Raw genomic sequence first — 102,500 nt, forward strand, 5'->3', positions numbered from 1 at the left:
GAACATTGTACTGGTTCACCGCAGGGAGTGGATCAGTTGTAATGGATAGCTCATTTAAAGGTTGTGATTTTAAGAAGTAGACCTGGGTTGTGTATATTGCTGTTGATATCAGACAATCTCCCATACCTGCACCGAAGGTGCATGGTGGTTTTGTGTTCACCAGTCTGATTGTTTGTCTGTGAACAAGATATCCCCAAACGTTGTTGATGGATTCTGACGAAACTTGGTGGACAGGTTGGGTATGTGACAAGGACAAATTAATTCGATTTTGGTGAAGATCCGGATCCGGATACGACAATTAAAAAAAAAAATTCTTCATGATTCTTCACCATTGAGATGGCACCAAAAACTATATACATCATGATATTTCAAAAAGTTGTTTACAACTTATGACATTAGTTGGTTCGGTGACAAGAACAAGCCGATTTGATTTTGGAGGTCCGAATCCAGATCAGGCCTATCAGTGGGATACAAAATGTAAACTGTTCAGCCTGGTGGAGGTATGTGCTCAACAGGGTGCCATTCTAGTTACCTCCACCACCGAAGGTGAAGGAGGTTATGTTTTCACCCTTTCATCTGTTTGTTTGTGTTCAGGATATCTCAAAAAGTTGTGGCGGGACCCAGACTAAATTTTGTGGACAGGTTGGGTGTGTGACAAGGACTAACTGATTAGATTTGGGTGAAGATCCGAATCCGACTACTGGAATTTTTTCAGTGATTCTTTGCCATTGTGAGATTGGGCCAAAAACGATATATAGCACGATATCTCAAAAAGTTGTGGACGGATTCGGATGAAACTCCGTGGATATGGGTGTTTGACAAGGAAGAATTGATTCAATTTTGGTGAAGATCAAGAGCTGGATCTGTTAATTTTTTTATGTGATTCTTCACCATTGAGAGATAGGGCTAAACTGATACATAGCACAATATCTCAAAAAGTTATGCACGGATTCGGGTGAAACTTGTTGGACAGGTTGGGTGTGTGACGACAAATTGATTCGATTTTGGTGAAGATCCGAATCCGGATCTGGATACGAGAATTATTTGATTTTCAAAGTGATTCTTCACCATTGAGAGATCGGGCCAAAAACGATATAGTAACACATAGCAAGATATTTCAAAAATGTATTGGGCCCGATATGTTCTCGTGGATCGGGCATTATGTGGCGGAGGTATGCGCTCTACCGAGTGCCCTTCTAGTTTATCTTGTTTTATTACAGAAATAGATGTGTAAAATGTTAATGCCACACCCTGTGTTGTACTTTGTATATCTTAGGTATATGTCTCCATACTTAGGTGTCCAAATTATTTCCGGTATTTTCGCATGCACAAATGACAATACACAACACACAACACAACCAATGAAGCCTGGTGTTGGCTTAGTGGTTAGGGTGGTGGGTAGGGATCCTAGGGTCTTGAGTTCAAGCCCCGTTGGCCGCTGAATTTAAAATACACCAGGAGGTTGACTCAGCCTGTCATCCTTCTGAGGTCGGCAAAATGAGCACCCGTGTACTGGTAAGGGGGACACTGCGTCAATGATGTCCCAACCAATGATGAGACAGAGACAGAGACAGAGACAGAGACAGAGACAGAGACAGAGACAGAGACAGAGACAGAGACAGAGACAGAGACAGAACGAGAACAGCGACCGAGAGCACAGGACCATTTTATGCCTGCTCAAAGAATTATGAACAATGTTGCTGTTGTTGCTCAAGATATGCTCTTGACAGAAATGCAACCTCAGTTAGCAATGACATGCTGAACTAGAACGGGCACTCGGTAGAGCGCATACCTTCGCCGCCGCAACTTCTTTCCGGGCACATTTGAAAAACGTCATTTTAAAACGTCCATGACGTCACAACCGTCGGTCTGATTGACGTCAAATTTTGTGTGTAACCTCCTTGAAGGCAGTCCAACAAAATGGAATGATAAACACTGAAAAATTAAAAAGTTGAAAAATGACGTCATCTTTTGACGTCATTTTGACGCACTTCCGGGGACGTCACGTCCAATCGGGGACTACCATTCTGAAAGCTCGTAGTTCACTGAACGTTTTAACGTTGGTTTCATGTCAATAGCTCTATTAGATCTGAAGCTATGCCTACAAGTATATTTTGACCTTGAGTGTGACCTTGACCTTGACTACAGAGTTAATTGGCAAAACCTGTACATCAATAAACAGATATTTTGGTACTGATCCTAATGCCTGGATTTGGGAGATTTTGCTTTATAAATTATATAGATATTTGAATGTAAAATATCAGGACATTTTAGCCACAATTGAAAAACGTCATGTTCAAACGTCAATGACATCACAACGGTCAGTCCGATCAAAGTCAAATTTGGTGTGTGACGTCCTTAAGGTAAGTCCTACAAAACGGTATGATCAAAACTGATGAGATCAAAAATTGAAAATTTACGTCATCTTGTGACGCACTTCCGATGATGTTACGTCAAATCCGACACTACATATCCGAAAGGTATCTCGTCATGGAACAATATGGCGGTGGTTGCATGTCGATAGCTGTATTATGAAGGAAGTTATGCTCAAGAGTGTTTTTGACCTTTTCATGACCTTGACCTTTGACCTGATCGCTCCCAAAATCTGATCAAATCGTCCTTGGATACTCACGAATCATCCCACCAAATTTCATGCAATTCGGTTTAATACTTTCTGAGTTATGCGAATAACAAACAAACACACATATTCACAAATAAATAAATACACAGCGACCAAAACATAACCTTTCGCAGAATGCGAAGGTAACAAGGTCTTCCTGGTCCAAACGAGGACTCCCTTGGTTTGTTCCATTACCAATCAGCTTGTAGAGCGCTGGCAAAGTGACTCGCTTGATTTTAAGCAATCGAGTAAGTTTCCACCGAAACGGTAGATAAGGAATCGCTGGCTTGGCAAGCGGTAGCATTCTGATTGGTAATGGAGCACACCCCTTGTGTGTAAATATGACAATTTTATCCCGTGTAAGTATTCACAAGTTTCTGTTGCTGTGTTTTTGCGAAATGTGCCTGTCAATTTTATTGAAATAAATGCTTCATCTAACTTAGACACATAAAATAAGGCTCCACTGAAATGAGATGCCTAAAATGCAGGATTGCCCTCGAGGAAATAAATTAGACACCTGAAATGCAGGATTGACTCGCAGGCGCACTTCTTTTTCTTGCGTATGGAAGCTTAGCTGCCGGGGAAGCTATCATTTCTTGGAAGCGCGACTGTGTCGCTGATGCAGTGTCCCTCTACCAGTACACAATGGTACTCATTTCGCCGACCTCGGAAGGATGACAGGCTGAGTCAACCCCCTGGTGTATTTTTAATTCAGCGGCCAACGGGGCTTGAACTCAAGACCCTAGGATCCCAAGCCGCCACCCTAACCACAAAGCCAACACTCTGCTTCACAGGCACACTGGCCAAGTTCCAAATTCCTGCTCGAACCTTCAGTGGGGCACTGCATCAGTGGCACAGTCACACCTCCAGCAATGATGCAAAACGAGCAGCCACGTGCAACACCTGAAATGAATGACTTTCTGGAAAAAGGAAGATGTTTTTGCTTCTTCTGGGAATTAAGGAAGATGAAGTTGGAAAAAGGACGTTTTGTTTTATTTTACAGGAACGAGGCTCATGGAAGACCAAGCGAGAACTTCCTGGCAGTGGGAATGAATGAACAGACATGCTTTAACGAAGTCAAATTGAAGGACAGCATTTGAAGGGTGCACTATGTATATGTGTTACAGGAAAGACAAAATTGGTGTGGGTGTAGCAATCTGGGTAAAAGACTTTTATATATCGCGAGAAAGGGACAACATTAAGGGAGACTGTCAAGGATTCTGTGTGTAATTTGTAAGAATGGCAAGATAATTGTAGGATGCGTTGATAGGTTTCCAGGTATGAGGGAATAGCAGGAAAGAGGGGGGTTGTAAAGAATTCAGAAAGGCATGTGGTAAGGGAAGAGTTGATTTTGGGGAATTTTAATTTGCTTGGGATAGATTGGGTTCAGTCCAGGAACAGAGAAAGAGCAAAGCCAAGGAGGATTTTCTAGATTTGATCTCGGGGTGTGTTGCCGCTCCCCAAGTGACTCGCTTGATTCAAAGCGTTCAAGCTGGCACTGCAACAGAATCAAATGGAAGACCAAGTACTGCATTGGAGTCATCAGAAGGAACCTGAATAAGCACGAGCAAAGATGGAGTCATCAGGAGGTACCTGGGTCGGACTCGGGTTGAATAATTGGTTAACTGTAGATCTGTTAGTTTGACTTCAATTGTCGGGAAGGTTTTGGAGACATTAATTTTGGAACGGATAGGGAAGCATGTCTGGGAGAATAAATTCAAACTAATTAAATATAGTCAGCACAGATTTATGAAATGGAGGTCTATGAGGACGTTTTTGACTGGGTAGACGATGGAAGTGCAGTGGAATGTAGTTTATCTGGACTTTTCAAAGCTTTTAATGAGGTACCACCATATAAAGGGCTGATGGGTAAGCTGAGGGCTTGTGGAGTGGCTGGTAGAGAAACGAACTGGATTGGAAAGTGGTTTCGTGATAGGAAGCAAAGAGTGGCTGTGAACAGAAGGATATTAGACCGGAGGACGTAAGGAGTGGGGCACCTCAGGATCAGTTCTCGAACTGTTATTCATAATTTACATCAATAAATTGGACAGTGAGGTTAAGAGTCAGCTTTCCAAATTTGCAGATGATACTAACCTTGGAGATAAAGTCAATAGATAGCAGAGGGTTGAGATGATCAGATTCAGGAAAGTCGAGATACTTTAACGGTTTGAGCAAAAAATTGGCAGATACAGTTTAACACAAGGAAATGTAAGGTGCTGGGGATGGGTAAGAATCATGAAAATAGTAACTACATAAAGCAAAGACCAGCTTTGGTGCATGTGGCAAAGGAGATGGATCTGGGGGTGCTAACATATGTGTGGGGGGGGGGGAGGGTGTAAGGGCTGTAAGCAGACAGCTAATATGGTTTTTGCTTGAATTTGTAGAGGGATAAGTGATAAATCAAGAGGTAATATTAACACTTTCAATTTTGTAAGACTTCATCTGAAATTTTGCATTCAGTTTTGGTCATCACATCTGAGGAAGGATGGATATGCCATAGAGAGGGTTCAGTATAGAACAACAATCTTGATTTTGTCACCAGGTAGACTCAGCTATGAAGAGGGACTGACAGAGACAGCACCTTATTCATTACAAAGGAGATGATGAGGAGGCAATCCAATAGAGATGTTTAAGATAATGAAGATTTCAGACAAAATAAGTGCAGAAAGGTTTTTCAGAAGAACGAAGGCCATATGAGTAGTGGTCATAACAGCTTGAGAATGAGGAGAGATATTATGACATTAAGGCTGAGGGATTTCATTCGGAGTAGTTGCTGCATGGTATGGTCTCTCTGGAAAGGTAGTGACAGCAGGAATTGCAGATAGGTTTAAATTAGACTTAGAGTGTCAGAGAGGTCCATTATATAGATGAGGAACAAAACTCAGAGCCCATAAACACTGCTTCACAACATAAACAATTAATAAATGGCAAATCCCACTCTTCTTCCTGTCAAATAGTGAGTGCAGCAATAAGACGGGAGAAAGCCGATTACAAAGCTGATAGCATACCAAACACAAAACTGGCTATTACAGTCCTTCAAAACCAATCCTAGTCGACTGTACAAGCATAGAGCCACCTCCAAAACCCCCGGCACCAGCAGGCAGCATGGCACAGATTTTAATGGGGTAAAGTTACTCCGAGTCAGACAAAGAATCAGCTGAAGTCATTAAAAACTTACTGTTTCAGTTCAGTGTTTATTGAAGTGTCAAATCCAGACACCAACTCATTTGTTTTTCCTGTAGGCCGTGAGCCGCTGCCTCCGTTCGTTCAGTTTTGTGACCATAATTGAGGAACTACTTATTCTCAACGGAAATATACACATTAAATCTCATATAACACGAATCGACTTGTTGGCACTTTCACAAAGTTGCAGGTATGGTCGTATTTTGACTCCAAAGTTGGCATAAATATCGCCGCGACCGAATGAGATGGCAATTTCTTCGACCAATCAGATTGCCGGATTCTCTTCTCTCCGTGCAGAAAACAATATGGCGGCGCCCAGTTCGCCGACACGATGAACCTCTCCTACTTCAAAGAAGAAGTTTTGTATGGTTAATCTTTGTCTAAAAGACCAATCGAATGTTGTCTCCTTTACAAATCAAAGTTGGGGTAAGGTTTGTGACTCTGCTCAAGCCTGGCTGGGCCTTGATGGCGAAGAGAGGCGCCTTGCCACTGACCACCGTAAGGAGTGGGCGTTACCATTTGATCATATCGACCCCTCGTTTGGATACCATCGTGCATCAGTGTGAGACGATGGCCAGATATGACGAGGAATCTCGTTCGCTAAAAGGACTTGGACCAGGCTGCTCATCGGCGGGACGAGAAATCAATCAATTCCTTCATCGAGTGTGTCGAACAAATGGTTAACCCTTTTCGTTACGACAGTTCCGATCTGGTCAGCCTAAGCTCGGGAGTGGTGGCTACTGCCAGTGTCGCGGAGGATCTGATCAATGCTCATGCTGAAGGAGAAGCGCACGTGATGACCTACATCAGTGATCGCATTCAGTCGGCAAAGGTTGGTTTTCCCGAGACTATTCCCAAGCTGAAACTCCAGACGTTCTCTGGACAGCTCAAAGTGAAAACAGGCCGTACAGGTACCGACACTGCCATGAAGAGTGATCGCAATCTGTTTGCCAGAATGATTGTCCTCAGCAAGCACCGAGAAATCGACCTGAGGAAAATGTTGTCGCATTGTTTCGGTGTGGTATCTTATCCTCTGGAAAACACAAACGGGTTGATTGTGAAGACAAACAAGACTGCTCTTCTAAATCAAATCGAAGGACTCTGCCAGAACCATATTGTCAGCAAGATTCTGTCTGATTCTGCATCGATCGTAGATTTGATGGCAGTGGTTCATTGCCTTCCATCAAATCTCACACCTACACTTGGACAGCTCGCCACCTATATTCTTCGAAGGATTCTACTTGTAGGTGGCCGTGATACCTTCACTCGCCTCAATATCGTCAGCGACCGTTACCTAGCCATCAGCATCAAATAAGGGGAACATTCTCGACGGTATTCGGGGGCTTGCCAACAACGTCAGATATATAGTGCTGAACAAAAGGTTCCCACGCAGTGGAAATCCTTCCTCGCCAGTGGTTCTAACAAAGAGGCACTTGTCGAATTTCTGTTCCAGGAGTGGAGCAAGAGCAGTCCGGCTGTTCTGGAAAATGTCCAGCTATTTGTCGCTCATAGTGAGTCGTGTCATTTGATACGGGCTGAGGACAGAGGGACTCGTGTCACTGAAGTGAAGGATCTGCACTGTGACCACGAAGAAGCTTATTCAAGGATGATACTGCATGCAAAGCACGCTGCTGATAACCATGCTCATGTTGTTGTACAAAGCCCCGACACTGATGTTTTCATCATACCGCTGTCTTGCGTCCAAACGCTGCCATGCTTTTTGTATTTTCTCACTGGGACCAATAATCACAACCGAATTATTGACTTACAGGTGGTCTCTAAATGCATTGGTATCATCCGGGCTCTCATCGACCTGTACATCTTCACCGGATGCGATACAGTCAGAGCATTCCATGGAAAGGGGAAGACGAGGGCCTACACATTGACAGCTGGTAGTGACAGATACATCCAAATGTTTATGCAGTTGGGAAATGATTTCTCTTTTCCTGAGGACCTTGGGAAGTCCTCGAAACGTTTGTCTGCAAATTATACTCGCAGGGCATCAGTAACGTGGATGATGCGCACTATCGCATCTTCTGCACCAAAGCTGCTGTCGAGCAGAGTCTCCCACCGACTTCTGACTCACTGTTTCTTCATTCGATGTGGGCCAATTTTCAGGCAGCGATCCATCGCCGCTCCCTAGAGCGGGAAATAGCTGCACCAAGTCCTATCGGTCACGGTTGGTGTGCTGGTGAACACGGACTTGACGTCCAGTGGATGACGAAGGACCCCATTCCCCGTGACATGATGCAGCACCTCCACTGCGGATGTAAAGGAGCTGTCACACCTTGACGTTTTAGCCAGCAATGGCAACGTATAAAAATGTTTGTAAAACGTTGGCATACGCTGAAGTTTTGAGGTTTTTAAAAAAGTTTTGGTCATGTTCATAACGTGTTGGTCGTATGCATAACATATTAGTAACGGGCACAGAACGTTTCGTTGTGTTATAGATAACTTATACCAACGAATGCTTAGCCTGTTGTCGGCGTTCACAATCTATGCCCAACGATAGTTTAACTTAGTCATAGCGCGCTGCACGTATCGCCGACGAACTCGTGGCGTAGCCTGTTAAAAACCTGCCGCACGCAGATTTAAATCATAACCGCCTGAAATTGGAAGTGTCAACATCGCAGTCACACCTTGACGATTTAGCCAGTGTATGCCGACCGATGAAAAATGTGTGTAAAACGCTGGCACACATTGAATACGGTATGGGTAAGTTGTGTATACGTTAGGAGCACACTGAAAAACAATGAAGTACGCTGTCATATTCCGTGGTGCGTCTAGTACGTCCTGAAATTTCAAGCATGCTGAAATTTTTACGACGTACTCGACGTATGGCTCACAAGTTCCGCATACGCTGGCATAAGTTCTCTGCACGCTCCGCGATCATTGACACACGTCGGACACACATCACTTGTAAATTACTCATAAGGTTGACGAAACACGTCAAGGTAATGTTTAGCATACCCGAAACTTAATTTTTAACCTATGAGTAACGTGCTTTGAACCTATGAGTAGCGTGCTTTAAACCTATGTGTAACGTATCTCAAACGCACATTGTCGTATGTAGCCGAATTTGATTGACGTCTTCCGGACGACCACAGAACTTACTGAACGTGTTTCTAACTTACATCTACCATATAATGGCGTATTGGCAGCGTTTAGGGGAATTGGTATATACAAATGGGCTTCACAAGAGGAACCTGTCAGTGTTCCAGACTCCATGTTGAGTAGATGTCAATGTCAGTAGTATCAGTAGTAGTAGTTGTAGTAGTAGTAGTAGTAGTCGGTGAGAGTGTCAGTAGTAGTCGTAGTAGTAGCAGTAGGTGAGCGTGATGGGGAGGGTGTGGGTAATGATGGATCCTCGTTGCGTCCCCGAATAGGAGACTACTTTGCGCCATTGCTCGATGTTCTTTTTGGCTAATTTTTTTTTCTCATTCCCACGATGAACTATTTTTTGTTTCAGTTTTAAAAGTATTCAAAACGACTTGGACAAATGCATAATGTACTAGTAATGAACACAGAACGCTTCGATAACTTATACATATGTTATACCAACGATTGATTAGCGTGTTTTAGGCGTCCACAACCTATGCCCAACGATAGTCTAACGTATGCATAGCGTGGCAGCGTATCGTCGACGATTATGTGAGGTTTTCTATTCATAGGCTGCAACTTCACTTTTAATAAATGCCTGTCACTCGCCTATTGTTTTTGGACGCTGCTGCTCGGCAATTGAAATCGTTTCGATTGAACGAGTTAAATCGCTTCCACTGGACTATTGAAATGATTTAATAATAATGCTTGGTTATCCTTGGACCCACTCTGGCTAGCAGCTCGTCGAACATCGCTGGGGGCATTCGCAGGAAGTTGATGAAGGATGCATGGTCCTCGTTCCGGAGTTCCACCATGAGCTGGTCATATATGCCGTAATGGCGTCGCTTCCCGATCCATGGTCTCACCCAGTTCCTTCTCCTCCGTTCACGTCTTCTTCTCCCGGCTCTATTGGCACGCAACTGGTGCAGTGTGAACTTGATGAGGTCATGTTGATGTTCGAGGACAGGTAGGTATTGTCGTCTCAGCCTTGCCGTATCCTCCATCTCTCGGAATGACATGGACATGTACTCACCACGAAGTCTAAAAAATAGACGGTGTCCTCCTGCGAAGCCCTTTTTTATATACCAATTCCCCTAATCGCTGCCAATACGCCATTATACGGTATCTGTAAGTTAGAAACGCGTTCATTAAGTTCTGTTGTCATCCTGAAGACGTCAAATCCGTCTACGTCTTTTTCAAGTAACATGTTGCGAAGTGTGAACAACGTTCGTGTAGCGTGCTTACAAAACGTTACTCATAGGTTAGAAATAAGTTTCGGGTACGCTAAACATTACCTCGACGTGTTTCGACTTATGAGTAACTTACAAGTAACGTGTGTCGACGTGTGTCAACGATCGCATTACGTGCCTACAACTTATGGCTAGCGCAGCGGAACGTGAGTCATACGCCGGCATACGTCGTAAAATTTCAAGCATGGAAAATTTGAGGACAACCCAAAAGTACAACGTTTAAAGCCAGCGTATTACGACTTTTGGCAGTGTTTTTCAGCGTGGTCTTAACGTATACAAAATGTACCCATAACGTATTTGACGTGTGCCAGCGTTTTAGACAAAATTTATCATAAATTGGTATACGCTGGCTAAATCGTCAAGGTGTGACAGCGGCTTTAGAAAAAGCCGTGCGATTCAAAGAAGTGTTCATGTCGCGCAGCACAGCTGTCTTGTACTGATATTTGCGAATGCACGACATGCGAAAACCGGGAGCCTTCCGTCCCCGAGCAATCGTTGCTGTTTGACGTTGATGGAAGTGATATTGATAGTGAATGAATATCCCCTGATAAACATTTTCTTTCGCAGCGCACTTATGTTCTCCGGAATAGTTAATTCCGCCTACTAATTTACTAAGGTAGCAAATGGAATTCTGTCTTCCATACGACTTATGCGGAGTTGAATAAATAAGGATCGAACTTGTGCCACTTTTCCCAATTATTTTTCAATGGAGGTGCGTTCTCTCCCAAAGGGCGAGACGCGCTGTACTGATTTTACTTGATACCTTGTTTTATGGATAAAGGATGTTACGCGAGAATATTAGAAGGTTCTCCTGTTGGTTTTCATAATTGCACCATGATCGCAAAGATGTTATGTAAGAATATTTGAATGTTATCATAATTGTCACTACCCATGGTTATTTTCCATTCACCATTTTTTTTCTATAAATCTTGATCAAGTCTTGCATATTGTGTCTCCATACGCGTTCTGCCACATTCCAAGCCCTTGCGTGGCGAATAACGGTAATCAGCCTGCTTCCACTACCCCCCCCACCCCTTCCCACTCCTCACTCGTTGGTGATGGTCCCGAATTAGAGGAAATGGGAGCAGAATAATGTGGAGAACGTTGCCCGGGGTTCCCAACCAGGTCTCTACATTTGACGGCGCATCGACACCGCATTCTTCGCGGAATTCTTCAGTGCCATTCTCGAAAGCAGAGAGGTATTCAGGGTGCCATAATTCAACAGACAAAGCACTAATACCTGTTAAACTTTTTGACCCGTGAGAACAGAGAAATATTATCAAGCATATAAAATTTCATGGGGATTCGAGTTCGAATGCGTTCTTGGCTGCTCCACGGAAACCGGTAAAATGTGAAAAATCCATGGTTCACGTAAGTTGATCGACCTAATTCCATTAGCAACAGCGAAGCGGTTGATGTGATTATCACGATGAAATTTGAGGCAGAGACACTCCCCTGCCCCCTCAAACGACGGGCGAAATTTCAGCTGTGTCCGTGCTGAAATGATGATATGGTGAACACGCGAAATTGACAAAAACCTCAAAAAACAGGTTTTTTGGACCCTTAAACCCACATTCAACGAGCTATGAACATGAACCTGCAACTTTGTCGAAGTGCCAACAAGTCATTTTAGTTCTAGCAAGTATCCAGCTACAACATATCAAAAATTTGGGTAGTTCCTCGATTGTGGTCACAAAAATCATTTTGTAGCCACATTTTGCCTTGCCGGCCCACGGCCTACTGAGGCCACGGTAAGGCTAAGCCATGTTTTATTTTCACAGAACGAAATGTGCAACTGAAATGAGAACACCTTAAAGAAATACCAGGGTAAAGAGGGTAAAAATGGGTAAAGCACCAGGATAAAAATGGCTAAAGAGCATGGCTATCTAATTATACAATAATGCGCTTGCCACGTCCATCTGTCAAGTAAAATATTGCAAGATGACGGAATCTCATGAGATTGTGAATTAAACTTCATTTCGTCATTATTTAATTTTAATGTTGTATTTATCCATCACGAAGAAGAGAACTAACTTAGGATAATTTATAAACAAAATTAAGCGACTCACAATCATCTCTTGAGATTGTGAATTGTATGTTCTTTCAACTGTGACTTCACACCCGACATACACAAGCATAACTTTGATGGAGACCAGTCATGTCCGATGGATGGTGTGGCCTGACTGCCGGTGACTGAGAGACAGTGTGACAAGTAAACAGGAAACATCATTGGCAAGGACACTGAAGTCACATTTTACATCATTATGAGAAACACCCACTTCCTTCAGAAGCCTGGGGAGAATTATTTGGGGGGGGGGTGGAAGGGGGGAGGGTGGTGCAAATATATTTTGTGCAATGGATAATAATCCCCCTTGTCTGCAGCAGGCATCAGTAAACTACTTGCACTGTGGTATGTGTTTGGGTTAAAATATTAAGCCGTCTCTACCCCCTCCCCCCTTGTAGTGTTGTTGGGGGGGGGGAGTTTTCATGCGCCCATGACCTGACCCTGGGTATTACCAACATGGATGCGATAATGGGTGAAGATTGGCCCAGCCCTATTTTTGTATGCTTTTCAGACATACGTACGTACACACACACACACACACACACACACACACACACACACACACACACACACACACACACACACACACACACACACACACACACACACACACACACACACACACACAATTGCCTTATTTAATATCGTCGGATGCAGAATTTCCACATGTATCTGCTGGTTATTTATTATTCACCAAAGCCAAAAGGGCATGAGCATGTGCAGCCAGGTGAGAGGAGGTCATTGATCTCTCAAAGGCAATACTCACCAACTTCAAATGCTTCTGTGATCTGTTGAACAATGTGATTAAAAAAAAGTTTTAACTCATGTGTTAACAATATAATATTAATAGAAAAAGTTCACCAGAAGCTGCTACTTCTTTGTTTTTTTTCAGAATTTCTAAAGCAAAACATTTTACATTTGCCGAGAAAGATTTTTCAGATGGAGGAAATGAAAACACATTAAACAGCCGTACAAAAAGCTTGAACACCAAATCTTTGTTCCTTCCCCCAACCACCAATCTCAATGAATAAATACAGTCATGTGTATGAAGTAGACTATTCAAGCATTCTCCTGATATCACCTTCCAAACAGACATTAGTAAGAACAAATTCAACATTTGCACACAAAATATGTGCAGAACTGTGAAAAACACCAAACCCATCCACGATCTTTGTAGAACAATTCAATTAAACACTCATTTCATTTAAAAAAAACAAACAAAAAAAAACGTTTATAACCTGTGAACATTTCATGTCTGTGCAGCAGACAGGTGTAACAATGCCAAAAAAGGAAAATTAGACAGGATAGAGATCTGCCTGTTATACTTGCTTTTGGATGTGCAATCCTCCCCGAACAACAGCAGCATTTCAAATCTGAAATTATAAAAGCATCAATGCCCATAAAATGAAAACCAAAAAGCTATTTTATGATTAAAAAAAACCCGCAAATCCTATGAGATGTCTTTCAAGGCCATGGGAAGCCAATTCGCAAAACAGCTAATGTCAAACAGAATAATACCATAGTGTTAAATGCATTTCAAAACTGCTTTCAGGTGAATGTTCAGGTGGAGACTTACTGTATTTGACTCGACCAATCAGAAAAGCATTCCGTTTGTTGTAAACATTGCTAAGCTTATCTGCAATATGCTGTAAAAATACGCTCACGACTGTAAAGGAGGGCACTAACAACAGAAGGACAGAGAGTGACTAACAAATATTCTTTAACATGAACATAAATAAATATAGGAAAAAAAATAGAGCAACAAGGAGAAAAAAACAAAAAACTGGTTCAGGTGTTGAAACAGGTTTTCCAAACTGCAGAATAAAGGGAATTAATAATTTATTTAAAAAGCTATCATGGCTTTAATTTGTTTTAATTTACTTCATATTTATTATTTTATTGATTCATTTGAAAAGCTATCATGCAAAGACCATCCTATCATGACTTTAATGGCATCAGTTTTGTGGCTGCAGAGTAGATCTGTTTTACTGAAGTCCACCATCCTGCCCAGGCCACAAGTCCTGAGCATGGCAAATAGCTCTGCAAAATGACACAATGTTGATGATGGCTAGGCATGTAGGTGTTCAGGGTCAGGGGTCATGCTGTGTGCACAAAGAGGGCATCCATGTAGCCTTCATGAGTTCATAGAACAGCATCAGCAGTGCATCTGCCACCCAGCATATAGTGAAACGCTTGCAAGTTGGAGACCCCATAGAAATGTACAATGGCACCGGCTACCACCATCACATGGAAAATCTGATGGGAGTGAAACTGCAAAAGGGATACAAATGGTGGAAGGAATAAAAAGGTTAAAATGAAGGTAGCATACAAGCAAGTGTAAAGTTAACTAGAAGGGCACTCGGTAGAGCGCATACCTCCGCAACGTAATGCCTGATCCACGAGAACATATCGGGCCCAATACATTTTTGAAATATGCCACACAGTACTATATCGTTTTTGAGCCCGATCTCTCAATGGTAAAGATTCACTTTTAAAAATTCTAGTAGTCGGATCTGGATCCGGATCTTCATCAAAATTGAATCAATTCTTCCTTGCCACACACCCAACTGTCCACCAAGTTTTATCCTAATCCGTCCACAACTTTTTGAGATATCGTGCTATATATCGTTTTTTGGTCCGATCTCTCAATGGGCAAGAATCACTTTCAAAAATTCTAGTCGTCGGATCCGGATCCGGATCTTCACCAAAATCTAATCAATTCGTCTTTGTCACACACTGAACCTGTCCGCAAAATTTCATCCACATCTGTCCACAACCAAACAAACAAACAAACAGACAGACAGAAAGCGGTGAAAACATAACGTCCTTCACCTTCAGTGGTGGAGGTAACCAGTACTGATGACATTTAGCTTCATTCTGTTTTACTGATAAAAAGTGATTTCATTTATGAAAAGAGAGTGACGTTAATACAAGCTAGCTATTTATTCGAGAATGATAAAGACTCGTTTCTTTATCCACTGGTTGGTTTGGGCTCTATTTGCATGGCTACTCACTCTTGTCAACCTGCACTTGGTAAGAATAGCTTCATTGCCAAACACCCCTCAACAGGAGGTAAGAGTGGGGGGGGGGGTAGTATTATCCTGCAATGGTCTGAAGTATACTAAAGAATACAAGGAGGAATGTCTTAAGTCTGTTTTCCTGAAAATCTCATGTACCGAACACATCCTGTTCTGTCCCATCTTACACGCCCATCTGTCCCCATCGTACCCACTGCCAACTGGACTTTATGTCCTCACCCAGGAAGGTAGAAAAAGTTCTGTCCAGCCTTTATCATGCTTCGGCGATGGGCTCAGATGACATCAGTGCCCATGTGATCAAATCTTGCTTTGCCATTCTTGCTTCTCCTCTGGTAGCCTGTTCTCCTTTGGCCACCTGCCGTCTGCCTGGAAGTCTGCAAATATCACTCCCATTCACAAAAGGGTGGATAAGCTGATCCTCTCATTTACAGGCCTATAAGTTTGCTTCCCATGACAAGCAAAGTTGTGCAATCCATAATTGCTGCCGATACCACGCTTTTCCTATTTCCAAGCAGTCTGAGCTCTGACCATCAGTTTGGATTTAATCAGTCACTCAGCGCTGGTCATGCTACTGCTCCTCTCTCAGCAAGGGATGAAGACCCTAAAAATCTCAAAGAAGTCAGAATAATTTCGCTGGATATATCTCAGGCATATTCATCAGTCTGGCAGCTTACTTTGCTTGCTAAGCTCTCTCTGTCTGTGGCATACAAGGTCACTTTCAATCTTAGATTTCTGGCTTCTCCACTTACATCAATATGGTGCTATCAATCAATACCCTCCTTTCCTCTCCTAGTGGACTTTCATGGAAGTTTAATGGACCAAGTATTGTTCCTCATCTACATAAATGACCTCTCCGATGTTCTGGAAAACCTTCTCTTCCTTTTTGCAGATGACCCCACACAATGTTGTACAGTACCTCAACCCACTGCTTGATGCAGCTACAGACTGCCTCTCTCTCTGCTGATATAGAAATGATTAGATGCTGATCTGATAAATTGAACAAGTCCTTCAATTCTAGAAAATCTCACAATCTCACCCAGCTGTCACTCGAAGGATCACCAAATGAACCCACCTATCAATTTACATGGTCAACGACTGAAGGAGGTCATCTCATGATATTTTAGGCTTCATAATCAGCCATCACCTCATCTGGGCTGCCCACATAGGAATGTTGGCCTCCAAACCAGCCCCAGACTCCATTGTTCCATGTCTTTCTTGAAAAACCAGAACTACTCACAGTCTATAAGGCTTTTTTTCTGAAGTTTAATGTAGTGCTGCTCTCCCCTATGGGTTGGGGTCCAGTATCTCATGGGTCTCTGCTGGATACTATGGAATAGAAAGCACTCAACATTATTGGAGTTTCTCATGATGGTGCTGAAGGACAAGGTCAGTTGTTCTCACATCGCAGGTACAGTATGTTTGGTGGCATCTGTTTTTTACTGCCTCTCTGGCTCAAGATCCCTCTGCTATCTCAGCTCTCTGACCCTTTCCAACAACTCCAGGACATAGTTGTTCCTCCAGTAAACCTACTCTTGGATAAACTTTCAAAATCCAGGCTGACTGCACGCCTCAATTATATTATTCCTTGCTTTTCCCAAATATGGAACTGCCTTGCAGAGGTTGTACACACCCACTTTTCCCTCCAGGGTTTCAATCAAAGTGTGCACTGCCATCTCATGTGATCCCCTATCTTTACCCATTTTGTCCAATACCTTGTTCTTCCATGAGCCTTGATCTTGTAGAGAGAAAAAAGGTGGTGGGGAGGGGAGTGGTCCCAGCAAATATTACATGAAAAAGGGGGAGGGGGTGGTACCAGCAAACATTATGACAACTAATACCAGAAAACATTATACAACTGATACCAGATATAACACGAATCCAGACATAAACCATTGAGCACAACACAAACCCAAACAATAATGCCAACACGAATCCTAATAGCCATATTTTAATTATTTTTTCTGATATTGGTTGAAAGGTCAGTCTGGATTTGGACAAATAAATTGCTTTACGAGTATAAAGGCTTTAAAGTAAAGTTACCGATTCTGGCTAAATCATCATCATCATGTACCATACTCTTTGCAGAGCGTTGGTGCTGCCAAAGCAGTTACAAAGCTACAATCCTGGTTGGTTCGCCATTCCATCTCAGGAAGTCAGTGGATTTGGAATTTGGCCATGGTGCCAAAGCGAGCTCGCCTTCTCTTTACGAAGGACACCGTGGGATCTTTAATGTCTACAAGCTAATGCTGGCACATGGGAAGCCGAGTTTAACGTCCATCCAAGAGATGGCACACACATCGATTAATCACCTTGGCTGTGAAACACTGGAATGACAGTTTATAACTGGAACGAGATTTTAACCCAGGCTCGACAGCTTAGAGGTGAGTGTGCATACCTGTATGCCATCCTCCTAGCCCTCCAGCTAAATATATACTGTAAATATATTTCTGATATTCACACCTCAATTTTATTGCAAGAGCATAAAAGTGAAATTGGACCAATGTGCCCAAGAACCCACCCAGATATCGTAGGTTCCAGGGAAGAAGCGCTCAGGAATGCGAGCCGCATAGAAGACTGCCCCTGTGATGTACAGCATTGCCATGAGAAAAAGCCAGCCACATTGGCCAGCTGTGGTTGCCTGCAAAAAGCCCTCAGTGGCCATGAAGTGCACTGTTGGAATGACGCCGCTCAATCCCAGGCCCAGAAACACACCTGAAAGACCACAAAATGCAGGTCTTGAAAATGTTGTAGTATGCAAACATAATAAAGATCAGCCAGTTATTGTGTGCTGCAGTAAGTGATAACTCTTGCCATACACTTTTGTTGAATTTTGGTTTGGGGCGAATAATGGGGGGGATGCGTTTTTGTACCAGCACGCACAGCACGGTTGGCAGGAGTAGCGAAGCGATCACACTGAGAAACCACAATGGCAGCAAATCCAAGGAGGCACACGACGATGAAGTAGATGAATCGTAGCTGGGGAGAGCAATAGAAGGAGTAGTAGAGCCAAGGTACGAAACTACCCACGGTGAGGAGCGCGATGCCGGAGTAGTCCAGCCTGTGAGGTGTTCGGCCATCAAAGAAGTTGTAAGACGAAAAATTGAAACTTATCTATAGTTTATGTCCAAACTTAAGGGCCAGCCATGGTGGCCTGCAAAAATTGAACATGTCCTTAAATCCTGGTGATGTGATGCAGAAAGGACCTACATTACATCCTCATATGGTGTATCAATAAGACACATTAAATATGCAATTAAATTATATATATATATATATATATATATATATATATATACATATATATATATATATATATATATATATATATATATATATATATATATGTATATTTTTAACTCTGCCTTCCCACTTCCACCTGTTCCTCTTTCCTTATTAATATCTCCTCCTAACCCTGACTATAAACTCTCATCCTGGTGCTTCACAGGCAGGGTATCACAAAGAAGTACATCATCATTTGGAGGTCATGAAAAACAATTCACGAGTTGGGAGAGGAGATGTCAATTTTTTTCCATACATAGTAAACATTTTGCCGAATATTATAATCATAATAAAACTTCAATTTTTATGTGTGTAATAAGTAGAATGCCCCAAATGAAAATTAATCTGGCTCACTTTGAGAAAGTGCTGGATATGCGCTCTGAGTGGCAGTAAACAGTATGGAAAAGCCAGGAGAAACAAAGGCAGAGAATAGCACCAAGGAAGAACATCGCAAACGCGAACTTCTCCTGCAGAGGACTCACAAAAGCGATGTTTGGCCTCAGTAGATAGATGATGGCGAGGATGAGGAAAAAGAGGAAACCTGAGACAGAAGCACGTGAGATTAAAAAACAAAAACCCCTCTACAAAAAAAAAAGAAGACAAAAAAACAACCTGGGATCAAAGTATAAATTATAACAGATTGAAAAAAAATAAAAGCAACTATTGTTTACAGATCTGACCCCAAGGATTCTTATATTTGCAAATGAGCTTTAACGTTCCTATAAATGACAACGGATGACTAAAGTGATGTGTCACAAATTTATATAGGACTGACAACTTAAGGCAATACTTTTTTTTTTAATCTTACTTTGGACATCAGCATGTTGTGCAGACATGCATAGTGAAATGAGTAAGAATATCAGAAAACATTTAGCCCTTTTCATGATGCGTCCAAAATACAGAAAAGAAAATGACATTTATCGTATGGTGTATCTACATGACGTCAGCAGACAAATGATCAGTAATCAGGATATGAAAATGCTCTTATTAGATCCGTTCTTTTGTTTGATGAAAAATAATTTTGGACAGATTCAATATCGCACATACAGTGAGATCAGCTGTATTTAAATGTCCAAAAAATTGATTCAAAAATATTGTTTTTGATTTTTACACCAAAAATTAATGTTTTTACACAATATACTCCAATTGTGCATCGACCAATAAAAAGCCCAATACGCGTCGACCATAAAAAGCCAATGTGCATCGACCAAAAAAGCCCAATGTGTGTCGACCAAAAAAACCCAATGTGCGTTGACCAAGAAAACCCAATGTGTGTCGACCAAAAACCCCCAATGTGCATCGACCAAAAACCCCCAATGTGCGTCGACCAAAAACCCCCAATGTGCGTCGACCAAAAACCCCCAATGTGCGTCGACCAAAAACCCCCAATGTGCGTCGACCAAAAACCCCCAATGTGCGTCGACCAAAAACCCCCAATGTGCGTCGACCAAAAACCCCCAATGTGCGTCGACCAAAAACCCCCAATGTGCGTCGACCAAAAACCCCCAATGTGCGTCGACCAGAAACCCCCAATGTGCGTCGACCAAAAACCTCCAATGTGAGTCGACCAGAAAACCCCAAATGTGCGTCAACCAAAAACCCCCAAAGTGCATTGACAAAAAACCCCCAATGTGCGTTGACAAAAAACCCCCCAATGTGCGTCGACAAAAACAAAACAAAAAGTGCGCCGACCAAAGAAAAACCCCAATGTGCATCGACCAAAAAAAACTCCAATGTGTGTCGACCAAAAAACCCCAATATCTGCACACCAATAATCCCCAATGTTTGCACACCAAAAAACCCCCAATGTCTAAACAACAACAAAAAACCCAATGTCTATACAACCCCCCCTCCCCCTCCCCCAATATCTATACAACAAAAAAACCCCAATATCTGTACAACCAAAAAAACCCAAAATCTAAACAACAAAAAACCCCAATGTCTATACAAAAAAAAACTGTCTGCACACCAAAAAGCCCCAATGTCTATACAACCCCCCCCCCCCCCCCAATATCTATACAACAAAAAAGCCCCAATATCTGTACAACCAAAAAACCCAATGTCTAAACAACAAAAAACCCCAATGTCTATACAACCCCCGCCCAATGTCTATACAACCCCCCCAATATCTATACAACAAAAAACCCCAAAATCTGTACAACCAAAAACCCCTAATGTCTAAACAACAAAAAACCCCTAATGTCTATACAAAAAAAACTGTCTGCACACCAAAAAGCCCCAATGTCTATACAACCCCCTCCCCCCCCCCCAATATCTATACAACAAAATAACCCCAAAATCTGTACAACCAAAAACCCCAATGTCTATACAAAAAACCCCCCCCAATGTCTATACAAAAAAAACAAAACAATGTCTGCACACCAAAAAGCCCCAATGTCTATACAACAAAACAAAACCCAATATATGTACAACAAAAAAACCCAAATGTCTGTACACCCAAAAACTTCAATTCCGATGAAACAAAAAACTAATGTTCGTCAAATGAAAAAAATCCAATAAACCCCACAATCGAATAATAAAACTTGCACACATCATTATTACACTTGAGGGACCATCTAGTTATCATGTCCTTACAATGTGGTGTTGGGGTGGGGGGGGGAGGGGTGGGGTGGAGTGGAGAAAAGGGAAACAAAAAGAGGGAAATAAAGAAAAGATTGGATGGAGGTATAACAGAGGTGAAAATGGTTTGTGGATGCTGAGAGGAAGGTAAGTGAATGCAGTAAATGGGAAAGCAGTTCCTTTGTGGAAGTAAATTTAATCAAATGTGTTATGCATGTTTGTACCAAGAAGATGAATCCAGATATTGCCTGTCTCAGTGTGAATGCGGAAGATGCTCCAAAAGCAGAGTGAAAAAGATGGCATGGGAGGGCGGTGACCATTTAACAAGAAGTCGTTATCCTGCAGCCATTCGGGAAGAAGTTCATGGGGAAGGCTTAACCAGTGGGCATCCAAAACCTGTTCAACAGAACAATCAGCCAAGGAAGAAGTGGTCACTACTGTTTTATCTATCTCTCTTTATAATTAATCCATTCACGTCTCATTTTACTCAATAATTATGCTAGCATTTGCTTCTGGATATTATAGATGTCTCAGCACCTTTTGACAAAAGAAGGCCATTGTATCTTGGTTCCATGATCAAATTTAAAATTATTGCCCAACAACCACTGGAAAGGCAATGGCAAACCACCCAGAATATCCCTTTCCAAGATAGTTCTTCAGCTGCACCAAATATCCCACCAGGATAATTGAAAACTGCTAAAGTTAAAAACATCCAGTTTGTTAGTTCTACAGAGGTTTCTCACTGACATATGCTGGTGACATCATTACCTGTTGGTCCACCACCTTGTCAGTCATCCAGATTGTAAGCAATCCGGGTCTTGATCGGGATCACTCAAAATGTCTGAAGAAATATCTGCAACTGGAAGTGGCTCTAGCTTATCTAATGTTGTTTGTTATTTCGATAAGCAGAGCAGGCACCAGTATGTGCAGAACTTAGAAGCCTCAGGGGTCACAGATCCCTCCAGCTTGCCGGGAAACTTGCCGACCACTATGGAGTAGCACGCTACCGCGGAGCAGCTGCCTGACCTACAGTATCCCGATATCTACAATTGTCTTGTAAATACTTCCTTCTTCGATGCAAAGGAAGCTATGAAAGCTTATAAGAGCTTGGACAGCTCCAAATATTTTGTGGCCAGCTGGGTTCTATGTATGTATACTTGGAATGTGCCAGAGAAACAGAAGGTGCTGGTGATGTCCAAGGTAACTACCAACCAATATTAATCATTAATATATGCTTGTAACACAGTGAATTTTCACAAAAACTCCATAGGTTTGAGTGACTGTTGTGTAGTGCACAATCATGCTGTGGGGAACTTCTATCAACTGGCCACTCAAGAGTCCCAGCTCTTTTTACAACCTCAATTGAGTCGACGGGGTGTTTGACCTTCAAAATGGTGGATAAACAAATGAACGTTACCTTGTGACATCATGTGAGAAACCTCGACAGGCAACATTTAATTCGACAAGCTATGAACCAAATGGCTTACTCACAATAAAGGACTTCATTGGATGTTATATTTCATGTCATCCTAAAACTATACATCATAGCATTTATATAAGAAAGCATTTTTGCTCTTGTAACTCCACCAGCATCATATTTTATTTTTCTATATATTGTCGAGGCTCAAATGAGAGCTAACACAACGCACAGCAAGGGAGGGGGGGCATGAGACAAGAGGGGCGGGAGAGGGAAGGACAAAATAGTTGGGAGCAGAGACGTTAGCAGATCTGTGGAAGGGAGAGGGATATGCGGTGAGGAACATGGGGTACACAAGATGGACATTACAGGGACTTTCAGGAAGGAAAGCAGGGAATTTGAAGGAGGTGGGTTTGGGGTGGATTAGTGGGGGTAGAAAAGATCGAGGTTTTGGATGGGGGAAGATAAGAGGTGGTGGTGAACATCTGTTTTGAAGGCCTGGAGGGAAGAATGGGATTGAAGAGAGTGTGGGAGTTTATTCCAAAGGCAAGAAAAAAAGAGGAATGAAAGAGTGAAGGTGAGCAGTGATTCTGGTAGTTTCACCAGAAGGGGGTTGCTGGCAGACCTTGAGCGCCCTGCGGAAATGTGGGGGGACGGGGGACGACATATCGCAGACAGAGCAGGGGAGGGCGAGACCAAAGAGGAGACGGTAGAAGACAAAAAGACCACTGACCTGCCTGCAGTGAGAGAGTGAGAGGCCCAAAGACTCAGCCTCAACGCGGGAGATACCAATGATCCCAAATGTCTTAGTTTCCACAGCGTGAAGTCGAGAAAGGTGAGAGGCAGGAGCACCAGCCCAGAGGGGAGAGCAGTACTCCATCAGGCTGCGAATGAAAGCTTTGTATGTGGTCAGGAGCTCAAGTGGGCTGAGGAATAACTTTGCGCAACAGAGGATTCCCAGTTGGCGACTGGCTTTGGAGGCCAGGTTGTAAATGTGGCTTTCCCAGGAAAGATCATGGCAGATAGTGAGACCCAGAAACTTGAATGAAAGGACTTCAGGAGGATTGTTGAGAAAGTACATGGGGTGGGGGTTCTACACAGTCCTTTTGGAGAGACATAGTGAGAGTGTGAGATTTGTCAGGATTGAAAGACATGTTCCACGTGTTGGACCAGTTTGTGATTTTATCCAGATGTGCAGAGAGTGAAGAAGCTGCTGCTTGCCAGTCTGAGGGATGACAGATGGTACGGCAGAGGGTGGAGTCATCAGCAAAGAAATAAAGGGGATTTTCCAGGGAGAGTCGGAGAGATCATTGATGAAAACCAGAAAAAGAACAGGGCCCAGAACACTGGCTTGAGGAACTCCAGCATGGAAAGGAAGAGGGGATGAAATAACTCCATTTAGGGCCACATGTTGGCTGTGAAAATTACTGTAAAAACATTTTAATAGCCACATGGTGGCTATTAAAAGGGAATACAAATTTAAAGAAGAAAAAGAGCAATTAGAGATTGCAGACCCTTGCCAGGACTTATTTTCTGTGGTGTATTTTGTGTGGTGTTGTGTTTGTGTACTGGTGTGTTTCGTAATTAATAACAGACATAACTAAAACTGCCGCTTTATAACTGCTGGCAGTGATGACCGGGTACCAAGACGTCCTATTTTGATGCAACCCCGCTTTGATCGGACACCTGACATTGACCCATGACGCTTTTCGTTATTTTTCAATTGAATTTAGAATGGGATTAAAATAAATGCAATTCAAATCAAATGGAAGACCAAATAGGTATAGTCCTGCAATGGAGTAATCAGAAGGAACCCGGACAAGCAAAATGCAAAGATGAAGTCATCAGGAGGAACCTGGATAGGATGTAGGTTTCAGCTGTTACTCGAACCTCAAACCCATGCAGGCACAGCAAAGTGAACCTTATTCAAAAAAAAAAAATAACCCAGATTCCAAAAAATAAACCATTCTGGTCGCTCGACAATGTGTCCGATAAGGTTGAAATTTAAAACATATATTCCCCATCCCGGCTGAATCATAATTCTGAAGTTTCACATCGATTGATGAACCGCTTCAAAAAAATAATTTTTTCAAGATTTTTCACTCCATCCAATATGGCTGCCATACCATGTGACATCAATTATTCGTGAATACTCTGGTATCCCCAAGGCTTGGGGAACATTTGATTCGAGTTTTCCCTCGATCTGTCGAGCCGTTCTGGAGAAGACTTTGTAGGTTTTAGGGTAAATCCAATATAGCTTCCAAATCATGTGACCTATGATGTCATGTGTGTGAACGTTTTGTTCCTCATGGATAGGCAGTCATGCATGTAAAGTTTCGCCTCAATCTGTTCAGCCATTTCAGAGAAAGAGATGTTTGTAGGTTTTTTAAAAACCCCAAAAACAATATGGTTGCCAAATCATGTGACCAATGATGTCATCAATTTTTTTGCTGGCGACCAATTTATTCCGAGATGACCCTCAAACTTTTCATACTGATCGGATGTAGCGTTCTATGTCTGCAATTATGTCATAACAAAGGCACTTATGACATAATTAAAAAATAATAATAATAATAATAATCACACTTATTCTCCTTGGGGAGTACTTGACAGGTGCCAAGTTTCAATTTTTTTTTCCATGCAGTAGTTTTGGAGATACAGAGGTCCAAAGTTTTTCCGTTTTTCCAACATGGCTGCCACTACGTGACCGACGACTTCATAATTATATCATTAAATAATTCCACACGAGTAGTCACATCGATGGTGAAAATTGTGTCAATCCAAAAAGCGGTTGCAGAGAAAAATAATTTATAAGAAAATAACAAAATGCAGACACGTACCTACCGAAATAATAATGAAATGCGTGGGGTCATAATGTCATGATCAATACAATATACTGTACACAATATTTAATATAAAATAATAGGCAAAACAGGCAATAATACGATACAATAATACGATACAATAATGACCACTGCAGTGCCTCTGGATAGACAGCATTTCAAGTCTGGTTGTTGGGTGCCAGAATTATGAGCTTGGCAATGTAGATAAGATGATTTATAATACTGCCTACCACCGGGTGGCACGATACGATACCCATTCACACAGAGAGAAAACTTGGATCTTCCCCCAACCCTGTAGGTTTGAACATGTTTTCTTGCATCTCCATTTGCCAAGAGAATTCCAAGGGTATGCAATATGATGGGGTTACTACTGCTGGGGCCATTCTATCGATAAACAGACAGACAGACAAACAGCAGAAAATACATATATATATATATATATATATATATATATATTGCATGTGAAAAAGATGGAATTTCTTCATCCACTGGCAATTCAAAATCAAAACTTGAGAAGAATGATGATGGAAGGGAGTTTTTGCACTAACATTGACCATATGAATTGCATTTGGCATAAATGATTGTCTAAAACGACAGCACAAGGTAAGTGGAGCACAAAGGCAAATGCCTAAATGATTAAAACTAAAACAAACATTAAGTGGGTGAAATGCGTCTTGCATTATCTTGTGAACCTTCAACACAGCACGTTTCTCATGCAAGGTACAAATTGAGGAAAGATTTATCCATATTACACGCTGAGCAATCAATCTTCCTGGGTCTTTAAATCGAATTTCTTAACATTCACTTTTGAAAAATCATCAAATGTAAATAACAGGCTGAAATTAAGAAGACTTTGGATATAATAGAGAAAATACCAAAATGCTTTTATCAACATGAAATTATAAATTTTCTTAAGAGGTACAATCTTTGATTTGTTTTACTGCTCCGACACGTGAGAATTCTTGCTCAATTTCAATTTGATATCGATCACTGTGCCCAAATACTTGCACAGTACTCAGAAACATGTTCTAAACTATGGTCATGAATTAGTACTCCCCCATTGCCACTTGCAAAGCAGCAAAAAAACACAAAAACAAAAAAAACATTTATTTTGTCTTGTTGATATTAAGAACTAACTAAATAATGATGGTCACATATTTGATAACACGACAATTAGAATTTGAACTGCTACAGTCACTCGTGTACAAAGTAAACAAAATGGGGGAGACAACACAACCTTGTGGTGCACCTGGACTCAATCCCTAACACTGATCCCATATTATTACACATTGTGTTCTATCTGTCAGAAAATTATCAATTATTCTTAAAAGCTTAGGTGTGACATTTAATTTCAGTAATTTGTCAATTCATATATGTGGTACAACCAAGGTCTTCAAGTTCATTGGAATCTACCATGATGAAGCTGAGTCTATGGGCCGATCACTTTGCCATTGCCGACATGTTTGTGGTCTCTCTGTCTTCTTCCACATCCTTTCTGGTCTTGCACACTCTGACATCTCGATACTTTGCCCTCCCCTCCCCCCCCCCCCAGATATATGCAGGGTGCACGCAGTCCACCAGCAACCTCCTCCTCGTGAAACTCCCAAAATCCAGCATCAATACTCATCTCCACTCATTTGTTCCTCTTTTTTTGCCACCTGTGGAACCAACTTTCACATTCTCTTCAATCTAATTATTCCTGGAGGTCTTCAAAAGAGCTGTTCACCACCATCTCAGATTCTCTCTCCCCCCCTCCCCCATCCAAAATCACGATCTTTTCTACACCTGTTAAAGCACTCCTTACAAAAAATGTTTTGCTTTTATATCCATCTTATCCGCCCCTTGCATTCTGTCCGTCTCCATCTATCTTTTCCCTCGGCCCTGCTGTTGGCATTTCTTCTTTCTCTTTCTCCTGTTCCTTTTGTTATGATGCTCCCTATCAGTTCTGTGTTTTAGCTCTTCCACAAGCCTCGACTCTGCATAAAAAAGTCACTGTAGAAGTCAACAAATACTGATCTTACAAAAGACTTGGGGGTATTGAAATGATGATAGTCTTTGGAGATAAACAAGCATAGTTCAAGGTTGACATAGTTTTTTTTATTCGAGAAAATTAAAAAGTACAGGGAGACTGATGAGGCGTCACCTATTTCTCAAGCTATTCCCTCATAAGCATACACTTTTCCCATTGAAGTGGTATCACCTTGAAGGAATCCGAGTATAAATCATTGGAATGTATACAAAGCCATTACAGGAATGTGCTTTGATGTCTTCATCATTCATAAACTTAATGCCACCCAGATATGTTCTCTGAGTGGTAATAAAAAGATGGAAATTGCAAGGTGACAAAATCCAAAATGTATAGTATAGAGGATGGTTTTGAACGTCTTCACCCATAAAGACTAAAGAGGTTATGATCACATTTATCACATGAAAGCAAATATCATGCAGCAAAGTCACACAATGAGACAGTATATGTGACAGTCTTCTTAGTACTGCTCGTCTCACTTTTATTGCACAATAAGTCACTGCAGCAGTACTGTGCATCCTACCATCTATACGAATAAATGTCAGTGTGTGTGTGTGTGTGTGTGTCTCCTCCATAACTCCAAAACTATGAAACCTATCAGCCTGAAACTTTGCATGCATACCAAGAGAACTTCAACATGGTGCATGACAGAAAATTGGGCGTTTGGGTTAATTAAAACACCTCTTTTGAAAATAATTAACGGCCTTATGCAATTATATCCTTTATCTGTTTATCAGGCGTATACTCAGACACCTCCACCTTGCTCTCCCTCCATGGGGTCCTAATCGCCTCTTTTTGGCCTGCTCGACAATGCCTTGATTTGGAACAGGCCACAATAGTCAGGCAGCATCTTGCACAAAATAAAGTCCCGTGGGATTTTTGGTATGAAAGCAAACCACCATGCTAGACTCTTCAAGTGGACCCTAATGATTAATAAAATGCTTGGTGGCACTCTGGGAAATGGTGCGGACGTGTATTTTCAACACATTTAATATTTTTTGAAGAATGACTCTTTTACGCCGCTTAAAAAGTGGCATAACGTCACCCTGACCCCTCCATATACCACCAATTTTGTCATATTTGGTATCAAATTGACCGGCAAGAACCTCTGCATACTCATAGGTCATTTATTCGTCAATATATGAGCCATATCATGAATAAGACACAAAAATCAAAATTTTGACCATATTTCGACTTCGGTTTCACCGTCCGCAGTTCACCAAAATACCGTTTTCTCAACATTGTGCTCACCAATCTGCTAATGAATAGTATCGCAACGTACCTATCTTATCACTAGTTCTTTTGATATTTTATACATATCATTCACTTGATAATTCAACGAGATATACCTCAAAATGTAACCCTACCCCCGAGTTCATATGTATGCATAAGTCCCATGGGTGTCGGCTCTCATCCAAAGAGCTCGTCGCTGTCATCATCGTTATTGTGTTCGTCTGGTACTTCATCCTCGTCGTCGTCGGTTGAATGGTGCGAGTTTTCGCAGTTGTCTTCCAGACTGGAACATCCACACATGTCTGTGCAGTTGAGTCCTGCTTTCACGCAGGTGCATCGTGCTGTTTGACATCTCAACTTGGAACGGTTGCATTTCACGAAATGAATAACAGACTTTGGTGCTGGGAGTTGAGTGGTCATGGCTGGAAACCATTTTGCCTCCTAAAGTTTCCAGCCATAGTTTTGTGGTGATGGAATCTGTGGGTTTGGTGTCGTGTCATTGAACCACACGATGGCTTGGAAGTGGGCACGACTGATGGCTTATTCGAGGGCATCACGTGTTGGAGGGAGTTTCTCGGACTGGCATTGTTTCTGTGAAAACATCCACCATCTGAGCTTGTCTATCTTGGTGAGCAGTGTTTGAGGGGCATACACTGAGCAGATGAACGTTTCGATGGTGTTCAGTGTGTCAGTACTTAAGTGTGATGTTGTTCCCAGGGATCCAAGTGCAGTAATGACCTCATCACTGGCATGTTGGAAAGCCTTCCAGAAAGCCATTTTGCCTTTTCCGGCGAAACTTCCGGTGTTGTCTGCTCCACTCAGAGCATGGAGTCCCAGCAAAGCTGCTCATCATAAATGCCTTCATTTCCACAGTGTGAAGCTGAGAAACATGAGAGTCGGGAGCACCAGTCAAGAGGGAAGAGCGGTACCCAATCAGGCTGCAGACGAAGGCTTTGTATGTGGTCAGGAGCTCAGTCAAAAGTTTTAGAACACCCCAATTTTTCCAGTTTTTACTGAAATTTAAGCAGTTTAATGTTGCAATGTACTCTGGTATAAAAGCATAGAACAAATAAACAATAGCAGATAAAAAAAATAAATCATGGATTAGTTTTGTTGAACAAAATTTAATCTAAATTTTTGACTCATCAAAGTAGCCACGTTTTGTAGATATAACAGCCAAACATACTCGTGGTATTCTTTCCACAATGGAAATCAAATATTGTTTGGAAAGTTCTTCCCAACACTGTTGCAGAAGTTCCCACAAAAGTGTTGCACTTGTAGGTTGCTTTGCTTTCACCCTTCTGTCCAGTTCATCCCAAACCAGGTCGATGGTGGTTTAAGTCATGAAACTGTGCTGGCCATTCCATGATTTGAAGCCAACCATCTTGACCTTTTCTTCTAAGGTAGTTCTGACATAGCCTGGAGGTATGTTTTGGGTCGTTATCTTGTTGTCGGATGAACCCCTGACCAACTAGGCGTAGATCGGAGGGTATTGCATGGCGCTGCAAAATGCTGTGGTAGCCCTTGTGGTTCAGGGTGACAGTCACTCTGTGCAAGTTTCCGACTCTAGATCCAGCAAAAGAGTCCCAGATCATCACGCTTCCTCCTCCACGTTTGACAGTTGGTGTCACAGACTGAGGAACCATCCTTTCGCCTACTCGACGGCGTACAAAAACCCTGCGAGATGAACCGAAGATTTCAAATTTTGATTCGTCGGTCCATAAGACCTTCTTCCAGTTTTCAGTCATCCACTGGCAGTGCTTCATGGCCCAGGCAAGCCTCTTTTTCTTATCTTTCCATCTTAGCAATGGCTTTCTTACTGCCACTCGACCTGTCAGACCTGCAGCTCGAAGTCTTCTCCTCACAGTTGAAACTGAGACTTCCTTACTTCAACCAATGTTAAGCTGTGCTTGAAGCTTCTGTCCTGTGAGCCACCTATCACGCAAGCTGTTGACTTTCTTTTTTTTTCTTTTTTTTTTGTATACCTTGGTCGAGGCTCGTATGAGAGCTAACACACAACTCACAGCAAGGAGGCATGAGACAAGAGGGGCGGGAGTGGAAGGGACAAAACAGTGGGGAACAGACACATTAGGTGAACTGTGGAAGGGAGAGGGATGGGGATGGGACGGGGAACATGGCGAAGAGAAGATGGACATTTCAGGGACTTTCAGGAAGGAAAGCAGGAGAATTGAAGGAAGTGGGCTTGGGTGGATTATCGGGGGTAGAAAAGATCGAGGATTTGGATGGGGGAAGATAAGAGGTGGTGGTGAACAGCTGTTTTGAAAGCCTGGAGGGAAGAATGGGAAAGAATAGAGTGAGGAAGTTTATTCCAAAGGCGGGAAAAAGAGGAATGAAAGAGTGAAGATGAGCAGTGATTCGTGATTTTGGTAGTTTTACCAGAAGGGGGTTGTTGGCGGACCTTGAGCGCCCTGTGGAAATGTGGTGGGGACAAATCGCAGAGAGAGCAGGGGGGCAAGGCTGGAGAGGAGTCGGTAGAAGACAGAAAGACCACCGACCAACCTGCGGTGATTGAGTGAGAGGCCCAAAGACTCAGCTTCATTGCGGGAGATGCCGATGATCTTAAATGCCCTGGTTTCGACAGCGTGAAGCCGAGAAAGGTGGGAGGCAGGAGCACCAGCCCAGAGGGGAGATCAGTACTCCATCAGGCTATGGACAAAAGCTTTGTAAGTGGTCAGGAGCTCAAGAGGGCCGAGGAAGGACTTAGCACGACGGAGGATTCCCAGTCGGCGACTGGCTTTTGAGGCGAGGTTGGAAATGTGACTTTCCCAGGAAAGGTCATGGCAGATAGTGAGACCTAGAAGCTTGAAAGAAAAGACTTCTTCCAGAGGATTGTTGAGAAAGTGGATGGGGGGGTTTTGTAAACGGTCCTTTTGAAGAGACATAGTGAGAGTGTGAGATTTGTCTGGATTGAAAGACATGTTCCACGTGTTGGACCAGTTTGTGATTTTATCCAGATCTGCAGTGAGCGAAGAAGCTGCTGCTTGCCGGTCTGAGGGATGACAGATGGTACGGCAGAGGGTGGAGTCGTCGGCAAAGAGAAATAGAGGATTTTCCAGAGAGTCCGAGAGATCATTGATGAAAACCATAAAAAGAACAGGGCCCAGAACGCTACCTTGAGGAACTCCAGCCTGCACAGGAAGAGGGGATGAAAGAACTCCATTTAGGGCCACACGTTGACTGCGACAGGAGTGGAAGTCTGCGAGCCATGAGTGGAGATGGCCTTGAATACCATGGGAAGAGAGTTTGGTGAGTAGGGCAGGGTGCCAGACTGTGTCAAAAGCACGTGATATGTCCAGGGATACGGCTCGGATTTCCTGTCTGGCATTGAGGACCTCCATCCATTGATGGGAGAGCAGAAGCAGCATATCCAGGGTAGAGTGACCTGGTCTGAAACCAAATTGATGATTGGAAATCAAGCCATTGGAGAAGAGGAAGGATTTCATGTCTGAAGCGATGATGGATTCCATAACCTTGCTGATGATTGGGAGAAGGCTGATTGGTCTGTAGTTACAGGGATCTGTTTTTGCACCTTTTTTATGCAGGGCAGTGATGTTAGCAGATTTCCAAGCAGATGGCAGATGGCCTTGGGCAAATGAGAGGGTGAATAGAACAGAGAGAGGGTGAGCAAGAGCAGAAGAGCAGGCTTTGAGGACACGTGGGCTGATGCCGTCTGGACCGGTTGCAGAATCTGACTCGAGGTTTGAAAGCAAGCTCCCCACCTTGTCAGGTGAAAAGGATACAGAGTCCAGGGACAGTTGGGTGCGACTGGGTAAAGTGGGTAGAGATAGAGATGGGTTTAGGACACAAGATTTAGCTGCAAACACCGAGTTTAGACATTCAGCTTTATCACGTGTGGAATCAGCAGTGCGGCCATTTGAGGTAAGGGAGGGGATGGAGGGGGAACATACACCAGAAACAGATTTGATTAAACGCCACCAGGATTTTGAGGAGGGAGAGAGGTTTGAGAGTTCAGACTTGAGATGAGAAAGATGTTGTTTTCTGGCTCTCCTGAGGGTAGATACACACTTGTTCTGAGCTTTGTGGAAAGAACTGAGATTGCCCTCAGTTGGGTTTGCTTTCCATGAGGCAAAGGCAAGTTGTTTCAGGACAACTGCCTCGCCACAAGCTTCAGTAAACCAAGGGCGGGAGGAAGGGTAAGACAACTGAACACGAGAGGGGATAAATCTGTGCATGAGGGAGAGCAAGTTTCTTTGAAAGAATTCCCAGGATGAGTTGATGTTTGAGAAAGTAGTGATAGGAGACCAGTCTGCAAGTTTGATGGCTGCTTGGAGACCCTGCCAGTCGGCTTGAGTGAAATGCCAGACTCGATGGCGGTGAGGTGGTTCTCTGATAACAGCCAGAGAGATGTCCACTTTGACAAGGACGTGGTCAGAAGAACCGATTGGATCGGAGGAAGAGCAGCAGATATTGTCAGGGAAATTTTTCAAAATCAGATCCAGAAGAGATGGAGTACCATTGGTTGAGATCCGGGTCAGGAAGTTGACCGATTGAGTCAGTCCCAATGAGTCGCAGAAAGCTTTTGCTGAGGTGCCATGGCAGGTGAGAGAGGTACCCACACCTAGCCAACTGGCGTGATGACAATTGAAGTCACCACACAAGAGGAAGAGAGAGTTTGGATGAGAAGATTTTAGATGGTCCATGTTTTCGGATAGTGAGGTGTAGATGGAGTCATCACTGTTCGGTGGACGGTACAGTACACATATAAACATGAGGTGGGAGTGGAGGGGAAGCCGAAGCCAGAGGTATTCCTGGGGGTGTGGGGAGTGAGAGCAGTGCATGGAGAGTGAGGAATAGAGTCTTTGATGAAGAGAGCAACACCTCCACCAGGAGGAGGCTCAGGTCTGTCATACGACTTTCAGAAACTTGTCTTCTGATTGTGTTGTGGCTTTGGGTCTGCCAGTCCTCTTCCTGTCAGAGTTTCCTACAGTTTCCAAGTGCTATTTGATGGTATAGGAAACTGTACTCACTGACACCTTGGCTTCTTTGAAATTTCTCCAAAGGAAAGAACTACACTTTTAAGGGTTATAATGGTCTGTCTGTCTTCCTTTGTTAATTGTCTTTTTCTTGCCCTAATGATAGCAATATACTACTTCCTGTAGTGCAATATTGTCCAAATAATGTTTCAGAGGGTGAGCAACACTCTGTTCCAACACAGCTTTATAGACAGGGTTTGTAACGAATCAACAAAAGTTGGGACACCTGCAGTAATTGTTTGCATTAACTTTCATGGCAAATTTACTTCCATTACTGCAGAACAGCTGCAGTTGCCAATCCATTACTTGTTCCCTGAAAAGGGCCTTTTTTAACAACTCTGAAATTTACATTATTTTTCAGTTTTTGGTGACCTCAACTCTTTTTTTAACCTCTGGCAGTTTACCGCTTAGCTTTGTACTATTTCAGGTCACTGGACTTGAACTGCTTAAATTTCAGTAAAAACTGGAAAAATGGGGGTGTTCTAAAACTTCAGATCGGTAGTGTACATGTACCAAGTTTGACTTGGATCACAACAGCCATTCTTAAGTTATCGCGGACGTGTGGATGGAAAACCTGAAAACATAATGCCTCCGGCGACTGTCGGCAGAGACATAAAAGCATAACAAAAACATAAGTAATAATAATAATAATAATAATAATAATAAAATAAATCACACAGGTCCAAAAACCACACTCTCACTTTGACATTATGCACATTGAAGGTAGAAAAAAAAATCAACCTGCAGTAAAAGTATATGGCAAAATGTTATGGAGACATTCGACTACTTTGTGGAACTGTGCTTTCAGCCACTTGGGGACAAAATGTAGGCACCCAGGGGCTCAATATATATTAAAGTTGGTCAGCATGCAGACTCACTGAAACTTACACACAGGCACAGACTGATTACAATACACTCTCCCATCTCTTCGAGAATAGGTGAGGAAAATAATACCTTGCATACAAACTCCTCCACCCTCTCAATGGCCTGCTGTGCCTGTGCAGGGAGGGGGATAAGACGGGGCGAAGGCTCTCTGTCCTCACCTCCCTCTTCAAAGTTCCCACTCACTTCCATCTCATTCTGCCACGATTCAACCTGGAAAGGACGGGATTGGAGAAGGTTGTGTTCTGGTTGGGTATGAAAAAAAAGAGTAGTCCACAAGTAAAGGAAAACAAGGAGCACCCGAATTTAAAAGTGCATCATCAAAATGTATAACAAGTCAGTGTCCTAACAAAATTCAAAGAGTGGCATTGACAACACATTTTTAAATGGTTTAACTGAAAGTTCAGTCACATACTGTACTTGATGGTGAATCCATATTTGGATTGTTTTTGTATATGGAGATCTCGTCTCATGGAAGAGGTGAACACAAAAATAACAGTCAAAGATACCTCATTATCAGCTATTTTCTTATGAGATGTGATCTATAAGTAAAGGGGTAATTTCACAACTGTGGGTGGAAAAATAGTAAACTCAACTGAGTTGGTTGGATGAGACATGCATTGGTAACATCACTCAATGACTTCAAAAAACCCCTTAAACCACAACTGTATTGTAACAACAGTGACCCAAGGGTTAAATGTGTATGGGATGGTTACATACTTAACTGGAAGGGCACTCGGTAGAGTGCATATCTCGGCCACGCAATGCCTGATCCACGAGAACATATTGGGCCCAATACATTTTTGAAATACTCTCTTCTCATTTTCTCCCACTCTTCTAATCCCTCTGCTTTTTAAACTAGAGTAATTCGACTGCGCGCAGTCGACGGGTATGCCTCCGCTCTCCTGCACAAACAGTTGAGTGTTGACATATTTGACCCTTGACCTTTATCATATCTGGCCCAAAATCTAATCAGTTAATTGCACTGTCTAGCTTTACCTTTGTACCAAGTTTGATGAAATTCTGTCCAATATTTCTTGAGTTAGGGCGTAAACAGTAAAATTTCAGAGTTTGACCTTGACCTTTGACCGTTGACCTTTATCAAGTCTGGCCCAAAATCGAATCACTTAATTGCCCTGTCTTACTTTACCTTTTTACCAAGTTTGATGAAATTCTACAATTTGCTTCTTGAGTAATCGCGTAAACGAAAATCCAGACGGACGAATGGACGGATGGAGGAACGGACGGACGGACAACCCGGAAACATAACGTCTCCGACACCCTTGTGTCCGACACACCAATGAGGCATAAAAATGCATTCAAACCAGACATCAGCATTCTGACATGTCATTATCATATAAAGCTCGAATGCCTCAAAAAAAGAATTACAAAGCAACATTTTTTTTTTTACTTGTTGCATTCTCCCTCTCACATTTTCTTCATTTTCTCCTCTATCTTCATAATTTTAGTGTCATTTGAACACAATCAAACCAAAGATCAGTATCCAACATAAGACACAAGTTTTGCTGAACACATCAAAAATATATATACTGAAACGCAAAAGAAACTTACCACTTGTTTGAAATGTAATAAAATTGTAACAGTTCAAAATAAAACAAACCAACAATTGCCAATTGAAACATTAGAATTTTATCGATGACATGTCAAGTTTTTGACCAAGATACACCATCTCATAAGTTTGTTCTGCAGTACAGAACAGTACAGGGTGCAATGTCAGTCCCCTTTCAATAGCGTGTGTGGCCACCATTGTTTTGGATACAGGCAGTGCATCGTCGGCGCATACTGCCGACCAGTCTTTGGTTGGATTACTGCTGGATTCTGTCCCACTCAGTCCTCAATGTCTGAAGCCATCTGACTTAGGACCATCTGCCTGTCCTGCCTTGCAGTGGTGACTCTTGGCCTCCCTGATCAAGGTCTGTCATCTGCAGAGTTGTGGAGGGTGTCTCTGTCCACCAGGGCCGATATAATATCGTCTGGTGTGAACAGCCAAGGCGACGTGCCACCTCATGGTAGCTCAATCCGCCTTGCAGTATGACCAAGGCACACTGCCGTTGATCCCTTGACAATCGTGGCATGTTGATTGAAATGCCCATTTTGCACTGGCCTTTTTAAAGCCAATATCAAGACAACACGTGCAGCTCATTAAAATCATCCCGTACCCCTTGGCTAATCACTGACAGTCAAAACGGCTGTTCAACAGCTGTGCTATGAAGTGACCATTGAAGGTTCAAGTGACCATCCGTGACCGTTTTGGCTGACAGTGAGGACACTATTGTCCACAAATAAGTTCACACACTTACTACACGCAGTGTTATTGTTGATATTTGAAAGTTTAAAAGGTGGTAAGTTTCTTTTACGTTTCAGTAGATATATAAAAAAATAGAATTTCACTCGTCACAAAGCCAATGGATGCTCAATAAGTGGGGATCAATGGATACAAAATGGTGCCCATGACCCACATGACCAGAAACTTTTGGGATGCGTCATGTCGCTACTCCTAGTCCAGTCAGGTCAGGTATGGGAGCATGCGCTGGAGCAGCGCGTTGCTGCATCCACTTTTCACCAGTACTCCAGGGCCTCCTTCTGGCCATCCCCCGAGCGGATATGCCTGGCCCATCCTCATCTCCTTGAGATGCCGATCAAACTGCTGCAACCATGAGGAACACAGTGAGCCCATTGGCCTCCTCCACTCACGAGGCTCCCTCACTGAAAAAATCTGGTGAGCAGGATCTGCGTCAGGAAAATGAACTACATGCTCATGCATCCACAGCTGACACTCACGGACTATGTAAGTAACAAATCTCATTTGAGTCTCTCTCAGCATCTGCTTGTTGGACACACAGTGACCAGTGATAGCCAAGGGTTCTCCAAAGTGACCTGGTACCAAAGGAATTGTCTCAGTCTCAGATCCCTAGTCAGAGTCCAAGTCTCACATCCGTAGAGCAAGACTGGAAGCACAAAAGACCTCAAGACTTAGACTTTCGTCCTCCTGCACAACTACTGACAGAACCACACCCCATGATCCAGTGAATACATGACACCCCAGGCCCGACCCAGATGACCATTGACCTCTGGCTCAGCCAGTCGAGAAATGAATGTCACTGTCAAGGTAAGTGAATCTCTCCGTGACCTCAACATCCTCATCATAAACGGGTACAGACAGAATAGCAGCATCCAAGATGTCATTGAAAGCCTGGATCTTAGTGTTTACCCAGGAATCCCATAATCCCAGCAGCTCTGACTCCTCATTCAGCATCCCGAGGGCCCCCAAAAGGATATCCAGAGTCCCCGCAAAGATGACTGCATCATCTGCGAAATCAACGTCAGATATCTTGACATTCCCAAACGATGCACCACAGCTTGATTTCTCTGACATTCTCCCCAGAATCCAGTCCATACAAGCGCTGAAAAATGTGTGGGCCAGTACACACCCCTGACAAACTCAAGCAACAACTTGAAATATGTCGGAGATGGTATCACCACATCTCGCAGCACTCTCAGAACCAGATTATAGTTCAGACATCACATTGATTAGTTTTGGTGGCACCCCACGAAGACCAAGAATCCTACAGAGGGAATCCCGATTCACGGAATTGAACGCTTTGCATAGATCAACATAGGCTGCAAGCAGCCTCTGCCGAAACTCTAGTCTGCGTTCGGTGAGGACCCGAAGGGCAAGAATACTGTCAATTCTTGATGCCTTTGGTGTAAAGCCTGACTGCTCTGGGTGCTGGTGCTCAAGCAAATGGTGGTGAACCCTCTCAAGAATTATCTGAGCAAAGACCTTGCCCTGCACCGAGAGCAGCATCACCCCTCGGTAGTTGTTGCAGTCCTGGCAATCCCCCTTCCATTCCCAGAGAGGGACAACAAGGCCGCTCTTCCAGTTGATGTCTGTGTCTCAGGCAGAGCAAAGAACTGCATGGAAGGACATGAGTACAGCATTTCCACCAGCCTTGAGAAGTTCAGCATGGATGTCACAGGTCCCAGGAGCTATATCCCATTTCAACGGGTTCACCGCAGCCTGTTTTTCCACAAATGAAGGTGGATCACAGTTGATGAGAGGGTCAGAAATAGGGAAAGCAACACCCCTGACATCCAACTCAACAGCTGGTGGGTCAGCCTGGTACAGCCAAGCAAAGCAACTGGCCCAGCAGGCCTTAATTTTGGGTGCCTCTGTCAAGAACCACAACCCTCTGCTTGAGATTCAGTACACTGAGGGATGGGGTTGGAGGAATGCAATGTGTGAATTCCCCTTTAAGCAGGACAATAATCACTTGACCACACATGATGCTCTACCCCATCCAAAATTTCTAGCACATAGGCCTCCCTGTCCACACTCAGCGAATGCACAGCTTTATGCCTCAGCTCCATGAACCACTCAGCTCTGCCCTTAAGCCTGGCCCTGCGACTCTGGTCAATGGTATCCAATGTCCCTTGAGAGACAAAATTCTTCTTCGTCCCACGGTGAGTTCCAAGGCTTCGATCGGCAACATCACGGATGGTGGTCTTGAAGGCACTCCACAACTCTTCAGGATTCCCCAAAGCACTCAGACTCCCCAAATCTACACTCAGCCTGTTCACAAACTCCTCAGCTACCCTCTCATCCTTGAGCTTGCCAACATCCAGCCTAGGCTGGGATGGTACCATTCTCCCGGATCTAAGCTGCAACTTCATAGTTGCTCCCATAAGCCTGTGGTCGGTTTTGCGGAACTGAGCACTCTGGTAGACCCAGCAATTCTGGTAGGCCCTGCAGTCATCCTCCAGTGACCATCAACGAGCACATGGTCAATCTCCTTTGCAACACCATCAGAATTGGAATCCCAAGTCCAGCGATGAGCCTGTGGGCACTGAAACCATGAACCAGCCACCCTAAGTCCATGACTTCTTGAAAGTCAAGGAACTTAGTGCTACTCTGGTTCACAGTTCCAGACTCATGGTGACCAATACATGTCTCATAACCATCCCTATCAGTTCCAGTCGATGCATTGAAATCCCCTAAGATGAGAAGAGTATCTTGCCTGAGGCACTGATCAGCCACAGACTCAAGCGTGGCATAAATTTTGTCCTTCACGGTGAGATCACTCACCTCAGTCTGAGCATATACAGAGACCAGGGAGTGCCGAATCCTTCATTTCATAATACGCTCGTTGGTCGGTGTTACCTCAACTATTATTGGAGTCAGCTTATTGGACAGAGCTGCAGCAACACCTTGGGCATGGTAACCATTCAGGCGACCAGACCAATCGTCGGTGTCACCACCCGCCATGACCTCACCACTATCTGGTTTCCAAACCTCAGAGAGTGCTGCAATACCAATGGTCAAATGCTTGAGCTCAGATGAACATTCTCTCTTCGGGATAGGACATTCGAGGTCCCCACCCAAAGGGACCGCCTCAGGTTAACCCAAAGGAGACCGTCATCTGGTGGACATAGACTCCTATAGAGAAGGACTGGAACCTCACGATCTCGGGGTTTGTAACAAGTCTGAAGTATTAACTTGAGTCCGGGGCTAAAATGACTTCTAGAAGGGCTAGATACACGATCTCGGGATCCATATAGGGGTTTTTGAGGACGGCGAGTTCAATCGTGTCATTTTCAACACCACCTGAGGTCATCTTCAAGGTCAAAAGGTCATATTACTGAATTTTGGTATTTTTTGCCCGTTTTTGTGTCTAACTCATAGAGGAAAACTTTTGTAAAGTCTATGGCAAAACATGACATTGTGCACCTACTTGCTGATTTCTATCATCGTTAACTAATGTATGTTTTGTTTGTTTCTCTTTCAGAAACTGTCTAGCTGGTGATCTCACAGGATCTGTGTGTTGTTTCCTGCTTTGGTGACAATATGCCACGTTGTTGCAGCTGCTTTGGTTGTAGAGGAAACTATGATGGGACGCCTTATGTAAAGGTCATATCCTTCAAAAAAGATCCTGAGGAGAGGGAGAGATGGATATTGGCAATGCCAAATGAGAAAGAAAGCTTGAGGTGCTTAAAGGATATATATATATATATATATTTCTGAGACATTTCAATTGTGATTGGGTGTCAGTTAGGGGTGGCAAACGACCCAAAGAACCCCCATCAATATTTCCTGGAGTACCGAAATCAGCTTTGAAGCAGGTGACCTCAGCCCCACACCCAACGTCATCTTCTACGTCAGAATCAAGAGCTAAGAAGATGCAGGCAGCTGATGAGGCTGCAGACAATATCCAAGATTTCGACCACTTCTGTGCTAAAATCAGCTCCTATTTTCCTGGCTTTAACGTCATAAAAGACCAGGAAAACCTTTACCTATCGAGAACTGATACTACTGGACAAACTGTCAAGCAGTTCTTTCATTTCCAACAAGTTCACTCACCTTTTGGATTTCTATTCTTGAATAGTCTTGAGAAAGATGGCATTGAGGTGCCCAAACGACTTTTTTCTTTGCAGAAGAACAGCCTGCTCTCAAAATGGTCCCAGATTAGATCCATAACTGACCAGGTAAACATCTATGAATGCACAAGCAAGGAAATTCTTCAACTTGTAATAAGCCAGCTCTGTTGGATGACTGAGGCACACGAGCTTCCTCATTTCACCTTCCTTCTGTCGCAGCTGCATCGTATGTTCAAACCTCTCGATCGTTGCCGATTTGATACTGATACTATGATTTTCGCAATGCAGCTTCACAACATATCACCCAGTGCATACAAAATGATTCGTCGATCCGGCTTAATCATTCTACCATCAACAAAAAAGGTAAAACAGATGCTTGCTAGTAGTCAGCAGGACTCCAACCTCAAAACCTTGTTCGACCAGCTTAAACCACAGCAGCGTTTGGTCAATTTAATGTTTGATGAGGTAAAGCTGGTCGAGACATTGCGATTTTCTGGAGGGCATGTTGTAGGATATGCTCAAAATGCAGCAGCGGGTGGTGAACACGAAATGCTTGCTTCACATGCTATGGTTGTTGAAGTTGCCTGCCATTTCGGTGGTCCACGCTATATTCTACGCATTTTGCCCTGCAAAAAACTAACTGCCGATCAGCTGAAGGAACTCCTTATCAAAGCTGCATCAGCTGTAGTTGGTGCTGGCGGTACTGATTTATTTGATATGTGACAATTGCAATACCAACCGCAGTGTTTATTCAAAACGTGGAGGACCAGGAAGTTGCCAAGTGCTGTCAATTCAAGAGCAATCTATGTTCTTAGTGTACGACTACGTGCACATCTTCAAAAATGTTCGCAACAACTGGATTACTGTTGATGGCAAGACACTCTCATTTGTCGTAGATGGTAATGAGTACAAAGCTTACTGGAGTGATATTCAGAAGGTTTATCAGATCGACCGGGCTACTCCTATTCTCTTAACCAAGCTGACGCACTCCGCTGTTTTCCCCAAGCCCCTTCAACGCCAGAGTGTACCATTGGTATGCCAAGTGTTCAATGACAAGACTGTCGCTGCTTTAAAGACCTTCAAGGATTCACTGGGCATCAGCGAAGGCACAATCATCCTCACACAATCATCCCCAGATAATGAGTGAGTGGTTCAAGATGATGAACGTGAAAGACCGTTTCTCAGCTATCCATCTGCTCGACAAATCCAGACAGCCTTGGACAGCAGACTGTACAAGTTTCACTAGGCTGGAGCAGGCCTGCCAAATTATATCTACCTGCGCATGGCAAGGAGGTGGTGGTCGTAAGCTGAAGCTAACTCAGCAAACTGCTGAAGCCTTCACTGTGTCCACACGTAATAATGTGGATGCTGCCAAATTGCTTCTGGCAGAGAAAGACTTTGACTACGTTCTTCCTGCTATATTTGCAGATGAAGACTTGGAAAAGTTTTTCGGCCAAGCCAGGCAAAGAAGCGGTGGAAACTTCTACATTGACATAGTTGACATTATGGCTGCAGCTAAAATTGTAAATTTGCAAACACTCATTAAGCATGACATTATGCCCGAATCTAGTTCTCGTGTGATTGATTGCGACAAGAACTGTACAACTTCCTTAAATCCAGATGAGCGAAGTGAACTCATTGACGAGATTACTCCTCAAGACACTCAGGATCTCTTGGGGTCTGACGATGCCCTAAAGCATAAAGTAGTTTATTTGGCCGGACACCTTGTTCATAAATATGGCGATAGCACTAGTATGGAGGAGATCATTGATGATGAAGATGGTAACGAGGTGTCATCTGAGTTTCTGGATAATTTGAATAGAGGTGGATTGAGTGTGCCGACTCTGTCAACCGTCTTTTTTGTACATAATGCCTATAATTTCTATGACAAGACTAAAATGCGTTGCCGATTTCATTTTGCTGAGCTGTTATCCTCTGTAGATGGACCTTTAGCTAGTAGTAATGCTGCATGTACTACTTTAGCTAACATTCTATTGAAATCTCATGTCCTCAATGTAAGTGACAAAGAAAAAGCTTTGGGATGCCTCAGGAGGCAAGAAAAGCTCTCCAACTATTGATAGACATAGATAGTTGTAATAGGCATAGTGTTGTGACATGCATATAATGTTTATGTAATACGATATATGACAATAAATATCAAAGTTTGACAGCTCTACACACTTGCATCTTATTACAATCAGCCATCTCTCACCATTTATGAGTTAGACACAAAAACGGGCAAAAAATACCAAAATTCAGTCATTTAACCTTGAAATATGACCTTTTGACCTTGAAGATTACCTCAGGTGGTGTTGAAAATGACACTATTGAACTCACCATCCTCAAAACCCCCTATATGGATCCCGAGATCGTGTCTCTAGCCCTTCTAGAAGTCATTTTAGCCCCGGACTCAAGTTAATCCTTCAGACTCAAGTTACAAACCCCGAGCATGGGAGGTTCCAGTCCTTCTCTATCGGAGTCTATGCTGGTGGATGACACCTCAGCACACACTCACGCAATCTGACCTGGGAAGGTGACCCCGTGGTTTTCCTCCTGTCATCAAAGAGTGGGGGTCCCGAAGGCTTTGCCCCAATTCCGTCATCCGGTCAGCTGCCCTGCAGAGAGGAGCTGCAGAGGAGGTTCTTCCACGGAGTGGGTTTTCAATTTTCTTTGTGTTTTTCTTGTGGTTATTTTTTGCGTTTTTCAGTGAAGGGTTTTATGGAGGCTGGAGTGCAAATCCTGCCACCAATATCCGGAAAAAGTCACCCAATTGCAGGAGGATGGCCGTAGACACAGTTGGGCACTAGATGTGGATAGCTGTTGGCTCACAAGGAGCTACTCTGCCCTTTGACAGGTTTTGTTTTTAATCCTGCTGGGTGTCCATATCACACAGCCTCCTTACCAGGCAACCTGGTGGGGGAGAAGGTTTAGCCACCACCAACCTGACTATGAAACAGGTTAGTTCAGGTTTACATGGTACCTGTAGCAAGTCACAGATCTCGTCTGGCCTGACCTGACAATAACTCTTCGTATATCGGGACATAGGGACTCCACTGGTCCTGCCTACCCCCCTTCCCGGCAAACCTCAGTTCAAACTAACCTCTCCTGATTGCCAGCTTCTGTCAGTTTTCAACACCTGGCCATGTCGTTGGTTTGCATGACCACATGTGCTTCCTCCTGAAAACCACACCTGACCATACGCTCATTGTTTACCCTTGTTGGTACGATGACCAATGATTTTAAAGTGACTGATGCAGGGAGTAGCACACATGTCGAACATTTGACCACCAACAGCCAATGACATTTAAACTCGTCCTGGGCTCTGGCTGTTGGTCAATCAAGAGGGGGTAGAATGTCACACGGGAATTTGAATCCAACTGTATCTGGAGATTGGGAATTGACCTGGGCAGTTGACATGGAGCGGAGCCTCATGCTCTGATCTTGGCTGGGGGAACGTGGGGCCAAATACGTGTCTGTGTCTGTGCTGTGATGATATCTGGCTTTGAAGACCTGAGCAGCAGACATCTCTGTGCTGTCAGTCTGCATCCCCTTGCTGCAATGTGCAATAATCATGGAGGAGGATAGAGACAGAGAGACAGAGACAGACAGATGGTGCAGGTACAACAGCCATGGTGAGAAACGATTGTGTGAACATTGCCGTCATCACAACTGCATCAAAAAGCCTCAGGCCAGGGTGGGTCCATCGATGAACCGCACTTCTTTCCTTTCATCTTTCTCTTTTCCCATTATCAGGCCAGATGAGATCTGTAACTTGCTACTGGTACCATGCAAACCTGCACTAACCTGTTTCATGGTCGGGTTGTCAGCGACTAAACAGTTTCCCCCACTAGGTTTCCTGGTGAGTAGGGTGTACGGATATGGACACCTCGCAGGACTAAAAACAAAACCTGCCAAAGAGCGGAGGAGCTCCTTGTGAGTGAACGGCCATCCATATCTGGTGCCCAACTGTGTCTGCGGATGTCCTCCTGCAGTGGGTAACCTTTCTTAGGAAGTTGGTAGCAGGATTTGCACTCCGGCCACCGTAAAACAATTCACTCTGCAAAACACTAAAAACGCAAAGGAAACTGAAAACCCACTCAGAGGGAGTTCCTCCTATGTAGCTGCCCTTCGCAGAGCAGCTCACAGGATGACGGAATTGGGGCAAAGCCTTTGGGACTCCCACTCTTTGATGAAAGGAGGAAGAACATGGTGTAACCTTCCTGGGTTGGATTGAGGTCGTGTGTGTCGGGTTGGTGCTGAGGTGTCGTCCACCAGACAGCAGTCTCCTCAGGTGAACCTGAGGCAGTCCCTTCGAGTGGTTGCCTGGAATGTCCTATCCCTAAGAGAAGATGATTACTTGTCTCTGTATCATCTGAGCTCCAGTGCTTGAATATCGGAACTGCAGCACTGTCTGAGGTTCGGTGACCGGATAGTGGCGAGATCATGGCGAGTGGTTACGCCTACAACTGGTCTGGTTGCTCTGACGGGTACCATGCCCAAGGAGTTGCTGTATCTGTGTCCAATAAGTTGATTCCCATGATAATTGAGATAACACCGGTCAACGAGTGAATTCTGAGACTGGGGATTTGTCACTCTTTGGATATCACTTCCCTGGTCTATATATATATATATATATATATATATATATATATATATATATATATATATATATATATATATATATATATATATATATATATATATATATATATATATATACACACATACACTCCGGCTGAAAGAGTGATCTCACTGTGAAGGAGGAATTCTATGCTGCATTCGAGTCTGTGGTTGATCAGTGCCCCAGATGAGATACTCTTCCAGTCTTGGAGGATTTCAATGCATCAACTGGCACTGATATGGATGGTTATGAGACATGTGTTGGTCCCCATTGGTCTGGAACTATGAACCAGAATAGCACTAAGTTCCTTGACTTTGCAAGAAGTCACAGACTTAGGGTGGCTGGTTCATGGTTTCAGCACTCAAGCATTATCACTGGACTTGGTATTTCAATGCTGGTGGTGCAGCAAAGGAGATTGACCATGTGCTTATTGATGGTCAATGGAGGATGATACAAAACTGTAGGGTCTACCAGAGTGTTATAATTCCTCAATGGCGACCACAGGCTTGTTGTGGCATCTCTGAAGTTGCAGCTTAAATCCAGGAGAATGGCACTATTCCAGCCTTGGCTGGATGTTGACGAGCTCAGGGACAAGAGGACAGCTGAGGAGTTTGTGAACAGGCTGTGTGGTGATTTGGGGGGTCTGTGTGCTGTGGCGAATCCTGAAAAGTTATGGAGTGCCTTAAAGACTGCCATCCTTAATTTTGCTGGCGGATGTCTTGGAACCAATCGTCAGGCGAAGAGTAACTTTTTCTCCCAAAGGATACTGAATACCATTGACCAGAGTCGCAGGACCAGGCTTAAGGGCAGAGCTGAACTGTTCAGGGAGCTGAGGGATAAAACTGTACATGTGCTGAGGACGAACAAGGAGGCCTATTTATGAGGAATCTGTGATGGGGTAGAACATCACCTGTGGATGAGCGATTCTCATCCTGCTTGCAGAGGAATTCATGCATTGTGTTCCTTCATGCCTGCCCCAAATTGTGATGCTGTTAGAACAGATGGTGATGGACTTTTGACAGAGGAATCCGAAGTGAAGGCCCGTTGGACCAGTTACTTTGAGCAACTATACCAGGCTGACCCACCGGCTGTTGAGTTGAACGTCAGAGGTATAACTATCTCCATTGCAGACCCTCAAATCAACTGTGAACTGCCTTCATTTGTGGAAACACAGGCTGCGGTGAACTAGTTGAAAGAGGGTAAAGCTCCAGGGATCTGTAGCATCCATGCTGAACTTCTCATGGCTGTTGGAAATGCTGTAATGGTATCGTTGCCTGTATTTCTGTGCTCTATTTGGAGCACAGGCATCATCCCAAGTGATTTGAAAAGGGGCCTCATTGTCTCTCGCTGGAAAGGGAAGGGTGATCACCAGAACTGCAACAACTACTGTGGTGTGATATTACTCTCAGTGTCGGGCAAGGTCTATGCTAGGATAATTCATCATTGGGTTCAACACCATCTTCTTGAGCACCAGGGCTCGGAGCAGTTGGGTTTTACGCCAAAGAAGTCAATGTTTGAAAATATGCTTGCTCTCTGGGTCCTCACCAAATGCAGATGAGAGTTTCGGCAGGGGCTACTTTCAGCCTATGTTGATCTCCAGAAAGCATTCCATTTAGTGAATCGTGATGCACTGTTTTTTTTTGTGGAGGATTCTCTGTCTTCACGGAGTGCCACCAACGTTGATTGTTCCAATTTCTGAACTCTACTCTGGAACAGAGAGTGCTTTGAGGTGTGGTGGTTCCATTTCTGACTTATTTCCAGTTGTTACTGGAGTTCATCATGGGTGTGTATTGGCCCCCACACTCTTCAACACTTGCATGGACTGGATTTTGGAGATGTCAGAAAGATCAAGCTGAAGATCAAGATCTCTGCAGATCAAGATGATATGTAGATCAAGCAGAGAGATCAAGATCAAGTCAAGATCTCTGACCTTGATTTCACAGATGATGCAGTCATCCTTGCGGAAACACTGAATGAGGAATCAGAGCCAGTGAGACTATGGTTTTCCTGTGCCAAAACAAACATCCAGGCTTTCAATGACATATTGCGTGCTGCTACATTGTCTGTAACTGTTTGTGGTGAGGATGTTGAGTTCACAGAGGGATAGAGGGAGAGAGGGAGAGAGGGAGAGAGGGAGAGAGGGAGAGAGGGAGAGAGGGAGAGAGGGAGAGAGATTCACTTACCTTCACAGTGATTCATGTCTCCACAGTTTGTGAGATGGAGGTCAATAGACATCTTGGTCGGGTCTGGGAAGTCATGGACTCACTGGATCATTGGGTGTGGTGCTGTCGGTACTGATACAGGACGAAAATCTGAGTCATCAGGTCATTGGTGCTTCCAGTATTGCTCTACAGATGAGACTTGGACTCTGATAAAGGATCTGAGACGAAGACTTCACTCCTTCGGTACCAGGTGTCTTCAGAGAACCCTTGGCTATCACTGGTCAGACTTTGTGTCCAATGAGCGATTGCTGAGAGGCTCAATTGAGATTCGTTACCTGCATAGTCCGTGAGCGTCAGCTGCGACTGTATGGACATGTTGCTCGATTTCCTGATGCTGATCCTGCTCACCAGATTCTCTCAGCGAGAGAGCCTCGTGAATGGAGAAGGCCAACGGGACGACTGTGTGCCTCGTGGTTGCAGCAGGTTGATTGGCATCTGAAGGAGATCAGGATGGGCCAGACAATGTAATATCCCATTGTGTGGCAGAAAATCAGTCAAGAAAACAGAAAATAGATAATGCAGTTGCACCTCCTTGCAAGCTTGTGAGTTTCAGAGTTTGATTGAATATTAGATCAAAACATTTGCCAGAAGAAGGGACCACAGATTTACAGGGAGTTTAAGCAATGGAATAACTGTTGAGTTTTGATAAACAAAGCAAAAGGTGTCAAAACTCTGCATATCTACAAAAGTAAAAAGACAGTGTCTGCCTGTCTGCATCTTATTCCATTTACTGTTTACTCTATATGACCGCTTGCACATCGTCACCAAACTTTGAAGACATAATTAAGTCTTACAGCATCTGCATATACTTCCTCCTGCTCCATTTATTCTGTTCTGCCCAGTCAAAAGTATACTTTTTTTCAAATTGCTCACCATGCAGGATAACATCATGGCTTTCCAGTCGGTGGCACTTCAAGGCCAACTGTCATGGTATTGTTGTTGTTGTTCTGTGGCTCTATCATCCTATCAAATGACATATTATCTGATCAGCTGTCCTTCATGGTATTATCGTCTCGCTGAAATACTCGAAAAGTGTAAATAAAATAAATTAGATTATCATTCGTGATTAAAGAAGTGTGGTCCTCTCGTGAGACTAAAAGCAGTTCAGATATAATTTAAGATCTCATGAGATCCAATGTAATGTAGTAGAAAAACTAGAGGTGTTCAGTAATAGGATGGTGTGAGTGTGGCACATGGAAAATTAATTTAAAACAAGCAAACAATCATCCGCATTTCTTGCTTTCACTCGGCCAGAGCAAATGTTAAAGTTTTGATTTTAACAAACGGGCACAGTAGGACACAAGGTGGTAATTAAGAGTGTACAGTGCAAATTATAGGATTTCAGGGTGCTAATTTTAAAAGGAGGGGGAAGCACACAGCGATTGATGCTCTTTTGTGTGTCCAAAGGGGATGAGATGGAGGGGTGGAAAGAGGGAGAGAGACAGAGATAGAGACAGAGACAGACACACAGAGCTATACACAGACAGACAGAGACACTGACACAGACAGATATATATATATATATATATATATATATATATATATATATATATATATATATATATATATATATATATATATATATATATATATATATATATATATGGAGAGAGAAAATGACCCCTGGATTGTAATGGACTGTGACTTGAGGGTTGCTATCGGATGTTTAAATGACAGATGATAATATCAGACCATCTACATAAAAAAATGGTTAAAATTCCAATTGCCTTCTTCTTTATATTACACATTCTCTTCATCCTTCCCATAATCAGAAAAAAAACACTATATATTCTTCAACGACGACAGTTATTCCCACCTTATTTTGGGGTCAGCTGGGGAAACATTCTGGCTCAAGTATTTCACACTTGTCCAATTAAACGTTGCTCTAGCACAAACAAACTGGATGTTTTAAACGCATAGCATCAGACTGGCCAGGCCTGATATTTGACTAAAGTAAGCAGGAATGAGGAATTTAGCCAGGGTGCCAGGGGTAACTCACCTCCACTTTCTGAAGACTCATTATTCACTGTGTTTCGCAGCTCCTCACCTGACATTAACTGTCATGGCGTGAGCTTCTCCCACTTTGTGCTCCCCCCACCCCAGGAGTACCCCTCCCCTCTGAATCGGGAGAAGAGGGGCACGGAGACATTGTGTTGATACCCCAGGCCATGCTGAACAGGATGAAAAATAATCATGGGAAATAACATGGACCAAAATAAAAATGAAATGGACATTCAATTTGCCAGAATAAAGATAAAAATGAACCCAAAATTTGCAGATTTGGAAAGTAAAATGAAAAAATAATAATGAATAGTTTTTCTTCCAAAAATGAGAAGCTAAACTAAAAAAGGAAAATGGCCTGGATCATTGGTGATAGAGCATGGAGGTCACCTTAAACTGAGAATGGTTAGTCTCCGATATGGAGCAGGGCAAAGAGCAGCAGCTGAGACGATTAGATGGGGTGAGAAGCAGGCAGCCTCTGCGAAGTGCAACTTAACCAATGCGGTGCGCGAGATGGTACCCGTGCAATGAGGCTAGCTCCCACAGTGGTCGAGGTCACGGGGTGCGACCTGGTGATCATTGTGTGCGCAATGGCCCCCGTGGCGGATGGGAAGCGTACATCGGTGCCTGGAGTATGCATGCCAGTACCTGTGGGGTGCATGTCTATGGGTGCGGCAAGTGAACCTGAACCGTCTGTGTGAGTGAGGTCATTACTGCGGGGCGTGAGGCTGCACTGGCTGCAGGGTACAAAGTTGCGTTGGATGGGGTCGTCAAGTTGGCCTTAACTTGATGCTCGCCAGCTCAGCACTAGCAGGGATCGAGTTAATGCCCACATGGCAGGGGTTAAAAGAGGATTGCGTAGCCCCAGTAGAGGAAAGCCAGCTGGTAGAAAGGGGACAGCTAGAGCCCCAATTGCCTGTTTGTTTTAATGTTGATGCTTGTTTCCATATAGGTATGGATAGCCATGAGCAGCTGGCTTCAAATGGCAATGGAAGAAGGCATAATGCTGAGGAACAGCAAGAGGTCAAAGAGCCATGAGGCCATTGCCCGCAACTGCAATATGGCACCCGAGGCTGTGAAAATGGTGTTGGCACAGCTTTTGGAGGACTTGGTCCCCAGGCTATGGTTCAATCCCACCCTTCCTTCCAAAGTTAAATTGGTACACTACCATCTCACATCATCCCAATCCCTACATGTGATCTCTTCTACCCTTAATGAGGCGTTAACCCAATCCAACTTGACCTTTTTTCCTGTTTATGACTGTTTTCTCACCACCTTCCAAGTTCATTCATTTCCTTGCTTGTGTCAAGCTGTAGCCCCACTGCCCTACTGTCATTTCCTTGCCTTCATACCCTATGCTATCTCACTCATCTTGTATACAAACATGATACACAGAAAAACAAAATAGTGCAGAAATATCAGTCAGACAGAAAGAGTAACAGAAGGAAAGAAAAGCATTCAGAACTAGAAGGGCACTCAGTAGAGCACATACCCCCGCCATGCAATGCCTGATCCACAAGTACATATCGGGCCCAATACAATTTTGAACAAGAAAAAGAGCAATTAGAGATTGCAGACCCTCGCCAGGACTTGTTTTGTGTGGTGTTTGTGTAGTTCTGTGCAGTGTATTTTGTGTGGTGTTTGTGTTCTGGTGTGTTACGTAATGAATAAAAGACATAACTACAACTGCCACTTTATAACTGCTGGCAGTGATGATCAGGTACCAAGATGTCCCGCTTTGATGGAGGCCCACTTTGATCGGACACTTGGCCATGACCCATTATTATTCAAATGAATTTTTTTTTTGTGTACACCGCCGAGGATCGTATGAGAGCCAACATACAGAACATACAACAAAGGGAGCAGGAGACAAGAGGGGTGGGAGAGGGAAGGAAAAAACATTGGGGAACAGAGACATGAGGAGATCTGTGGAAGGGAGAGGGATAGGGTGGAAAACAGGGTAAACAAGGTGGACACTATTGTGACGTTCAGGTCCTTACATGACAGGGAATTTCAGGAAGGAAAGCAGGGAATTTGAAGGAGGTGGGCTTGAGGCGGATTCGTTTTGGTAGAAAAGATTGTGGTATTGGATTGGGGAAGATAAGAGATGGTGGTGGAGAGATGTTTTGAAGACCTGGAAGGAAGAGTGGGATTGAAGAGAGTGTGGGAGTTTGTTTGAAAGGCAGAAAAAAGGAGGAATGAAAGAGTGAAGGTGAGCAGTGATTCTTGATTTTGGTAGTTTTACCAGAAGGTGGTTGCTGGTGGACCTTGAGCGCCATGCAGAAATATGTGGGGGACATATCTTAGTCAAATTAGGGGGGGAGGGCGGAGAGGAGACAGGAGAAGACAAAAAGACCACCGACCTGCCAGCGGTAAGAGAGAGAGACCCAAAGAATCAGCCTCATCGCAGGAGATACCAATGATCCTAAATGCCTTGGTTTCCACAGCGTGATGCTGAGAAAGGTGAGAGGCGGGAGCATAAGCCAAGAGGGGAGAGCAGTACTCCATCAGACTGCAGATGAAAGCTTTGCATGTGGTCAGGAGCTCAGGTGTGCCGAGGAAGGACTTTGCACAATGGAGGATGCCCAGTCGGTGACTGGCTCTGGAGGCCAGCTTGGAAATGTGGCTTTCCCAGGAAAGATCATGGCAGATAGTGACACCCAGAAGCTTTAATGAAAGGACTTCAAGAGGATTCTTGAAAAAGTCGATGGGTGGGGGGGGGGTCCAGACGGTCCTTTTGGAGAGACATAGTGAGAGGTCAAATCCAATTTGGTTGACAAACCATGCAACATTATAGGTGTGAACGTTTTGTTCCTCATGGATAGGCAGTCATACATATTAAGCATTTCCTCAATCTGTTCAGCCATTTCAGAGAACATTTTTGAAGGTTAAAAAATGGTCTCGGTGGGAGGAGCCTGTTCAGTGTTCAGCTCTCCAATTGGAGGTTGTGGAGTCTGAGGCAGAGCTGCTAAGGCTGTTGTAGAAAGGCTATCCAGATCTGGATCGAAATATTGTTTCTGGCCCTATCTCTCTCTCGTAATGAAGAATCATTTCAAAAATTCACGAATCTGGATTTGGATCTTCACAAAATTTGAATCAATTAGTCCTTGTCACACACTCAACATGCCCACCAATGTTCATCCGAATCCGTCAACAACTTTTCGAGATATCATGTAATATCGTTTTTAGCCCCGCCTCTCATTGGTTAAGAATCAATTGAAAATTAAATAACTCTCGTATCCATATCCAGATCTGGATCTTCACCAAAATCGAATCCGTCCTTGTCACAGACCCAACCTGCCCACCAGATTTCATCAATATTCATCAACTTTTCGATATATCCTGCACACAATCAGACAAACACACAAATTAAATATCACTCAGAGTGACACTTGGTGAAACGGAACGGCACTCGGTAGAGCGCATATCTCCGCCATGCTGAACAGTTTAAATTTTGTATCCCACTGATCGGTCAGATCTGAATCCTGCTCTTAACCAAAATCGAATCGGCTTGTTCTTGTCACCAAACCAACTCTTCCACCTCGTTTTGTCACAAGTCATCCACAACTGTTCAAGATATCATGCTATACATCGTTTTTGTCCCCATCTCATCGGCGTGAAGAATCACATAAAAAAAAAAAATTCTCGTATCCGGATTCGAATCTTCACCTAAATTAAATCAATTAGTCCTTTTCACACACCCAACCAGTCCACAAAGTTTCTGCGGAATCCATCCATAACCTTTTGAGATATTGTGCTATATATCGTCTTTGGCCTCATCTCTCAATCGTGAAGAATGACTTGAAAAATTCTCAGATCCGAATTAGAATCTTCAAGAAAATCGATTTTTTTTTTGTAGTCCTTGTCACACACTCAACATGCCAACCAATATTCATCCGAATCCGTCAACAACTTTTCGAGATATCATGTAATATCGTTTTTAGCCCCGCCTCTCATTGGTTAAGAATCAGTTAAAAATTAAATAACGCTCGTATCCAGATCTGGATTCGGATCTTCACCAAAATTGAATCGATTTGTCCTTGTCACACACATAATCTGTCCACCAAGTTTTGTCAGAATCCATCCGTAATATTTTGAGATATAGTGCTCCATATTATTTCTGGCCATATTTCTCAATGGTGAAGAATCACTTTTAAAATTCTCAAATCTGAATTCGGATCTTCACCAAAATTTAGTTGATTCGTCCTTGTCATACACCCAACCTGTCCACCTAGTTTCGTCCAAATCCATCCATAACCTTTTGAGATATCGTGCTATATATCATTGTTGGCCCGATCTTTCAATGGTGAAGAATCACTTTAAAAATCTGCTCAGATCCGGATCCAGATTCGGATCTTCACAAAAAGTAAGCGTTGCCGTTCTTAGCCAGTCAACTACACAGATGAAAAATTTTGAAAGATTGCTTGAAAACTGTGGCCAAAAATCGTGTGACAGACAAATGTGACAGACCAACATACTTGGCAAAAACATTTTTTCACCAAGTACCAAACAAACAGACAGACAGACAGACAGACAGACAGGGGTGAAAACAATATCCATCCACGTTCAGTGGCGGAATTAACTAGAAGGGCACTCATTAGAGCACATATCTCCGCCAGGCTGATTACTTTTCATTTTGTATCTTACCGATAGGCCGGATCTCGATTCGGACCTCCACTAAAATCTAATTCGCTTGTTATTGTCATCTAACCAACCAATCCACCAAGTTTCGTCTGAATCTGTCCATAACTGTTTGAGATATCCTGTTATTATGGTATCTGTTTTATCTCCATCACTCAATGGTGAAGAATCACTTAAAAATTCTTGGATTCAGATCTGGATTTGGATCTTCACCAAAATCAAATAATTTCTTCCTTATTACAAACGCAACCTGATAACCAAGTTTCGTCCAAGTCTGTCCACAACTTTTTAAGATATCGTGTTATGTTACATTTGTCCCTCTCTCTCAATGGGAAGAATCACAATATAAAATTATAGTGTCCCGATCTTCACCAAATTCTAATCATTTCATCCGCGTCACACACCCAACCTGCCTACCACATTCCATCCAAATCCAACCACAACTTTTTGAGATATCCTGCACACAAACAGACAAACAAACAGACAAACAAACAGACAGACAGACAGACAGAGACAGGGGTGAAAACATAACCTCTGTCCACCTTCGGTGGGTGGAGGTAATAAATTAGTTACATTAAGACCAATGCAGTTTTGCAGGTAATGAAAGTAGCAATAACATAATACATGCAGAGTAATTGCTCCTCTTACAGTGATGTGTGAGCCCAACAAATAATATTATTGCATTAAATGGTATGTTCATCAAAGTCACTCGTGCTACAGAATCTCAGCACCTATATATGCATGAAAGAGTGAGTTCTCTATTGGTGCATTCAAAACAATATCCAAAAGAGTGATCTATGCACTGATACTGCAACATCCTTGAGGAGCAATGCGAGACAGAATTTAAGCGAGTTGGCCCCAGAGTGTATGTTCACAAGCCACGATTTATTCTTTTTTGACCTCAGACAAGTGGGAAAGTGGAAAAGAGCAACTCCATGCTATCAACATCATGATTGTCAGGAATGTCCATTGGAGTCACTTTTGATTGATATTAGGTACAAGGACAAGAATGTCAAAAGGATTGTAGTGGAGGCATGGCGATACAAGATTGATTGTGCTCAAGATGAAGGAGGAACTTGAATTTAAAAATGAAAATTCTTACCAGAAAGATTGTCCAGAATGAGAAACGAATCATTTAGTTGAATTAAATTGTGCTATATATCGAATTCATGCATTAGCAAATTAACTCAAGACCTCGCCTCAAATAAATCCACAGAATCGGGAAAAGGCCAAAATAGTTCAGGTGAAGTTGGGATTCTGATCATAATTCAAAAGGAAAATCAAATTGAAATTGTCAGATGGATAAAAGCCGTGAATGGATGTTTGAGTAACAAAGTTGCCTTTATCAAGGGACTACGCAAGCAATACAGGCACACCGGCAATGATGGTAAGGATATGGGTCTCATTACTCAAAGAAATGTGCCACCCACATCCACCCTTGGGAGATATGTTGAGTAACTTTCCACACTATTTATGAAGTGGCCCTCATGAGGGCTAATCTGTTGCCAAGAAATTGGGCCTGAGCATTTTGTTGAACCTTAGCATTAAATTACGATGGCAACATGGTCACATGGTGTGAGCATTGTGAGGAAGCGATTTACTGATATGGTGACGACCATATTTTCAAGAAAGTGATGCACAGGTGATACTAACCCATGGGCTATACATTAAATTCATTCCAAAAATTCCAACTGCAGGGTATACGGTATTTCACTGGACATCACGTGACATAACCGCATGGGGACAATGAAAATTATCAAGGAGAAACAAAAACAGGCAGTTATTTTATTTTTTGCAAGTTTAATTATAATATCTTTAATTACAGTTCTTTCACATATTTTATCAACACATAATCACATATATATATATATATATATATATATATATATATATATATATATATATATATACACACACACACACACACACACACACACACACACACACACACACACACACACACACACACACACACACACACACACACACACACACACACACACACACACTGTATATCCAATTCCAAGGTTATTTAAGGAACTGGTAAATAGTCTTCCGCATTCCGTAAATCAAATATGGCAACCTCTTTATTTACACCAAAGTTGCCTTCTTGAAAAGTCGTGCAAATGAAAAACGTGTAAATTGAAACTAATTTCCCCATAAGAAATAATGTAATAGGTGGAGGTTTGGGGGAAGTGCTGCCTCAAGAACCCTAATCTTTATTGTCCAATTTTTACTATTACGAAAATGTATTTAAATTATAATGTGCTTAAAATTCAATTATAATATGCTTCATGATTAAATTATAATGTGCGTTTATTTGTACTTTATTATTTGAATTATACTGTTGATAATTTAAATAATAAAGTAATGATGGTTTTGAGATTTTTTTTTTGCTTTGTATCCTGATTAAGACATTAACAACCAAGAAAAATTGTGAAAAACAAATACAGCCTACTGTTGCATTTAATCAATTGTAACAACTAAAAATAGAAAAATTAAAGGGAAAGGGGATGTTATCACTTACTTTGGCTGCTGCTGCTGCTGCTGATGTCTTGTTGCTGGAAGTGGTGAAGGGATAGGGAGTGGGGGAAATATGGAGCAGTGGCATCATCTGGGTCAGATGACCTGGGCGAAGATGGTGGTGTTGATGATGTTGACGGACGTTGAATTGGAGAGGGTACGAGATGCGGTTTAGCTCTGACTGCAATATGGTGAGGGATCACTGGCATCATCCTTTGGATGTACTTTCCCTTCCTTCAGCATTACCTCTCAAAAGCAGCATGGAACGATGTTTTTCTGCTTTAAACCCAGGTGCGGTCTTCTCCTCACGAGAAATGTATGTCCTCCATGGCATCCTGATCCAAAATAGGCCCGTCTCATCAACATAGAAGATTTGTTTTGGAGAATATCCACCTTTTTCGATAATGGCATTAAGAAATGCTGGAAACATCTCGGCGGCAGCGGTGTCGGTAGCTGGAGCCTTTCGGGTCATTTTTATGTTGTGATCGTTGTAACGCTTCCAAAAGTTCGAAAACACCAATAATTAGTGTTAAATGGTTGCACATCATCACTTATTATAAGTCTTCATATATGCTTCTTGCCTTTGCTTGTATCCCACGCATGATGACAGGCACGTTTTCCTAGTTTTGGTGTTCAATCCATGTGCTGAGCATGCGTTGCATTTTTTCTATAATGCAACTTATAGCATAGGACGTGGTTGGCGCACTCACTGAGGTTCCACATTTAGCACTTTCTTTTATCTTTACTGGACGACCTATTTCGTATTGTTCGTAATGTGGACTCACCACAGCCGAGCATACGCTTCATATCATCAGCTCTTTCATACCATCCTAAAACATCCATTTTTACTTCAGTAGTGATGGCTTTCCTCTGTCTTTTTCTCACACTACAAACCTTGTTACTCTACGGATGCTTTCCGGTCATGATTGCAAAGGTTCTGCTTATTGCAGCAGCACAATTCACATGCAAAATGGGAAACACCTCACTACACACATGATGCGAAGATGGAGGGCTTTTGGAAACTGAGTAGAGGGAGGGGGAAAGCGAGTGCGAGGGAAGGCAATCTAGCTAGCATCTGCGTGTTATCGCTCTCGAGTCTCGTAATTCCAATCGTAAAAAATGGTGTAAACGTAAATAAATAAATAAAATTGTATAAATGACACGTGTGCACCATTCCAAAAACGTGAAAACAGAACACGCGTAAAACACGAGCTTATGGTACATGACAAGTCTGTTTGTTGAGGCGTTCTGCAAGCTGACAAACTTTCAGCTTGGAGTCGGCCGTTTCATGTCGTGAAACTTTTACGTTTCTTCTTACTTGTACTGACAGCAGACATTGTATGGCAGGAACTTGTAGTGGTATGGACGATTTTATGGAATGAAATAAAATTCAACAGCCTGCAGGGTATTTCTACATTACTAAAGGGGCTGTCACACCTTGACGTTTTAGTCAGCGTATGGCAACGTATCAAAATGTATGAAAAACGCTGGAGTACGCTGGACTATTAATGGTTTTTTTTTTAAGTTTTTGGCGTATTCATAACGAGTTGGACGTATGCATAACATATTAGTAACGTACACAGAACGTTTCGATAACGTAAAGATAACTTATACCAGCGAATGCTTAGCGTGTTATCGGCGTTCACAACGTATGCCCAACGATAGTCTAATGTATGCATAGCGCGGCAGCCTATCGCCGACGATCACGTGGCGTAGCCTATTAAAAGGATGCCACTCGATGATTCAAATCATAACCGCACTAGACATCGAAGTGTCAACATCACAGTCATGCCCTGTAACACCTTGACATTTTAGCCAGTGTATGCGGACGTATGAAAATTTGCCCAATACGCTGGCACACGTCGAATACGTTATGGGTAAGTTTTGTATACGTTAAGAGCACGCTGAAGCACGCTGGCATACGTCGTAGTACGCCGAGCACGTCGAGAAATTTTAAGCATGCTCAAAATTATTCAAAGTATGCCAGCGTATGACTAACACTTCCGCATACGCTGGCCATAAGTTGTAGGCACGTTATGCGATCGTTGACACACGTCGACACACGTTACTTGTAAGTTACTCATAAGTCGAAACACGTCGAGGTAATGTTTAGCGTACCTGAAACTTATTTCTAACCTATGAGTAACGTGCTTTGAACCTATGTGAAACGTATCTCCAACGCACATTGACGTATGTAGACGTATTTGATTGACGTCTTCCGGACGACCACAAAACTTACTGAACATGTTTATAACTTACAGCGACCGTATAATGGCGTATTGGCAGCGTTTAGGGGAATTGTTATATAAAATGGGCTTCACAGGAGGAACCCATCAATGTTTCAGACTCCATGGTGAGTACATGTCCATGCCAGTAGTATCAGTATTCGTAGTAGGTGAGCGTGTCATTCGTAGTAGTAGTAGTAGTAGTAGGTCCATGTCAGTAGTAGTAGGTGAGTGTGATGGGGAGGGTGTGTGTGATGATGGATCCTCCTTGCGTCCGTGTCCACGGCCACGCCAGGAGACTTCTTTGCAGCATTCTTCGAAGTTTTCTTCTGGTTTTTATCTTGCCAAAACGAAGTTTTTGCAAGATATGTTAGTCAGCTTGTATGTTTTTTTAATTTTTTAAATTTTTTTTTGTCTGTAATCACGTATAAAAAATTCTGCAGAGCACAGTTATCATTGGAAATTTTTGTAACTTCGCATATCAGAGGCCTATAGAGGTCCCTATCAGTGCACACAATTTTGAAGGTCAAGGTCAAAGGTCAAGGTCAATTTGTCACAAATCAGGGGAGTCGACGAAACCCTTATTTTTTGAGTAATTTTAATGTAATCGTCTCCAAACTTTATGGGAATGTAGTATATGGTCTGCCGCTCAGCTGATTAGTTTTTGGTGGCGATTGGCCTTGACCTTCATGGTTAGCGCCTGAGGTCAAACATATTTGACCCCAAGGTCAATTTTTCAAGTTTTAGGAACCATATCGTGTAGTACCTCAAATTGAACACCTCGTTGAGTGCTTTCTGGATATGTCAAGCTTGAGACATTATGATGTCATTTGGTGAAGTTATGAGGCAAACATATTTTTCATGGTTACTCTGTAGAACGATTCTCATCGGAATCTGTAGTAGGCAAATATTCCTCAAGGAGTTGCTCCTGGTGGATAGCAGCTCTGTTCACCTCAGTGTGACCTTAAAGAAGTCACACGTGGTCACCTTTTGGCAAGATATGGGTCACCCTGCGGGTGACATTGGTTTATTTTTTTTGAATGTTTTTCTACGCTAAACTATTGATGTTTTTTTTTAAAGTTTTTGGCATATTCATAACGAGTTGGACAAATGCATAAAATATTAGTAACGTACACAGAACGTTTCGATAACTTATAGATAACTTATACCAACGAATGCTTTGCGTGTTGTCGGTGTTCATAACGTATGCCCAACGATAGTCTAACGTATGGATAGCGTGTGGCAGCGTATCGTCGACGATCACGTGGCATAGGCTATTCATAGGCTGCCGCTCAACAATTTAAATCATAACCGCACTAGAAATCGAAATGTCAACATCACCGTCATGCCGAAGAAAAAACAAAAAAAACAAAAAACATGGAGTCTGGAACACTGATGGGTTCCTCCTGTGAACCCCATTTTTATATACCAATTCCCCTAAATGCTGCCAATACGCCATTATAGGGTAGCTGTAAGTTAGAAACACGTTCAGTAAGTTCTGTGGTCATCCAGAAGACATCAAATACGTCTACATACATCAATGTGCGTTGGAGATACGTTACACATAGGTTCAAAGCACGTTACTCATAGGTTAGAAATAAGTTTCGGGTACGCTAAACATTACCTCGACGTGTTTCGACTTATGAGTAACTTACAAGTAACGTGTGTCGACGTGTGTCAACAATCGCGTGACGTGCCTACAACTTATGGCCAGCATACGTGGAACGTGTGAGTCATACGCTGGCATACATCGAAAATTTTTGAACATGTTAAAATTTGTTGACAAGCTCGGCGTACTACGACATATGCCAGGGTGCTCTTAACGTATACAAAACTTACCCATACGTATTCGACGTGTGCCAGCGTTTTAGACAAATTTTTCATACGTCGGCAAACGCTGGCGAAATCGTCAAGGTGTGACAGCCCCTTAATGGAGGAGCAGTGTGGTTTCCATTTGCATTGTTACAGGAAACCACGATGTTTCGACATCGGTACAGGACATCGACATCAGTACAGGTTTTTTTTCGACATCGGTACAGGAAACTGTAATTCACGAAAACAACCCTTTCTCAATATATTGTTGTGGCCACGGGTACCGAGACACCAGCTTGTCACTCAGGGGGATTAATCCCCGGTTGTCCTCGGTAGAGCCGGACCTGGGGCCACCGCTCACAATTAACATTATGGTAGGTGGGTTGATTTAGAACCACGAACGCCACCCAGTTAAACACAAGTTCCAGTGTCTGCCGTCTAATTATTCCGTTTAACTAGAGGTCACATGGTTACCTGAGCGGGGGAGCGCGCCCTCGGCAAAGCACCAATGTTATCTGAATAGATTTTAATTAGGGCGGCCGAGCGTTTTAACCGCTCGTGCGTGCCGACAATTTTTTGGTCAAATCTGTGGTAATTACCTCCCAGTCTATCTCGGTTCGAACAATGCTAGACCAATAGAAGGAAAGGACAAACACGAACAGGTTGGAAATCGACAAATAATTTATTAATAATAAAATAAATAAATAAAAATAACTTTTTATTTGCTGAGGTAAATAAAGAATTTCAAAGCAAAATCAATCAAAATGCCAGGAAAGAGACAAAGAGCAGATGCTTATCAGAGGTTGACTTACAGCAAAACGCAGACAAGGGTACCAGCAGATCATTCAGGGGGAGGGGTGGGGGAGGGGAGGGGGAAAATCATCTCGCTCACCAGAAAGTCGTTCGTGAAGCGAAGACATCCTGAAAATGTGTGCGTGCGTGTCACGTCCATCGCCAGCACCCAGCTTTGCCGTGCACCCTCTCGCGGGGCAGCCTTGATCGCCAGTCGACGTCTGGAGGGCACCGAGATCGTCCGTCATGGCTTTGGACCCTGGTGTTGTTGGTGATCGACTCATGCCTGACTTGTTGGCGGCACTGCTCACACCCACACGCGCACCACACGCTCGCTTGCCGAAGCACTGGGAGGGCGAATTGTCTTTTCAGCGCTGTTTAGACTCCCACTTCTTGATCGCTTCTCTCGCCCTTTGCTTTTTCCTCTCTGGACTTTTTCTCCTCAGAACGTATCTCTGTCTCTTCAGAACGTCTCTCTCCTCTCAAAATGTCCCTCTTTCGCTTTTTTATATCTCAGAAAGTCTCTCCTCACAGAACGTCCCTCTTTCGCTTTTTCCCCCTTTTTTAATATCTCAGAACGTCCCTCTTTCGCTCGTTTTTATATCCCCAGGCCGTCTCCACGGGGTGCCGTCCGCCCCAAGCTCACCCCGCCCCACTGGGGCACAGTTACCATGACGACCCGTGCGCTCTCAAAAAAGGCGGGTGTTGGAGCTCGCGAAAGAATGTTGCTGAGGAAAAATGAGGGTGGGCTTCAGAGCTCGCGAAAGAATGTGTGTGAACGTGTTTGTCGTAAAGAAAAAAGCTTTCCATAAGATAGGGGTTTCTATCCTTTACCCTTCTCAACGCATCACATTTAAGATCCCATTAGACATGGGGATGGGGCTAATCTGAACATGCATTTAAGGAAATAACTGTCTGAGGACCTGGATGTGTGGATGCATTCATCAGACCGGATTCTAAAATCCGTAACACTTCATTTTAATGTCATTTTGGTATTTACCGCAGTTGTATTTGAAAAGAGCCGGTTGTTGGCCATTAACAACAAAACGTTGTCGGCTACTGGAAATATGGACATGGCGTATCTCCAGGGGTGTGTTCAGTTACCAAGCAGCTGACTAGCGCTTGCCAAGCTCGCCATTCCTTATCAATTGTTTTGAATGGAGTGCTTGCTTGAATGCTTAATAAACTTGGTAAATGAACACAAACCCAGTGATGTGGAGAGCTGGCTTGCAAGTGGGTTAGCACTTTTTTCTTGACCTTAACCCATGTGCATATTAGCACTTCACCCATGTGCAGGTTATACGTGCCTGAAATTTTCCGAGAGCATTTTTTTCCCCATGGTCCAGGATATAGCAGGGCGGGGCGGGGGGGCAGGTTTATTTACTTGAAAATATGGTATCCGGTGTACCATACTCTGTGTTACAGAGCATTGGTTTTGCTGAAGCAATTTACTGGCCTGGGGTTATGCTAGGGAGGTTTGTCATCCCTCTCCCAGCAGTCGTTAGGGCAGGAATTTGTAATTTGCTCAGGGTGCAGGTGATGGCTTGCCTATTTGCGAAGGACAACGTGGGATCTTTAACATCAATTAAGTAATGCTGGAAGATGGGACATCAGTTTAATGTCCATCCAAGAGATGGCACACACATTGATGAATCACCCTGCCTGTAAAACACCAGGATGACAGTTTGTAGCTGGGTTGGGATTCAAACCCAGGCTTGACGGATCAGAGGCAAGTGTGCATACCTCAAGGCCATCCTGTCAGCCCCATATAGCGACTAACGCCCAGCTAAATACAAATTATAACTTGGATTTTGGCCAATATTGACACAGTCACTAGAGTCATCCTATGTATATTTTTGAATCTGGATCATCCCAACCCGAATCCGTTTTTTGCGATACATAAAGAGGAATCCACAAAACAAAGTGATCTCGAGCAAATGAGTATGTTTCAAGATGACTCAGTTGAGAACAACATAACTGGGACTGCAGCTGTATCTTCAGAACCACAAACAATGCTACAGCTCAAGGTTATGCAAACTATTCTCTTGGTTTATGGGGATAATTCAGGTACAGAAGTGCAGGTGCCAATTATAAGTGTAAGACAATGTGTCGCTCTCATCATCACTCCAGAAATTATACCATACCTTGCCTGCTCCTGACAAGGCATCATGCCGCAAGCGAAGGCAGTTCTCTCTCAGGCATATCCTCTTTGCCATGTTGATACTCCAAGAACCTTCCTGCCTCCAGAAAGTATCCTGGAATGTTGGTCACATCTGAAAATGTGGATATTAGAGAGGATTAAGGGGGATGCTTATTTCATGTTATGTGATCACATGTACACAGGTGTACATGGTATATGGAAATTCACATCATCTTGAATGCAATATTTATTTAGTTAGCTCTTTCATTAAAAAGTAGGCCACATGATGTCTATCACATGTGGAAAAAAAAAATCATTATCAGTCTATTGTGCATAACTGGGAAGTTTTGTTAGAGCAAGACATATTTCCGAACAAGTTAAGTTATCTTGACATTGGGTCCATAATCTACTGTAACCTTTGCCAATTGGTTCAATCGTGTCCGATTGTCACAGTTCATCGATTCATTACGCTGCTCACACGAAGTGAAAAGTATGGTTAAGCAATTGGTTCATGTCCATCCATCTGTCTTATCAGTTTATGATCGAGGAACAACTTATTTAAATCGAATGATATATTTTGAATATGAATCAGGACATGAATAGAAAGACAATTCTTACACTTTGCCATATATTGGCTCTGAATTTGTTCCGATCGCCCATGTGCAGAGAGGAATGAGAATTTTTTTTTACTCTGTCTGCCTGCTGGACAGTCAAACAAAATTGAAAATCATTCCAAATAGGAAACACTGTTTTTAAGGATGTTATACAGGACACAAACAACAGGTACAAATAACTAATGTAACATGTGAGATAGGCCTGGTGTTGGCTTAGTGGTTAGGGTGGTGGCTTGAGATCTGAGGGTTCTAAGTTCGAGCCCCGTTGGCCACTGAATTGACACCAGGGGGTTGACTGAGCCTGTCATCCTTCCGAGGTCGACAAAATGAGCATCAGTTTTCTGGTAATAGGGGAACTGCATCAGCGGCATAGCTCTGCCCCTAACCAATGATGCAACCAGCAGCCAAAAAGGCAGCACACGATGGGAACATGTTAGATAGGGTGATGTTATACCCACTGGAGAAAATGGTGGTAAAACCCAGAATTAATTCATTTATATGCCTTTAAACCTCTTTAAATTGATTAAGTACTTGAAGACTGGAGAACACAAATCACACTCATCGTACTTCGAAAACCATGCTATATACCAATATATAGCCTGAGCGGGCATGGCATGTGGGAGTGTGCATATCCAGTGAATCAGAAGCCGCCAATATGGCAATGTACAATGCCGATTGATGCTGTGTTCTAGCATTCTATGGTGATCAATCAAGCCTCCATATCCTAAATTGACTCAACATCGTCTTATTAGAGTGTATAAGGGTGGTTGGTGTATAAGATTGCCTCAGTAGTGCGAAAAATTCTGGATTATTTTTAACGATCTCTAAAATCATTATTATATTAAGATTGAAGTGCAGGAGAGCCTTGCCGTCCGTTGAGTTCCCCTTCGTGAATTCGCTCTATTGCAATGAGTTTATTGAGACAATGTTTGGGGATTTATTCACCTTATTAATTAACAAGGGCCATCAACACAATAACCCCCTCAAACCCTCCACCATCATCTCCATCAACTTGTCTTTATCGTCACCATCACCAACATTGCCATCGCATTATCAAAAGTAAGTTTCATGATCATAAATCAAGAAAATAAACTTCTTTAATGTTCTTAATTCAAGAAAATAAGCCTGGTGTTGTCGTAATGGTTAAGATGGCTGACTTAATATCTTAAGGTCTTGAGTTTAAGCCTCTGTTGTCATGTTACATCACACTATCATCCTTTTGAGGTCAGCAAAATGAGTACCACATGGAAACGGGGCACTCCCAGCAATGATGCAACAAGCAGCTGCAGATGAAACTATTAGGGCGCATACCTCCGCCACGTAATGCCTGATCCACGAGAACATATCGGGCCCATTACATTTTTGAAATATCAAGCTATACAGTTCGACATCGTTTTTGGCCCGATCTCTCAATGGTGAAGAATCACTTTGCAAATTAAATAATTCTCGTATCCAGATCCGGATTCGGATCTTCACCAAAATCGAATCAATTCGTCCTTGTCCCACACCCAACATGCCCACCAAGTTTCATCCCAATCCGTCCCCAACTTTTTGAGATATCGTGCTATATATCAATTTTAGCCCTTTCTCTAAATAGTGAAGAATCAATTTTAAAAATTCTAGTCGTCGGATCCGGATTCGGATCTTCACCAAAATCTAATCAGTTTGTCCTTGTCACACACCCAACCTGTCCACAAAATTTCATCTAGATCCGTCCACAACTTTTTGAGATATTCTGTACACAGATAAACAGACAAACAGGGGTGAAAACATAACCTCCTTCACGTTCGGTGGCAGAGGTAATAATTGTCCTTCATTATAATATGTTGTTAATTACTCATTTATTCATTAACATAAATAGCACAAAACGATAATTAAAGGTCCAGTTTTGGCAAATATAAAAGTTGAAGTCCCTTACCCTAATTTCCCCATCACCCCCTAAGTTCGTGGATTTGCGGTTCATGGGGATTTTCAAGAACGTAACCCCCTGCGAAAGGCAAGGCCCTCCTGGATATATTTTGACACTGCATGGGATATCGTGTTCTGTGAACTCTCGTTGCAAATGTTTGCGTGTGCATTGTTTTTTTCTGTTCATCACATCTTTGTACGTTTGAGTTTCTGGCACACAGGTAGTGTACATGACTTGTGCCAAGAGGAACCAGCATCGGTCAATTTAACCTCAAATGACTGGAACTAGCATCACAACTTAAAAAAAATGTGAGAGTCAAAAGGAATCAAAAGCTCTGAGAAGTGAGCGGTCAGACAGAGATCCCGAGAAGCAGGAAGTCAGTCAGAGATCCCGAGAAGCAGGCAGTCAGTCAGAGATCCCGAGAGGCAAGCAGTCAGTCAGAGATCCCGAGAAGCAGGCAGTCAGTCAGAGATACCGAGAAGCAGGCAGTCAGTCAGAGATCCCGAGAAGCAGGCAGTCAGTCAGAGATCACGAGAAGCAGGCAGTCATTCAGAGATCCCGAGAAGCAGGCAGTCATTCAGAGATCCCGAGAAGCAGGTAGTCAGCAGGAATGAGAAGTGGTTAATTCGAGGGCCTGAGAAGCAGAGGGCCTGGTAATTAGTCAATGGTAAAAGGACACAAAAAGTGGTCAATCAGAGCCGAGAAGCGTTTGGTCAGAGACCCCGATAATAACTCAGAGATCCCAAGAAGCAGACAGAGGGCCTGAGAGGCAGTCAGAGATCCCGAGAGGCAAGCTGTCATAGATAATGAGAAGCAGGCAGTCAGTCAGAGATCCCAAGAAGCAGAGGGCCTGAGAGGCAGTCAGACATCCTGACAAGCAGTCAGTCAGAGATCCCGAGAGGCAAGCAGTCAGTCAGAGATCCCGAGAGGCAAGCAGTCAGTCAGAGATACCGAGAAGCATGCAGTCAGTCAGCCAGAGATACTGAGAAGCAGGCAGTCAGTCAGCCAGAGATACCGAGAAGCAGGCAGTCAGAGATACCGAGAAGCAGTCAGCCAGAGATACCAAGAAGCAGGCAGTCTGTCAGAGATACCGAGAAGCAGGCAGTCAGTCAGCCAGAGATACCGAGAAGCAGGGAGTCAGTCAACCAGAGATAACGAGAAGCAGGCAGTCAGTCAGCCAGAGATAACGAGAAGCAGGCAGCCAGAGATACCGAGAAGCAGGCAGTCAGTCAGCCAGAGATACCGAGAAGCAGGCAGCCAGAGATACCGAGAAGCAGGCAGCCAGAGATCCCGAGAAGCAGGCAGTCAGTCAGAGATCCCGAGAAGCAGTCAGTCAGTCAGAGATCCCGAGAAGCAGTCAGTCATTCAGAGATACCGAGAAGCAGGCAGTCAGCAGGAATGAGAAGTGGTTAATTTGAGGGCCTGAGAAGCAGAGGGCCTGGTAATTAGTCAATGATAAAAGGACATAAAAAGTGGTCAATCAGAGCCGAGAAGCGTTTGGTCAGAGACCCCGATAATAACTCAGAGATCCCAAGAAGCAGACAGAGGGCCTGAGAGGCAGTCAGAGATCCCGAGAGGCAAGCTGTCATAGATAATGAGAAGCAGGCAGTCAGTCAGAGATCCCAAGAAGCAGAGGGCCTGAGAGGCAGTCAGACATCCTGATAAGCAGTCAGTCAGAGATCCCGAGAGGCAAGCAGTCAGTCAGAGATACCGAGAAGCAGGCAGTCAGTCAGCCAGAGATACTGAGAAGCAGGCAGTCAGTCAGCCAGAGATACCGAGAAGCAGGCAGTCAGAGATACCGAGAAGCAGGCAGTCAGTCAGAGATCCCGAGAAGCAGGCAGTCAGTCAGAGATCCCAAGAAGCAGGCAGTCAGTCAGAGATCCCGAGAAGCAGTCAGTAATTCAGAGATACCGAGAAGCAGGCAGTCAGCAGGAATGAGAAGTGGTTAATTCGAGGGCCTGAGAAGCAGAGGGCCTGGTAATTAGTCAATGGTAAAAGGACACAAAAAGTGGTCAATCAGAGCTGAGAAGCGTTTGGTCAGAGACCCCGATAATAACTCAGAGATCCCAAGAAGCAGACAGAGGGCCTGAGAGGCAGTCAGAGATCCCGAGAGGCAAGCTGTCATAGATAATGAGAAGCAGGCAGTCAGTCAGAGATCCCAAGAAGCAGAGGGCCTGAGAGGCAGTCAGACATCCTGATAAGCAGTCAGTCAGAGATCCCGAGAGGCAAGCAGTCAGTCAGAGATACCGAGAAGCATGCAGTCAGTCAGCCAGAGATACTGAGAAGCAGGCAGTCAGTCAGCCAGAGATACCGAGAAGCAGGCAGTCAGAGATACCGAGAAGCAGTCAGCCAGAGATACCAAGAAGCAGAGGGCCTGAGAGGCAAGCAGTCAGTCAGAGATACCAAGAAGCATGCAGTCAGTCAGAGATACCGAGAAGCATGCAGTCAGTCAGCCAGAGATACTGAGAAGCAGGCAGTCAGTCAGCCAGAGATACCGAGAAGCAGGCAGTCAGAGATACCGAGAAGCAGTCAGCCAGAGATACCAAGAAGCAGGCAGTCAGTCAGCCAGAGATAACGAGAAGCAGGCAGTCAGTCAGCCAGAGATAACGAGAAGCAGGCAGTCAGTCAGCCAGAGATAACGAGAAGCAGGCAGTCAGTCAGCCAGAGATAACGAGAAGCAGGCAGCCAGACATACCGAGAAGCAGGCAGCCAGACATACCGAGAAGCAGGCAGTCAGAGATACCGAGAAGCAGGCAGTCAGTCAGCCAGAGATACCGAGAAGCAGGCAGCCAGAGATACCGAGAAGCAGGCAGTCAGTCAGCCAGAGATACCGAGAAGCAGGCAGCCAGAGATACCGAGAAGCAGGCAGTCAGAGATCCCGAGAAGCAGGCAGTCAGTGATCCCGAGAAGCAGTCAGTCATTCAGAGATACCGAGGAGCAGGCAGTCAGCAGGAATGAGAAGTGGTTAATTCGAGGGCCTGAGAAGCAGAGGGCCTGGTAATTAGTCAATGGTAAAAGGACATAAAAAGTGGTCAATCAGAGCCGAGAAGCGTTTGGTCAGAGACCCCGATAATAACTCAGAGATCCCAAGAAGCAGACAGAGGGCCTGAGAGGCAGTCAGAGATCCCGAGAGGCAAGCTGTCATAGATAATGAGAAGCAGGCAGTCAGTCAGAGATCCCAAGAAGCAGAGGGCCTGAGAGGCAGTCAGACATCCTGATAAGCAGTCAGTCAGAGATCCCGAGAGGCAAGCAGTCAGTCAGAGATACCGAGAAGCAGGCAGTCAGTCAGCCAGAGATACCAAGAAGCAGGCAGTCAGTCAGCCAGAGATACCGAGAAGCAGGCAGCCAGAGATACCGAGAAGCAGGCAGTCAGAGATACCGAGAAGCAGGCAGTCTGTCAGAGATCCCGAGAAGCAGGCAGTCAGTCAGAGATCCCAAGAAGCAGGCAGTCAGTCAGAGATCCCGAGAAGCAGTCAGTAATTCAGAGATACCGAGAAGCAGGCAGTCAGCAGGAATGAGAAGTGGTTAATTCGAGGGCCTGAGAAGCAGAGGGCCTGGTAATTAGTCAATGGTAAAAGGACACAAAAAGTGGTCAATCAGAGCCGAGAAGCGTTTGGTCAGAGACCCCGATAATAACTCAGAGATCCCAAGAAGCAGACAGAGGGCCTGAGAGGCAGTCAGAGATCCCGAGAGACAAGCTGTCATAGATAATGAGAAGCAGGCAGTCAGTCAGAGATCCCAAGAAGCAGAGGGCCTGAGAGGCAGTCAGACATCCTGATAAGCAGTCAGTCAGAGATCCTGAGAGGCAAGCAGTCAGTCAGAGATACCGAGAAGCAGGCAGTCAGTCAGCCAGAGATACCGAGAAGCAGGCAGTCAGTCAGCCAGAGATACCGAGAAGCAGTCAGTCATTCAGAGATACCGAGAAGCAGTCAGCCAGAGATACCGAGAAGCAGGCAGTCAGTCAGCCAGAGATACCGAGAAGCAGGCAGCCAGAGATACCGAGAAGCAGGCAGCCAGAGATACCGAGAAGCAGGCAGTCAGAGATACCGAGAAGCAGGCAGTCAGTCAGCCAGAGATACCGAGAAGCAGGCAGTCAGGCAGCCAGAGATACCGAGAAGCAGGCAGTCAGAGATACCGAGAAGCAGGCAGTCAATCAGAGATCCCGAGAAGCAGGCAGTCAGTCAGAGATCCCAAGAAGCAGGCAGTCAGTCAGAGATCCCGAGAAGCAGTCAGTCATTCAGAGATACCGAGAAGCAGGCAGTCAGCAGGAATGAGAAGTGGTTAATTCGAGGGCCTGAGAAGCAGAGGGCCTGGTAATTAGTCAATGGTAAAAGGACACAAAAAGTGGTCAATCAGAGCCGAGAAGCGTTTGGTCAGAGACCCCGATAATAACTCAGAGATCCCAAGAAGCAGACAGAGGGCCTGAGAGGCAGTCAGAGATCCCGAGAGGCAAGCTGTCATAGATAATGAGAAGCAGGCAGTCAGTCAGAGATCCCAAGAAGCAGAGGGCCTGAGAGGCAGTCAGACATCCTGATAAGCAGTCAGTCAGAGATCCTGAGAGGCAAGCAGTCAGTCAGAGATACCGAGAAGCAGGCAGTCAGTCAGCCAGAGATACCGAGAAGCAGGCAGTCAGTCAGCCAGAGATACCGAGAAGCAGGCAGTCAGAGATACCGAGAAGCAGGCAGTCAGTCAGCTAGAGATACCGAGAAGCAGGCAGCCAGAGATACCGAGAAGCAGGCAGTCAGAGATACCGAGAAGCAGGCAGTCAGAGATACCGAGAAGCAGGCAGTCAGTCAGCCAGAGATACCGAGAAGCAGGCAGCCAGAGATACCGAGAAGCAGGCAGTCAGAGATACCGAGAAGCAGGCAGTCAGCAGGAATGAGAAGTGGTTAATTCGAGGGCCTGAGAAGCAGAGGGCCTGGTAATTAGTCAATGGTAAAAGGACACAAAAAGTGGTCAATCAGAGCCGAGAAGCGTTTGGTCAGAGACCCCGATAATAACTCAGAGATCCCAAGAAGCAGACAGAGGGCCTGAGAGGCAGTCAGAGATCACGAGAGGCAAGCTGTCATAGATAATGAGAAGCAGGCAGTCAGTCAGAGATCCCAAGAAGCAGAGGGCCTGAGAGGCAGTCAGACATCCTGATAAGCAGTCAGTCAGAGATCCCGAGAGGCAAGCAGTCAGTCAGAGATCCCGAGAGGCAAGCAGTCAGTCAGAGATCACGAGAGGCAAGCAGTCAGTCAGCCAGAGATACCGAGAAGCAGGCAGTCAGTCAGCCAGAGATACCGAGAAGCAGGCAGTCAGCGATACCGAGAAGCAAGCAGTCAGCGACCAAAAGCTGTGAGCAAGAGTTCCTGTGGAGCATTACAAATGCATTTAAAAAGTGAAATCGTCGAAGCATTAAAAGCATCAAACGTCAGGACAAGAACACAGAGAAAAGTCGGAACTTTTTGAATCAAGCATGAACCGCATCAGATCGATAAAGCCCAGAGGTCAAGAGGAACCCGCAATCCGGGAAGTCAATGCGAAGCACCAGGAACCCGCGGAAGCTGAAGGCGGGATTGTAATTACCAACCTGTCAGATGATGTCCCAGCACGGATCGGGGTTGATCCACACAGCACGACGCTCCTCGAATTTCACGTTGTGTCACGTGGTATCGCCATGCAGGCACCAAGCGGCGATCAAACCGCCCCGTCTTTCGGCCGGAAATCGCGGGAAAGGAAGGTGTCGGTAACCAGGGCAACGGGAACTGGGATGATTTGTCGGTAACCAGGGCAACGGGAACTGGGATGATTTGTCGGCAGAGAAATTGATATACGTCCTGATGTCGAAAGAACAATCGTGATAAACAGTAGTTGATGCAACACCCTCGGAGGTGATGGATTTGTGTTGAACAATGTACAAGCGTAAACGTATAAAATTAATTGGTTATATAACATCGAGTGGCACAAACACTCAGGGAAACGGTCTGATAAACCCACAACCAAGTTCGAGTAGAGGCGAATCATGAGTCCTAAAAACGATACAAACAATGATGTAATGATACAGTGCCTCGAGAAAGAGCACATCCCCTTTCAATATTCTCACCTTTTGTTTCCTTACAGCCTGGAATTAAATTGCATTAAATCAGACTTTTCCCACGTTTGTTTACAAATCGTAACCCACAACTTCCAAATGAAAAACAAATTCTACAAATTTCAAAAAAGCAATTGAAATTACAAAACTAGAATATCTTGGTTGGATAAGTGTCCACCACCCCCAATAATAATTGTAAATTAGCTCAGGTGTAACCAATCACCTTCAAAATCACACAAGTTCATTGGCCTCCACCTGTGTTAAATTGCAGTGATTTCTGATTATTACCTCCGCCACTGGAGGTGAAGGACGTTATGTTTTCGCGTCTGTCTGTCTGTATGAGTTTGTTATTTGCGAAATCGAAGATTTTTCAAGCAGATTGGTCAGTCGATTTTGTTATTCTGTCTGTCAATCGCCTACAGGTCACAAATTAAAATCGACCTTCACGAAACTTCACCAAGTTGTCGAGGTAATCTCAACTGAGAAGCCGATTGATTTTGACTTCAAAGGTCAAAGGTCATCTTGAGGTCAAGTTTCTAAAATCGTCATTTTTTCATCCGATCGACTTGAAATTTGAACAAGAATTGCACATTGTGTCACTGGATTGGTAAACCAACTATTTTTGAGGTCAAAAGGTCAAAGGTCAATTCAAGGTCAAACCTCGGAAATCATCAATTTTCAACTGAAAAAAAAAATCGTTAATAACTTGGACGTTGAACAGGATTTGCATAGTCCATCGCTAAAATTGGAAATCAACTATTTTTGAGGTCAAAAGGGCAAAGATCAAACTTCTAAAATCATCAATTTCAATCTGAAAAATAATCATTTTTCATCTGATTGACCTGAGCTTTAATTATGATTGTCAATTTTAATATATCCATGGCAACCTTTGGATGGGGGGGGGGTGTATTTTGCAAGCATCATACTCTGCATGATGTGTTTTTCTTGTTACTTGTGAAATCTAAAGATTTCGTAAGTATATTGATGACATCCATCATCTGTTTGTGTGTTTGTTTGTTTGTGTGTTTGTTTGTTTGTTTGTAGGCACGATAACTCGAGAACGGATGAAGCTACCAATGTCAAATTACACCATGTGATTCAGGAGGGTGATGGCTAGTGCTGATTAGATTTTGGCCAAAATCGGTCAAAGGTCAAGGTCACAGTGAGGTCAAACATTCGATTTTTGATGGTTTGGTACAGAATCATTGTAGAAACGTCTGGTTTGCGTCGCTACCTTCTAGAGAGACAGCTTTTATTAGACAAGGTCAGAGGTCAAGTTGACGATTTCGTAAGTACCAGTCTATGACTGCTTGTTTGTTACCTTCGCATTCTGCGAAAGGTTATGTATTGGTCGCTGTGTATTTATTTATTTATTTATTTATTTATTTGTGTGTGTGTGTGTGTGTGTGTGTGTGTGTGTGTGTGTGTGTGTGTGTGTGTGTGTGTGTGTGTGTGTGTGTGTGTGTGTGTGTGTGTGTGTGTGTGTGTGTGTGTGTGTGTGTGTTATTCGCATAACTCAGAAGGTATTAAACCAAATCGCTTGAAATTTGGTGGGATGATGGGTTATTATCCAAGGAACATTTGATTAGATTTTGGGAGTGATCGGGTCAAAGGTCAAGGTCACGGGAAGGTCAAATTCGTATTTTTACCATAGCGCGGTTAATTTTGATGTAATTGGCATGCAACCGATGCCAAAATGTTCAGAATTCATTGCCCAATCTTGTGATGGGCGACATGACACAATTACGTCATTACCCTTGTTTTTAAAAGAAAATGTCCCAAATCCTGGCATTATAATCAGTACCAAAATATATGTTTGTGGGAGATGCCAATGATTATTATCTTGCCAAAACGAAGTTTTTGCAAGATATGTTAGTCAGCTTGTATGTTTTTTTTTTGTTTTTTTTGTTTGTTTGTAATCACGTATAAAAAATTCTGCAGAGCACAGTTATCATTGGAAATTTTTGTAACTTCGCATATCAGAGGCCTATAGAGGTCCCTTTCAGCGCACAAAATTTTGAAGGTCAAGGTCAAAGGTCAAGGTCACTTTGGCGCAAATCAGGGGAGTCGACGAAACCCTTATTTTTTGAGTAATTTTGATCGGATCGTCTTCAAACTTCATAGGAATATAGTTCATGGTCTGGCGCTCAGCTGATTAATTTTTGGTGGTGATTGGCCTTGACCTTCATATGTTTCTTATTATTTTTAATTTTTTGGTCTGTCATCATGTATAAATCACTCTGCAGAGCACAGTTATCATTGGAAATTTTTGTAACTTCGCATATCAGAGGCTTATAGGAGGTCCCTTTCAGCGCATAAAATTTTGAAGGTCAAGGTCAAAGGTCAAGGTCACTTTGTCGCAAATCAGGGGAGTTGACGAAACCCTTATTTTTGAGTAATTTTGATCGGATTGCCTTCAAACTTCATGGGAATATAGTTCATGGTCTGGCGCTCAGCTGATTAATTTTTGGTGGCGATTGGCCTTGACCTTCATGGTTAGCGCCTCAGGTCAAACATATTTGACCCCAAGGTCAAATTTTCAAGTTTTAGGAACCATATCGTGTAGTACCTCAAATTGAACACCTCGATAAGTGCTTTCTAGATATGTCAAGCTTGAGACATTATGACGTCATTTGGTGACGTTATGAGGCAAAAGCATATTTTTCATGGTTACTCTGTAGAACGATTCTCATCGGAATCTCTCGGAAGCAAATATTCCTCAAGGAGTCGCTCCTGGTGGATAGCAGCTCTGTTCACCTCAGTGTGACCTTAAAGAAGTCACACGTGGTCACCTTTTGGCAAGATACGGGTCACCCTGCGGGTGACATTGGTTTATTTATTTGTTTGTTATTCGCATAACTTAAAAAGTATAAAACCGAATTGCATGAAATTTGGTGGGATGATTGGTTATTAGCCAAGGACCATTTGATTAGATTTTGGGAGCAATTGGGTCAAAGGTCAAGGTCAAGAAAAGGTCAAAATCGTCTTTTTACCATATCGCGGTCAATTTTTATCCAATTTGCATGAAACTAATGCCAAAATGTTCAGAATTTAATGCCCAATCTTGTGATATGCAACTTGACACAATGACGTAATTGCCCTTACTCGCGGTTGGGGGTCAAAGGTCAGGGGGGTCACGACCTTGCAGATGTGCGTATTTTTATCATAACGCAGTCAATTCTTATCCGATTCGTATGAAATCAGCACCAAAATGCTCCTTGTTCTGTTCCCCACACTCATGCCAAAAACAAAACAGAAGCGGCGGCAAAGGTATATGCTCTCTACGAGTGCCCGTTCTAGTTTTTCTGTTTGATTGTGTGCAGGATATCTCAAAAAGCTGTGGAGGGATTTGGATAAAACTTGGTGGACATGTTGGGTGTGTGACCATGCCCAGTTGATTCGATTTTGGTGAAGATCCGAATCCGGATCTGACGACTCGAATTTTTAAAGTGATTCTTCCCCATTAAGAGATATGGCTCAAAAACGATATTTCGCATGAAATTTAAAAAATGCATTAAGCCAGATATGTTCTCGTTGATCAGGCATTACTGTGCGTTGGTATGTGCTCTGCCAAGTGCCCTTCTAATGTTTAAAATTATTCTTCACCATTGAGAGATCGGGCCTAAAACGATATGGAGCATGATATCTCAAAAAGCTGTTGACAGATTCAATTAAACTTGTCAGACATGTTGAGTGTGTGACAATGAAGAATTGATTCAATTTTGGTGAAAAACCGAATCTGCTTCCAGATATGATAATTTAAAAGTGATTCTTCACCATTGAGAGATAGTGCTAAACCGATAAATAGCATGATATCTCAAAAATTTGTGGACGGATTCGGACGAAACGTGTGTGGCAAGGCTGAATCAATTCGATTTTGGTGAAGATCCGAATCTGGATTTGGATACGAGAATTATTTATTTTAAGAAAGCGATTCTTCACCATTGGGAGAAGGGGCCAAAAACTATAAAGTACTGTATAGCATGATATTTCGAAAATGTATTGGCCCTGATATGTTCTCTTGGATCAGGCATTGCGTGGCGGAGGTATGCGCTCCACCGAGTGCTCTTATAGTTTCTCGAGAAATGCTATGAATCTTGCCGCTCACCTGCATACACTCACGATGACGATGCAGGGATCCACACATATTCACAAAACCAAACCCCTCCCCACAGTCGGATATTTAACATCCACCAATGACTAAAGCTGGCAGACATATCATCTGTTGTGCCTGAGGAAGCAAACTATGAAGCCAGCGAAACATTGCCTGAAACAGGGTCTGCTCTCGCTTTTTTGGTCAAATTAGCGGAGTCAATTTAGTTTTTTTTACTTTTGGTTGGAAGCGCCTTCTTCTTCTTCAAGAAAACAAACAATATATATATATATATATATATATATATATATATATATATATATATATATATATATATATATATATATATATGGTTGACTCAGCCTGTCATCCTTCCGAGGTCAGCGAAACGAGTACCAGTGTACTGGGCCGGTGTATACCCCGGTTAAAATAGGTGCACCATATCCCTGTGTCGTAAGAGGCGACCAGGGTTGCGTCAGGAAGGGCATCCGGCGTAAAACATGTGCCAAATCACTATGGGAATCACACGGATGATCCGCTGTGGGGACCCCGAAAGGGAGCGCCGAAAGAAGACGAAGAAGATGTATATATATATATTCATACATATATATATATATATACATATATATATATATATATATATATATATATATATATATATATATATATATATATATATATATATATATATATATATATATACTGTTACGAATTTCGGCCCGCCTAGCGTGCGATCGGCCACGTAACTCGAATCGCGACCGCGTCGCCCACCGAAATGGACAATTCAGTCGTGACCCTCCTTGGAACTACCGCCAGGAGCTAGTCACGGGTGGGTCTTTCGACCACACCACAATCGTGCCAATCGGCCACCCGCGCAGGATAGGGTTGTTCGCCAAACTCGACCTACCGAAGTACCTGCGCGGGTCGTTAACCACGATGTCAGCGGGCAAGCCGCGATGTCAGCATAGCTGCGCCTGGCTTCGTGCCCCTGGCGTGGCCGGTGAGCTCTCTCCGTCGATCCGCCCCATCTGCCTTTCCCGTCCGCCTCGAGCTCCGTCTCCCGACTCTGCCCCACCGACACTGCCGCACCAACACTGCCGCCGTCTGCCTCTTTGAGCTCCGTCCGGTTCTCCGACCCCTCCAGACTGCCACTCCACCGACTCTAGACTTGACTGCTGCGAGCTGCGCCGTGCTCGCGCTTATATAGGCCGGTGGAGGAGCGTATATGCAAATTTGTGGATCACAGCGGGTTCGGAGGCGGGGCAACACCACCTGATGCTCAGCCATTGGATGGATGAAAAGTGGGCGTGAATCATTCCTGATCCGTTTTTCGAGGCGAAAGGAACCCATTCACAACCCATGGCACGACGTTTGGTAGAAAGGCGAAGGTGGTGGGAGTTTTCTGTGGTGGTTTGGGAAGGGTGTTGGTGGTGGCGATTTGGTTGCTGTGGGATGATTGCTCCAAAATAATGACAGCAAAAGAAAAACGGCTATCTCAAAGGATCGCATCCCTGTGAACACGGAAATTCCCTCTAAACAACGGTGGAGAAATCTAACTACACATATACTTATCATCATAACTGATCTAAGGACCCTTTATGGTGTATTGCGAATTTCCACAGCCGTAACAATACATGTCTATTGTTGCGGCCATGGGTACCGAGACACGAGCTTGTCACTCAGGGGGATTAATTCCCGGTTGTCCTCGGTCGAGCCTGACCTGGGACCACCGCTCACAATTAACGTTGTGGTACGGTGGGTTGTTTTAGAACCACGAACGCCACCCAGTTAACCACGAGTTCCAGTGTCCACCATCTATGCTGTTTAACTAGAGGTCACGTGGTTACCTGAGTGGGGAGCATGCCCTCCACAAAGCACCAATGTTATCTAGATTATATTTTAATTCGGGCGGCCGAGCGTTTTAACTGCTGGTGCGTGGCGACTGTTTTTGGTCAAATCTGTGGTAATTACCTCCCAGTCTATCTCGGTTCAGACAATGCGAGACCAATGGAAGGAAAGGACAAACACGGACAGGTTGGAAGTCAATAAATAATTTATTAATAATAAATAAATAAATAAATAAATAAATAAATAAAACATTTTCTTTTCTGAGTTAAATAAAGAATAAATTTCAAAGCAAAATCAATCAACATGCTAAGAAGGAGACAAAGAGCAGATACTTATCGGGGGTTGACTTACTTACAGCTAAACACAGACAAGGATACCCAACAGATCATTCGGGAAAGGGGGGGGGGGAGAAGAGTCGTCTCGCTCACCAGAGAGTAGTTGGCCGTGAAGTGAAAACGTCCTGAAATGTGTGCATGCGTGTCATGCCTGTTCCAGCACCCAGCCTTGCCGTGCACCCTCTTGCGAACAGCTTTGAACACCAGTCGACGTCTGGGAGGGCACCGAGATGGTCTGTTGCAGGTTTAGACCCTGGTGCTGCGACACGGGCAGCTTCTCACACTTCACGAAACTGGTGACGTCCAGTGACCCACACGTTCCGTCGGTGACTGACCCGCCCCTCATACGTTGGTGATCGACCCGTGCCTGACTCGTCTGCGCTGCTCACACCCACACGCGCACCACACGCTCTCTTGCTCAAGCACTGGGAAGGATGAATTGTCTCGTTGTTGGCGCTGGTCAGACACCCACACGCGCACCACACCCTCGCTTGCTCACTTGCGGCTTGCACGCTTCCTCGCTTGCACGCTTCTTCCCTCGCGCGCTTACACCCGTTTCTTGCTCGCTTCTCGTGCTTTATTTTCCCTCCTATTACTTCTCTCTCCTCTTCCTTCTCTCTCCTCTTACTTCTCTCTGGCTTTCTTTCTCATTCTCTTCTCCCTCCTCTTACTTCTTTCCCTCAGAACGGACCTCCAATTCGTTCTATATCCTTGGGCTGTCTCGGCGGGCGCAGTCCACCCCAAGCTCATCCCGCCCAACTTGCGCATGGTTACCATGACGACCAATGCACTCTCAAAAAAGGCGGGGGTCGGTGCTCGTGAAAAACGTGCAGAAACGTTGTTGAGGAAAAATAAGGGCGGGTGTCAGAGCTTGCGAAATAAATGTGTGCATAAAAGTTGCTGAGGAAAAATGAGGGCGGGCACTGGCACTCGCAAAAGAAATATGTGTAAACATGTCTGTCGTCATGAAAAAAGCTTCCCATGAGAGAGGGGATCTATTCTTTACCCTTCTCAACGCATCACATTTAAAATCCCATTAGACATGGGGATGGGGCTAATATGAACATGCATTTAAGGAAATAACTGTCTGAGGACCTGGATGTGTGGATGCATTCATTCATCAGACCAGATTCTGAAATCCGTAACACTACCCCCTTCCCTATCCCAGACTCGTCTCGAGTTGTCCAACAGCTGGCGACATTGGTTTAAAAAAATTACAACATTGCAATTAGCACTACCATGTGACATGCAGGTGAAGTTACCCCCTTCCTATTATGTTTTAACTCTACCCTCTAGTGTGTGTGATAATTTAAACTAGATATGTCCCACCTGATGCATTGGGAACTACCAAACTGACTCACACAGACAATCTTATGCTACACCGAAATTGCCGGAATTTTTGAAACTACAACACACAACCGGTGGGCTTTAATAATCCACACAACTATACAACTACGTATATACAATTTCTGAACCAGGACCTGGAGAAATGCAGGAGAAAAATTGTGGAAAGTGGGAAGAACACCTGCTGATTCTTGCCGCCTTCATGCTCTTAACAAAAGCACACCTAACAAAATAAACCGGCAGGCCAGTGACCGGCATACAGGCCATAAATGTTGTGGCCTTCTAAACAAAAATGATCAAGAAGCAGCAGCAACAAGAACAGAGCCACTTCTTCCACAGAGCTGCGTTCATGCAGTTCATGGTCACGGTGATACGTGGCAAAGGTGAAGCAAAGTGGCATGAGTCTGGTATGTGGCTGGTATGAAGCTGGTATGAGCTGGTATGAGCTGGTAGGAAGCTGGTATGAAGCTAGTAGGAAGCTAGTATGAGCTGGTACAAAGGGGCTGTAACAAAGGGGCAGTCCATAAGTGTGGTGGCATGCTGCTACAGTAAATGCAGTTTTAACAAAAGAAAATAAACAAAACCACCATGATAACTGGAACGGTGTCACCTGGCATGAGGCTGCGGCAAGTTGGGGTCCACAAAAGGTGTGGGTGGAACACAGGTCACAGAGCAAATGGTGAAGTGAGGTGAGTGACGCCTTGATGTGGAACAGGTGATCCAGCAAGGCGAGCGATGCCTTGATGCAGAACAGGTGATCCAGCATGGCGAGCGATGCCTTGATGTGGAACAGCCTTGATGGTCCTGGGGCAGTGGCGAGACAAAGCAAAACAGCAAGGCGAACAGCAAATAGTACGAAAAGGAAAAAAAAGGTAATCCAGGTAATGCCAAACACCAGGTCCGACCAACATGGTCAGCCGGTCCCTTGTGTGCACATACCTGGGGCAGTGGCGGTGGTGCCGGGAGAGAGAGCTCGAGGTTGGCCCCACGAATCCGCACCCATCCATCTTTCCTATATACACTACCCTAGCCCCCCTCTTTTTACAATTTGTCGCTATGTCTCGTCTCCTAACATGGGGGATGCCCTCACTGGCATTCCCCCCCCCACTCGATGCCGACTTGGCATTTTGATGCCCTGGGTCCCGCTGCTCAGGTACCTGCGTCCATGAATACACTAATGGCCCCCTGGACCTACCTACAGCCTCACCTGGCCTACGAGCCCCCAGCACCCGAGGTGCCAGCTTCATCCGAATACGACACTCACATGCCACACCCCCAGCCAGTCAATTATCTCCTGCACCCTACACACAATTATTTTTTTTTAACTTTCCACAATCAGCACCAACCGCATAATGACATCCATGTGTAAATTTACCTAATCTCCCTTTCTAACTTTAAACTAACCCCCGAGTTTCCTTGAGTAGGATCCACTCCCCCTGTTCAATCCTTCACACCATGCATTCCGTTATCACACTCATGCTGGCCATTGGCCTGCCCTCACACTCATAATTCATCTACCACACACAAACACATTTCCACTCACCTACACATCACCTAACTAATTTCCCCTAACTAACTCGTGCACCCTCGTCATCCCTTATACGACGCATGCTCCTATTTAACTCAATGTAGCTAATCTACGTCCCCACTACACGTTCCATGTCTGTCCATGTCTTCAATCCATTTCTAAATTCTTATCTAAATTCCCCCTAATTGATGTTCCCGGGCCCCATTGAGGACTGCTCATGCCCCCATGAGGCTGGTCTATCTAACGCTAAACCCTTCCCCTAACTATTGCTCCTTTGCCCCAGGCAAGGATGTTCGCTACATCCTGGCCGGGCTTCGTGTACTCGTGGCAAGGCTCGGCGGCCCTTGCACCTCCAGGGCGGTGGTCAACAGCGCATTCGCCCCTTCGGGATGGCCAATACATGAGGTCGTAATGTCGCCCTGTCACTGTCACTTACCCCTATCAGCCCCCCCCCCCCGCGTCTGCAGAGGTGCTCGACTTGGCCTCTGCATCTAAAGCTGGAGCAATCCATGAGGGTGTCTGGTCGCCGGTGTAGGGTCTCAATCAGTCAGCATGGACGATCCGAGGAAGAGCCTGTTGTCCCATTTCGATCTTAATGACCACGACACAGATCTGTGCCAGGCTGACCCCTGGGCCCTGCTAAGGCGATGTGAGCTTTGGGCATTTGCCCTTTCGTCTCCGGGGATTGAAGAATGAAATCTTCATCCCTGGAGTGTATTTGCTCGCCTGGCTCCGATGGTTGTACGTGCGCTTCATCTTTACACCCGACATATGGAGCTGGTGGCGCGCGAAAGCATGGACCCATTCCATACCCTCCTCCAAATGATGGGCGTATCCATCCCTTGGCGGTTTATCAGGACGTTCTGGCAAGGGACCGTACAGCAGGTCAGCGGGAGCCCGCAACTCCCGCCCATAAATGAGCAACGCTGGGCGACATGCGGTGGCTCTGTGCTGGCTAGTTCGGTAGGCCATCAACAAATACGGGAGATGTTCATCCCAGTCATCCTGATGGGTGGTGGTGGTAAAAAGGGCCAGTTGTTGTAATAAGGTCCTGTTGAACCTTTCCACCATCCCGTCAGATTGTGGTCTTCAGGGCGTTCTTGTTTTCCGAATCGACAAGAGGCTGCAAACTTATTTTAATAATTGGCTTTAAAAATTTCGACCCTGATCGGTGTGCAGCTCTTCCGGAATCCCGTGCCGGCATACAGAACCTTCCAAAAAGGCCTGTGCCACAACCCCAGCTTCTTGATTGGGGAGCGCATAGGCCTCCATCCAATTGGGGAAATAGCCCGTAACCACGACGATATACAGGGTGTCCCAAAAAAATATACAACTTTTCATCTGCAAGGAGGATGGTCATAACATGTATTTTTAAAAAGGATATATGGCTGGATAGAAAGTTGAAAGGTTGAAGTTTATTGTACCAATGTCAAAATTGCCACCAAAATTTAAATTTTGGTATAGAATCGTCATTTTCTTTTAGACCACATGTTTGAAGTAGGCTCCACGTTGTCTGATCACTGCCTGCAAACGCGTTGTCATGTTCTCCATCACTTTGGGAAACGTTTCCTGAAGAATGTTCTGGATTTCTCGGTGGATGTTTTCCTTCAGCTGATCAAGAATCTGAGGCCTAGGGTTTCCATACATCCTGTCCTTGAGATACCCCGACAAGAAGAAGTCTGGAGGAGTAAGATCAGGGGAATACGGTGGCCACTCAACGTCTTTGTAGAGGGAGATAAAGCGGCCCTCAAAATGTTGGTTGAGAAAACGCTTTGTTTCCCTGGCTGTATGGGGCGGTGCCCCATCCTGCTGGAACCACTGGGTTCTCATCTGGATCAGGTTGTTTCTCCTATGGACCTGAGTACGTAGCTCAGGCAGATAGAATTCCTGAATCATTTCGCGATAATTCCTCTGGTTTACCGTGCAAGTGCATCCCTGGTCATCTTCAAAGAAGTATGGACCAATTATCGCATACCAACCAACTGCAACCCACATGGTGACTTTGAGAACAGATTGAGGCACCAGTTCAGTTGATGCATTACCAGGATTTTCAGTTCCTCAGTACCGAAAGTTTTGCTTGTTTACCTCCGCGGACAAGTGAGCATGGCATTCGTCCATCATGTGAAGTTTTTTAGGAAGTCTGCATCTTCCTCCAACTTTCCTGAGAACCAATTTGCAAAGTCTAGTCGTTTGCATTTCTGTTGATCAGTAAGCACCGCTTCCGTTTGAATTTTGTATGGAAAGGCATGAATGTCTTGGCGAAGGATCCTCTGAACGGTGCTTTTATGAATGTTTGTCTCTGCAGAAAGTCGTCGAATCGATTTTTTTGGACTCTGAACGACCGCCTGTCTCACCATTTCCACATTTTCTTCACTACGACCTGTCCTCTTCCAACCACTGTGACCCTTGTGAAGGTCACAGATGGTTCCCACATTGGTAAACTTTGCGATGGTGAACTTCATTGTCCGAAAGTTTGGTGCATGGCGCAAGTGGATACCGAAATGTCTCGAGTAAAGACGTTGCACCTGTATGACACTTTTTGTCTGGTGCCAAAGTTCAACAATTTTCGTCTGTTGTTGTACGGGCAGTCTTGGCATTTTTCTGGTACATGCTTGGTATCAAAATATACTTCAGTGTCTCTGCAACAAGAAATGAAGCATTAGTGACAAAATTACTGCTTTTTTAGGATCAAACGAAACATTTTAAAAGTTGTATATTTTTTGGGACACCCTATATTTATTACCCTGGCGGATGCAGGGCAGTGGTCCTAAGATGTCCAGAGCCACACGCTCATGGGGGCCCCCGACTGGTGTAATTGAAGGGGGGCTTGCAACCTCTGTGCCAGTCCCTTTTTAGCAGTGCAGGTGTTGCATGCTCGACACGAGTCCTGTATATCGCGCCCCATGTCAGGCCTCAAGAGACCGAGCAATCGGGAAATGTTGTTTTGGGCAATGGAACATGAAAATGTCATATTGCCCACAAAAAAAAGATTGACGAGCCCCATCCCCACCCGTCAATGTGATGGACATGTCCAGAGTGACTTCCATCTCCATTCCACTGAAACAAATTGATCGAGGAATTTTAATCCCCCTTGAACCTTATAAGGTCAAGAATCAATAGTCCTTAGGTTATTCTGAAAAAAAAAATTCATCGCCAAGTCTGGCATATTATGTTTCTTGGTCTTATTTTGTAGGTTTGTACAGTACAAAAAATATTAGACCTGGGAACCTTCTCAAAAAGTGTCCAAACTATGAGAAAAATGTCATTTTCCAAAATGGCGGCCATCAATTTTCACGAAATTCATTTTCAAATTATCTCAACTTCTAAACCTGCTAGAAATAAAATTTAGGAATCTAAACTTAGGTTTTTGGTGTGAAGGAATCCAATTAACTACATATCAACTACATTTGCTCATTTGTTTATGAAAAAAAATCAAAATGGCCACCATTTTAGTGCCAAACACGCATATTTTGCGACACATATGTCGATCCAAAGCGATTTTCAAAGATAGTGTGTAAATATATAATATTTTATATACTATTTATATATTTGCAGGTATGGCGAACATAAGATGGGATGAGTGTGTCTGCCATGGGTACAGTTCTGCACCAGGGAAGGAACAAACATTCACAGGAGCCTGGACAAAACTATGTAATTCTGCAAAGCGACGAAAAGACCATGTGTATGATCAACTACGTCCGTACATTGAAGGAACTCATCCATTACCAGTCGAAGTATGCAGTATCATCCGTCACGAGCATTGCTACAAGTCCAACACATTAGAGAAGGGGATTTCGACAGTCAAAATAAAAAGAGCTGCCAATGCGACTACCACAGATGATGGCCAAGGATGCTCGCCGCAAAAAAGACTCACACGCTCTTCTGCACCCCATACAGACTTAGATAAATGCATTATTTGTCAACAACAATTCGTGAAAGACACACAAGATCGTCGCAAACTACACCCAGCAAAACCATTCACACTTCAGACTACAGTAGATAAGTTGAGAGAAGCTGCCAAAACAAAAGGAGACACGCGGATTCTGGATCAGTTAGGTGGTGGTGCCCATGGTGGCGATGATGCGATTGCTGGTGATGTTCTAAAAAATGACTCCTGTTATAACAAGTACATCAAAGTTGTCAGGAGTCAAGTGACGAATCCGATGACAAGTGGTTCTGGTGAAGCTACTGAAGCATTTCATGACATTGTTTCTTTGATACAGAAGAATGTAGTTGAAGATGTGGTCGTGTGGGACATGGGTACAGTGCGCAGTTTGTACGCTGCATCTCTCAATAAACACCAAGTTGATTCAGATCAACATCCAAACTTGATCAAACACCTGAAGGAAAAGCTAGTGAAGCACTTCAGAGACCAACTGGTTTTTCATAACCAGCCCTAGAAGAATGCACCACAACTTCTCTTCAATTCTGGGCTTGATGTCGGAAAATTAGTGCACCATTTCCGAGCAGTGACAATGATGTTACAAGAAGAACAATTCGAGAAGGAAATCACTTCATCAACAAGTGATGTCCCAACACACATGCACGATGCCTTCATGCTGGCTTTGCAAATTCATCGTGAACTAAAGAATGTGGCGAAAACAGAATGGCCACCAACACCAGACGACTGTACACGTGCCAAAGCAAAGTCCATGGTGCCACCTGTACTCTTTAATATGATATCCTGGATCTTGTCCGGTCGTGGCGAATATACAGAAGAGTACACTGATGTTGATGAAACCCATGAGACAAAAGTCATGTCCATATGCCAGGACATTCTGTACGCTGCTAGGAATGGCCGTGTGCTGACTCCAAAACATGTGGCTCTCGCAATGGTAATCTGCAGAGTCACTGGTAGAACACACCTTGTAACTATGCTCAATGGCTATGGCCACACAGTTTCTTGGAGTAAACTGCAGGAGATCGAAACAGCTATTGATTACATTCGTCAGCATGATGGAGAAGAGAAACTACCTGCGAATATTGTAAAAAATGTTCCAGTGTCTTTTGTATTTGACAACAATGACTTCAGTGAAGAGATACCGTCCGGTCACGGCACAACTCATTGTACCAACGGAATCATCTTGCAAGCCAGAGTTCTCACGGCCAAGTCTGGACCAAAGAGCCAAGGTCAAAATAGCACAGGGGTTGAGAGGCCTACACACATGAAAAAACCAAGGTCCTTACCATTTGTTGAGAGGGCCCTACTTGATTACCCATGTGTACCTCGATGTGGGCCAGACCGTGTCGTTGATGCAGCTACCATTGTTACAACTGCCACCATGTCGCTTGACGGGACACATGACTTGGATATGGCATGGCTGTTAGCACGTCTTCAACCAAACTTGTCGACCCCTGACGAGATATATCATCAGGTGTTTAACTAGATCATACATTTCAAGTTTGAAACAGGGTCCTTAATAATATCGTCTTAATAATGTACACTCGTTATGTCCATTGTATAACATAGCATCCCATATATGTAGATTTCCTGTGTTTCTTTCTGTTAAAAGGTAGTACCTGGCTGGACCCGCACCAACCAGATGTTACAGAGCAGTGATGATGTTTGTCTACCTCACAATGTTGGGTACATGCTGGTCATCAATGAGTCGCCCAATGACCTGGCCACTGTTCTGACAGTCCTCTCTAATGCCATGGACGTGGTTGACACAGTGGACTACACGTATGAGACATCTACTGGGGATGGACAACCGTCTGTGATTATGACCGTTGACCAGGCTGTGGATGCCAGAGCAGTAGAGGTAAGCAACAATCCACACCTGAAAGATGACCTTCACCGGATAGTTCTACGACTCGGAGCATTCCATACCGGTCTGAAACACATGGATGTCATTGGCTGTCGCTATGGAAGTGCTGGACTGCGTGATATCCCTGTAGAATCTGGCATTGTTGTTGAAGGCAGCGTTGATCAAGCGCTGAGTGGTAGACACTACAATCGAGGCATCAAAGCATTGAAGACAATGTATGAAGCCATGTGGCGTCTTCAATGGGAGGCCTATTTGAGGTGATGGAATGATGAGGATTTACCAGAATCCCCTGAACTTCAGTTGTCGGTGTCACAGTTCCGGGCAGAACTGTCACTAGTATCAGTTGAGGATCTGATTTCATCAGCAGATTTCTCCAATCTGAAGGAAGAATTTGATCGCTTCACAGAGTCATGTGGTCCAAATGCCCAGTTCTGGTCCAAGTTCATTGGCATGGTCGGACTTGTCCTGTGCTTCCTTCGTTCAACCAGGACAGGCAACTGGCTTATGCATCTGGAATGCCTGCGAGAAATGATGCCGTGGATGGTAGCCTATGAACGCACTAACTACAGCCGCTACCTGCCAGTGTACATACTGCAGATGAAATGCCTGCCAGAAACTCATCCAGATGCCTACGAATAATTCCTAGCTGGAAACTTTGCAGTTCAGCGCAAAGAAGGCAATGCATTCAGCAGAATCGCCCATGACCAGACGATAGAAGTTACGATCAACAGAGACACAAAGACCAGTGGAGGTTTGATAGGAAAAACCCTACGTCACGAGAGCGTCAACCAATGGATATGGACTGCGGCTGACAAGGCACAGTTCTACCAATGTAGTCAGGATTTGAGTGGTATGAGTAGAGCTGGAGTTGAGACGCACAAAGATGGCTCAACAGCCCGAGTCAAGCATGATGAAGAGGTCGTACAAAAGGGGATGGCAACTGTTAAAAATCTAGTAGACCCCTTCACTCACCAGGAGGTGATCACCAATGTTGCCTCGGGAAAGCATGAGTGGAAGACAGGTCAGGTTCGATCTGTGACCTGCTACAGGTACCATGTAAACCTGTACTAACCTGTTCCATGGTCGGGTTGTCGGCGACTAAACCGTCTCCCCCACCAGGTTTTCTGGTGAGGAGGGTGTTTGGATATGGACACCCAGCAGGATTAAAAACAAAACCTGTCAAAGGGCGGAGGAGCTCCTTGTGAGCCAACGGCCATCCATATCTAGTGCCCAACTGTGTCTGCGGACGTCCTCCTGCAGTTGGGTCACTTCTTATTAGGAGGTTGGTGGCAGGATTTGCACTCCGGCCACCGTAAAACCCTTCATTCCGCAAAACGCAAAAACGCAAAAAAATCTGAAAACCCACTCCGTGGGAGTACCTCCTGTGCAGCTTCCCTTCGCAGGGCAGCTCACCGAATGATGGGATTGGGGCAAAGCCTTCGGGACCCCCAATCTTTGATAGGAGGGAAACCACGGGGTAACATCCCTGGGTCAGATTGCGGGAGAGTGTGTCGGAGTGGTGCTGAGGTGTCGTCCACCAGATGGCGGTCTCCTTGGGTTAACCTGAGGCGGTCCCTTCGGGTGGGTGCCTGGAATGTCCTATCCCTAAGAGAGGATGATCACCTGTCTCTGTTATCATCTGAGCTCAAGCGTTTGGACATCGGGATTGCAGCTCTCTCTGAGGTTCGGAGACCGGATTGCGGCGAGATAATGGTGGGTGGTTACACCTACTATTGGTCTGGTCGCTCTGATGGTTACCATACCCAAGGAGTTGCTGTAGCTGTGTCCAATAAGCTGACCCCAATGATAATTGAGGTAACACCGGTCAACGAGCGTATTATGAGATTAAGGATTCGTCACTCCTTAGGTGTCATTTCCCTGGTCTCTGTTTATGCTCCGACTGAGGCGAGTGATCTCACCGTGAAGGATGCATTCTACGCCACACTCGAATCTGTGGTTGATCAGTGCCCCAGACGAGATACACTTCTAGTCTTGGGGGATTTCAATGCATCGACTGGAACTGATAGGGATGGTTATGAGGTGTGTGTTGGTCCCCATGGGTCAGGAACTATGAACCAGAATGGCACTAAGTTCCTTGACTTTGCAAGAAGTCATGGACTTAGGGTGGCTGGTTCATGGTTTCAGTGCCCACAAGCTCATCGCTGAACTTGGTATTCCAACGCTGGCGGTGTGGCAAAGGAGATTGACCATGTCCTCATTGACGGTCGTTGGAGGATGATCCAGAACTGCAGGGTCTACCGGAGTGCTCAGTTCCTCAATATTGACCACAGGCTTGTTGTAGCAACTCTAAAGCTGCACCTTAAATCCTGGAGAATGGTACCATCCCAGCCGAGGCTGGATGTTGCCAAGCTCAGGGATGAGAGAGTAGCTGAGGAGTTTGCGAACAGGCTGAGTGGACACTTGGGGGGTCTGGGTGCTTTGGGGGGTCCTGAAGAGTTGTGGAGCGCCTTCAAGACCACCGTCCTTGATGTTGCCGATGGATGCCTTGGAGCTCACCGCAGGGCAAAGAAGAATTTTGTCTCTCAAGGGACACTGTATACCATTGACCAGAGTCGCAGGGCCAGGCTGAATGGCAGAGCTGAGCTGTTCAGGGAGCTGAGGCGTAAAACTGTACGTGCACTGAGGGTGGACAAGGAGGCCTATGTGCGAGGAATCTGTGAGGGTGTAGAGCATCACCTGTGGACAGGTGATTCTCATCCCGCTTTCAGGGGAATTCGTGCATTACGTTCATCCAACCCCATCCCTCGGAGCACTGCAGTTCGAGCAGAGAGTGGTAGGCTCTTGACAGAGGAGTCTGAAGTGAAGGCCCGCTGGTCCAGTTACTTTGAGCGGTTGTACCAGGCTGATCCCCCAACTGTCAAGTTGGACGTCAAGGGTGTTACAATCCCTGTTGCTGACCCTCGAATCAACTGTGGTCCACCTACGCTTGAGGAAACATGGGCTGCGGTGAACCAGTTGAAACGGGGCAAAGCTCCAGGGATCTGTGGCATCCATGCCGAACTTCTCAAGGCTGGTGGAAATGCTGCACTCGTGTCGTTGCATGCAGTTTTGTGCTCTGCCTGGAACACAGGCATCATCCCAACTGACTGGAAGAGGGGCCTTGTTGTCCCTCTCTGGAAAGGGAAGGGTGATCACCAAGACTGCAACAACTACCGAGGGGTGACGCTGCTCTCAGTGCCGGGCAAGGTCTTTGCTCGGATAATTCTCGATTGGGTTCGCCACCATCTGCTTGAGCACCAGCGTCCAGAGCAGTCAGGCTTTACACCAAAGAGGTCAACGATTGACCGTATCCTTGCACTTCGTGTCCTCACCGAACGCAGACGAGAGTTTCGGCAGGGGCTGCTTGCAGCCTATGTTGATCTCTGTAAAGCGTTTGATTCAGTGAATCGGGATGTCCTCTGGAGGATTCTTGGTCTTCGTGGGGTGCTACCAAAACTGATCGATCTGATGTCTGAACTCTACTCTGGTACTGAGAGTGCTGTGAAGTGTGGTGGTACCATCTCTGACTTATTTCCAGTTGTTACTGGAGTTCGTCAGGGATGTGTACTTGCCCCCACACTTTTCAGCACTTGTATGGACTGGATTTTAGGGAGGATGTCGGAGAGATCAAGTTGCGGTGCGTCATTTGGGAATGTCAAGATCTCGGACCTTGACTTTGCAGATGATGCAGTCATCTTTGCGGAGACTTTAGACATCCTCTTGGGGGCCCTCGAGGTGCTGAATGAGGAGTCGGAGCCGTTGGGATTACGGGTTTCTTGGGTCAAAACTAAGATCCAGGCTTTCGCTGACATCTTGGATGCTGCTGTCCTGTCTGTGTCTGTTTGTGGTGAGGATGTTGAGGTCGTGGAGAGATTCACTTACCTTGGCAGTGATATTCATGTCTCTGCTGGCTGCGAGTCAGAGGTCAATAGACGTCTGGGTCGGGCCTGGGGAGTCATGGATTCACTGGATCATGGGGTGTGGCACTGCCGGTATCTGTGCAGGAGGACGAAAGTCCGAGTCTTCAGGTCCTTGGTACTTCCAGTTTTGCTCTATGGGTGCGAGACTTGGACTCTGACCAAGGATCTGAGATGGAGACTTAATTCCTTTGGTACCAGATCTCTTCGGAGAATCCTTGGCTATCGCTGGTCGGATTTTGTGTCCAACGAACGGTTGCTGAGAGAGACTCGGATGAGATTTGTTACCTGCATAGTCCGTGAGCATCAGTTGCGGCTGTATGGACATGTGGCTCGTTTTCCTGACTCTGATCCTGCTCACCAGATTCTCTCAGCGAGGGAGTCTCATGAGTGGAGGAGGCCAGTGGGTCGACCACGTGCCTCATGGTTGCAACAGGTTGACCATCATCTCAAGGAGATGGGGATGGGCCTGGCATCTGCCTGGGGGATGGCCAGACGGAGGCCCCTGGAGTACCGGCGGAAAGTGGACGCAGCGACGTGCTGTTCTGGCACATCCTCCCATACCTGACCTGACCTGAAAACATGCAACACCTGGAATCGAGACGGATCTCCTGATTGCAGGACAAGTGGGACTGAAGGAATCCAGATGGTGATGTAGACTTCCACGATCCTCTGCTAAAGATAAAACTGAGAACATTTGCGTCTTTCACTCAGAAAACCAAGGAAGTCACAAAGAAAGATTATCACCAAGAAACAACAGCCGTCTTCACACAGCTGTATGATTGTGGACAGAGAGGTAAAGTGAACCATGACGAATTGTTGTCATATGAACTGACGAGTGTTCCCAGATCTCTGGCAGACCCAGACGGTGCCACGCTAAGTGCAGTAAAAGCAGATCTGCTGCACATACTGAGAGATGAAGCAGAACCTGTACCACTCCCTCTGCCACCCAACACAACACACATAGTAGACGCTATGGCTGCACTGCAGTCATTGGATCCAAAGAACACGTGCAATCTGGCACTGCAGGTTTTCAAATTGCTGTTTAAAGGAACAGGGAATGCAGCCATTGTTCACTGGGTTGTGGATTCATATCCATTGGTCTCCATAAAGCATGCCGAGCATGCACGGAGAGATGACGTCGTAGGTGTACTCCACTACAGCATCAAGTCTGGGAACCAACCAGTCCCCAAGCAGTATAAGAAAGCTCTATGATGTGGACCCTACAAGGAGGAGCTCCTCACGTTCCTGCTGAAGATGTGAACAGATGATGGAGATGGTGAATTTGTTACACTGTGAGCTAACAGAACAGTGTACGTTACATCGGGCAAGACATGTGTCCGCTTTGCCAGAAGTGATGCAGGATGTAATAATGGCGTGCCACAAGATGACCTCACGTGTGACGATGAAGAGGACGACACCCGTCTTCTCCTGCATGCGAAACATGTCAGCTTAGAGAGCGATACACCAATCCTGATCAGGTCACCTGATACAGATGTCTTGGTGCTGTCGGTTTTCCTCTGTTCCACAGAACAACTACCACTGCTCTTCAGAGTACAGAAGAACAAGGCGTGGTCGTACATCAATGTGACGAGTATTGCTGAAAATCTAGGTCCTGATGTATGTGCTGGTCTACCTGGAATGCATGCATTCAGTGGATGTGATTCCACAAGTAGATTCACTGGACATGGAAAGAAATCATGACTGAACCTTCTGGAAGGAAATGACGAATTCTGCCAGGCCATGAAGACACTTGGAGAGAACTTTGATCCAGATGATGAAACACTGAAGCAGACTGAGAAGGTGATATATCTCCTGTACCATTCATCACAACGTAGAAACACAAACAATGTACGCAGTGAAAAATGGAATAGACACACAACATATATCACCAAGCTACCTCCATGCAATGACAGCGCAATTTTGCATATCCGCCGAGCGAACTATCAGACTGCTATCTGGAAGAGAAGCCTGGAAAGAGAAATGGAAGCCCCTTCCCCGATGGCCATGGTTGGGCTGTACATAGAGGCGACATATCCATTGTTTGGAAATCCCAACCACGTGCACCTAGAAAAGTGCTGGTTCTCGTCAAGTGTTCTTGCAAATATTCCACTCCGTGCAGCACGAAGAGATGTCGATGGAGACAACAGGGACGTGAGTGTATGGTAGTATGCATGTAGAGCGACGACTGCTGCAACACAGAAGATGTTGCCACAAGTGACGACAGTGACAATGAATGAATGCATTATTTAGACATTGGAAGAATGCATGTACATATACGACAGAACACTGACACGAAATGAGTGCAAGTTCCGGTACACAGATGATTTTGTATGATTACCTGCCGGTGGGCTAGTGTATATATATGATTGCGAGTTATTTGTATGTAATGTATAAAAAATACTTTTTGTTGAATTCATCTTAGTCATATTTACATAAAACATTCAAGAAATGGAGATCAATCGGAAAGAACCCTTGAAGGCAATGGATCATGAAAATACAACAAATCCCATGAAAGGAAGAGATTGACGAGCCCACTCCCCACCCGTCAAAGTGATGGACACATCCAAAGTGACCCCTCCATCTCCATTTCACCAACAAAGAAAATGAGTGAAGTATTTTTATTACCAACATTGAATATTACAAGGTCAAGAATGGTTGCTTCCACGTGTGGAATCCAGAGCCCGAGCAATCGGAAAGTACCCTTGAAGGCAATGGATCATGAAAATATAACCAAGACCATGAAAGGAATAGATTGACGAGCCCCCTCCTCGCCCGTCAAAGTGATGGACACATCGAAAGTGACCTCTCCATCTCCATTTCACCAACAAAGGAAATGAATGAAGTATATTTACCTTCCTTGAACCTCTTAAGGTCAAGAATGGTTGCTTCCACGTGTGGAAAACAAAGCCCGAGGAATCGGAAGGGACCCTTGAAGGTAATGGATCATGAAAATATAACCAAGTCCATGAAAGGAAAAGATTGACGAGCCCCCTCCCCACCCGTCAAACTGATGGACACATCGAAAGTGACCTCTCCATCTCCATTTCACCAACAAAGGAAATGAATGAAGTATATTTACCTTCCTTGAACCTCTAAAGGTCAAGAATGGTTGCTTCCACGTGTGGAACCCAAAGCCCGAGGAATCGGAAGGTACCCTTAAATGTAATGGATCATGAAAATATAACCAAGTCCATGAAAGGAAAAGATTGACGAGCCCCCTCCACGCCCGTCAAAGTGATGGACACATCGAAAGTGACCTCTCCATCTCCATTTCACCAACAAAGGAAATGAATGAAGTATATTTACCTTCCTTGAACCTCTTAAGGTCAAGAATGGATGCTTCCACGTGTGGAACCCAAAGCCCGAGGAATCGGAAGGTACCCTTAAATGTAATGGATCATGAAAATATAACCAAGTCCATGAAAGGAAAAGATTAACGATCCCCCTCCCCGCCCGTCAAAGTGATGGACACATTGAAAGTGACCTCTCCATTTCACCAACAAAGGAAATGAATGAAGTATTTTTACCTTCCTTGAACCTCTTAATGACAAGAATGGTTGCATCCACGGTGGAATCCGGAGAGGGAGCAATCGGAAAGTACCCTTTCAGGCAATGGATCATGAAAATATAACGAAGCCCATGAAAGGAATAGATTGACGAGCCCCCTACCCTCCCCTCAAAGTGATGGACATATCGAAAGTGACCTCCCCATCTCAATTTCACCAACAAAGGAAATAAATGAAGGATATTTACCTTCCTTGAACCTCTCAAGGTCAAGAATGGTTGCTTCCACGTGTGGAATCCAGAGCCCGAGCAATCGGAAAGTACCCTTGAAGGCAATGGATCATGAAAATATAACCGACACCGTGAAAGGAATAGATTGTCGAGCCCCCTCACCGCCCGTCAAAGTGATGGACACATCGAAAGTGACCTCTTCCTCTCCATTTAATCAACAACGGAAATGAATGAAGTATTTTTACCTACCTTGAACCTCTAAATGTCAAGAATGGTTGCTTCCATCTGTGGAATCCAGAGCTCGAGCAATCGGAAAGTACCCTTGAAGGCAATGGATCATGAAAATACTGCATGACAAAGACCATGAAAGGAATTGATTGACGAGCTCCCTCCCCGCCCATAAAAGTGATGGACCCATCCGCAGTGAGTTCCATCTCAATTTCACCAACAAAGGAAATGAGGAAAGTATTTTTTACCAACATTGAACATTACAAGGTCAAGAATGGTTGCTTCCACTTGTGGAATTCAGAGCCCGAGCAATCGGAATGTACCGTTGAAGGCAATGGATCATGAAAATATAACCAAGACCATGAAAGGAATCAATTGATGAGCCCCCTCCCCGTCCGTCAAAGTGATGGACACATCGAAAGTAACCTTTCCATCTCCATTTCACCAACAAAGGAAATGAATGAAGCATATTTACCTCCCTTGATCCTGTTAATGTCAAGAATGGTTGCTTCCATATGTGTAATCCAGAGCCGGAGCAATGGGAAAGTACCCTTTCAGGCAATGGATTAGGAAAATATAACGAAGGCCATGAAAGGAAGAGATTGACAAGCCCCCTCCCCGCCCGTCAAAGTGATGGACACATCGAAAGTGACCTCTCCATCTCCATTTCACCAACAAAGGAAATAAATGAAGTATATTTACCTTCCATGAACCTCTTAATGACAAGAATGTTTGCTTCCACGTGTGCAATCCAGAACCCGAGCAATCGGAAAGTACCCTTGAAGGCAATGGATCATGAAAATATAACGAAGGCGATGAAAGGAATAGATTGACGAGCCCCCTCCCCGCCGGTCAAAGTGATGGACACATCGAAAGTGACCTCTCCATCTCCATTTCACCAACAAAGGAAATTAATGAAGTATATTTACCTTCCTTGAACATCTTAAGGTCAAGAATGGCTGCTTCCACGTGTGGAATCCAGAGCCCGAGCAATCGGAAAGTACCCTTGAAGGCAATGGATCATGAAAATATAACCAAGACCATGAAAGGAATAGCTTTAAGAGCCCCCTCCACGCACATCAAAGTGATGGACACGTCCGCAGTGAGTTCCATCTCCATTTCACCAACAAAGGAAATGAGGAAAGTATTTTTTTACCAACATTGAACATTACAAGGTCAAGAATGGTTGCTTCCACGTGTGGAATCCACAGCCGGAGCAATTGGAATGTACCCTTGAAGGCAATGGATCATGAAAATATAACCAAGACCATGAAAGGAATAGATTAACGAGCCCCCTCCCCGCCCGTCAAAGTGATGGACACGTCCGCAGTGAGTTCCATCTCCAGTTCACCAAAAGGAAATGAGGAAAGTATTTTTTACTAACATTGAACATCACAAGGTCAAGAATGCTTGCTTCCACGTGTGGAATCCAGAGCCCCAGCAATCGGAAAGTACCCTTGAAGGCAATGGATCATAAAAATATAACCAAGACCATGAAAGGAATAGATTGACGAGCCCCCTCCCCGCTCGTCAAAGTGATGGACACATCGAAAGTGACCTCTCCATCTCCATTTCACCAACAAAGGAAATGAATGAAGTATATTTACCTTCCTTGAACCTCTTAATGTCAAGAATGGTTGCTTCCACATGTGGAATCCAGAGTCCGAGCAATCGCAAAGTACCCTTGAAGGCAATGGATCATGAAAATATAACGAAGCCCATGAAAGGAATAGATTGACGAGCCCCCTCCCCGCCCGTCAAAGTGATGGACACATCGAAAGTGACCTCTCCATCTCCATTTCACCAACAAAGGAAATGAATGAAGTACATTTACCTTCCTTGAACCTCTCTTAAGGTCAAGAACCGTTGCTTCCACGTGTGGAATCCAGAGCCCGATCAATCGGAAAGTACCCTTGAAGGCAATGGATCATGAAATTATAACCAAGACCATGAAAGGAATAGATTGATGAGCCCCCTCCCCGCCGGTCAAAGTGATGGACACATTGAAAGTGACCTCACTATCTCCATTTCACCAACAACGGAAATGAATGAAGTATTTTTACCTACATTGAACCTCTAAATGTCAAGAATGGTTGCTTCCATATGTGGAATCCAGAGTTCGAGCAATCGGAAAGTACCCTTGAAGGCAATGGATCAGGAAAATGTAACCAAGACAACGAAAGGAACAGAATGACGAGCCCCCTCCCCGCACGTCAAAGTGATGGACACATCGAAAGTGACCTTTCCATCTCCATTTCACCAACAAAGGAAATGAATGAAGTATATTTACCTTCCTTGAACCTCGAAATGTCAAGAATGGTTGCTTCCATATGTGGAATCCAGAGCACGAGCAATTGGAAAGCACCTTTGAAGGCAATGGATCATGAAAATAAAACGAAGCCCATGAAAGGAATAGATTGCCGAGCCGCCTGACCTCCTGTCAAAGTGATGGACACTTTCGCAGTGAGTTCCATCTCCATTTCACCAACAAAGGAAATGAGTGAAGTATTTTTACCAACCTTAAATATCATACAGTCAAGAATGGTTACATCCACGTGTGGAATCCAGAGACGGAGCAATAAGAAAGTACCCTTGAAGGCAATGGATCATGAAAATATAACCAAGACCATGAAAGGAATAGATTGACGAGCCCCTCCCCACCCGTCAAAGTGATGGACACATTGAAAGTGACCTCTCCATCTCCATTTCACCAACAAAGGAAATTAATGAAGTATATTTACCTTCCTTGAACCTCTTAAGGTCAAGAATGGTTGCTTCCACGTGTGGAATCCAGAGCCCGAGCAATCGGAAAGTACCCTTGAAGGCAATGGATCATGAAAATATAACAAAGACCATGAAAGGAATAGCTTTACGAGCCCCCTCCACGCACATCAAAGTGATGGACATGTTCGCAGTGAGTTCCATCTCCATTTCACAAAAAGGAAATGAGGAAAGTATTTTTTACGAACATTGAACATCACAAGGTCAAGAATGGTTGCTTCCACATGTGGAATCCAGAGCCCGAGCAATCGGAAAGTCCCCTTGAAGGCAAGGGATCATGAAAATATAACCAAGACCATGAAAGGAATAGATTGACGGGCCCCCTCCCCGCACATCAAAGTGATGGACACGTCCGCAGTGAGTTCCATCTCCATTTCACCAACAAAGGAAATGAGGAAAGTATTTTTTAATAACATTGAACATCACAAGGTCAAGAATGGTTGCTTCCACGTGTGGAATCCAGAGCCCGAGCAATCGGAAAGTCCCCTTGAAGGCAAGGGATCATGAAAATATAACCAAGCCCATGAAAGGAATAGATTGACGAGCCTCCTCCCCGTCCATCAAAGTGATGGACACGTCCGCAGTGAGTTCCATCTCAATTTCACCAACAAAGGAAATGAGGAAAGTATTTTTTACCAACATTGAAATTTACAAGGTCAAGAATGGTTGCTTCCACGTGTGGAATCCACAGCCCGAGCAATGGGAATGTATCCTTGAAGGCAATGGATCATGAAAATATAACCAAGACCATGAAAGGAAGAGATTAACGAGCCCCCTCCCCGCCCGTCAAAGTGATGGACACATCGAAAGTGACCTCTCCATCTCCATTTCACCAATAAAGGAAATGAATGAAGTATTTTTCCCTCCCTTGAACCTTTTAATGTCAAGAATGGTTGCTTCCATTTGTGGAATCCAGAGCCCGAGCAATCGGAAAGCACCTTTTAAGGCAATGGATCATGAAAATATAATGAAGCCCATGAAAGGAATAGATTGACGAGCCCCCTCCCCACCCGGCAAAGAGATGGACACTTCCGCAGTGAGTTCCATCTCCATTTCACCAACAAAGGAAATGAATGAAGTATATTTTCCTTCCTCGAACCTCTGAAGGTCAAGAATGGTTGCTTCCACGTGTGGAATCCAGAGCCCGACCAATCGGAAAGTCCCCTTGAAGGCAATGGATCATGAAAATATAACCAAGACCATTAAAGGAATAGATTGACGAGCCCCCTCCCTGCCCGTCAAAGTGATGGACACATTGAAAGTGACCTTTCCATCTCCATTTCACCAACAAAGGAAATGAATGAAGTATATTTACGTTCATTGAACTTCTTCAGGTCAAGAATGGTTGCTTCCACGTGTGGAATCCAGAGTCCGAGCAATCGCAAAGTACCCTTGAAGGCAATGGATCATGAAAATAAAACGAAGCCCCTGAAAGGAATAGATTGACGAGCCCCCTCCCCGTCCGTCAAAGTGATGGACATATCGAAAGTGACCTCTCCATCTCCATTTCACCAACAAAGGAAATAAATGAAGTATATTTACCTTCCATGAACCTCTTAATGTCAAGAATGTTTGCTTCCACGTGTGCAATCCAGAACCGGAGCAATCGGAAAGTACCCTTGAAGGCAATGGATCATGAAAATATAACGAAGGCGATGAAAGGAATAGATTGACGAGCCCCCTCCCCGCCGGTCAAAGTGATGGACACATCGAAAGTGACCTCTCCATCTCCATTTCACCAACAAAGGAAATTAATGAAGTATATTTACCTTCCTTGAACCTCTTCAGGTCAAGAATGGTTGCTTCCACGTGTGGAATCCAGAGCCCGAGCAATCGGAAAGTACCCTTGAAGGCAATGGATCATGAAAATATAACCAAGTCCATGAAAGGAATAGCTTTAAGAGCCCCCTCTACGCACATCAAAGTGATGGACACGTCCGCAGTGACTTCCATCTCCATTTCACCAACAAAGGAAATGAGGAAAGTATTTTTTTACCAACATTGAACATTACAAGGTCAAGAATGGTTGCTTCCACGTGTGGAATCCACAGCCCGAGCAATTGGAAAGTACCCTTGAAGGCAATGGATCATGAAAATATAACCAACACCATGAAAGGAATAGATTAACGAGCCCCCTCCCCGCCCGTCAAAGTGATGGACACGTCCGCAGTGAGTTCCATCTCCAGTTCACCAAAAGGAAATGAGGAAAGTATTTTTTACTCACAATGAACATCACAAGGTCAAGAATGCTTGCTTCCACGTGTGGAATCCAGAGTCCGAGCAATCGCAAAGTACCGTTGAAGGCAATGGATCATGAAAATATAACGAATCCCATGAAAGGAATAGATTGAGGAGCCCCCTCCCCGCCCGTCAAAGTGATGGACACATCGAAAGTGACCTCTCCATCTCCATTTCACCAACAAAGGAAATGAATGAAGTATATTTACCTTCCTTGAACCTCTCTTAAGGTCAAGAACGGTTGCTTCCACGTGTGGAATCCAGAGCCCGATCAATGGGAAAGTACCCTTGAAGGCAATGGATCATGAAATTATAACCAAGACCATGAAAGGAATAGATTGATGAGCCCCCTCCCCGCCCGTCAAAGTGATGGACACAATGAAAGTGACCTCTCTATCTCCATTTCACCAACAACGGAAATGAATGAAGTATTTTTACCTACATTGAACCTCTAAATGTCAAGAATGGTTGCTTCCACATGTGGAATCCAGAGCTCGAGCAATCGGAAAGTACCCTTGAAGGCAATGGATCACGAAAATGTAACCAAGACAATGAAAGGAACAGAATGACGAGCCCCCTCCCCGCACGTCAAAGTGATGGACACATCGAAAGTGACCTTTCCATCTCCATTTCACCAACAAAGGAAATGAATGAAGTATATTTCCCTTCCTTGAACCTCTTAATGTCAAGAATCGTTGCTTCTATATGTGGAATCTAGAGCCCGAGCAATCCGAAAGTACATTTGAAGGCAATGGATCAGGAAAATATAACGAAGCCCATGAAAGGAATAGATTGACGAGCCCCCTCCCCGCCCGTCAAAGTGATGGACACGTCCGCAGTGAGTTCCATCTCCATTTCACCAATAAATGAAATGAGGAAAGTCTTTTTTTACCAACATTGAACATTACAAGGTCAAGAATGGTTGCTTCCACGTGTGGAATCCAGAGCCCGAGCAATCGCAAAGTACACTTGAAGGCAATGGATCATGAAAATATCACCAAGACCATGAAAGGAATAGATTGACGAGCCCCCTCCCCGCCCGTCAAAGTGATGGACACGTCCGCAGTGAGTTCCATCTCCAGTTCACCAAAAGGAAATGAGGAAAGTATTTTTTACTCACAATGAACATCACAAGGTCAAGAATGCTTGCTTCCACGTGTGGAATCCAGAGCTCGAGCAATCGGAAAGTACCCTTGAAGGCAATGGATCATGAAAATATAACCAAGCCCATGAAAGGAATAGATTGACGAGCCCCCTCCCCGTCCGTCAAAGTGATGGACACATCAAAAGTGACCTCTCCATCTCCATTTCACCAACAAAGGAAATAAATGAAGTATATTTACCTTCCTTGAACCTCTTAATGTCAAGAATGTTTGCTTCCACTTGTGGAATCCAGAGCCCGAGCAATCGGAAAGAACCCTTTAAGGAAATGGATCATGAAAATATCACGAAGCCCATGAAAGGAATAGATTGACGAGCCCCCTCCCCGCCGGTCAAAGTGATGGACAGGTCCGCAGTGAGTTCCATCTCCATTTCACCAACAAAGGAAATGAATGAAGTATATTTTCCTCACTCGAACCTCTGAAGGTCAAGAATGGTTGCTTCCATGTGTGGAATCCAGAGCCCGACCAATCGGAAAGTTCCCTTGAAGGCAATGGATCATGAAATTATAACCAAGACCATGAAAGGAATAGACTGACGAGCCCCCTCCCCGCCCGGCAAAGTGATGGACACATTGAAAGTGACCTTTCCATCTCCATTTCACCATCAACGGAAATGAATGAAGTATTTTTACCTACATTTAACCTCTAAATGTCAAGAATGGTTGCTTCCAGATGTGGAATCCAGAGCTCGAGCAATCGGAAAGCACCCTTGAAGGCAATGGATCATGAAAATGTAACCAAGACCATGAAAGGAATAGAATGACGAGCCCCCTCCCCGCCCGTCAAAGTGATGGACACATCGAAAGTGACCTCTCCATCTCCATTTCACCAACAAATGAAATGAATGAAGTATATTTACCTTCCTTGAACCTCTCTTAAAGTCAAGAACGGTTGCTTCCACGTGTGGAATCCAGAGCCCGATCAATGGGAAAGTACCCTTGAAGGCAATGGATCATGAAAATATAACCAAACCATGAAAGGAATAGATTAACGAGCCCCCTCCCCGCCCGTCAAAGTGAT

General features: G+C 44.3%; 1 protein-coding gene and 1 pseudogene across 5 annotated transcripts; one reads left to right on the plus strand and one right to left on the minus strand.

Moving 5' to 3' along the window:
- Positions 1 to 13,192: 13,192 nt before the first annotated feature.
- Positions 13,193 to 72,645, minus strand: LOC147032559 (adiponectin receptor protein 1-like). Of its 5 annotated transcripts, none has more exons than XM_085870298.1 (9): positions 71,999 to 72,645; positions 63,908 to 64,036; positions 61,864 to 61,984; positions 34,603 to 34,743; positions 21,339 to 21,453; positions 18,889 to 19,075; positions 18,126 to 18,313; positions 17,774 to 17,967; positions 13,193 to 14,488 (listed from the first exon to the last, which is right to left on the minus strand). In XM_085870298.1, exons 2-9 carry the CDS (start codon positions 63,931 to 63,933, stop codon positions 14,360 to 14,362), a joined length of 1,101 nt encoding a protein of 366 aa, XP_085726424.1. In that variant the 5' UTR covers positions 63,934 to 64,036; positions 71,999 to 72,645; the 3' UTR covers positions 13,193 to 14,359. The 5 variants fall into 5 exon arrangements, with proteins under 5 accessions (XP_085726424.1, XP_085726428.1, XP_085726423.1 ...); XM_085870302.1 differs by having other exon boundaries at positions 18,126 to 18,231; positions 19,017 to 19,075; positions 21,339 to 21,510; positions 71,999 to 72,636; XM_085870297.1 differs by having other exon boundaries at positions 21,339 to 21,510; positions 71,999 to 72,636.
- Positions 72,646 to 85,204: 12,559 nt separating this feature from the next.
- Positions 85,205 to 87,676, plus strand: LOC147032560 (uncharacterized; annotated as a pseudogene).
- Positions 87,677 to 102,500: the final 14,824 nt, after the last annotated feature.

The sequence above is a fragment of the Eptatretus burgeri genome, chromosome 2 (assembly GCF_056783735.1).
Source record: "Eptatretus burgeri isolate ZD-2024b chromosome 2, Ebu_testis_v1, whole genome shotgun sequence".
Lineage (NCBI taxonomy): Eukaryota > Metazoa > Chordata > Myxini > Myxiniformes > Myxinidae > Eptatretus > Eptatretus burgeri.

Excerpts from the sequence above, each read along its gene's own strand:
- LOC147032559 (XM_085870297.1), bottom strand. The coding sequence starts at position 63,933 with ATGATGCCTTGTCAGGAGCAGGCAAG. Across the intron at positions 61,985-63,907 it reads CCTTGTCAGGAGCAGGCAAG|ACGTCGACTGGCGATCAAGG; the intron begins GTATGGTATAAT and ends GGTGCCCTCCAG. Across the intron at positions 19,076-21,338 it reads TATCTGGATTCATCTTCTTG|GTTTCCTCTTTTTCCTCATC; the intron begins GTACAAACATGC and ends CTTCTGTCTCAG.